The 121,896-nt window shown below is 41.1% G+C and overlaps 2 protein-coding genes across 4 annotated transcripts; both read right to left on the bottom strand.

The window, feature by feature from the left end:
- Window positions 1-1,855: 1,855 nt before the first annotated feature.
- TLR5 (toll like receptor 5) lies at window positions 1,856-18,085 on the bottom strand. 2 transcript variants are annotated; one of them, XM_071805956.1, is made up of 4 exons: window positions 17,865-17,892; window positions 12,264-12,395; window positions 10,109-10,165; window positions 1,856-6,682 (listed from the first exon to the last, which is right to left on the bottom strand). In XM_071805956.1, the coding sequence occupies exon 4, from the start codon at window positions 6,673-6,675 to the stop codon at window positions 4,096-4,098; it is 2,580 nt and encodes an 859-aa protein (XP_071662057.1). In that variant the 5' UTR covers window positions 6,676-6,682; window positions 10,109-10,165; window positions 12,264-12,395; window positions 17,865-17,892; the 3' UTR covers window positions 1,856-4,095. The 2 variants fall into 2 exon arrangements, with proteins under 2 accessions (XP_071662057.1, XP_071662058.1); XM_071805957.1 differs by lacking the exon at window positions 12,264-12,395 and having other exon boundaries at window positions 17,865-18,085.
- Window positions 18,086-33,163: 15,078 nt separating this feature from the next.
- SUSD4 (sushi domain containing 4) lies at window positions 33,164-109,977 on the bottom strand. 2 transcript variants are annotated; one of them, XM_065834690.2, is made up of 9 exons: window positions 109,575-109,977; window positions 109,083-109,238; window positions 64,353-64,565; window positions 56,435-56,614; window positions 52,807-52,995; window positions 37,640-37,831; window positions 37,056-37,200; window positions 35,030-35,412; window positions 33,164-33,343 (listed from the first exon to the last, which is right to left on the bottom strand). In XM_065834690.2, the coding sequence occupies exons 2-9, from the start codon at window positions 109,201-109,203 to the stop codon at window positions 33,315-33,317; spliced, it is 1,452 nt and encodes a 483-aa protein (XP_065690762.1). In that variant the 5' UTR covers window positions 109,204-109,238; window positions 109,575-109,977; the 3' UTR covers window positions 33,164-33,314. The 2 variants fall into 2 exon arrangements, with proteins under 2 accessions (XP_065690762.1, XP_071662056.1); XM_071805955.1 differs by lacking the exon at window positions 109,575-109,977 and adding an exon at window positions 109,418-109,489.
- Between the last annotated feature and the right edge of the window lie 11,919 nt (window positions 109,978-121,896).

The raw sequence follows: 121,896 nt of genomic DNA, 5'->3' as shown, positions 1-121,896 counted from the left end.
TAATCATGTTTTTAGAGTCAGACTCTGAAGATGTATCTTGTTCCTCCTCTGCCTTTGCTTGCTTCAGGTTTCTGCTTCTCATGGAACACAAGTCCGCTTTCAATGGCGAGATGCTTGGCCAGCCATATGTACCCCTCCTAACCTGGCTGATCTCTCAGATATGCATGTTCTGATTCTGCTCCATTTGCAGCATCTTCACCACTCACTCTTGCACTCAGCTGTGCACTGCTCTTCATCTGGAAGTATTTTGCCAGGTATGGGCCTTGCTTGGCGATTTAACTGGGCTGCTGCTATTCACAGTTCCAGCAAGAGCAGAACACATTAAAGCCATTGTAAAATAATCAGCACCACATGAAACTGAGAAGGTGGGATCCAATAATCTGAAATCCAGATGGTCTCTGGCAGCAAGTAGAAGAACTGTCACGCTGAAAAAGACCCAGAAGTCAGCAAATGAGCTGAGTTAATGATGTGACACAAGAAAAGGAAAGGTAGAGTGATTCTGAGCAACATGTGTTGGAGTGTCACACTCAAGAGCTTGAACTCTCTGTATCATATCTGTGCTAGCGTTCTCCACAGAGGCAGGACAGCTATTGGGGTGGGAGCAATGATGGATACTAACTGTACGTTAACAAGGTGATAGACCTACCAGCATGTTGAACAGTCTCTCTGAGGAGAGATTAGCAACTGGGATTAGCAAATATAATTGGATAATACTTTCCTGAGAATGGTATGGATGTCAGATGGGATGAGAAGCCTAATTTCACTGTGTGTGAAATAATAATAATGTAAAATATGCAATAACATGTGGACATATCATTGTTGACTTCTGGTATCCTCCATAGGAATATGTTTCTAGAATCTGGGTTCTGGTCCGGAGTGCCTTGACTTCGAGTAGGAGCCCTTCAATCTCTGGGCTTTGACAGGTTGGTCAGCTCTTGCTGTAGAACACCACTGCCTGCTTGACCAGTTAATGTTTATAACATATGTTGCAATGGTGGGGGTAGGCTTTTACTGTTAAATATCTGAGCTGATACCATGCGGCACTGTCACTGTCCTGTGATTATTCCCTGTGCTGCTACTGCAAATAAATTCACCAGCTTCCGTCTTAATAGCTTGCTTTAGAGCCAGTGTCACATTTCACACCCCATTCTGGACACCTTCCAACAAGATAATGTCTTTCACTGAGGAAGGTGACTAAAACTGATGAGAGTATCCTTAACTAAAGAGCCATAAAATGCTAATAGACCGGTGATGTTCCCAGCAAACCTGAAGGGAATCTGATCAATAGTTATGAGGTTGAGGCTCAATTTATGGCCTTAATTCATCAAGCATAGTCATTCTCCATTTTTGTACAGGATGCTTTTGTGGTTCCTGCTGAGCAGAGGAGCATAAAGTCTGCACAAGCCCTTTCTTGACAATTCCCCAGGCTTTGTCATTTAAGAAGAGGTGACTACAGAGGTGGTGGTCAGGGTCCTGTGATCTATTTGAAGTCAATTTTTCATTGTGTAGGACAGCACACCGGCTGGGAAGACAGAGTCTCAGGCTTAGAGTGCTTTCACAGTGAGTGAAAAATAAAGGTATTTTGGATCTCTTTAAAATTTGACATTGCAGTTATTCATACACCTGCAAACCACTCCACAACCAGGAATGGTTCAGTAGCATGTTCTCCAAAATCCTTTTACTGCCCTTTGTAGACCCCTTGCAGTAGAATTTGTAAGGGACAGATGGGGGCTGGGCTACTTCTATGTTTCTAAGCTGCCCCTGTGGTAGAAAGAAGTTTTCCCAGCTGCTCCCAACACGTTTGATCTCTTTAAGTTTCCAAAATGCTATATAAGCATGGAGGCAGACAATGAAATTTCATCCAAAGGTTTTATTATGACTTTTATGTAAAAAGTCAGACCTTTTCAAAGACTGAAGTAAATGCAAGTTTTATGTAGCCACCTCCCACCACTGGCATAAGCATGAAGTACATAGAAACATTTAAAACAAAATCAAAAAGCCTTGGTTAAAGCCATCTCAGTAATCTCTGTTCTGCTTGTTGTTCCTGCATACATAGGTTACCTGAAGTAAGTTTTAAGTATCTGAAGCGATAGGAGTGACTTGTAAGAATACAATAAGGTCCTAATGGAAGAGGGGTCTCAATTAACACTTGATCAAAAATACTTTGTGACGTTCATTCAAATATAATTCCTTAAGTGTGCTTTTAAAATTCCTATCTCTTACACCATGTACAGATCCATAGACTAACAGCTTAGACCTGCACATGATCTTCATTGTACAGATTCATTCCTGCTTTGGCTACCTGTCAGTGATTTTTAACGTGAAATACTCCCTGGTATAACGTCTGACTTTAAAGGATGCCTATAAATATTTGCACTAGTTGGGGGGGAAAAAAAAAAGTTTGGACACTTTCAGATCAATATAAGAGAGCTGAAATGCAGGTGGTGGCTTTTCTGGCAGCTCATGGGGTATGTGGGAAACCAGGGCTGCTGGTTGTTTTTCAGACCTCCCTCTGCAGCAGCATTTTGTCCCTAACGCCAGCAGCTGCAGCGGACGGATACTGGAGGCGTTTGGGAAGCCTTGGCTGTCACCCGAGCCCACAGCGACACCCAGGGCTTCATCCACATCATTCAGGCCATTTTCTAATCTGCTCCACTGTGCCTCCTGGAAAATTTTCTGTTCTTGAGTCACTACACTGATTGAGAAAGAAGTAATATTTTCCTGTAGTAATTTTATCAATAGAAATCCTGTATACTGCTACACTGACAGTAAATTAGATCAGCCACAGGCACATCTATATTCAAACAGATGCATTCACAGGAAGTGGGTTGTACTTTTCAATCTCCATCAAAATAGTTAAGATGGTAGTATTTGTTTGCAGCTAAGGTCAAGACAAGTTATAAACCTCCCATTCCTGCTTCCTCGCTACAGCAAAAAACTCACTGAGGCCATACTGAAATGATTTGGTAAGTTTTTGTTGAGTAAATGTATAAACTGAGATGAACAGTACACAGGAGTACGTCACCATCGAAATAATAGGTGCAGGTTTTACAACAGTGAACACTGAGTCAGACCTATTTAAAATGATCCTGAACAACGCCCTGAAGACACATACCTGAACAAACAGTGGTAAAGTGATTAGAGAGGTAACAGAGTACCAGGCATTAATGATTCTAGAAAAATACTTCAATAGAAGCAGAAAAACACCCTAGAGTTGATCAGGACCCAGGATGTACAGAGGACAACCCAAATTACACACCAATTGTCTGTACTTTCCACTCCCAGAACGTGAAAGCTGTCTGGCCATCGCTGGGCTATTGGCCATGTCACCAGTGTACAGCCCATGCAGCTGCTGAGGTAGTTTCTTTTTTGCTTTTCAGATCAGAAGGGGATACCTGTTTCTCTGCAAGGCAGGAGGCAGCTCAACTGCAAAAGCACCAGGCTGAAACAGCAGCAACTAAAGTAGACCAATGACCATAGTTTTACCACCAAACAGAGAAGTTGTGGAGGGGAAAGGTTCAAAGTTTGTACATTCCAGTTGAGAAGCTGCAGCTAATTGAGTAGAAAAAAAAAAAAAAATAAATGAAATCTGTGCTACATCAATTTAAAACGTAAAGGTGCAAAGCACTGGTTGTACTTTGAAACAGAGCGTGAGCAGTTACAGAGTTCAGAAAGCACAGGAGTACATAATCCATGAACCAACAGTTCATACAAGAGAACACGGTTGTTCCCGTAGAGTACTGTGGGCTCTTTATAAAAAAAAAAAAAAAAAACACAAAAAACAAATGCATCCTTCTCTAAGCGAAACAGACCTGCAAGTAAGTAGTACTCCAAAAATCAGGACTAAAGTGTCTGAAGCTGAACATCCAAAATATGAAGCATCTGTGATTCATTTAACTCTTCTGAAAATGCGTGTCATAGTCTATAATAACTGCACTTACATACATTTTCTGGTTGCTTTCAAGCTGTTTCCATGTTTAGTAGGATTCATACTGAAATAGTTATCTTTCTACCTGAAAGATTATATAAACTTCTATTTATTCTTGCTGTTCCTGGCACAGCTGGAAATAGAATTTATAGAAAGCCCATACAGTGTCAATGTGAGACTGTTACAGTCTGCAGCTCTATACCATTGGTCGCCTTCTGCACTTTTTTCTCCTTCAGAATTTGACAAGAAAGATTATTTAAAAACCAGTCTACATCTTGATAATCTTCAGGCCATCGCAAATATTGGCTCCTTTGTAAAAAGTTCCGAATTGGTTTGTGTTTCATCAATTGATATTGAGAAAGTGATCCAGCCACTACCATAATGAGGACATCTTTCAGATCAGAAAAGTACCTGCTTTGGGCAAAATTAAAGGCTTCCACACACCACCCATCTTTGAGAAATTGCCTGGTCACAATGCAAATTGTCTTCCTGCTGTTTGAAATGGCATCACGAATATTGTTGATATGTTCTTCCCCAGGCAAGAAATCTCTTTCCTCAAAGCACAAGGTAAATCTGTTTTTATCAAAATATTGTGAATCCAGATGCTTTATCAAGGAATTCTGGACCCATTCAAAGTCATTTTTGCTGTAACACAAATATGCATCATATCTGTATTCACTTTTATCTGCTGCTTGTGGATGCCTGTCTATAATTTTTTCTGTGATAGTTTTATACCAGACAAAACAAATCCCTCGGCAGCGAGTAATAATGACGACTGCTGTCAGAAACATTAGAAGAGTGATGGAGGTGAAGACAAATACTGAGAACCTGAGCATCTGCTGGAGTTCATCTTCATCGCAATCATCATATGTCAGAAAGGACAGTGGTACCCCTGCAAATGCAGGTGGGTATACACAGTACCTGTCAGCTTCTGAGCCAGCCAGGGTTACATTGGTTTCATTTAGCCACACTAGTAGATTCTTTAAAGTACAATCACAGACATACCTATTATGTGTTATATCCAGAATACTCAAAGTCATAAAGACTTCAGGCTCAGGGGATAAAAGCTGATTTCCAGATAAGTTTAGGTTGGTTAGGCTTTGTGGAAAAATCCCAGGAGAAAGATGAGACAATAGGTTGGAAGCTAGATTAAGTCTTTTTAGAGATGTTAGACCTCTAAAAATCTCCTGTGGAAGAGCACTGAGGTAGTTGTTATTCAGATGTAGAACCTGAAGTTTTGACAGTGCACCGAAGACATCCAAACATAAACCTCTCTCCCACACAAGCTGTAACATATTTTCGCCTAGATCCATATAGATTAACTGACTGTTTTCTACAGCATTTTCACTCTTCACACAGTAAGAGAAGCGATTCTGTTTTAAGAAGATATACTGCACATCTGGAACTTGGAAAAGAATATACAGGTCACCCACGTTTGCCAACCAATTTCGTTCTAAGTCAAGGTGTGTTGCTGCTATTGCTGTGCCAGCTACAGACATTAGTTTATTATCACCTAAAAAGACAGAGGTCAAATGTGGAAAGGAAGGGAGATTTTTAATGGCATTGTCTCGGAGATCAATTATTTTCAGGCTTACTAAGTTACTGAATGAATTTTTACCAATCATCCCGATATGATTTTGCTGTAAATCAATATACAGTATACTGCGTAGACCCTGAAAAGTATAATCATACAACTCACCTAAAAGATTACTTGAAAGATTGAGAGCTTTTAGGTTTCCCAAGCCAAAAAATGCTTGCCTTTGGATTTGATTTATCTTGTTTTTGAAAAGGTTCAGAAATTCCAGATTACCAAGGCTTTGAAAGATTAAAGAATTGAGAGAGAAAATGTAACCATTTGAAATATCAAGCAAATGAAGATCACTACTTTCTAGCCCTGCAAACGTATTCTTATCTGGATTTTTTAAGTTATTAAAGCCAAATCCCGAACCCATTGTATGAGGGCCAAATATTAAAGAACCAATTTGAGTACCTTTAATGGCTGCACAGAAATATTGGACTTTCTCTGTGCTCCAGCCATTCCCACTAAGGTCTAGTGAGTCAAATGTAATATTTCTGAAAGGATTTTGGCATTTAGCCCAGACAGTTTCATCCGTCTTGTACAATTGATTAGAACTGAGGCTAAAAAATACGAAGTGTTTTCCTTGGAAGCCGGTAAGATTGCTTTCACACAGGTTGGATATCTCGTTGAATTTCAGGTTCACAGTTTTTAAGACTGTTAGATTATAAAATAAGGGATGAGGATAAAGTTTAGTGATTTGGTTCCCTGAAAGATCCACTTCTTCTAACGAGCTCAAATCTTGAAAGTAGCGGTCCTCCAGGATGGAATCTCCCAGGTTGTTCTGAAACAGACGGAGTACACCCAGATGTTGCAAGCCTACAAAAGCATCAAGATCCAGCTGAAGAATGTTATTGAATCCCAAGTCTAAGACACGAAGGTTTGGCAGGTTCCTGAAAGCTCCTTTTCCTATGGTAACAGGATAGACATACTGCGCTCCGATTTCCAACAACAACAAGTGCTCCAGCAGTGGAAAGGAAGTTGCAGTCACTTGTCTGATATAGTTGAAAGCTAGCAAAAGCTTCACTGTGTCCTTTGGCACAAGTGGAATGTCTGTGAGGTTGCAGAAATGATACAGGGAGACTTGGGCTCCTGAATAACAGCTTCTAGATGCACATATATCACTAGCTAGTGATATTCCAATGACAAGTACTAGCCGTTGATGTAACATCACGAGTCTATGTGAAAAAAGTGAAAATAGTAAGCATTAATTCTGGAGTTGGCAGTAAGTTGTAGAGCATGTTTTTAACAGTTGTACAATAAAAGACTAATGTCACACTAAAACTGACTAGTGATTTGAGATTTATCCTTTCTCTGGAGTACCTTTATGTACCTTCAGGGTGGCACCAAAACCCCACTAGGTAAGCATGAAAATCTTGGCCTAGCTATTTAAATTACTTCACAGGACTGATAATGCTGTTGTATTAGCTTAATTCCTTAATCAGTTATCCAAACAGTTGAAACAGTTTGGATTACCGAAGGTGCAGTCATCCAGTCATTGCAACCACGCAGGCAAATGCTGCTCTTTCTCTGAGCGCTCTCCCGGTAAGGGCAATCTTGCTATTTGGAGTTCAGATTGCTGTCACATAGAAGTACCTAACAGCCATGAATTTTTAAGAGGAGGATCTCTTTTGGGGGTCCTTGAGCCTCAGATTAACCATGTAATGTGAAATTGTTCTTGAAAGGGTTGTAAAATAGTTTTGCAAGTATAGGCAGGAACAAGACTAACAGTGAAGGAAAAGAAAAAAACGCAGCATCCTGAAACTGTGCTCCAAGATTTCATGTTTTGTGAAAAACTGCATTTCCTGAACTGTAAATTCCTCAGAGAAAAAGGTGCATAACATAATGTATGCAGCTCACTGATGAACCCATTCATTAATTTATTCCCACTCTGGATTTTCCTTGCATTATGCCATCTGTCTGCCTGTCTCCATCTGAGACAAAGACCTCTTCAGAGCAAGGAATTTCTTTTTTATTGCGCATGGTAAAAAACAGAGCAAATTATTAGCCCTAAAGTGGTTGTTTATGTACTGTAGTTCAAAAAAAACCCTTCTAACTAAGATTGTAACCATCTGCCTCTCCTTTTAAAAAAACATTTATTGAAATGAAATGACAGCCCAATGGAAGAATTTTTTGTGACCTCCCACTCAATCTGCTTAAAAATCAGAAAGCGTAAATTCTTGCAGAACCAAAGCCCTGATAGCCATCTAATGACTGCAAAGTAAATCTACTTCAGGGAGGAAACAGGTTGGGCTTTGAGCCAGTAATTAAGAAGAGGCAAACCCCACCCCACTAATTACTATTATGATTTGAGCACACTGCTTCTTTAAAGCAGAAGTACAAAATGCTATGCAGAACATTGCACTTGAACTAAAATCATCTTATGCTTGTTGTCATCCTACAAAGTGATTTCTGGGAAACGAAAAAGCATGTCAGTAGAAACCATTATGATATTCCCATTGCAAATGCCAAGAGAAAGAGGTGGCCATTTTTTAGACTATCTGCTAAATAGGAAGAACAAGGATGTTATAGTTCCATCGAATCTCATAACTGACACAATCTCACTGTACTTAACATTTTCAGTGATGTTCTCAAAGTCATCTGATTATACTAAAACTTTAACTTGTAACAACTGTGACTAACATGGGGAGTCTGCAAACACATACAGGGCAACTTAAAATACTACTCCTGTCATTTTTTAAGACAATTTCATGGTTTTGGAACAAGATCTGATTCTTGAAAGTAAAAAATGTTATTAATATAGGATAGGGTGCTAAATTCTGAAGTCCTGGCATTCAAATTTCATTCACATTTTGTCTCATTAAGGAATTTATTATGTGCTGCCAAGAAAAGCAAATTGCAGGTACCGAATATCAAAATTCTGGTAAGAGGTTTTAACTGAATCTATGGGGAATAAATCCTAGGACTAGAAAATCATAGTGTTTTCTACCCTCTTTTTTGACCTAGCATGCACTGTTATAAGGGGACATTATAAACAGTAAACTGTATAATGCTTGTCTTTGTGACCACAAAGTGTTGTAGGTTACTAAAATAAGACAGAACTAAACATAGAGCAGGTCGAGATCTTGTTTACTTTTTACTCTTCTGTCTGCTTGAACCATGGAAAAAAATGACCACATTTCCCTTTTATTATTTGTTAACTATCACTATTACCTGTTGACACCATAATATAAGATGTTTAGCACAAATGGTTTCAAATTACATTTATCTTTCAGACATTTCCATTTCCATTCCTTGTGTTTGCCCAAATGCAATGGCTGGTTTTTCACATATGGGTAAAATGACAGCATCACCAAAAGCAGTGACAAACAGAAACTACTTTGGAAGTCAAAATTTAATAGACATATATCGACTTAACCACAAGAAAAAGCTCAAAATGTTTAGAGTGGAAAAACTGGAAAATGTTGGAGTTTTTTAATTTAAAAAAAAATTATTATTGGAAAATAAGAAAATGGTGAAATATTTCTAGCCATCTTTGCTTTTATACTTATCTGCTTTTCTGCATTCTTGTAAGTTAAAGAAATCTCTAATAAGCTCTTAACAGTTGTTACAGTCTGCCCCCACTCTGGTTTAGTGACATGGAACATTTGTAAACTCTTTGCTCCCTCAGGTTTTTTCTCCATAAGTTACTACATTTTCCCCCAAATCCTGGCCCTCCACGAGCAAGAGGAGGATGCTGACAGTAAGTAATGCCTCTTACTGCTCTCATGAGAACACCAAACATTTTTAATTTAACAGAATCCCCCATGTAGCATTCATATAACGCTTCACCATTGTACATTAACACGTAAAACCTTCTGGGAAGAATATTCTTCCCACAAAATGACCATCACCCCATTAAGTTATATGCCTGGGCATGGAGGTGAAGTGATATGTAAATGCTTCATTTGTTACTGAAAACTGGAGCTACAAAGCTTAGAGAACCAGAGCTCGGCATGTGAGATTTTGTTTCGATTACTGCATTGATGTTGGGCTAAGAGGTAAAGGGAAAACGTAGGTGGGGAGGAAAAATGCAGCAAATACTTTTGGGGTGGAATATCCTAAGCTGCTATGTTTCGAGCAATTAAAATAACTTTTACAATGCAGGGTGGATATCCTACTTGGATGTAAAGGCAGCAGGCGAGTGCATACCGAATGCAAATGGTCTCAGCCTCCTTGGGAAGTGTGCGTCTGGATCAGGGAAGGCCAATGCAGATGCTTTGAGTAATCTGGCACTGCCCTACACTATTGTACTATCATTTTTCTAAAACTCAGTTTTGTTAGCTTGGATTTAAATCACCCAGAGACCTTCACTGCACAGCAAAAAGGGAACTGGTGGTTCCCGAGAGTGGATGCTGTAGTGGTGTCTGTCTCAGCACAGCTGTGCACGCTTTGGGACATCCACAGAGGCTGACAGTGAGCAATGCCTGAAGCATAGCTGAAAAGGAGTACTAAGACTGTCTCCTTTTTGATGTAGAAAAGCCAGAAAAGAAGTTAGAATAACAACTGTCTGATGGAGAGTTAGCAAGCACTTGCCATTCCCCTTTCCACACCCCCAACGAAAACACACTGGAGTCCACATATAAAAAGAATGGGTTACATACCCTATTTTTGTCCTTGCTGGTGGCCAAGATTGTTCACTTGCTTTTTAAGAGAGTGACCTGAAACGAAAATTTTGGTTTCAGAAATGGTTTTGTGTAGCATTCAGCAGCATGTTGACTCTCTTCAGCAGCCTCCCCTGATTCTGTCACATAACCCTGGGTCAAATATGAACCAGCACACCCCAGTGGGAGTGAACAGACCCATCCCGTACATGCTTGTGAAAATGAGCAGCGGACTTAAATTGTTCTCAGTTGTCAGCCAGAGGTTTTGGGGAACCAAGCAGCAAAGGCATTGGCTCTCTGGGTGGACTCCAGAGAAGACCAGTCTGATATAAACATCAACGAGATTTAGAGAGTTTAAAAATGTTTTTAATATCCTATTGCAGTGACCATTCCTTCCTAAGGACAACTTCCCTAGACAACTCAGTCAGCCAGAGGAATTGTGTGCCCACCACAAGCACAGATTGCTGAAAGTAATTCCACAAAGATGAAGTCCTGTGACCAAGAACACCAATCATTCAGGTGTTTGCGATGTGGTCAGTGAATAAAAAGGTAAAGACAGAGGTAAAGCTGGTAAACTTTCCATTATCTGCACCAAAAACCAAAACAAAACCCCAAGATGTAAATATTTTGCTCATGCTAATTTTCACAAAAACAATCCAGGCTTTTTTCTGTAAGTCACTGAATCACAGATGAGTAGGGTGTATATATAATAAAGGCAGCAGTATCTTTTGATGAGTGTGTGAGAATCTCATCTCATTTCATCTCTAATTGCTGCAAGCCTGCTTTAGAAATAAGGATTAAGGGATAAACATTAATCCTACTGCTAAATTGGTAGTTTTTTTCCTCCCTTTAGCTCCATAACTAAGGGCCTTGCTGTTTGGACAGCAAGATGTGAGAGCTCACTTGGAGCCTGCATGAGTGCTGCTGGTGCCCTGATGTCTTTCTGTGAAACACCACTAGTTGTCACCAGTAGCACAAAAGCTCTTCAGAGAAACGGAAGAAAGAAAGAGAATTCAACAAATTCAGGGTGTATTTCTTGCCTGGAAAATCAAAGCATCGTTCTCTTTTCTCCCCTATATATCCAAACCCATTAGGTACTGAAGAGATAAAGACCATCTTAATTGTCCCTTATTATTTTTTTTTTTCTGTAGTGAGATGTTTTTGTGTATATAATTACACTGTTTTAACTTAAAATTTTATATGCACACTGCTTTCATCATCAGTGTACAACTTTTCTCGTGAATGTTTTGAAAATTATTTAAGCCAACTTCTATATGTATATGTCCAGAATCCAGCTAACTGAACAGAGACTGTTTTATATTCACCTAACCTAAACTACACTGAGTTTGCAGCAATGTTTATGAATAAGTTTCTAGATACACTGGTGCCACACTTCTGCTTTCTGGCAAATTCTAAGATTTGAAATAATTCTCTGGTTTCAAATCTAATCACCAATAGGTATTTCTGTGTAGAAAACAATATAATTTCAAATGTTTTGCTTCTGATTGTTAGATACTAATATAAATACATTCTTGCTGACTTCTGTCCCTCTCCTGCCCTCACCAGAGTAGCTCTCCTGCCTGACAAGGATTGATACGTTTACATTTGTGACAGAATGAACTGGGGGTCCTGCCCATATACAGCTTCTGAATTCTGCTTGAAGTACTTATGTTCTTAGTATTAAATTGTTCTGGCATACTGTCCCAGACCAGAAACAACAGTAAGTTTTTCAGTCCTTTGGGACAAGGGATTAGCCAACTCCTAGAAGAGTTAGTTAACCCCAGATCTTTCTGCCAGAACCTGTCAAAGTGCAGCATTCACAAACAGTATTAATAAAGAAATCAGCTGTAGGTACAAAGCAAATGGCCATGAAAGAGCCACTGGGAAAGGGAAACAGCAGGAAAAGTTTGGAACCTTTGGGTGAGGACATTTTTGCTTAGTTTCAGGTTAACTCTCACTCAGTATAGATAATCTCAGCCGGGAGGACTGAGATTTCAAATGGCACTTGATTCAGTCCATGAGTTGTGGTACAAGGTTCCCAACAAAGTCAAATAAACCCTTTCTTCTCTCCCCCTTCCTTTTTCAAACCTAGTTTACTTTTGAGAACAAATGTTAGGAAAATGTTCATGTCCTGATAGTATAAAAGTTTAAATACCTGATCTTTGTACATCTGTAACCAATCTTTGGCCAAGTTGCATGTAAGATGCTTGCAATGGCTCCAGGAAAGGGGTTATGGCAGATACAGCAGTCCACTACCACTCAGCCATGGTGATAGGACAAAGCTGAGCTGTAAGATACAACAAAACACACATAGAGCTTTATGGGAGTTAGGCCTGAAATGGTCTCTCATGGTTTAGCAGCGTGGGACTGCTGAGCCAGCTCATTAGTGCTGGAGGAGACTACGTGAGACTCTGCTTCTGACCTGAGACTTGAAATGTGGAAACACTCAAACAGAAGGAAGACAGCTTGGGAGTAGGGGAGTGAAAGGAAGAAAATAACAAGCACTGCAAACAATGGAAACTTGTCTGTCATTTATATGTCACGGGGCTGAGGCAGTCTCTAAAGTATCTAGAACATTACTGTGGTCACCTATGACTTCGAAGTTGCCTAAAAATGGGTCAAAGCTATTGAGGCTGGAGGCTGTAAATTTGGAAACTGGTACCTCAAAGTAGAAGGTGATGCTAAAAGAAGAACTGAGGAGTTAACTATAGATCCCCAATTCTACATAAACAAGGGGAATACTGACTGGATCCAACATTATGGCAGAAGCGTGTACTAACAAAGGGAAGCAGAGGACAGTTGCTAATTCTGTACTCAAAACTAGGCTCTAAAGATGAAGTCTGGTGATGGATTTTAGCTAAACTAGCATTTTGGATTAAGCAACCACAGTCAAGCAACCAATGTTACACTCCAAAGTAATTCAAGAAGTTTATCTTCCAAACCCTGCTCAGCAAAAAAATCCTCACAACTCTTACATTCTTGTTTGCATAGCCAAGCTTCTGCAGTAGAGATACAACATACTGTTACCTAACATATGTGCTTACAGCCTAGTGATTAAAGCCATTTCCTTGAAGGAGAACCAGACAAGCTTCTCAGACTGAGGAAGCTTGAATACTCAGGTCTTCCACTTCCTTTAATGGTCTAACTGGGTCATAATATCAGAGACCTCTCATTTCCGTGGCTAAAGCCTGCAAGAAAATGTCAGTGGCTGGTATGCCTTGCACTAAACCCAAAGCTGCAGCTTTGCTGGAAGTGTTCCATGCAGGCTCCATGGGGGGCCGTGTTCTTCACATCCATTTCCACAACATCTGCAATCACTGTGCGAGGTTCCTGACCCTGGGGTGCTCCTTTGCAATGGCTTACACATGCTGGGAGCAGCAGCAGAAATGGGGGTCCTGTGTGGGTTTATAACTGAAGGAAGGGCCTGCTCGATCAGCTTCTGGGGACTTGGCTGCCTAAAATCTACTGAAATTCACCTGAACAGACAAATGTGTCTCAATTTCAGTCATCAGTTCTTGGGTCTCTTCCTGCGACCCAAATTAAAGAGCCTCTTTGTTCAGTTTTCCCTATCTATGCACATGTCACGATCCTGTAGGCAACTGAGAGTAATTTCTACCTCTCGGAGAAACTGCAGAACAAGTAAAATACCCTTGTCTATTTCCCTGATATCGTTAGTCTTTTCTTCACTCTCGGCAACAATTATGGCATGTTTCCCAGAGGCTGGTGATACACACTGACCATGAAGTACTATTTGTATTTGGTGCCTGGTAAAATTTATCAGAAAAAAAACCCCCAAAGACCTTCAAAGAGCACATTTTTCTGTTAATCAAACAGTCAGCCTACTGACAGGGAGTTTGTTTGTAATATTTATCTAGGCCATTAAAGAGATCTTAAAAGATATATCACAAACAGTAAGCCTTTGTTCTTAGACTGGGCAGATAAAGGCCAACTGCTATTGTGAAAATTTGTATTGCTGCTGTTATCTGATTAGATCAAATCTACTTACTGAAACAGAAATACAACTCCAAGCTTTTGTCCAGGCTCTAAGCCATCATAATATACGCATTTGTGCTCATAAAAAGCTGTGCAGTGTAAACAAACTTTTCTTCATGGGGCCCGTCTAGCTGATTGCAATCTAAAAAAAAAAATTTCATTCATCAGATGATTAATGAATGTGTCCCTTCCCCCCCTATCAGCCTCTCCCTTAAGTTGCTAGGATGCTTAACTCAAATACAGCATTTTGACTTAAAACTGGGAAGCATGTTATAAGGCAAGTGAGTACTGTGACAGTTCCTAGCACAGATAGGGAAAACCTAACACAATAAGGCATTTCATGACTTGATAGAGCAGAAGGACCATGAAAAACAGCCACTAGTTTGGGTAATCAGAAGCTACCTATGGGATGTAATTATCTAGTTCCTGTTCATTACCTAGATTTATTTGGTTTTATATCCCCTCAGATTATATGACGAGATGCGGACACACACACTTCAAATACAGTGTAATTCCTCTATTCTCATTATAACAGTTCTTGAAAGGCAAGTCTCCAGAAGGATGGGGAAATAAAAGTATAGACTAAAATACACTCTGGGCTATTTCTCTGGGGAACAGGAGTAAACTGGATGGGCACAGGGAAGGTGCTGTAACCCCAGACTCTAGCTCCTGGCCCCACTCAGTTGTTTTTAGCCCCTGGCACTGTTCTGAGTGTCTCCCTCCTGAGCAGAGCCAGCTGGCTCTCTTCCCTGCCTGAGCAGCCAGCTGGGCTGGTTTTTCCAGTGAAGTGCCCCAACAGTGGGCACTGGTCCATCGGCCAGCCCCAGCAGCCAGACTCCTCTGACTGTGTCTCAGAAGGGAGGGTGAGGGCAGAGAGCACCTCAGCTAGGCTTGAGCAGAGGACCAACAAATTGTCTTATGCTCTTCCAGGTCCTATGGAAATGAACTTCTCAAGCCTTCAGTGAAGATTCCTGGGATGTTTTTCAATTACTACAGTTGTTTCCCAGGAGAGACGCTCATTCAAAGTTGCACAAACCACTTGTGGGCAGTCACAGTCACCACTCAGGTACTCTTGCCTCACAGCCTGAATCCATGTTCACTCTTTTTTGGTTTGAAAACTGTCATGGGATAACTGCTTGTTCTAGACTAGACGCCACTCCAGGGAAGTAGTGTTTCCGTCCTGTTAGTTTCCCTTCCCTCTTAGCTATCATTTTGGACTGTGTTTTTCACAAAGTGGATTTAGCCCAGGGACAAAAGGTCCCTTTTTGTGCTCACAAGATAATTAGAAGCAGCCAGGATTAAAACTCTCACCTGGAAAAGATCAAAGTGATAATAGGAAAAGGACTCTCAAGAATGACAGCTGAGTTTTTAACTTATAGGAGGTCAGCTTTCACAGATGTGACAGAAATTCTTGAGGAAGCAGCAGTAAGTGGAGAAGCAGCACTGAGACTGTAACTCCTCAGGTCACAAGCAGAGCTCCATACAGCCTTACCTGCAAAGCTAACCTTTTTATAAAGCTCATCAGCACTATCATACCAGTGAAACAGTGGTCAGGCATAAAACAGTGATGATGGTTCAGTAGCTGAAGTAGGCAAAGATGACTAAATGGCTAGCTGGAAGGGAAATGGCATGGTTGCCACATCTGCACTCCTGAGACCCAACCTGAGCATGTTACTTATTAAGAAATTATTAAAAAAGTGTGGAGACAGGTGCCTAAACATTTAGAGCGAAATGGTAAAATTGACAACAAAGAGATGTTTTTTGCATCATGTTTTAAGAAAAGCAATCAAAAGACAACAAGCTGCAAATGCCCAGTGACAGAATAACCATAAATGTAGTACAAAAGTGAGACAGTCAGTCAATCAGCCCAGCATTTAACTGAAGTTAGACCCTGCTCCACTCTTTCCTGGAATGGAGACATTGAAAGGGTACCTTCCAAATCTCTTTGAAAAAGGCTTTAGATCAGAGTAAGTTTGTTGGTGGATGAGAAAAATTACATTCACAAGTATAGCTGACATAACTGTACTGCAGAACCTGTTGTGCAAAGTAGACCTGACAGGTGAAGAAGGTAGAAAAGCAGCTGGTAGCCCTTCTGAAACAGTTCCTGTGTGAGGCTGTTGGTGAATCAGCTATTTCATTGATGCACAGGATGGTAGGGCAGTCCCTGGGGTCACCTGCATGTCCATCCCACGTTGAGTGCTTATTTACAGATTATCCTTATACCAGATGGTCCCAACCTGACCAAGACACCTAGCTGTCACACAGGCTAACCTGAATGAAAGGCTTTAGAGTGGGAAGCAGGAGACCAAATTACACACTCCATGCAGTGCATGTAAAAAGATACGTGCCTGATTTCTGAATTCATAAAAGACCAGCAGTCTGACACCTAGAGACTGCCACAACAGAAATCCCTGTGCAGGGTATCCTTTAAATTCTGTCCCAGACCAGCTCTTTCTGGAGAGAAAGCTAGCAGTGTCTTCATTTAGCATTTTAATCTATCACATGAAACAGCTACACTCCATTCTATTTTCTGCACAATGCAATACCAAACCCTTTCATCTCACAAATATCCATTAACTGTGGAAGCACTGGTTATTTTGGACTGGAAGGCACTCTCCTCTTCTGCTGTTACAGCTTTTCCAGCTGATGTTCACGATTCACTAAATCAAAGATATGTTTCAGCCTAATGAGAGGCTGGGGGATACTTTGCGTGGAGGCCAAGTGAGGGGAGAGAGGAGGAGATCTGCTCTGAGCAGTTTCCACATTCTGATTGTGCACATGTTCCACCCAGAAACTACCCTTGGAGAACAGCTTCAAGGCCCTTCTTGCCCTCTCCTCTAGTTTCTGCCTCTTACCATCTCGATCAACTTCTGGAAGTTTTTGCACAGTGACGCAGCTTCAAAAGGAAGCTGAAGAATCAGTGCCAAAACGAGTCTGTCGCCAATTGGGAGGAAAGACAGAAAGACGTACGTCTCACTTGCCTTCAGGCAGACAACAGAGTTGAATGAGGTCTCCCATGACCTGGGTGAATGCTTCTATCCATGAAACACTGACTTAAAGGTGTACAGTAACAGTTCACCACTCCTTTATAAAGTAATTTGGTTGCCACTGGTGCATTCTGCACTGGGTCTGAGCTAGAAGCGTCTCTACATCAAAACACCCATGCAATGTAGCCAGATTAGACACTGACTGATCAGCCCTGCCAGACTGAGGCATTGCCAGGTGTCTGCAGAAACAAAACATTTTGTTTCGGAATACCGAAGGGAGGGCTGGGGAACTCCGCTGACACCCACAGGCTGGACTCTTCCAGCATCAGGCGCAGGTGAGGCTGTGCCTAATCCAGTCCTACCTCAGGGCCTTCCGGCCTTTTCGGAACCTTGTACCCTATGTATCTCTTTTTCCCTTAAAATGCGCGTAACAATCCCTGTCTGCCCTGGAAGAAAAAGGAAAGCCAAATAACATACTGCTTTGAAAAATGCGAAGTGCAACCGAGGCGCCAAAATGTTTTCCTAAGGGCGGCTAACATGTCCTATTTCGTAGTGGCTCAAGGAGGAAAGGCCGAGGGTGACAAGGGACGGAGAAGCCTGATGCTTACACAACGGCAGGCTGTGAAGCACCTGCATGAAGCTACCGCACCGTCCCCGCCTGCTGCCCGCTCCCCGCCCGCCGGCACCGGCCGCACCCTGGTGTGCCGCCGGAACACGCCGCCGCGGGACCCGCCGAGCACCGGGGTCCGGCACCACCTCACGCCGCCCGCGCTCACCTCCGCCGGCCCGGCCCGCGCCGCCACTGCACCGGCCCGACGCGCGAGGCTGAGCCCGGCCCGCCCCGGGGCGGAGCGGCCGTTAACGGAAACCCGGCGCGCGGCGGCCCTGCCTCAACGGCCGCGGGGCCGGGACACGCGCGTCCGAGCTGTCGGCTCCGCAGGACCTGGGGAGCGGTCCCCCCGCCCCCTACACGCATCGGCCGTGGGACGTGAAGCTCGGCCAACGCTCGGCCCGTGTGACATGGCGGGGGTGCTGAGCGCTGTCAGGCCCTGGGCATCGCGGCTTTCCCGTTGCAGGAGCCCGCCTCAGAGAGAGCGGCAGAATGAGATGCTGCAGAGAGGGATCTGGGGGTTCTGGTCGACGGCCAGTTGAACATGAGCCAACAGTGTCCCTGGCAGCCAAGACGGCAACCGTGTCCTGGGTGCGCCAAGCACAGCATTACCAGCTGGACAGGGAGGTGATTGTCCCGCTCTGCTCTGCACTGGTGCAGCCTCACCTGGAGCTCTGTGTGCAGTTCTGGGTGCCACAGGATAAAAGAAGATACAAAGCTACTGGAGAGTGTCCAGAAGAGGGCTATGAAGTTGGTTAAGGTTTTAGAGGGGAAGCTGTATGAGGAGTGGCAAAAGTCGCTGGTTCAGCCTGGAGGAGACTGAGGGGAACCCTCCTGGTAGCTAGTTTCCTCACAAGGGGAGGAGCAGGGGCATGTGCTGATCTCTTCTCTCTGGTTCCGATGGAACTTGAGGGAATGGCAGGAAGATGTGCCAGGGGAGGTTCAGGTTGGACATTAGGAAAAGGTTCTTCACCCAGAGGGTGCTGGAGCACTGGAACAGGCTTCCCAGGGAGGTGTCAGGGCCCCAAGCCTGACAGCATTCAAGAAGAGACTGGACAACGCCCTCAGACACATGGTGTAAATTTTGGGATTGTCATGTGCAGGGACAGGAGTTGGACTCGATCCTTGTGGGTCCCTTCCAACTCAGGGCATTCTATGATTCTATGGCTTTCCCTACCACAGAAAAACAGAATTGGGCTTAAGCTACTCACACATGCAATGCCATGGTACAGAAAGGGCAGCACAGCACAGGTGGGGTGCTGCAGGGGTAAATAATAGTGGGAAATGGTGATGATGTGGATATGGAATGGGAAAAAAAAATCTAAAAGAAGAAAGGTAGAGATGTAAAGTCATTAGTGAAGAAACACTGGCAGGTAAATTCCCCTGGAAATCCTCCCTGGCTTTCTAACCACAGCCACTGGCTGCCAAGAGGGGGTCAGGCAAGGGGAAAGAAACCAGGCTGAGAGGTGCAGCCAGGGCACACAAGCCAGCTTTTATGGCCTTTGCTCAATGTAAGCATTGTAATGATGATCACTTAGACTCAGTCTAAGCAATGTAAGAAATTGTGTTTGCTACTTGGTGCTTGAGCTGTTTCTTTCTGATCTTTTCCAGGTAGAAAGAGCCAGCTCATCTCTGTCTCTTACCTGCAGTCTGGCTGACCCTCTGATGTGCACTTAATTTGACCCACAGTAACTGCAAACAGCTGATTATCTATTCTCATTCTTATCTTATTTCTGATGGTCATTATATCCCATTTTCTACATTATCTTATATTAAGTAGAATACTTAGGCTTACTAAAGAAGTTAAGATTGAATGATAGATCTGTAGCTGAAGTAATTTATTTGCCTGTTACTGTAATTCTTAAAGAGGATTCCAGGAATGAAAAAACAGGGTAAAAGAGAGAAATTTTTATTTTAAAATATTATAGTCATTTACATTGTAATTTTGCATTTAAATAAAATTTCTGGAAATGGATGCTGTTTGAGGAAGTGGCCACTTCTAAGCTAACTCTGGAGCACACTGCTGCTTGGCCGTATCCACAGCAGTGAGCTGGGGATTTAGTAAAATTGCATGGGAAACACAGGTGACTAAAACATTGGATCTACAATATACATCATATTAACCAAAGCATGACCTAATCTGGACAGTTGGAAATGCAGGACTTGATGGTTATGTCTCTTTTACTTATAATTTAATAGATGGAACTGGATACCTGAAGTTCTGGATATTTTCAGGATAACTCTCAGCTGTAATTAATAGGAAATGCAGTAAGTCTGTACTAAGTCTCGTTTCTACTGAGCCTGCCACTGCAGCACCTCTTTCCAGGTGGTGACGGTAAGAACCAGCATCAGGATTTAGATGTGTTTGCTCCCCAGTTTACACGTCTTGAAGTGGGTCTAATGTGGATGCTTCATGTATAATTCTGTTGTAGCTCGTTGAGGCAGGTGGGGAACACCCAGGTTTTTGTGGAGCCTCTCAACTTAGGCCTGTTTATTCACATACATAAAAGGCTGATATATTTTATATTGATGTTACTGAAACAAGGCCTAGAACCCAGTGACAGGTTAAGTGCCAGCTGGGCTGGTCTCAGATTGTGAATAAAAACTTTAGAAGTGGCTGAAGTAGCAGGTAAGCAGGACTGCTATCCCTTCACAGCTATGGTCTTTGAACATCTTTTTGTTTAATATATAATGTACCTTTCAGCATGGAAACAAAGCATTCCCTGCTGCTTGTTGTACAACTGCTGCTAACAGGTGGCCACAAATTTACAGAAGTGTTTTTTGCAAAAGCTCTTGCCAAGTTATGGTTGAAAATCCAACCTTATTTTTTTTTTTTTTTAGTTTGGTGCATTGACTTTGATTTATCACTGAACAATGCTCACACATTATTACTACAATTGCAGACTTACTTCTGGATTACATCTTTTTGATTCAAATTATTAAAAACCTCCAAGTTTAACATGTGTAAATCACAGGACTCTATAAAAGATGCCAATATATTCAGGTAGTTGTGTAACTCAGAAAAGAAACAGCTAAGTTGTCTGTTAATGCAGCAGTGTTTTCTGTAGCACTGTGCTGACATCTTTAAATGCCTTCTTGCACAGAGGAAGTAATGTAATTCCAAATGATCTAGATGAGCATGTTATATTTTGAAGATAAAAGGCACACCTACGCAACCGTCTCATGTTGTTCTGTCACTTGTAAGAAATGATGGAAACTAAACCAAAAGCTGCCTTTCTGCCAAGCTGTCAGTGTTAAGCAGAGACTTGTTCCTTGTTCCTCCATTGTTTTATGAAAGTCACATACATGTAGCAAGCTAGACACCAAGCAGGCACTATAAGGGATAAGGAAAGAGGAAAAAGAAATATGAAAACACCAAAAATTAGGAACAGTTACTTATAGAACTTGACTCTGTCCTAGATTTATGCAGTTTTTTCAAATTAAGCACTGAGATACCTAATTTTAAGCATGTTACTAATTTCAAGAAAATACCATATATGACAGTTCATTTATAAAAGGTCAATAAATGCTTTAACATATTTTATAACACAGTCATTTGTCTCATGTTTTGATAAAGACTGCAACAGATTAATGGGCTGTTTATTGCCATGGTTTATTACCAGCTATGATGTCTTCTACTGATGTGCTTGTAATATTTCCAGTGTAGCCGACTCTGTTTTAAACATGCTAATAAAATACATTAATAATGTGCAATCTTTATAAGCCCCCTTAAAATGCAACTAGGATATAATCTTTATTGAAATAAGACCCAAACAGGTGCTCTCTCTTGTGTTTAATGGAGTGGATTTAATATGGAAAAAATGTGCTTCCAGCCAAAGAACAGGCCTTTGTGTGTGCCGATTCTGCAAATGACATTTGCCAGTTGTAATGAACTCAGACTATGAAATTCTAATAGCCACTGAAGGTTATCTATGGCGAATGACTAATACCTTCTAAATTAAGGTCTATAATTACACTCTAGTGATCATTGCATTAAATTACTGATTTCTTACATGTAAGACACTTACCAAACGTGTATCTTATTGTACCTCTGGGCTCACCTGTGATGTACAATAGGAAGGTGAAATACATGATCAGTTCCCACAGGCTGCTTCTAAAGCAGCCTTCCACCCACACAAGATCAACGCTGTAACGCATTATTTCTAGAGACTTACATTTTCATATCTTGTATAGGTAATGACATTAGGGTCCTTTACCTTATAAGTCTCAGTTAGAATTATAATATTAAATACCAAGAATTATTTTATTTTTTCCCACATGTATTTCACAATGAACACAGGAAAATCTGTGATCTTCTTAATAAAGCTCCAACTTAAAAAAAAAAAAAAAAAGCATGTGTGGGTTTTGTTGTGTGTTTGGGGAATTATTAAAGTGTTTTAAAAAGCTTTTATCAAAGCAGTGAACTCAACAGTTTGTCCACAGAATGGATAGAATAAGATAAATTTCAACATGTACAAAGATAATTATTCTCCCTTTATGCATATAGAAGGATAAAAAATGAGCCTCTACAGTTACATTTTTTCCTGGTTAAGTTAGCATCAATTTTGGTCTGAATGTGCTTCTGTGAGCTTCATTCTTAGTGAGACTGAACACTTCAGAGAGGCAGGTTTTGTGTGCCTTTATAGCCTTGGATACTACTGAGTTCAATTACAAATATGACTGTTAATTTGCACAAAGAAGAGAAGAGCAAGATCAGTGAAGTCTGAGCAAAGTTTGATCAATTGATGAAAGTGCTTTGTCAGTCTTGACATAAGAATAATTTAACATATTACATTTTAGCTTGAAAATTATGATATTTTCATTTTAATATTAAGGTCTGAGTAGGTTGGAGGAGAAAAATATACTCCCACACTTAAAACTAGCCTATAAAATACAGCCCCAGATTGTCTGACATCCACAGCTGTACAGGGCAAGTCCCAATTTTGGGCTGTGTTGTCAGGCCAGCCAGATGCAGCAGCAACTTCTCCCTGTGGCTGCTCAGGCTAGAAAGAAACCTTTGTTCAGGCAGCACCCACTGGCCAGACAGCTGTTCCCCGTATTCTGCAAAGAAAAGCTGCCCGGAGCTGAAACCTGGTTTTATATTAACCTAAATACTTTTCAATATTTGAGACTGTAGTAAATTGGTCTGTGACAGCTTTTATGTTGTTGAATTGCCCAGCATTTGTATGTGAGTGTGCCTGTGCACACACTTGTGCAAGCTCAGGTCTCTGCCTGCCAAAACCCACCCAGGAATCACACAGTGCAGTATCAGGTAAGAGAGGACAAAGACCCCCAAGAAATAATTCTTGCAGTGTTAACAGAAAGCAAAGAGGAATGTAAAACAAAATCCACTGGTAACAACAAAAGAAATGTCCTGTGAAATTGAAAATTGTACATGCTGACAACATGCCAAGTTTCTGCGTGCAATTGGGATTTGAAAGTCAGCACCTCCATGACAGCCTTGTGACTCCTGTTGCACTTGAGACATCTGTCAGTTAACAAGAGCGTATTCAGCTGGGATGGCTGGATTGCTCCATTCTGACCACTTCTCCACTGCGAAAATGACAGATGAATTGCAAGATGTCATGTTGTGCCACTAAAAAAAAAAGGCTGAGCAGAGCGTAAAAGCAGCAGATCACTTCTAGCACTGCCAGGAACATCTTTTTAAGGATGTCTGAAGTGGGTTATTAGCAAAGCACGTAATATCCTAGAGAAAAAGTCCTTCATGGATAGATGCCTACAACAATAATAATCTGGTCTCGATACTAGATCACATTTGTAGCAAGTATCAGGTGGAAGAAATCAACCCAGATTCCAGAGGAAGGACCGCTGGGCAGCTGTGTGAGTTCCCAGGCTGACTGGCAGCCCCTCTGCTGTTGCTGCTGCCTCTGGCACCTACACCCAGCTGTGCAGGAAGGGGGACCTGTCCACCATGGAGCTGTGCCAGAGCCCCTGCTTCCCAGGAGCACCCTGCCACCACAGCCTCTCCGGAGAGGTGACCTGCCACACAGCCTCCTGCCCCACAGCAGCTAATCGCATCGAGTGGGGTCTCACCTGCCAGGACAGAAAAACAGAGCAGTTGTGCCGCACCTCACTCAGTGCCTGGTTTAGCCAAGCTTCAACCAGTGCTGCTTGCACTCCTGCTTTTACACTGATAGCAGGCTGCCAGCCAGAAGTAACTGGAGAAAGTGCTTGGAGCGGGATGTGACATTGCTTCTGGCTTCATCCACACCTAAGAGTCCCACCTTTCTGACATTTAATGTTTTTCACTGTTGTATGGTCTCTTCCTGTATTTTTCGTACCTGGTTTGACTTGACAGCAGCTTCACTCATTTTGTGCTATCAGCACAAGCCCTAAGACACTGCTTTTATCTACCCCTGTTCCTGCCGCAGAAAGTGCTGCCTACGGAAAAAAGAGAGGTGCTGCAGAGGCTAAGTTTCTGTGACTCACTGCCTGTGAAGCAACCATCACCTCACAAATCATGTTTGCCTGAAAACAGCATGCTTGCCATTTTCAGTAACCTTACAGATTGCCGATATTTTTCATTTACTTTGTACATTTGAGAGAAGTTTGTGTCTAGTCGCCTTTGCTACCGGTTTTCCCAGCTGATGCGCCAGTATTTGCATTGACAGAGCTGTGTGGGTCAAGACCCAGTGCAGATAGGCTACAACAGCATAAACCCACGTCTTTTTTGCACTTGTGTATATGGTGCAAATAAACAGCCTTCAGCCACGAGCACCTGGTGTTTTTAAGAGAGCAGAATCAATGCCAAGTAGTAAAACAGTTGCTCAAGTAGAACATTTCCCAGTTGTGACAAATTTGTGCTTTGGAATTTTTTTTTTGCATTTCCTACCTTTTTAGAATTATATAGAAACAGTTGTGTTTGGCATCTGCACATGTGAGTCCATCTACATTTGGAATTTAAAATCTATTGCAATCTGCTTGGCATGAGTTTCCCTGTAAGATTTCAGCATATACTTACTGCTCTCCACAGTCGTTCTTAATTTCTTTCTCTGTGGCCACACTAATTAAAGCCTTAGCTCATCTTCCTTTTAAGGTCCAAACTCTTTTCACTCTGTAAAAGAGGAAAATATTAATCAAATGTCAAAGGTCTTCAAGCTGTTGTATTTGTATTGCAGCCTGCAATTATTATGCCAGACTCTCTCTGACCAGCAGCCTGGGGTGGATGCCTTTCTCACTCGGTAAACAAATCTTTTCCACAGAGCTTAAATATGTAATTGCATGGCAGAGGCTGTTTCTTTCTGCAAAAGCACTTATGAACACATCTTGCATTAAGCTTTGCGATTTCAATGCAATCATGGGCTGATATTTTTCTGGTTTACACACTGCTTTTTCCTTCCAGGGTTCTAATTGTGAAGATGAGATTTGGCTGTGCTGTTGTGAACTTCCAATTCTTCAAGTGCATGAATGATCTGAACAGTAAAATGAATGCACAGGGACAACACGACAATGAGGCTACTCATCAGCTTTATTTTTTTTGTTTAAGGTTTTTTAGTTTAATTTTCAGTGGCCCTCACTTTGGAGTCAGTGTGAGTTGAAAATAACTGATTACATGATTATTTGGGAAAAAAGTCCCCTTTCTACTTAACTGTGTTTGGTTTTGGACCAGGGAAGTGAGGTGCATGGGGTTCAGTGTTCTTTTGGGCTAATTAAATTATCATTTAATTTCTTGAGAAAGGATGCCCACTGCCTTTCCTTCTGAAGAAACCCAAAATCTAAATTTATCTTGGATTTTTTATTTATAGTTTTAAAATTATGTAGCTTAAAAAAAAAGGCATTTAGAAAATGAGACAGAGCGGCAGGTTGTTCTTGCCAACATTATAAACAAACTGAGGCAATGCCCCTTGTGCTGGAAACCGACAGGCAGACCTGCAAGGATGAAATCATATTTTAACACTGAATTTGGAAAGCAGCAAATCCTCTCAAGAAAATCCGTCTGCGTTAACAGATGGAAGTAATTTTCTCTCTTGTTAGATATGCTAGAGCAGGCAGATACTTGATTTACATCTGCCATCTCCTAGTGACATAAAATATATGGTTTGGTGACACAGTCTCAATGAAGAAACTGAAGTTCAGGGAACAATTAATCACTTTCTTGCTCATAATTTAATACAAAGATATTTAGAGTACTTAGGCATCCAAAGGTGAAGACAGCACCATGCTTGATTTAAAAAGGGTCTAAGAGGGGAACTTTGTTCTCACATGCTTGTCAGTGCCGAGAGCAGCCAGAGGCTATCGACAACCTGTTGCACAGCCCTGTGTTGTGAAGGCGTAAATGAACAGAGTACCACAATGTACCCGCTCAGCCTCAATTCACCACAAATAGTGGAATGCGAGTAAAATCAGAGAGCTGGGTGGAGTTCTAGGGTCCAGTTTTCCTCTAAAGGAGTGTAATGCTAAAACCTGCCTTGGAGAGAGCATATGGCCTTTCTTCTGCTTCTGGTAATTAGGAGAGGAGGGATCCCGACTGCACGGTCAGAAAGAGCTCGTTGCTGAAAGGGGCTCAGTGGTCCCAGTTCCCATCCATTTCACTGGAAGCTGTGCATATATCCATATGTAACAGCTGTAACAGCTCCGAGATGCAAGATTTAAGGGAACAGGCGACCACCAGACCAGAGAAAACTGACTGGACCTTTAGGATGCTTCACCTTGGCAATTCTTTGCCCACTTTTTCCGTAAAACAGAGAGAACATTATAATCTAAGTCTTGTCGTAGCTATGTCTATCTCTAGTAAGATGTATTTCTGACAGATTGGCCCAGCACCATAAGCGTAATTAAAATGCTGGACTCTTTACAGCTGCCATGATGTCCTTTTTAATGCCAGGCTTCAGCAGTTCTGCAGCTGTATCCAAGCTGAACACTGTTGCCATGTGAATGGATACAGAAGTGAACCTCGTAAGTCACTGTGGCAGTTCTCCTCCCACGTGATTGCCCAAAATCCAACGGAAAACCAAGCATTTGGTGTATAAGCAGCCAGCTGACTTTGCCAGTTGGACTAACCCTCAGTTTTGCTGCAGCACTTCAATAAAAGCCAATTATACCAAACTCCATTGACGTCTATATCAGTGATAGCCTACAGACATTTATAGTCCATCAATGAATAGGCTAAGCTAAGCTAAATTGTTCTGCTAAACTTTTTAGTATATAATTAACCCTGAATTATCAACAACAGGCAGCTATGGTAATGGTTATGAAAGAAACAACAACCGGTTGCACAGTTATTAACACGAGAGCACTGAACAAGGCAGACAAACAGCATGTGCCATGGAATTAATAGAAGGGGCAACGATGGCAAGTGCAACCTCCCACAGGGTGGTACAGTTCCAGGGGCTGAGATCGCTGCTGAAAGACACTTGCTTTGGCAAGAGCAGCAGGAACTCAGCAGTATGTGGATGGAAGTCAAAAGCGGATGGTAATAAGGAGTGTTAAAAATAAATCTAGCCCAATTAGGTTAAAAAAAAAAAAAAAAAGAAGAAAGAAGATGTGAACCTGACAGCTCAGCAACTGGCAAGTGTTTAGTTCAAGCAGTTGTCCTGGGGACAAGAAATTATACCGGAGCACTGGGAAGCAGACAGATGAAGTCACCTGCTGTGCACCCTGTGCTCCCTCACTGGACCATATCAGTGCCCATTTTCTGGAGCTGTGAACTCACCAGTTTTAGAAGGGAGGGTCTCTTTAAAAAGTCTTCCCTTGAAACACCCTAAAATATTAGCTAATTCTTAAAAATCTTAGTTACTGTGTTTGTATAGGAACGTTCACGTACATGTGTGAATTCCGGGCCAATTAAAAGATTGTGAGCTGACAGGCTTGGGACCAAGGCAGGCAGATACACCATGCATGGAGCAGTGTGGGCTCCCCTTGGTGTCCCTGTCTCACCATTTCCACAGACGATTTGTCAGCAGTGAGGAGCTCCACGTCCCTCCTTGTCCTCTCTGCTGAGAATGTAAATGAGGAAGGCAAATAAGAGCAACCTCTTACGAGGGAAGAGACATGTCCTGCTGTGTACTGCACAGCAATTAAGCAACTTGTTTCACTTCCCAGCATGACTGAGATGACAGGATGAAACAACAACAGTATTAGTTACATTAAGAAAAAAAAAAGCAAAGGAGAAACATGAAGCAAAAACCAGGGTAAAACGAAGAAGTGGATCCAAACCAAAACTAAGGCCCTTACTGCAAGCAGAACCAGTCTGACCACTGAAATACAGAGGCGACAGAAAAGAGCCACTGGAACCCCAAATCAGGAAACTTGTCTTCCCTCCCTGCTTCTTGACTTTGTTTTGAACCAGTTGTATTAAGAAAACAGCTTCCTCTGTTCTTACTGGAGAACATGGGGCACTTACCCATGTACTCCCTGGACTTTATTAAAATCTACGTGTCTTTTCTTCCTTCTCCAAGTTTCTGTTTAATATATTTTATCAGGTGAGTGCAGTTTTCCTGAGTGACAAAATGTTCCTATATAGCAGCTCCCCTGCCCTGCAGGACAGTCCCTTTGCCTTGCTGAGGAAAGCTGCCTCAAGAATCCTAGCCAGCCTTAGCTGTTCAGTTTCTGTCTGTGTTCTATGCGAATTATTAAAAAGTCTGCTCTGACAACTGGACAGCAAATAATTTAATCTCAAGCTAGTGCCCTTTCTGTTATTGTTACATACCATATCTTAATGTCCTAGAAAAATGGGCTGGAAGGATGGGCTGTATGCTACTATATAATGATAGTGACAAGAGACATCTATCATAGAATCATAGAATAATTTCAGTTGGAAGAGGCCATCAGGATCATCGCGTCCAACCATAACCTAACTTAACTCTAGCACTAAGCCATGTCCCTAAGAACCTCATCTAAACGCCTTTTGAACACCTCCAGGGATGGCAACTCCACCACTTCCCTGGGCAGCCTGTTCCAATGATGCATGAAAGAAATTATATACATTATTCTGGGGGTGGAGGATTTGTCTGTCTGTTCTGGGTGCACACCCTGGCCTGGGGGAGTGATAGGCAAAGCAGGGCCTGTCTCCCCTCTGCTGTAGTGCAATTCTTTTGGGAACTGTGTTGAAGGAACTGGACATCCTCTTAACAACAGAAGATGCTTCTGGATTTTGGGCAGATGTTTACTTGCTTTCTAGTTCTTCCTGCCGCCAAGTCCTCCCTGAGAAGCCATGGGAGCCCAAGAGCAGGAGCTTGAGATGCGCTTCTTTCATCTGTGCTCCTCCTTCTCTGACAGCGGATGCAGTGAGCTATGCTACTGTCTGCAGCACAGCGCAGAGAGAACAAACAGCTTTTGGGGCATGGGAAGCTAGTTTTGCATAAACATGACGATGGGCTCTGTGCTCCAGTGCCTGAGCTGCTGTTTTTCCTTGAATTTAATAGATGTCTTCAGATAACTGGCAAGAGAAGATTTACTTCACCTAATGTGCAGTGGAGTATTAGAAAGGCTGCATTCATTTAACTGCTTAATATAGACGTGAAGACCAGAAAATCCCAAATTTGGATTTGTCACAGAAGAAAATTCTGAAATCAATGTCACTTTAATGCAACAGGCTTTAATTCACAGGATTTTACTGGAATCCAGCCCAAGCTACAGGAAAGCTTCTGTTGGTGGAACACAGAATATTTCTGGTTGTGGTTTTGACCACTGCTGACCAGTTTGCCCAGTACCATCAGTTTGGAATTAGCCTATATGGGGAAAACCATGCATCAGCCAGGTTTAGTTCTCATAAGCGGGGAATCACACACAGAACAAAAAGGGGCCCCAAGAATTATCATAGTGCATCTTGCCCCAATGTTTTCTTGGTCCCTATTTATTTTAAATAGTCTTAAAAAATCTCCAATAACACAGTTTTTTGATAGCTTTCTTGGGTCATCTCTCCCTGCTTGTAACCATCTCTATGACTAGAAGGTATTTCCTAATAATCTAACCTAACTGTCTCATGCTGCAATTAAGCCTATTATTTTTGCCCAAGTCATATAGATAATTCTCTTCTTCTTTGCAAAATATGCTTCTTACAAAAAACCCAATTTCTGTGGCCCCTCTGGTCTTCTGTTGTTCACACTGAACATTCCTTGATCTCTAACATGACCTGTGAGGACAGGCTCTTCCAAACTTCTAATCATTCTTGATTCTCTCTGCTTGGTTTCCCTCCAGCTACTTCACATTTCCCTTGCAGAGTCAAAAATGTGCTCAACACTGGACACACTGCTCTAGCTGAGGCCTTACCTAGTGCTGAATGGAGCTGAAGGATTGCTTCACGCATTTTAGAAGTTATAGTTCTGTGTAAACATCCCCATATTGACATTTAACATTTTCACAACAGCCAGGTCCTGTTGACTCATGTTCAAGTTGTGATTCACTCCCTGCAGAGCTGCTGCGAGACCTTGGATCCCACTCTTCCCCCAGCAATCTGCAGGTCAAGCCCTTGTTCATAAGTCAGTGTTGAAGGCTGACACATTGCTCATTTCTCCTCCTCCCTTTTCGTTTTTAGAAATATTGGCAGACTGAAGCCAGTTCTTGTTTTTCTTGCCTGGAGTTCTCAGTACGTACCCTTTCCTTCCTCTGCCGAAGGCACACACATTGTCTGTCTTCACTAACAAGCTGCTTCTCCCCTCCACAGCAAGGGTTTTCCTGGGTTTGTTTTTATTCACATCCAGTTAGCTCAAGCGAAAACAACTTATCTGCATAAGATGTGCTCATTCTCCCATCTGGTTTCATTTGCACAGCAAACACACTGTCACAATCTTCCCAGCACTCCAGTCTCTCGGAACCCTGAGAACATCCACCCTGCCAAAGGTTTGGCTGCTGGGGCTCAGGGTTTGAGGTGACCTGAGGTCTCAGGCCAGGGTGCTGTGGGGGTCTCCAGGCTGGTGGAGCAGCTGGGCGGTACCTCGGGGTAGCCCTCAGCCCAGGGCATTGCCTGTGGGTCAGGGCACAGGTGCAGATCCGGGGGAAGGCAGAGCTCTCATGAGAACTCAAGCCCCATGTGGAAAAAACAAGCAGCAGGAAGTCCTCTCCCCTCAAATATTAAAGCATGCCAAAACCCCAAATGCAATCACATAAATAATCCCCTCAAAACACCCTTTCAGGAAGTCTTATACACAGTAAGCAAAAAATGGTATAAACCTCTCTTTTACCTTTGCAAGTTAAATTCAGTACAGTGCTATCAAAGGACTGTCAAGCAATATTAAAACATCAATGTTTTCTAGTGTATTTGCAGTTCTGCACTTTTTATAATAAAATGGTCTAATAAGCTATACATTTACATTTCTTAAGTTACCCTGTCTGGCTCCCTTAACAAAATGACTGCAATACAATACCTATAGCCGTGTAAATCTGTAAAATTGTAGAGCTACAAATATTAATCAAAAGCTTTCATAACAGAAATTAATAAATGGAAGTCCAGAAATTTAATAAGGAATGAAGTTTCACAAGCTGTTAAAAGACCAGCAAAAACAGTTTTAATAATATTTTATAGGGCGTCTAAAGTAAGTTCAATACTTTCAATGACATTGCGAAACAAAAATCACTTAACTGACTGTAGGGTTGAGCCATGCTTCAGTTCAAGGTCAGTATTACAGTACTCTTGTCTTGTTTGCTGAGGTGACAATCTTGAACCTCAGCTGGTAGTGCAAACACCTCTGGAAAGCACAGGACCTAAAAAGAAAGGGGTAGCAAAGGAAGTACTAACACCCAATGGAGATGACTCTGGGAAAAACCTGAAGATACGATCACAACTGAGACAATTTCAGAGGAAAAAATTGCCAAGGCTATATAAGCAAGCATGGAGAATAATGTGGAATATGTCTTTCAATACTCATCACTATGTTCTCATCAATGATACTGTGGAATAACTGAGATCATTGTAATAATTGCCTCTCCATTATACAGATTTTCTCTCCATTTGCTTCTTGCTGTCATATACAGTTGCTGACAGGGTGCTGATAAACACTTTCTTGAATGGTTGCAGCATTTCTACCCTTTGACTAGCCTGACTCATGAGTGGGACCACTAAGATGCTACCATGATACAAATAAGTAATTAAAAAACAATGAAACAATAACAGCAACTTGTAGCGATCCTTTCCTTAGTGCAATAGAGATATTATTGGTTTACTTTGTACACAAAATCAGAACTCAGTTGCATTCTTCTTTTGGTTTGGATTAGCTCACATGATGGTAATCTCTGTCATTAACATACGGTAAATTCTTCCTTCAAACACTGACAGTTTAACATATGTTTCGTTTGTGCAATACGTTTAGCTTTCTTCAAGGATATGAAACAGCCAAAAGCTTTCCTGACAAATAACAAATAGCCTGTAACACCACAGAGGTGAACCTTTCATAGAGACTTCACCACAATGGTCCGGCATAGAGGAGAGAAAACCCAACGGCAGGATCCGTAGAAGCTGTGCCACTGCTGCACCCATTTCCCATGCTGTGCTTCACCAAAACTGTCCCTTGAGAGCTGGATAATGACTGCTGAAAATGCTAGAGATCAGGTGTCCTGCTGCCATCTCAGCCTTCAGGCAGGAGCAGTTGAAACAAGTGAGAAAGGGAAAAAAAGGCCAACTACACACAGTTGGATAAATCAAAGGAACTGAAACTGAACTTTATTATCTTTTTAAAAAGTGTTCTACAATAATGGCTCAGAATACTACCACAACATACAGGGACAAGGCAGTGCTCTGGGCTATGACTGTAGATTACTCTAGTATATATATTTGTAAGAGCTTAAGAAAGGTTGAAGCTTGGCAGTTCAACATTTCTTAAGCACATATTTAATAATTTTAACATTTTCTAGATCTCTCATATTATAGCAGGATTTATCAAATGCAATGTAGTCACAGAAGTCTTGCATAAATACAAATATCAATACTTGAATATTGTATATGCTATAAATTCTTCTTGACCTTTAAAAAAATCTCCAGATCATTATGTGACCTGAGAGTCTTTCATTTTCTTTCTCTTTAAGAGTTTTTAAATATATATATTTATATATATTTGCTATCATACATCAAAGTATATACGAATCCCATCATTTCTGTTATATTTTCTGCAGACATGGTCTGAAACAAAATCACCAACAACTAAATCAAAAGCTTCCTGGTTAACATAGGAAAGCCGAAGAGGATCTTTCCTCTTTTCTTTTTTTTTTTTTTCTGTTTCAGTAGCAGTATTTTTTTTAAACTTGTAAGGATTCTTCATTAACTAGAGGTCCATAGATCATTTAAAGCAGTCTTTATAAGCAAATATACACACTTTGACATGCTTTTGTGAGGCAGTATCAAAATCCAATAGTATTTCTTACAGAACCACATGACATTCTGCGATGCAGATATACATTTCTAAAAAGCCACAGTTCTTTTTCTACATCTGCTCTCATCAAATCCCCAGGATTCATTCATAAAACTGCTGCTGTTCCAAATGCTGAGGCTATTATCCTCGCTGTGGATTAAGATGTACACCCAATCTGGTGACATCAGCGTGTGAAAGATTGATAAGTAGGAAAATACCCTCCCCAAATCCACAGATAGTCTTTTCTATCTCTAAATCCGCATGTTTCATGTCACTCAACAGTGCAATGCAACGAAGATATGTCTCTGTGCAGGCTAAGGGTCTTCTTCCATCAAAGGAATCTCTAGGGAAAAAAAAGAAACAGCACTGATTGCTGATTGTAACTTCCCTTTACACTTTTGCAGAGCATATTAGCAATTCTGCAAAACCAGAAATTGATGGTGCAGAAATCTGAACAAGACATATGGTGTCTCCAATTCTAGACTCACGCTGTAACACCAATATGAAAACGAACCTATTAATATCAAAACCACGCAGATCTTCTAAAACAAGTTAGGCCCACAAAAACCTGAATGTAAACATCCTTTCTACTACATTAATCCCTGGAGCAGCACTCACAGTAGGCAGAGACTTTTAGTGGCATTATTGTAATTTCTCCCTCCTCCTTCTAGCTGTCCTCATCCCCTTGTGAGGCCATTACGAGTGAGCCCCAACTCTCTGGAGCAAGAAGGCTTCCTCCACCCAGAGTTTCAGCCACACTGAGTTGAAGACACTGAGCTTCAGCTCTGCCACCGATAAATGCCATGGAGATTGCTTTGCCTAGCGACTCCCAGTGCCTGTGGAGAGCAGGATCTGAGCCACTCCTTTTCAGTGTCTCCAAGGAACGCTATCAAGGTTCCTTAATGCGCTGAGCAGCACACTGTACAGCTCCACTAGAACTCAGTGAAATTGTATCAATGCATACTCGTGTTTGATGTAAATGCAGACAACAATATATTGAGTGAGAGTTTGGGAGATCTTTTCCAGTCTGCACATGAAAAAAATACACTCCTTCCATCACTGGCATTCAAGTGCTTAGAAGGGCTGTTAGGACTTGTCTTCTAGAAGTGTTGGATTACTTCTGGTGCTTAAAAGGGGCCTATAAGAAGGATGGGGACAGACTTTTTAGCAGGGCCTATTGCAATAGGACAAGGAGTGATGGTTTTAAACTAAAGGAGGCGAGATTCAGACTAGACATGAGGAAGAGATTTTTTACATTGAGGGTGGTGAAACACTGGCCCAGGTTGCCCAGAGAGGTGGTAGATGCCTCATCCCTGGAGACATCCCAGGCCAGGCTGAATGGGGCTCTGAGCAACCTGATCTGGTTGAAGATGTCCTTGCTCACTGCAGGAGACTGGACTAGATGAGCTTTGAAGGTGCCTTCCAACTCAAACTATTAATGACTGATTCTATGGCACTCTCCCTTCTCATACGTGGTCTGGTGGGTCCGTTCCCCTTACTCTGTGACTCCCAGGTCCATGGCTTAATGCGTACATGCCTTGGACCAAACAGTTTGCTGTATGCACAGACACTATGAGTTTGTTAATGAAGGCTGCTAATTTTGGCTAAGTATGAAAACATAATTTGCTTTCCATTTTAAGGAGAAAGTCCTGTTCTTTGCTGTGAGCACCATGGTATGTGAGGGAGTCGTGAGAGTTGGAGCTGAGGAACAGATGAACAAACCAACACAGGCAAGCTTTGCTACTGACATCCCTGTTGACGACACTGCTGTTATGGGGTCTGGAGAGAAACCTGGCCTGTGCCACCCTCTAGCAGTCAAATCCCTTGTACCACAGCTAGCAACGATGTGTCTCAGACATGAAGCTCTATGACCATGGAGTAGTATGCTTTAAAAAATGTCCAAATTAAGATGTGGACAAAAACTGGAGAAAGCAGGAGCAGGTCAGCTGGGTTTACTGCTGCTCTGACAGTGCAAACAAATGATGGTTCCTGTTTACAGACTCATCTATTGTACCTATGCAAGACTCACCATCTGCAATATCGATCCGCGGACTTGTGGATGCAGGCTCCCCGGCAGCACTACGGGATACATCAGTTCGATCTGGACCAGGAAGCATTGCTGCTTGGCACGCTGGGGAGGGGTGCAAACTTTGGAGCAGTTCAGAGGAGCCTGACCTATTGTCACAGGTCTCACATTCGCTAGGCATCGTGTCTGTGATCTGGGGACCAGGGTAAGCAGGAGGATTCTGATCTTCTGTTGGCAAAATATGCCCCTGGTCTGTGGTAGCAGAGTATCCAGGTGCCAGAGCATTCAAGCCGCTGCTTACAGCTTCATCGTAGGAAGGCAGCATGACAGGAACGCCATCCACCACCACAAAGTCGGGGTCACCCATGGAGCCCTCCTGGTTGCCTCTACGTCAAACATAGACAAGTTATCACAGAGAGCAGGAGCATGTCAGAAGCACCTCAGAGCCACCACTGAACTTAAGTAAATACAGCACTTTCCTAATCATCCAAAATAAAGCTACAGGTTCATTAGCATTCACAGAAATGTTTGCTTCATGGGTTTGAAAAAGTCTGTTCAGGTTGACAGGTGGAATCTGTTAAAATTGGAAAAATGAAACCAGTGACATGAAGAATGGTTTTGGGAGGGGAAGGAAAGCAGGTGCTTGGAAGAGATTAGGAGCACTGTTTGCTGTGCTGTGCACAGCGGGTATCATGGATATAAAATCACAGATGTAGTTCACCAGGCAAAAGTGTCTGCACGCCTGGAAAGATGTGTGCTAGAGAAAAAAAAGTGTCTACAGCCCACATAAACAGGCACTGAGATGACTACTACTGGATGACAGGGCTTTGGTGACCTCCTTCAGGTCTTACTTTCAAAAGATGAGGGCTTCCTTAACCAGTACTAAGCCAGTTTCTTTTAAAACAAATCTTTTCTACTATATTGGAAAGGTCTGTTAAACCCTAAAGTATCTGTTTAGTACCCAGTTAAATCACAGTAGAGTCCTAGCAGGAAGGAATTGGTCCCAGGTACCTGTAGGACATGAAAACCTCTGAAAAGGAGAGGACAGAATGCCATTTCAATAAGACAAGTACGAGCTATAAAGCTATCCGCAGTGCAACATGTTACACTTAAGATCTTCCTAGTTATATACGTATATGTATACTACTCCGCCGTTACTGTATATGTGCATATAAATTCACACATTACTTACATAATCTGTATACTTCTATGTACACATTTCTTTAACATTAAAATGACCAAGTCCTTTTTGCTGCATGTATTTAGTTACATACAGCTTTTTCACCTCTGTTTTCTGCACATGGTAGAATAGACACAAGAAAAAGCAAGTGCAGCAGAGGAGTCACACAGTAAAGGTCCATAGCAAACTGAGCAGATTGAAAACCAGAAACAAGTCTAAACTCAGATATAATAGTAGCTTTGCCTAAAACTCTGCATGCCTGCCTTTGTTTTTCCAGTTGTAAGATAATAATAATACCCACCTAACTGTCTCATGAGGAGTGCTGTGAGAATCAATGACAAATGCTCATAGCTGCACCATATTTTATGGAAATAAAGGAAGATGTAGGAGATATTTATGAATTGTGATGAAAATAATACTCATGAAGGGAAAGCAAACTTTTAATATAAATTTGTCCGTAGAGAAAAAGAAACTCACTCTTAAAACTTACATTACTAAGTCTACAGTAGTTAAAAAATTAATTCCCCCAGCACCTGAAAATGAGTATTTAAAAATATTGTCAGCTATTTTTACATGCAGAAGCAGCAACTTTCAGTAGTAGAGCTGTAATTATTCCCAAAGTGAACCTGGCAAACTTTGCCTTTTATCTTAGTTGCAGAATGGACTACTACGGGTTTTTGGGGGTGCCCTTCCACACTGGGGTTCAGAGACTTCTGCTCAGTGCAGAAGAAGGTATCTGCAAGGCTCATGAGCTGCTGTCTCCTCATTAAGGAATTTTGAGTGTAAAGACTGAGTCAAGGCCCTCAATCTTTCTTAGAAAAAATAAATTAAAAAAAAAAGAGTACAAACCTTGGAAGGAAATGTGTCTTAAATTTGGTCTGGAACATCCTGGCTAAAATAACCAGTAGCAATACTAATAAAACGCTGGTAGCAGTAAATGCCACTATTTTCCATGTAGTCAGGAGAGTCTCCTGTGTATTTGGCCAGGTTTGTTCTGTAACAAAAAGGCAATACAACAGTTGTGCTTGATTATTACTGCTACTATTTTGTATTAATACTTCACAGTACTCAGAAGGAGATCTTTTATATGTGTGTTTTATAAATACACATGAACCCAATCCCAGATACGAAAAGCAACCTTAGCATTAAGCTTGCTTTTTCTCCTTGACTTTTTTTATACAAGCAGTCATGAATTTAGCTTTTATACACATAAAAATATCCAAAAGATGTTAAAAAATACATTTGAAGAGCTTACAATTGAAATGGTTTAGGATCATTCAGAGTCTTGGAAATAAAAATATACCGTATTTAATAGCATCTTAAAATCAATGTTCATCACTTAACCCTGGAACAGATGAAGTTCACCACGCATTACAGATCAACAAATTTGGTCCAAAAAAAGGGTGGAAATAATGCCATTGCTGTTCCCTTACCTGTTTTGACACAGTATACTTGGTAGGAGGGGAACCACTCTCCATACTGGCAGGTGATGTACTTGTAGTCGTTGGTGAGGGTGTAACCAGGATCACAGTAGAACTCCACCACCGTCCCGTGGTTGTAGCGCTCGCAAGGCCGCGGGTGGCAGATGTAGTCTCCGTGACTCACCATTGGAGGTAGTGGACAAACTTGGGCAAGGAAACAAAGAGAAAAGGAGAAAGACATTAACGCCAGCACCTCACTGCCCGGTAGCTTCAGTGTGTCAAAATACACAGGGCATGCTTGAGGCTTCCTTTTGGGGTCATGGCAGTTTTGGGGTTCATCTCAGCGGTACCAGACCGCTGCTGGGGGATCACCCGCGGATGGATGTACACACCTCCTGGGGGGCAATGTGTGTTGGGCTGGGTGATTTTCAGCTCTCACCGACACCAGCGAGCTCTGCTGTCACCTGCATATTTAAAGGCCTGAGAGATGGGATCTGGGAAGATTCCCAACTTCTGGGGCAAGGCGAGAGGAAAATAAAATAGGAAACATATGCCTATATGGGGATGGAGAGGGACAGTCAAAATAAGGACAATCCCTCTCCTTATGAAGCATCTCAAATTCACCTGTAACGTCCCATTTTTTGTTTCAGTAACATAATTGTTATATGCACTAATTAAATATCTAAATATTCACTCTTAAAAATTAGCTTGTCATCAACACAATGCACAATGTCGATTAAGCGCTTACAGTCTGTACCACTGTAGAATTTTTAAGCTGGGCTCAGACTCTACCAGCACTATTTGTGTTTTGTTATCTCTGAGCAGCCCTACAGACCTCGGTGGGATCACTGGTGGAGTGAGGTCTTAAACTGAACCGAGGCTGAGCCTGTGTTAATTAAGTACAGTGGTTTACATAAGGTTATGTAAATAAGACAGAATTGCAATATAAACATATGGAACTTTAATTGTAGGCCCTGAAACGATAAGAAACATCTGAGTAGACGAACTCAATGGAGAGCTGAGGGAGTACTCTCTAGGAAATAGCAGCGGGAAAGCAGCTCACAAGCAGTATTTTTATAAGAAAGGGAACTTTTCCACTAAGTGTTAGTTGTTAGTTGATAAATATTTTCTTAAGTGCTCCTAACACAGAGGAAAAAAAGCCCTACAAAGTGTAATGATGTCTCAAATGGCTACATACTGACCCAAAAAGGGCTTAAATTACTGGATGACTTGTTTTATTTCCCTTCAGAGGCAGAACTAACTGGCTCAGTGCCCCATCTACAGGCTGTTCCCTTTGCCTCCTGCCTGCCTCATGCAGGCAAGACCTACTGCATTGATTTAAATAATGAAAATGCCATCTCTCGGAAGAAGAATCTTCCCAGAAATTACAATTCAGTTGCTTCTCTCTGTGAATCTTGTTACATGAATAATGCATTTTATAAAAAAAAAATACACAAGATATTAAATGAATCTTCAAGAGAGGCTGATTACAATGTGTACCAATGTCTATTCCCCCTCCCCTGGAGACATGGCTTTGTTTGCATTTTCACTGGCAGGGCTTAATAATAACTTGAAATCAGAGCAAGTAATTCACATAAAAATTCACATCCTCAATACTCTGCATACTTTCCAAAGTCTCTGGGGCCACAAGAAAAACGAATGCTTTACTGGTTAGTCAACTCAAGATCGAAAACAGTTTTCTTAAGACTAGGGCAAGGGTGTTAGACTGAAATAGTAGAAAATAACCTGTTGTCCATATCAGGGATTAGTCTTATATTAAAAGAAAATGATCAGTGAAAGCAATGATTCTGGCCTGCCATAAGGAAACCTGGTATGTTTTTATTCTATGCACTTAGAGCATGAGAACAAAGTTTGAGCTTCTTTGCAACTGAGTTTTGCCAAGCTACGGCAGGCTGCAAGAGATGTGTGGATGCCCAGGACCTTTCTAGCAATGAACAAGTAGAGCACACCTCATCACAAAGAGCAACACTCAGAGAAACAGATTTTCCTCTCTAGCAATGTACGTGATGCCTCGTCCCTCACCTCTTAATGTCATTAAGAACCAAAGCAGACTGCTGAATAAAAAAAGCCTCAAAGCTGGTGTCCCAGCAATGTGGGTCAGATCAGGAATGACACATTTCCAGGCAGATTGAAAACTACACTCTGTGGACAACCCAGGTACGAACCGTCGGTCTGTTTACAAATAGAGAGCTATTTTATAAAACTTGACAAAAAGAGCATCACTCTTTGTGTAGAATATGCCTCCAGTGCTAAAAAAGAGTGCCACCCCTTCTACTGACACCCGCCATATTTCAAGGGAAATGCTCATGTGATTGGTGCTGCCTGGAAACTTCTGCAAACATTTATTTAATGGACTGCCAAGCAGTCATCATGAACTGCAGTCGAGTTTTAAGCGGTCGGACGTGCCAACAGCTCCTGAATTCAAGACACTTAAAACTAGCAGATGCAATGGAGCAGGTCTGAAAACTTTATGTTCATCCAGCTTCAGGATTTCCCAACATTATCGTGGGCAAACTGGCCCCCATGTACAATCAATAATGCTCGGGTTCAGAGCCTCTTTTTCCAAATCAAGTCAAATGAGATACATCACAAACAACCAAAAATGAATTTGCTTTGAGCTTTGGACAGTTAGTTGTAGCCCCCCCATCCCTTTCTCAACTCACTCCATTCCCATGGTCACCCTGCCCAAGATCCTTTAAAATCAGTGGACAGACAGTCATAAAATAGCCTTAGTTTTGATCATAGAAAAGCAAGATTATTAAAGCCTGGAGGGCCACTGAACACTCTTGGCTTCCAAAGACGGAAGATTTTTTAGTGCAGAACTAGTAATTTTACAGGGTCAGATCTCTTATTTATGCTGAATACCACTGTATGGTACTGGTCCCACAGGTTAAAGGAATGTGCCAGATCAAACGAGGAAAACCTAAGCCCACTGAAATTTTCTAGGAAAGTTACAATTCCAGCATTCCCAGTGATCAACCCTAATTGTATTTGGAAATTACGGGCTATGGCCTTCAGGCAAATGCATCAAACTCAGAGAACGAAAATAGCCACAAGCAGATTAAAATAAAAGTGTGTCTGACAAGTGCATTTTAACTGTCAAAGCTCACAGCAGTATGAATGGTAAATAACCATAGAAACAAGTGAATTCTACTTCAGGAAGTTCTTACAACCTAAAAATGCCCTAGGTGCTGTTCTTAAATATGACACCAAATCTTTACTACCAACAGCTTTTAGCATCTTAAGGCTTCTGAGACTTTAATGCACTAATTACAACACCCAGAATGGATAATTTAGTATTATCTTCTGACAACCAACATTAAAAGGCCACATGTGTGTGTCCTTAGCTTTGGAGCTTGTCAGAGGGATGGACATAATTCAGGCAGTGTCTACCGATGGTTCTGCAGTACATGATCCTGGGTGTCCGAATCTGTCTTTGTAGAGTGATTGGCCCCAGACTATAAGGGGACTTACAGGAACTTTACAGGGCAGAATTCTCATCTGAAAAGCTGAATCATTGATTGAAAAGAAAGAACAAGTGTGTTTATACGGCAAACAGATCCCTTCTGGGATGATCAAGATGCCTGTTACTCCAGGAAGTTGGAGGGATTCCTGATGGATTTGATGGACCTCCCTGCCTGCTCTTAGGAGCTGCTGGAGCTGCTGGCTCTCCTCTGAGAGGAGCTATGGGCTTCCTGCTCTGATTTTAATGCAGACTTAGTTTTCTTAGGAAGAGCTTAAAACCTGGAGAGTTGAGTCTTGTGTTACAAACACTGTCCCATACTGGCTTGGAACAGCGGCAAAGGCAGGTCTGCCCCACCATGTGCTCCCTTCATCGCAACCTCCGCAGTGCAACAGCTGCATCCCTTGGACCAGGGTCACAGAGAGGGTGACATCGGCCATGGGCACCTCATGCCCAGACACTGGAGGAATAAATGGGGTTCACTCAGTAATTTTTCCTACCCATTATGGTCAAGAAGCTTTTTAAATGCTGCCCAGAGGAGGTCACAGTAATTCTGCACTGTTGACACTGGAACTGTAGGAGGGAGGGAAGCTTTTTTTGGCATTAGGACATTCTCAGTTAACATTGATGGCACAGAATAAAGATGTCACATCACTTTTTAAAAGTGACTGGTAGAGAGATAACAGTGGAGTTACAGATATTTACAGTGCTTAAAACCTTCTTTTTAGCTAGTCAGTTCAATTACTAGTTGGTTTAGTCTTTTGTCAAAGTAGGCAGGAGGTAAATTATTCAGGTTTTGCCCAGCTTTTACACATGAGCCAAAAAATAAAAGCAAAAATGTCTTGAAATATGTTCTATTATAAAAAGGGGGTAGGAATAAGCAGGAAGCTTATTTTCTACTTTCGATTTTTTGAATAGTAGGTTTTTCTCTCTAGCTACTAATCTGCCTTTCATGCAGGACATTAGTTGTTCATCTGGCTAGGTTAGTAGATAAAGCCAGAGCTAAACCAGCCATTTTCTGCTTGACACAGGGATGGACAGAGTTAGCGACATTTACACCTAATAAAAAATAATGCTTCACATCCAAAAACACTGTGAATGCCTGCTTATTATGCAAAGAGTGAGAAGAGATTAAGATGAAACTTTTTGATGAGAAAGGCACAGATAAAAACCTGCCAGTTCCAATGTGCAGGGAAAATGCTTGTATATCTATCTTGCTAGACAGCAATGAGAGAGGTGGGCCCACTGCTTCCTGCACAAGCTGGAAGAGAACAAGAGCTTCTCCTGACCCTCACTTGTTCTTGTACATACCAATGAACAGCAGAAGACTGGACACCTGTCACCTGACTACTGCCACTGATTCTCCATGGGAACGCAGCAGTATGTGTCCCAGCAAGTCTGACTCTTCCCATCCAGGGTGGCTTGGTCCCCACCTGAGACTTTACCAGCTGGAGCCTGACGCCTCAGTATGGATCCTTTTCCAGATACTGCCTTCAAACAAACTTATGCTTGGGTACATAGGATCTAAAAATTCTTTTTTTTTTTTTTACAGGAACACAGAAGATGAAGATTATTTTTGTTCCTTTTCCTGCTTCTTTCGTGCTAAGACGACTTGGTTCCTTGGTTACTTGAGTGTCATCACCCTTCAGACCTTCAGAATAACATAAATACTCAACCAAGAAGCCTTTCTCTCATATACCTCAACAATTTCTGTCCGTTTCACCTGTCAGACCTGGCCATTTCCACAGCTGCTACCAACACATGAATCACACTTGCACACACAGTAGATTTCAACATCCCTGTCCTCTCACATATACATAACAACACATTATAAGATAGTCAGTATGGAGGGGAACATAATGCCTGTATCCTATATTCAGTTGATGGAACACTGGTATCAGCACCTTTCACAAAGGAAAATGTTTCTTAATAGTTATGAGTTTGTGAAAAGCAACAAACAAAAAGAAAATAAATTAGTGGTATTCAAAAAAAGTAGCTGTTAGTTGTGGATTTTTAAACTCTATATACTGTTTAGAGAATTTACAAATTTATTTATTAATCAAAATATCTCAAGACAAAAACTCATAGACAAAAATGGTATTTCTAGTGCAATATCAAATAGGAAAATTCATGGGGGAAAGAGGAGTGGATGGTCAACAGGAAGAAGAGGAGGCAAAGGAAATTACTTCTGCATTTTAAATATTAATTAAAATTAATTTTTTATTATTAGATTTCAATTTATAGTAATATTTTTAAAGTATTTTAATTCTAAAATTGCAAAACAAAAATTCCCATTAAATTCTCCAATACTGTAACTAGGACTGACGAAAAACTGTTGGACTCAACCATTCGTATCTAGTTGAGAGCTTGAAGAAGAAATTAAGAGGTTTTTTAAAGGAAGGAAGTAGCAAACCTACTTGTTTTAAAATAAGCCCTGTCAAAACATCTCTGTCTAGAACAGCTGCTTAACAAGACTTTATTTTTAATGACACTCTTCAGAAATGTAAGCAGAGCAGGAAGCATTACTAAAGTAACTTTTCATTTACTGTGAACATCAGCTTAACAATATCCTAATCATACATTCCTATAACAAATGGTGCTGGCATTGTGAAGAGAGACATAGTGCTTATTATAGCTGTACTGGAACAACTGAGAAAAACGTTGAGGTCATTGGATGTGTGTTTTGAAAGTGAAGACAGGCTTTGAGGATCTTTTCTAATTACTTATTCCCACAGCAAAACAACAGCACCCATAGTAATACCAGACTAGAAAGATTAACGGAAACAACTAAGCGAGCACTAATATATAGAGCAACTCCTATTAAGCCTGATGGTAAACATAACTTAAAGTAACAAAGATACAAGATGCTTATTTTGAGCTCTGAAGTTGCCAGCAAATTTATTTCTTGAAAACCTACAGCAAGAATTATTTAAAATACTGTATTCTTAGCCAATAATTTCAAAATTCTTTCCAATCTTAACCTTTCTCAATTACTTAAACCTTCACAAGGCCACTTATGTGTTTTGTTCTGAAAAGACACCTAACACTTAAGCAAATTCTTCTCGACCATTCAGCAAGTCAATGTTCAAGCAGCAGGAATATACCCTGAAGCTGCTTGGTCAATCCATAGATGACCACCCCTGGGTAGTTCTGTAGTAGCTACAATAGCGAGCTGGGCCTTTCAATGTGTGCACAATGAGAAGCACTTTTCACCTTCTACGAAGTGTGAAATGAACGGAACAATTATGTTTTTAATGAAGAACTGCTTCTCTGGTCTAGCTTTGACAAACACCATCTTGCTGTGAATTGCTATCACTGACACCAGCTGTATGAGCCTAAATGAAACATTATAAAACGAGTTTCAAGCTTATTTTAATAATAGTTTAACATTAGCTGATTCCTAAATGGAAACAGAAGGTGATTTACAATTACTTATTGTACACAGAGCTTCGTTGTTACTGGGGTTACAAATTACAGAGCCTGTTTTGCAGTTCCATTCAGCTGAGCTCCTGGAGGAGCATCACACCAAATTCACACTCATCCTCAACAATCCTGGTGTTCCCAGCACAGCAACCTGTGAAGCATTGATCTTAATGCCAGAGTCTTCCATTTCAAATGCATTTCACAACAGACATAGGATGAAACAAACCCCAAGTGATCTTTCTTCTATAACTTCTAAGTTAAAAAGTGCAATTTTCATTTAAACTACAAAAAATGACAAGCTTGCAGCAATAGAGAGTGAGGAGTTCTTTTATCAAGAGGCCCATAATTATCTTTAAGGAAATATTTACACTCCTTATTCACATGGGAGTCCTTGGAGCACTGTGGTCTCATTTACAGCAGACCATTTAAGCTTTCTTCATCACTTGCTCTTAGGTTTTTTTTCTTCCTTTTTCTCACAAGTGGTTGACTTTATGATCAATAATGGTCTTTTTAGGACTCTGAGAAGCAGACAATGGGGACTGCAGAGACACCTAACAGGAAAGAATCAGAGAGCTTCAAAATCCTTCAAGGCTTGGGTATTTGACAAGCAACACATGATAACCCCCGACCTGGAAAAGGTTGAAGTGCTTAGAAGATGAAGGGAAGTGGAGGAGGGAGAGAGAAAGCTGCTGGGAAGGTGGCTTAGAAAACCAGGCAGATAAAAGCACCTGACAGAGATGTCTGAAGAAGCCAGTGCTCACTGTGAGCTGGACAGATCAGTGTTTTTATGTTATTTTAATCCCTCTTTCTTTAATAGCCTCTTCGTCTTTGCTTATGAACAAGAATCCCTTGAGCCTGTGTGATGTCACCTTTACCAGTCATCAGGGACCGACAGAGAGAAGGAATGCCAAATCCAGCTGGACCTGCTGGCATAGACAAACTCTATTCTAGGGCTTAGCTGAAGGCTGAGGAAATCAAACTATACCACTTGGGAGAAGGAAGAGCATGAGACCACATTCTCAAAGGAGTACTCCTAAGAAAAAAAACAACGGGGAGGAAAACCAACAAGTTATGTGAGTGCTGTAATACCACAAGCCAGCTCTCAAGACTCAGGGGGTGTCGAAGAGTATCAATTTCTGTTATTTATGTTTAGTTATCAAGTGCCTGCCTACACTAATTGGTAAAAATGTCACCCTTTAAATATCGTTTTTTATCTCTGGAAGTGAACAAACCTACACAGCAAGTAGGCTTCCTAATGCATAGAGACTGTAGCTACATTTCCCTCCATTTCTGGAAGATGTTCCATGATTGTACTGTGCTGCCACTTCTAATGAATGTGTCCATAAAGCACAAAGGTACTTAATTTCAAGGTACACAATGCAGTGTGCCTTTCCTTCCCAAGAAGCCCTGCCACATACAGTTAAAGATTAATATTATAAAACAGCCTTCAGGGAGAAATTTTTGTCTGCTTTCTCCCACCTAATCATTAGCATATTTAAAGCGCCGTGAATAAAATACCACATGCATCTGGCAGCTAGTGTGGAACTTCAGGGCAGAAATTATGGCTCCATAAAAAAGTTGGGATGTCTGGCTGATTCTGGAAATGCTAAGGAGTTTCTGAAAGGTGCACAGGTGATAGAGCAGGTGTAAAACAGTGATTTACTGCCAACAGTTCTGTGCATCAAGCAGAAACAGAAGACATAAAAGAAACAGATTACAAGTTGTTGTTCTGTTGCTTTCTTGAAAAACTAGGAACAGTGGAGATGGCATCTATTTCAATCACAGCCAAGATCAAAGAAGATTTCTGCAATGCAGAAGAGGAGCAGTTACTTAGAAATACAATAGTATTTATCTTCTTCAAACTATGTCTTCAACTTGGAGACTGTTCTCTAAACCTCCATAAAAAGAGCTGTAAAATGTCCACGGCTGTGTATCATTCTGTCTTGAAATGCGGTCTGGTTTTCTTTCCGTTCCACTTTGCAACACACTTGCTGGAGCTAAGAGATTGTATTAAGCAGAAGAATATGACTTATCTGCCTAGTATTTCATGTCACTGCGCTCTTTCTGAATTCAGTTATTTTCCATGCCTGTGGGCAAAGGTGTACAGATGAATTTCAGCACAAAACCCCCAAAATTCCAAGTCACTTATGAGCAGCTCCTTAAAGTGTTCAACTTCCACACTCACAGAGAGTGGCCTGACATGTATCATTTCTGCAGTCTCAGGTGATGAATTAATGAATTGTCTACAGTGCAGAAACACATAGAGTTATTGACTTTTTTTAAAGAAAACTAACCTTTAAACCTTCTTCATCACACTTATTTTCTGTGACTCAGTCACCCCCGGGGATGAAAGACTTTCAGCCAATTTCATCCTTTGGCCATCAGCTTAAAGGTGTCACCACTGTTGAGGTGTTGCCTAAGTAAAGGTGCTTAAAAATATTGCTGGCTGCTGCTGTTTGAGCGTTTATTGCCTGTTGTCATTCCTGAGTTGCAAGAAGTATTGCTGTAGGCAGTGAATATATTCTGAAACGCCACTCTAGTCACAGCTGTTCAAACCAAGGCCATCAATGTGTCTTATGTTAACATTAACTCAGTTAACTTGGATGACCTCTTTGGCAGTTGAGCAATATTTATTCTCCCTGCTGCCTGCAAGCTGAGTAGGTGTAAACATAGAACAGAATCCTGGTATCTACCTGTCTTAATTTCTTAATACTACAATGTTTCACAAGTGGCTTGTATTGCTGCCCTCTGCTCTTTACAGGATTTTCATCTGTTGGAGATCTGCTGCATCAACATTATCTTCCCTGAGGATACGCATCAGTCTGTCATGTTGGAATTTATCTAAAGCCTTCTCAATGTCACAAAGAAACACAGAGAGAAATCCATTCATACCAACGTACAATATCTCAAGCTTAGGATTGCTTACTTTATTCTGAGGCCTGAACATAAACTGATGACAGGCTGACTTGTATCTTTTTTCTCAGTGTATTGGTGTATGTTCCATCAAGAATATAAAATATTTTAAGGGCACAGCTTATCAAATGTATAGCTTGGTGTCAATCACTGTTTATGGCATTAGCAATTGTTATATAAAATCAAGATTTTTGAAGCTTTTCTTCAAAGTATCCTGCATGTAGTTGGTTAAAAAGTTTAAGCTAATTTGTTTTAAAATATTAAGTGGGTATGGCATTTCATGTGTAATATCACCCTCCTGCAGTGCTCTTTCACACTCTTTACAAGGTCTATGTCAGAAATATCAGAACCTCCTTTTAAGTGTCTATCCTCAGGTTTCTGAACAGAATAATTTTAAAGCAGTCCTGTATTGTTGCCTGTCTTTCCAGAATAGTTTTTTATTTTTAGCATACTTTGCTGGTTTTAATTCTCATATGACTAACCCTCTCTCATTCTTCAGAAATTTCCTGGTGCTTTAGGTGGGATTTGCCTTGCACTTCTTCTGGTTTGTTGTGCAATTTTCTTAAACCCTTCCTTCTCCTATATTTCTTTCATAGTTTCTATAACTTTCAGGATCCCTTCTGTAATCAGCTTAGTGTTACATCTTTTCCTGTCCCCCCACAATGAGTTTTATATACCATAGTTCTGAAATGCCTTCAATTTTCCTCTATGTTTTTCTTCTCTTCTACTCACCAAATCTCCCCTTTGACTTCTAGTCCTCATGTTTGTTTCATTTTTATTTTGTATCTACCCACAAAAATTTGAAGTATTTTCTATTTAACATTCTTTCAAGCCTAACCTCAACTAGAGAGTCTGTTGATTCTAGCATGTAGAATGAAGTTTTGATATTGTAATGTATCTGATTTCCTGCAGGACTGGCTTTTGTGTTCAGCTGGGATGATGCTGAAACCAGACATTCCAGATAACAGGATCATGTCTGTTGCTTGCAAATTCCATCAACCTGTTTTCCCTTTTACTCTTACATACAAAGCCAGGAATTCCCAATTACATTATCCACGAAACTGCTTGATCTTCTAGCATTAGCACAATGATCAAATTCTCCCAGTTTTTCCTCTCTCTGTCTGCTTTCCCCCCACAGTTCTTTATAAGAACTGTTCATTAACATCTTCTTGGAAATGTTCTGAAGGGCATGAAATATTAAAGTGCAGAGCCCAGATGGCAAGGTGTGTAATCATATGCAGATCACATTCCCAAAGACTTTTTTTTTTCTCCAAATCCTGTTGTTTTTATTCACCTTAAAGTATCATATCATAAATAATCTGTAGTTTTTATGTTTCATTCCACAGAGTTCCATACCAGCATGTTTTCTAGTGTTTGCTCTCCTCCAATGTTTCTGGAAGCCATCTGATTTTCCAACTAATGTTTATACCCCATGTAGTAATCTTCAATTTAACTTCTGTCCCCCCTATCTTTCGCATATCTGATTTTACAGAAGGTGATCACTACCTCACATTAATTTCTAGAGACGAATGATTAACCCCAAATTAGTAAGTTAAAAATCATGTAAATAAGTAAATTAACATTTTCCTTAGATCCACGAAGCGTCTAACAAGTTTCAGTAGAAATTTTTAAAAAAGTTTGCAGAATTATGGAATTCCGCTAGAAAAAAGGGATATTAAAAAACTTCAAGATATTAACCAAGGAATTAAAGGAGAAGAAAATTTAGTATTAAAATGCATTATCCTCTGAATGATTGTAAAATTTTCTAATGCTGGTAAAACAACACAGTTTCTCCTACCTTCGTTCTTAGATGCAGCTGAACAATTTCAACTGAAGCTTCCCAAATTATTCAGCTTGAGACAGACGCTCAAAAATTAATCTGAATGTTTTAAATTTGGCAAATGTACAAGTATTTAAGAAGAAGATTTCATACCAGTAAATACTTGGCAGTCTGAGCTAGAGGCATCCTTATTTGCCTGAGCTACAACTTCCCTGAGCAGATGCAAACAGCTGTTTCTGAGAAGCCGCTGCAAAGCGCTGCAGTGTTGGCTGCACTTCAGGACCAGGTAACACAATTTTTGGGCACTGCTCTGAATAAAGCAACAGTTGCTTTATTATCAGAAAAATCTTTTTCCCTATCAGCAAAAATTAGTGTCTCACAAGGGCTGGTGGAAGCTCTGGGCTTGGCAATACTGAGAGTAAGGCTGGCCTGAGCATTACAAATCATTCTGTAGGATGGGGGCTGTGTGGTCTCTAAAGTAACTGTTTATTTACATGGAGCTACAAACCCTTCATTCAGAATTTATTTGGCCTAACAAAGAGGGAAAAATTCACGTGATTGACATATAGTATTTATGTGATTACACACACATTTAAGGAACTCTTGCTGTGAAGGCTTCAAGAAGAACATATTTCAAAACAAGAAAGCTGTGAGCAGCTTACGGCAGAGTAAAAGCTCTAAAATGATTTGTGATGGCTTCAAAACAACCACTTGCTTTTAATCATTACTGTACTAAAATACTGAGCAGGAAATGTCATTAGAATAAATTTTGAATTGATCATGGAAATAAATAAATTGAATTAATTTGTTATTTGCAGATTTCCTCTGCGAAGAATACTGCTTGGTGACCTTATACCTCACACGTGAAAGGAATGCTGAAAAATGAGCTTGACATCGGCATGCAAGGTGCAGAATAAAAAATATGCAGGGAGGGAGTTTAGTTCACTAATTGAGAGTAGTGGATTGCAACAGGATTCCTGGAGTCTGGCACTCCTTGCATAAATCACTTGAACAAATGCTTTGAAATGAGGGCATCCCAAGTTGATTTACCCTATCTGGATTTCATTTTGAAGTTCTCTGCATGCCAGCTGAAGCATCCCTACAAAAGAGTTCACAAGGGGGGTTGCCAGGGGTGACCTTTTAGTGATGCTGCTGCCTCTTCTGCTGCAACAGAAGCAGGTAGAGCTCCAAAGTGGAAGAGAACCTGCTCTTGCAAGTGTTATCCTTGTGCTGGTTTGTCTGAAAATGGGTTAATTTTCTTCATGCAGTTAGAAACCTTTCTTTTTCATAACTAGCATGCTCATTATTTGGACTTAGTTTGAGAACAAGCAGATAACACCCCAGCGCAGAGTTAATGGTTTTAAGGACATTCTGAGCTCTGCCCACAGGTGTGAGACAGTGAGGAAGGGGGGCATGGATGGGGCAGAGCTTGACTGACATCCAGACTGATCAATAAGAGTATCCCATTAGCATAATGCTAATTATTTAAGGAGAGTTTGGAGCTGGGATCTTGTGGTTTTGCTCTTCTGCTTTCTTGCTCTTTTTTTTTGTCAAAGTTGGGGGAGTTTTTGGTGCGGGACGTTTAGTTTGGCTTTTGCCATTTTGCAGAGGCCTCTGAGCCTTTCTGGCTTTTTCCTCTTCTCTCTCTGGGATCGGCTGTTTGGACGAGGTGTGGCTTGCTGGGACTGGCTGCTCACTTGTGGACAGAGTTCATGAGGAATTGCCTTGAGTATCTTTTATTTCTATTTTATATATACATATATATATATATGTATATATACATTTTTACTAGCAGTGTATTAGTATTTTGTTATTTTATTAAACTGTGTTTATCTGAATGCAAGTTTCTCCCTTCCCTTTCGGTTCTCTCCCCTACTAGAGGGAGAGGGAGTGGTGGAGGAGAGAGTGAACGAGCAGCTATTATGGTTATATTGCTAGCTTGGGTTAAATCACGACATCCTCTAGACTTTGGTCTTCTGTGGTTCACTCAACACATGAACAGATGGGATGCCAACATGAAATCACCACAGAAAGTTTTAACATTTAAAGAGAGCAAGTGATTAAGAAAGTGATTAAAAGGGAGGATGGATCTAAACCTAGACCCAGGAGGCCTCCCAGATGGCCTTGACCCAGCAGCTGGCACACACTGACCCCCGCCCCCCATCACAGATCATTGTTGTTCACTGGGGATGATAACTTCTGACATGTTATTTAAAATGTAGAACTGTCAGGGCAGCGGTTCTGATCTCATGCTTTAAATTATCAAGAAAAAAGAGCCTCTCCATGACTTTATAATACAAGCAATAAACAATGAGCACATGAATTTTCTTGGGAATGTGATAGGAGCTGGAATGCTAGCTTTTGTTAAGAGAGAGTAAGACAACTTTTTCTGCTTCATACACTTGAGCTTCTGTATTTTAATGCTCTTATCTTCCTAACAGGCGAATTGTCAATTTTATAAAAACAGTTACATTGTTTGGACTAAGTCTAACAGGGCCCTTCTGATTTTTTTAATGTATTTTTCCATGCTATGAACAACAACAAACCGACCTTCTGAAAGTGTCATGCACAGAGCTCATTTGGGATTAATCTGTTATGGTGTGCCAAATATTTTTTTAAAATCCTCTTGTTATGTCATTCCAAAATTGCAAAGGCTTTTTTAAATTTTGGAACTTGAATTGTCAGTTAAAAGTAAGGATCATTTTATTACTTTATATCACGTTGTTGATGCTGTTGGCAAATTTCTGCACTTCCCGACTGCTTAGCATTTAGATCAGTGACATAAGCATCACATATGAATTCCTATAATTGCTTTTAGCTAAATTCTACATACAGATAGCTTCCTTACAGGCTTGAAATAGAGCAAAAATGTAGTCCTTTTAGGGGAATGAAATGCAGAGGATTCTGATGCCTTCCTAGGGTGTTTCATTCAGGATGCAGTATGAAGATGGAGGAAAGCAGTTAACTAGGTTTTGACAGTATATGGAGCAATCCATTTGGTATCTTTGTTTTAAATGTATGGGATGCAAATACAAATGCACTACAGTATCCTCCATTCCAGCACTGCAGACAGAGTCACAAATTATTCCTTTGGCTTAGTACGATTTACCTCTGTTTCACACTGAATGCTTTTTATGTTGTTAATCAATAAACTAGCTCAGTCATTTTAGTTGCAAATCCTTCCTTAAGGTTAACTACTATAAGAGATAACAAATATTCAAACGTGCAGCATCGTGTAGCACTCTGACCATCTGCACACAAATGTGAATGCCATAACTTCCTCAGTATTTCAATTAGAAAAGCTGCAAATAATTTACATTTTAAGGGCAAAGCAATCAATGTTAAGAGCTTCCCCTCTTGCACGTCGGACACCGAGAGAGCAAACATGAGTTAGAGAACACCAGGAGCTAACGGTGCAGTGAGCCACACGAGGCTGCACGCAACAAAACCCAGATACACTCTGCATGGCCTGCAGAAACATTGTATATAGCATAACTGTATTTATAGCCCTGAGTTAAAATCATACAGAGCATGCTGATTTTTGAAAATTGAAAGAAAAACAAACAATAAGACATTTACCTTCCACATCAAGGCACCTAGGTGGGCTATCTGACCAGATAAGGTTATACATGCACTCAAGGAACTCTGCCCCTTCTAGTTTATATCCAGGAAAGCACTGATAATACACCACTGTTCCTACGGGGAAGGAGGACTCGAACTCAGATATGTTAATGTAACTATGAGGAAGAACCAATGGCCTCAGGCAACCTGCAAATTAAGAAAAGGGAGGTATCTTTTATTATAAGGTGCTTGTCTCAGACATCTTAACACATCTTTGTTATAATTCCTAAATTGAGGAGTGCAATACTTTTCATCTTTTCTACAATGAATGGTATGCCCGCATGAGCTCCCTCAGATACATGTCTCATTATCCTGCTTCAAACACTTTTGTTGTTTAGCCAACACACTTTGCTAGCGTGGAATTCACTCTCAGCATTTTGTTTCACAAACAGTCACTGCTTTAGCAGATGGCAATTTCTTTTTGAGGTAGAATCTTTAATAAGTAAAGACTGTCATTTATATAAACCATGAGTTATATTCCTCCTCTTAAAATTGACAGGCATGCAAAACAACTTTAATCTTAAAACTGCTCCTGTGACAACTGTAAAAGATTTGAAGACAGAATTAATGATTTTGAAATTCCAGTTCAAGAAAGTCAAAAGGGACATGACTTCCTATGAGCAGTCCCAGGATAAACACTGAACGAGGTCCCAGATTAGGTTATGAAAAAGTTAAGGTACCTGTTATCACCAGAAACTGTAAATGTAGTCAGAGACTACATTCTACGTCTGGAATTACTTCTGAGGGATTTGTACTATGGATGGCACTGAGCAGTGACAGTTAAATGGTCACCACCCCTATGTGGTGCAAGAAAGAGCAGTGAATTAAATAGATGACATGATTTCATAACATGTCATTCACATATATTCCAAGTCTGTTTTGAGCTGGTATTTAGATAAGAGGTTGTACTAGAGAAAAGAAAAATCCTCATGGTCTTAGAAATGACCCTCTGGGTAATACTTAGTACTGTTGATTTTTTAATTTGCAGCAGTGTGGAGGAAAGATGATTAGTAATCAGGGAATGAAAAACAATATTATAAAGCTATGAGACTAATAGGATCGTGTTATGGCAATCCATAAATAGGTCTCTTGTTATTAGTAGGAATTTGTGAAGGATGTTCACAGGACTCTCCTAATTTTAAGCCTGAGGGGGAAACTAAAATCAGTCTGAGAACTTATTTTAAGATCCCAGCATCTAAAAGAAACAGTCTTGGCAGCACTTCAACTGGTTATTTCCTTGCAATGGTCTTTTGAGGGAGAGGGACGAAAGCAAAGAAAACAACAGAAAAAGCTTGAAAGGTTTTTATAGCACACGGTGCCACCAGCGCAATGGTTTTGATAGCTGTTGTACTAGCTGCTCAAATAAAGCTTCAAGCATCCTATCTACAGGCTAGTGCTGGTAGCCCTGATCAAGTATGCCCCACACATAACACACCAGCTCCTGCAAACAGAGCAGCTCACTGAGCGGGACGATATAAACAGCTTCCAGTAGGACAGAAAGAGAGAGCGCAGGCTGCCCAAGCAAGGCTGAGCTTACTCTCCTCTGAACTGTATCAGGGAAAATTTCATCCTGCTGGCTCAGAATTTTAATGCTCATGGAGAGCAGGACAGAGATGTAGTTGAATTTGCATGAGAGCCAAGTGTTTGTGAAAATCCCCAAACACCTCAAGCTCCTTGAAAACTTCATTTTGACAGTTTTTGGTCAAGTGATAAATATTATTTCAGATCAGTAATTATCATTATTATCTCGTGGCAAAAATAGTTTGAGGTTGGATTCTTATACACTGAACAACCCTTTCCTACTGCTCTGGCAGAAAAAAAGACATCTTAGTGTCATGAGACTCCCCTGCCTGTTGTAATCAAAGGGCCACAGAAATGTAATTGACAGCCTGCCCAGTGCAAGTAGACAAGTGCCTTTGATATTATTAATGCTTGACATAGCAACAAGAAAAATCTGGACTCCATTTTGGAACAGGTTTACAGAATTTGGCAAAATATGGCAGATACTTGAATCTGAATTGCCTGTTCTCTACCTGTTTGGTAGTTACAGCACTTTGCTCTTGTGCAATTGATTTAACAACTTTTATTAGTACTGCTTTTATTTTTAAAAGCAGTTAATGTTGAATATTGAGTAGCAAATTCACTGTGTTTCATAGTATAAATACAGCAACAGAAGAAAGCAACAAGCCAAGGGGCACTTGGGGTACTTTTGCTTACATAGTTAATACTCACTTCCACAAAATTTCCACCTGGATTTGTGGCAATACAGTACCTACAAATTAATCTTATGAGCATTCATCTCACCTAACTGCAAGAATCTTAACATACCTTAATGAGATGTGAGGTGCACTCACTCCCAAAAATGGGCTGTGTGCTTCATATTGCCACACCCTATGGCATTGCTGATCAGATACCCTGAAACTAGTGCCCACTATTTAATGCGTTTGTGAATCCTGTAATATGCCTAAATTTCTACATGCCTGTACCACCGGCTATGACAAGACCTTGAGACACATTTTGATGTGCCCCAAACTGAGCACGGAGATCCATACAAATGAAGCTCCTGTAACTTCGGACTCTGGTGCCCATCAGTCTCATTGCTTCATAGCAGAAACACCAGTCCATGACTTTTGTGTCTCGCCCTGCCACTGTCACTCGTGAGGTGTCCCAGCTCCCCTGCCTGCTCCGGCTCTGCAAATTGGTGTGATGGTGTAGGTGCCTACGGAGAACTGTCAGCTTTAGGAGGCAGCAGATGGGTTTGAGGAAATTTAATCATAACCCAGTCCTCTCCTTACCACAGATAGTTAAAATCTCTCAGTGCTGTCCAGCTGGTCAGGCTTGTTACCAAAAGATCAACTGATTAAAACCATGTCAACGGTACTAACCCATGAGTGTTAGAAACATAAAGGTAACAGCAGTGCAGGGTTACTGAATTTCCATTCATTAAGGTTGGCTTACCCCCAGTCACCGCAGCCTAAGCGAAGCTGGGATCTCATGCTATGAATACTACTAGTTCTATGGCTAATGCATTTTCTGGCCAAAAATCATTCCTGTGCACACTCTGAATTTTCGGTCAACATCTATGGGTTTAATAGACTGTGAACCTGACTGACAACTCTGCTGAAAACTCCAGTAGAAGAACAGGTTCCACCTTCTCTCCTCTACCCCTGCCCACTGCACAAGGCAAAAAAAGGCAAAATTGCAGATCAGAAGCTCAAATTTTTCCAGAAATTAATTGGTGCAAAAATGTCAGTTGCCCATCAGATCTTTTGCAGAACTTTTGGCCAATTTAACCCTGATTTCTTTAAAAATGCACTGTATCTGTGTCAGATTTTAGACTAGCAAACAAAAAGCAATATTTAAAGTAGCATTTTAAGTATTGATATGTTCAGAAAGTGGCATCTTCTTTCCTTCAGTGAGCAACGGGGAAGAGAAATAAAAATCTTAGCAGCAGCAGCAGCACTATTCAAATACAGTACAGTGAAGCTTATCAAATCAGTGACATCCTTACATCTGTAGAGAAAAATATTGGCAAACTATCACAAGGTTCACGAGCTATAAAACAGGATGTGCTGGTGTACTAAACCTTGACAAATGGGCAGATTATCCCATGTTCCATCGTCTTGACATATTGAAACCATGTTGTCTAAGTCAGGGTAACGGATCTGGAATCCTTCATGACAGCTGATTATTAACTTATCGCCAGTCCTGTATGTCTTGTTATGAATCTCTGCATCTTCAACATGTGGAACAAGGCAATCTGTGACTTCATGAAAAAAAAAATAGGAACTTCATTAAAAAATCATGACTAGCTACTCAATAATCAAGCTCTTAAGCAAAAGTTATCAGTTAAAGTAAGTGGTCTGCCCTAACTGCTTGGAAAATACATGCATTTCAGTAAACATGTCCTTTCCCTAGTTACAAGGTCTATAGCACCGTAGTAGAAGCTCACATGCTGCAATAATGGATAATTCCCCCAGACTTTTTAAACAAACAAAATTAAGAGCATTTAGGAAGACTTTTACATTTTGCCCTTCCATTCAGCATGTGTGCAAATTACACCGCAATGTCTGACTATCCTGAAGTCCCAAGCGAAGGCAGATCCTTTGACAGCACTGAGGACAGGACAAAAGAAAAGATAAAATACAGACATGGCATGAGGAACACAGATAAACTGCTGTTTTGGCAGAGAGACAGATGAAAACCTGGTACATTTATAAGGGTTTATCCAGCTCCATTCCACAGAGTTCATTATGAGAATGTCTTCACTTTAATCTCATTGATTCTGTTTTAAAATCAGATAACTTTGTGTGCCTGAATTCATATGCCTTCAGAAGCCATGATTTTTAAGGCTCTGAGCAGCATCTCAAGTGCTTATAGAAGACTCTCTGCAAGGGAAATGAGTGCAAACCTCTAGTGATGTACAGGAAGATACCTGCCTGCGATACGTGTATTGGACAGTCTTATATTTCACTATATATACCAGTGCCAAAGACAACAAAGTATAAAATAAAACCCAGAAGACTAAAAAAAAACGAAAGATCTTGTGCGAAGTAGAAGGAAAGGGTGAGGCAGGGTAAAAATCCCTCTGCTAATGCTGAATAATGAAGAGACAAGCCAAGAGGATATAAAGGGATAGTCCAGGTGACTCAGAGTTCGTTGTCCTCATACATGCAAAGTGAGAATAAACAGAGAAAAAGACTAAATATAAGGAAAATATAATCAAAATTATATGTGTGTCTGCCAGCAAGCAATCCATGACAGAGATAGTGATAGAAATTTCCAGGCATCGAAACCCACAAAGTGTTTCAAACAAAAGCAAGACAGTAAAAATATTAGCCTGTTTTATGCTGGCTTTTTTTTTTTTTTCCCAAGACTTGTGGTAAAAAGACACAATTATCTTCATTTAGGAATGAAATATTTATTAAAAAAAAGCTTCAGAAGTCCTTTGAGACTTTCATGAAAGAGAAAGATTCTGCCATTTTCATCGGTAATTCTCACTAAAGATGAAGAGGTAACTCTAAATTTGTATTTAGCAATTAGTTGTGAGCATCCACAAAGCAAAGCGACAACAGCTTGCTTGTTTGTTTCAAAGCGCAAATAGAAGCAAGATAAACTGTCATTTAGCACAGCACACGCAAACTGCTAAGAGAAAATATATTTCATAATGTATTTATTTATTTAGGCAAACTAGGGGAGCAATTATTCTGAGAGTCCATCACTACATTTCACTAATATGAAGTGGAACAGTGTGCTTCCCCAGCTAAAACAAATTTTACTTTGTACCTTCCTGTTACAGGGATGTTTTCTAAAGTCCATGGTACTTAGACAACTTTCTTATGGGGCCTGGACATATTATTAGCCAAAAAATCCACAGTTTCACTTGTTACTGTGAGCTCCTTGGCTGCTGCTGTGGGTACCTCCTGCTGTCTGTACCAGGAAGGGCTGGCAGTCTGCCAGGCCATTTGAGAACCTCCACCAAGAACTTTTATTAGAATTTATTAATTTATAAATGCCCAAGTCTGGGAGGATGCATACCGTAACAGAAGGATATAAAATGCACTGTGATGAGGTTGCAGCCATCACCTTTGAAGACTGGACAATTTTCTCTCTCTGGCAAGTTAATAACAGAATCATGGAATCAAGGAACAGTTTGGGTTGGAAGGGATCTTCAAAGCTCATCCAGTCCAACCCCCTGCAATGAGCAGGGACATCTTCAACCGGATCAGGTTGCTCAGAGCCCCGTCCAGCCTGGCCTTGAATGTCCCCAGGGATGGGGCATCTACCACCTCTCTGGCCAACCTGGGCCAGTGTTTCACCACCCTCAGTGTAAAAAATCTCTTCCTCATGTCTAGCCTGAATCTCCCCTCCTTTAGTTTAAAACCATCACCCTCTTGTCCTGTCATAACAGGCCCTGCTAAAAAGTCTGTCCCCATCTTTCTTATAGGTCTCTTTTAAGCACTGGAAGTAATGAATCCAACACTTCTAGAAGACAAGTCCTAACAGCCCTTCTAAGCACTTGAATGCCAGGGATGGAAGGAGTGTATTTTTTTCATGTGCAGCCTGGAAAAGATCACCCAAACTCTCACCAAATATATTCTTGTCTGCAGGCCCCTTTTCAGTATCAGCAGAGAGTGCTGACACTAAGCCCTCAATGCTGTCATGAAGAGGCTCTCCTGGGCTCCCCCAGGGATGGGCTGAGATAGGTGGGGGACCCTCTGTTGCCACGCAGGAGGAGGTCAGAGACAGATGTCAGAAGATACCAATGAACAGCTCACTCTCTTGGCATAACAGCTTTCTGTTGCTATACATACAAAAGAGGTGTGTATACACAGACTACAGTAAAATATGAGATTTCACTTTCAAAGTGGCGGACATTGATTCTGTAACAATGCTCTATTACAGCGACTTCATCCCCATTATTCCAAGTAACAGCCGTAGATCGAATCACTTTAATCGGCTACATGTTGGCAGGGAACAGCGATAAGTTGCTGACTGTACCATCCTTCGCCCGCAATATGCTGGCTGAGGTTGATAACAGGTCTGTCACAAGCCCTGGCTAAATGTGGGACCAGCGGGCCACGGTATTACAGCTATTTTTCCTCATGCCTTGTAAGCAAATGCATTCCTGCTGTCTGAATTTGTATTGTGTAGGAATTAGCCAGGCATAAATTGAAGTAGCCACCTGTCCTTTAATAACTGGATTAGGTGACACGAATTCTGCTTGGAAAAGCTGAGAATAAGTGACTGAATTTTAAAATATTCTGTCCTAGAAAATAAACTGCTTTATTCTAAGGACTTTTCAGCAAATCCATGGAAGCTGCTAAACCATTCAAGGGAATACATGGTCTTTAACCAGCATCGAACAGCAATGGCTATGACTTATGCTTCTCTCTGGCAGTTTTACACAAGCTCCTTATACCTACTGTGTGAATATTAAAGTGGGTCAGCCAAAAGAATGCCCAAGTTAGGAACACATATCTTATCTTGCAGGGGCACAAAGAGGTGGGGTGCAGCCAGGTACAAAGGCTCATCTTCACCTAACAGAATCACAGAGTCACAGAATGGTAGGGATTGGAAGGGACCTCAAAAGATTGTCTAGTCCAATCCCCCAATCTACTTTCAAGTAGATGCAGCTTTGTACATTATGAGCTCATTGCTTTAGCAAAGCATGTCCCCCTCCATCACAGGAGGATATTTTTTTTGGTCTGAAGAGTAAAATTTGTTAAATACTATAGTCATAGTGCTTTAGTTTATGCATATGTAAACCATGCATCATCTCTTAGAACTGTTTTTTCCAGCCCATGGGGAAGGAGGACCATCCTCCCTCCTCAGAAGAGCAGCTGCATCATAAAGGTAATTCAGAAGAAAGGCATGACCTGGACATTACAGAGATAGCCACAGCATCCATGGGTACCAGCTGGCTTGGCATGCCTTCTGTCTATGCAGGTGAACTCTTACCCTCCAAAAATTGTCCCTGGTCCATGCTAATCCATATGGTGCTTGCAGGAATTGCTTGGGAAGCACTGCTTGACCTTGGTCAATACCATGTCAGGGACCTTTCTAACACTGCAACAGTATGTGCAGTTGCACAGCCATGCCCTGGCCCATGCTCTGGCACTGTTTTGTTGACTAATCTACATGTAAACTCAAATGCAGAAGTCCAGTGCTCCTATGTATCTCACTGTGGAGCAGTCTCTGAATTAGCCTTGACCACATCTAGCCACAACACTGACAGGCTGGAATGGAGAGGAACAGGGAGGAAGGATGAGAGATCATAAAGAATGGGTTGGATGCTGAGACAACTCATCTGCACTCTGTCCTTTTAAAAGCAAACATTTAAGATCAATACTGTCTGTTTTGGTTTAGTTTGGTTTTGTTTTGTGTTTTAGTAGTGTTAAATCCATAGCACTGTGTTAGTACAGTAGTTCCGTGGATGGCAAACACAGTATTTCAGTGTGTACTAAATAACACCTTCCCTTTATTGTCTTTGCTTGTATTACAAGAGTGCTCAGAGGCTTTGCCTGAGATTTGTGGCTGTTGTGCTAAGCACAGGTTACAACCATTGTATAGTGCTTGCAACCAGGCTTAAGAATCAGCAAACACCGGGCAAGACAGACAAGAGATGGAGAAAAAATATTTCAGTTGTCTCACAGATCCAGGGACAAAAAGAGAAATGAGAGCTAAATATCATACAGGAAAACTCTGGCCAAAAAATGCTCTAGTCCACTACTTTTACAGCAGGTTTATCATCCCTGTCAGTGGGAGGATGAGGCACTGAGGACATCTCACAGGCATCTGCTTGCAGAAGCACTGGGAGAGAAGGGAACAGCTCTTTGCTTGGTTGCCAGCCTCACGTAGACTGTAAATTTAGATTAAACCTCAGAGGGAAGAGGTCACATTTGTTCCAAGTAGGGCAACAGTCTCAGCAGCCACATTATCACAGTGGGAGAAGATTAAAGTTTGAACAACATGACATATTGTTCTTAAACACAAAATACAAAAATTCCTACCTTAGAGCTTTGGTAATTATGTGCACAACCTTATTAGAATTGATGGAAGTGACAGTCACAACATGCAGTAGATCAACAGGAGAACATAACTCTAAGCACACAGATTTTTGACAGGGCATTTATTGGGCACCCACTCATGCAACTTCATTCTCATACTGACACATAACATCTCGCGGCTCTTAATGAGAAATGACAGACCTATAAAATCAAATAGATTGGATGAAGAGCTCCAGGCAAATGTATTAGTTTTAAAATCAATTACATTCTGAAACAGGTCGCTTTGCTTCCTTTAGTTAATAGCATTTGTTTGTGATTACAGATTGTTCTAGTAAACACATAACTACAACTAAATATGCATAAGATATAGACATAAAATTATATGTAACCACCCTTAGTTGAATCCAAACTTCTGAGATTAACTTAAAATGAACTACAGTATCAGCTGGCAATATCCGACATCTGCATATACTGTGATGAGAGGTATGTATAGCACACCACAGCACACATGGCAATCAGGCCCTGCTTTAAATGAGTAACTGCAATATAAAGTTTATTTCGCCTTCTGATAGCTAATCATGAATGTCAAAACATTAACTTCTTACTTCTCCAGTAGTTGCTAAAAATTTCAGATTTCTTTTTATACATCATTACAGAATTTCTGCAATGAAGACTTCTATGTATGTTATTAGTCAGCGGAGAATTACAAACTCTGTTATAATTCCTCTTTAACTGCTCTCCAGATGTGCCACCTCCCTGCTGTGCCCATCTCTCATCATTCTTCTCCCAGTACACAAAATGATCACTCTAAAAAGCACTTAAACAAATGCTTAGGTCTCATGGATTGTCACTGAACCGTTGCTTAGTATTTGTTCTGAATCAATGCTTATATTGTGCTTTGGAAAGAAGAATTAATTCCATCTTCTATTGTTTTTTTTTCCCATTGCTAAACCCTAGGATTGTTTTAATAATACCTGAGGTATTATTCTACTGTTAATCAGGAAAGTAATTAAGCACTTGCTTCACTAAATCCTAAATCAGGTTTCTGCTCTTCAGTCCAAATAATTTTGAGCACAGAACTTTAACAAGACTAATCACATAATTACAGTTATGCTCAAGCTTAAGTGCTTTGCTTGATCAGAGCATTAGCTTGCAATCTTTTTTAAGTGTTCTGTGCTGTAAAGTAATGATTATCTCTTAAGCAACTGTTGTCACATCATCCATCACATCCTCATCTTCCAATTTCTTCCTTTTTTGAAAACACCTGGCTTGAGTGTTGATCACACTGACATCAGTGGCAGTTCTGCTGTTGATGGCACTGTGATCAGAAACTTCCTCCATAGATGTCCACTGGACTGGGTGGTCTGGGAAGAGGTTTGAATATTGAATAAAACATGCTAATGCTTAATGTAACAACTGCAGTGGATGACAGAGATACTATTTCAAAGATGTGCATCAACATCCTGGAAGCTACCTGTAATGGTAGATTTTCCAAGCATTACAGCTTTTTCTAGTAGTCTGAATACCCAGTTTAGACATATTCTGCTGTCACTCTACATGTATTTTTTCTTAAATTGCCATGAGGTGAGAGACAAGGGCATTTATGAAAGGTGGCTGTAATGGGAATGGGCATGAATTTCATACATCCATTATTTTCAAAGGCACCAGGTTGTTTCTTTGACATTGCCCCATGCCACCATTATGACCAGATGCTATTGGCCTCAATTGCCTTTACATTCTGCACATCAGGTGTCATCTCAGTGCATACCCTGAGACAGCTCCAATCTCTCATGCACCACTTTCACACAGACCATTGTTTAGGGTTGTGTCCTTCACATGTATCTCCTAAGCATGGTCCTCCCAGGCCCTGCTTGCTCCTGTTGTGGCACATCCCTTCGTGCAGCCCTGTCCTGGCACAGGAATCTCATACCCACCCACCCATCAGCATGAACAAGTACTTGCAGCTTTTATACACGCTGAGTGATGCATGATCCTATGGAGGAAATGTGTTTATCAGCCACATAAGTCTTAATTTACTTTTGAATGAAGTCCATATATTTATCTGACTTTAAATGACAGAAGGCATCCTGAAACAGATTTTATCTTACTCCACCTTGAAGACAATGAGGCCATGGCTAACGACTTCAGTAGAGAAACCACAACACTAAAATGTATGCAGTTGATTTAACTAGCACTTTTCATGTCTGTTGATTTTAATAGCTCTGTTGACAAAAAATAAATCAACAAAAATAACAAGCTATATCTATAATATACTTAGTGAAATAAATTGTTCGTGCTGCTATGTGTTCTCCTGGCCAAAATTTACACTTATGACATCCAAATTAATCCTGCCTCTGTCGAACTCCTAGAAGAAGAAAGTAATTTAACGTCCCAATTATTTAAAACCAAATATAAGTTCAAAAATGCAATATGATAAAAATAAATTGGTTTATGCTATAATAGTTGAATTATCTCAAAGTAAACTTCTACTGTGACCTTAAACTTCTGCAGTCCATGTGTATTTGATTTTACTACTTGAATCATGCACACATCATAAAACGTAATTGTTTAAAACTCCCGATTAGCAGGAACAGTAACACTGGAAATTAATTATATTTTCCTAGTAAAATATTGCATAAAGGATTATTAAGTGGGTAGCTTTAACAAATAGTTACAAACAGTTTACTTATACTGGAGGATGTTTTCTCTCTCTGCACCTATTTGTAACTAGCTAAAAGGAAAAATGTATTATTTTTTCTTCAGATTTATATCCCTTTCAACACATGCATGCACTCACACAACCTCTCACGGTATAAATTTAACTGACAAATGGGGATCATGGATGGGATGGATGGGAAACTAAATTATGTATCAGATAAGATACAGCAAAACGGACTCCAGCCTTCTGTGTTTTGTCCTGAGACACACGGACATGGTACATGGACAAGTGAGAAGAACTGACATTGGTGAAATGCTTTAAGAAAACTGACTTACCTTCTTGTAGGCACACAGGTTTATCACTGGGTTTCCAGCTCAGGGAGCCATTAAAGTGTCTCACACAAAGTTTTTTTGAAGTACCATTAAGCCTGTATCCTTCTTGGCAATGGAACCGGACTACCACGCTTTCAAAGAAAACACCTGCGCTGGGTGTCTTGTATCCATGTTCAGGAGCTCCAGGATCAGCACAAGTATGTAGGTCATCAAACCCTGTGTCAGGCAAAGAAACAAACTGTGTTCACTTACTCCGCATGCAGCTGTAGTTGCGCTTTTTCTACGTTTTTCCATTTGATGTTTACTCTGGATGGGGGGGCTCATATCTGCCATTAATGACCGCTAGCAAGCCAGGGGAGGTTTAGGTTGGACATTAGGAAAAGGTTCTTCACCCAGAGGGTGCTGGAGCACTGGAACAGGCTCCCCAGGGAGGTGTCACGGCCCTAAGCCTGACAGTGTTCAAGAAGAGTCTGGACAACACCCTCAGACACATGGTGTGAACTGTGGGGTTGTCCTGTGCAGGGACAGGAGTTGGACTCAATGATCCTTGTGGGACCCTTCCAACTCAGGACATTCTATTATTCTATGATACTTGGTAACGGGTACTCCCGACTCAGGAGAGGAGCAACCTCCAGCTACAGCAGAAATACTCAGGTGACAGAAACATTCCTGTTGTGTTATGCAGCTACTGAGGAAGCAAAATCAACCACACTACTCAGCAGCTGACCTGGAAAAAAAATAAAGCACTTGACCCAGCCTACCAGTGGGGATTCACAGTAATGTGTCTGTAATTACTCTTGGGGACTATGGGATTTTGGAGGTCTAGTACAGTCACTGGAAAGAATAATAGTGTGTCAGAAGCAGAGAGGAAGAAGAAATAAAGAAAAGGGTATGGAAACTAACTGCTATCCAAAGGCATAGTAACTAAAACAGAAGATGAGTTACAGGGAGATTTTGAGCTGGGAGGGAGCTCTACCACAGGGAAAAAGGACACTGCAATGTTGGATGCAAGTGATCCCCTTATCACCTTGGCTTGGTGGTGCTACCACATTCTTAAAACACTATGATGGGAGCACTGTATTACTGCACTGATGCCAGAAGGGAGTTTGTAAAGCCCTTTACTTCCACGAAATTAACTGTAAAATAACAAACAAAAACCCAACAGTTGCAATCGTAAAGTGTGACTGTGTATCACTTTATCAAACTCATTTCAATGTCATTTGCATAAACTGAAACTTTTTTTACTGCAAAGCAACAAAGGTTTAGAGCAGCACTGAACAAGTACTGCACACTGAAAGAGGAAATAACTTTGCAACAGGAGCAGCGGGGGGGCAATTAATGCCAGTGGGAGGGATGCTTGGAAATTTGAAAATCATTGCACTGTAGCTTTAATGTTTTGGTTTAAAAGAATAGTATCAGAGAGCTACTTCCTGCATGATAAGGATGAAGTGCCTCCATGGTACAGTCAGAGAGAAGGATGATATTACAGTAAAAGACTTTTAAAAATAAATCCCTGTTTCCCGAGGCGAAATCATTCCCTCCACCAAAGGGCCCGGTGTGACGCTGTGGCAGCCAAATGGAGAGCACTGAAGGTGATAAAGGGCTCTAGCACTCGAACACTTAATTTCTCCCTTCAGCCCCCTGGCTGAAGGCTGTTAGTGCAGAACACAAGAAGCACATGCTGAGCCACTGTGTTGTACATCTCACTAGCTGCTCCTGCCTGCAGAGGCAGGGCACAGCGCTGGGTCACCAGAGAGGTTTGCATCTTCCCAGTTCTATCCATGGCTGATTTTATGTGAGTCTCGATCACTGCGCTGATCTCCCCAATCAGGCTACAATTTCCAGAAGGTGACCTAATGGCCAGAACCCAGCCCAAATACCTGTGTGCCATGCCATGGTGAGACCCCACCTGGAGTCCTGTGTCCAGCTCTGGAGCCCTCAGCACAGGAAAGACATGGACCTATTGGAGAGGGGCCAGAGGAGCCACAGAAATGATCAGAGGGCTGGAACAGCTCTGCTGTGAGGACAGGCTGAGAGAGTTGGGGCTGTTCAGAGAAGAGAAGGCTCTGGATAGAAATTATTACAGCCTTTCAGTACTTAAAAGGGGCCTATAAGAAAGATGGGGACAGACTTCTTAGCAGAGCCTGTTGTGTTAAGACAAGGAGTAATGGTTTTAGACTAAAAGAGGGGAGATTCAGGCTAGACATGAGGAAAAAATGTTCTACAATGAGGGTGGTGAAACACTGGCCCAGGTTGCTCAGAGAGGTGGCAGATGCCCCATCCCTGGAGACATTCAAGGCCAGGCTGGATGGGGCTCTGAGCAACCCGATTTAGTTCAAAATGTTCCTGCTCGTTGCAGGGGGTGGGATTGGATTAGCTTTGAAGGTCCCTTCAACCCAAACTATTCTGTGAGTCTACGCGTGCTGGAAAGAGCCAGCACCTACAGCCACCCTCTGCCCCTCTGCAGTGCTCCGATACCCAGAGCTCTTCACCTAAAGAGATTTCACTTTTAATAGTTTCTGCTTTCTTTGCTGAAGCAGCACAAGTGCAGCAGAGCATCTGCTCTTAGGTGGCTTTACTCCCCCAGCCAGTGAAATTTATCACGAGAAGTGAAGGGTCAGTGCAGTAGCCAAGTCAAACGAATCTCTGAACTTCACACCCCTCATCTGCCGCATGGCTGAAGATCTCCAGTGCAAATTGCCCAAGACCCTCTGTTATTTTTTAATATGACAAACAAAGAGAAACACAGGCATTATGTTCATGGGAATACATACTGTAGGCAATACTTAATAATAGATTAGGGCTGTCCATTTTTACTGGAGATTAAAAAGAAGCTTCTTACGCTTCAGGCATCAAACTCACATCCTTCAATGAAGTCAGTGATGATCCTAATTATTTTCCACTAAACCAAGAGATAACATGACATTTAGCTCAATTTTATTACTTGGGTAATCTCAGAGTTTGCAGTCAGGCAAGGAATATCATAACCCACCTTGAAATATGTGTCCTTTCTTATTAACCGCATCAGGGAAATGTACACAACTGCCTAATACTGTGCCTCTGCAATAACAAAAAAAAAAACAAAAACAAAACAAAAAAAGGTGCGGAGGTCACATACAATTTGCCAGGTAAAAAAATCAGCCAAGCTCGTTTCTTAGCTTTCATTAAGTCAAATATGCAAAGTTAGAGATTTGGGGACCATTAGCACAAAACCCAACATAGAAGGCAAGAATGTTTTTTTCCCTGGCGCAGCCTTATTCAGTGACCATGCTGCCACTTTTCTGGTGACCTTTGACAAGCAAAGATTTTCATTCCTCCCAGGGATCATTTTGCAGTAGATTGATCTCTTAGGTTATTTTCTCGAGAACAGTTTGTGAGCAGACAAATCTATCCCCAAGAGGAATTCCCAAGAAGGAACTGGAACATGAATAGAAAAATTGAATTATGTACTCCCTAGTTTCTACAAAGCCAGCAGCCAGCTGTTATTCAGCTACTGAATAAGAGATGACACACAGAATCAGCACAGGATCGCTGCTTCCATGCAGCATTTCCACTGCTCATTCCTGAAGCAAGGAAGAAGGAAAAAGCCTCAGAGAATAGCCAGTTAGGCGGATTACACAAAATATGGTAAGTTCTTATGCTAAGACCATAAAGGCAAAGCAAACAAAATCCCAGCCCCATCTTTTCTCCACCAATATCAACAGTAGGCTTGGCCCAAATCTTGGCCATGCTACAACCAGTGGAAGTTACTTGCACAGCAAACTTCTTTGTGAAGATGTGCATGATCCAGGTGCCAAACAGTGAAGACGGTGCTGTCCATCTTTTCCTGCACTTCTCCTGAGGAGGAGGTGAGGACCTGAGGGAGGAACAGCGATGCTGGCATCTTTTGGTACTCTGAGGGTACCACAGGTGGTTTGGAAGGGGCCACTACAACCTAGAGAAGCCAAGAAGTGCCCTAATTTTCACCAAGGTTGTTCCCCTCTTGCACGAGAGGTGTGCTGAGTATTTGACAGCTGAGTCAGCTGAGAGCTAAGTCCATCAGTCTTCTCCAATTTAAGTATGAAACTTCTGGTACAATATTCAAGAACAACAATGCTGAAACAACCCTGAGAACTGCTATCTTCCAGTTGTCCTTAATGAGATAAGACTTGGACCCTTTACATAATAATCCTTTTCATATCATCTCACCTAGTTAAGCTCCATCCTATCAAAAATGAGTAAACGCATGTCTCCAGTGAAATACTGCTTGGCATATTAAGCCTTTTATTCCCATGATCTTTAGTTTCTTTCCTTTTTCAAAGCTATGCTTTTAAGAGTAGCTACTCAAAGTTACGATATAGTATTTTTATAATGGTAGGAGTAATCCCATGTTATAGACCGGACATCTTTTGCTTTTGTCCCTTTGGAACCTGATTAAACCAGCCAAAACAGTTTTCAGCCTGAGTCATAAGTCTTTGGAAAGAACGATAAAAGTTACATAAATGGGAAAGCTAATCACTTGATTATGACAGAAAGGTGTTATCCTGCAGGAAAGAGTATATCAAATAAGATTTTAAATTACTTAGAACTACAATGGATTCTGTTTCTTTATACATCCTTCCATGATTCTTTGGGGAGGAAACGAATGAAATTTTACTTTGACTTCTGCACTTTTTCTCATGGTTACAAAGAGGGAAGAGGCACGTACTAGTAAAAATTATACAACACACTTGTCATATAAAGCAGTAAATTTTCGTGTTACCTATAACATCAAAAATTTAGTAAGGTCAGCAGCCATCATCATAACACTGCATCACTAGAACAACTTTATGGGATGCTACTGTAGGGCTTTAAATCCCCAAAGTAAAAACTGCAAAATTAGTGCTGAAATGGAGTATTTCAGTAATGAGAATAACTTACATTCAATCTGCCTTGAAGTTTCCTGGTACCTTTAAGGGATGTTGTATAAATGAGCAATAATACCTTCTGGCAAGGGTCTGGTCATCTTTACCAGTAACACATGCAGTTGATACAGAACATAATTCCAGTGCTGGACCAAAAGGAGGTCATCAGAAAATAATAGTGCTCTTAACCTGGATAAAACACAAGCATTTTATGTGGGTTCCTATTTTACTTAAACTACTTGTTATTGTCAGTCAGATAAAAATTATGTCAAATTAATCAGAAGACTGAAAGATAAGTAATGCCCTCCTTGAGGTGTAAAATGAACCATTATAATGCATCTGACTGAACTGTATTTCTAGAATTCTGCATTTTATGTTCTCAAACATATAATGATTAATCTTGTCCCTGATTAAAAGCTTGAAATTTCAGAGCCAGGGCAAAATTACATATTTGTGATCATAAGAAATGATGATAGCCACAGCTGAATTTCAGACACTCCTGAAAAAAGGCAGGAGGAGGAATCCCTCAGCTCTTTGCATCATTCTCCATTTCTCTGCACTTTTTTCTCACTTTCCTCTTTTGTTTTTCTTGTTCCCCTTCTTTCCTCACCTCTATATCTTACAGCTCTCTGTAAATTCATGGTGCTGGCAAGGTGATTTGATGGACTTATTTGCGTCTAAAACTGCTATATAGCATTTCACTGACAAACTGCTGATGCATGTTAGCTCAGAAATGGCTGCACTCATTCCTGAACAGAGACATCACTCTCTTTCCAGTTTGTTACATACACACAGTGAAGGAAAAGTGACATATAATGTGTAATAATATTAAAGATGTAGAGAATTTTCAGCATTTGTCTTCAGAACGCTGCAGAATGGGCTTCTTGTACGGCAACACCTGTATTTGGGTTCACTAAGTCAGCAAGTCTTTTCTCTCTCAGGCAGTGGGAGGCAGAGGCTTTGCAGCTTGTGGCAGGACCAGGCTGCCTGCACGCACATTTGACAAGGAGTCTGTAAACACTGCAGGAGCAGGTTATCTTAGGCCAGCTCTCAGTTAAAAGCCATACTAGGACTAAAGCAGAAGGGCCAGAAGCACAAACATGCTGAGGGCTTGCTTGTCTCTTACAAAGGAAAAGTCATTTTGATCCCTTTAAGAGTTTCTGCCCTGTTTTTGCTGAAGCCACACATGCACAGCATTTTGTGCCTTCGGCTGTTTACGCTTCCTCACTGTTGATGATGTTAATTGAACTATCCACATACCCCATAACAAGAAAAGGAAGGATGTGGTTCAGTTAGCGTCTAGCCTTGGAAGTGAAATGAAATTATAAACCTGTGATTTCATTAGTGAAATGCCTGCTAAAATCTAAACTCTCGTCAATCCCTTAAGGGTCACTAATGCTTAAGCTTCCCTGAGACTTTGGCAGCTTTGTAAAACCCTGCCCTGTTTAAGATGTGAATCACAACCTCTTTTGCTATCCTTGCAGAACATACTCCCAACTCCCAGTGCTGTTGGACATCGCTCCTCACTCCAGGGCAGCCTAACAAGCCACTGGAAGAACAAGAGAAGTTCAAATTACTTTGTAGGAGAAACAGAAGAACAAGTAAGACCTCCAGGGGGTGAGTACTTTGCTTAAGCCACAAGCAGATCTATAAAATGAAGAACACCACTAAGCTTAATTCTTCATACAACCCAAGAGTGTCATTGCAGAAAAAAATAAAATCAGTGTGTAATGCAGTTCATGATGACCAAACCCACCCATATGCAATAAAAAATGAACATGCAAGCCCTGCATGATGGGCAACAGGCTCCAGGAGAGGCAACCGATCATTCAAAGGGCTGAAAGTTTGCCTCATTTGCAAGTCCCCATTTATCTTATTTTTCCATTTCACACCCTCCCACCTGTGCTCTCCACCCTCCTTCATATCAATCCACCCAAGCCGACCCAGCACCTGCCCTTGCACCCTCCTCCTCAGACCTCCAGGCTTCTAAATCTTGCCAACCACCATGCTCACCACGTCTCTTTCTCCTCTTCCCAGCGTGTGCTTGGAAAGGAGCTGTCACTCACAGAGGCTCCTGAGAGCGATGGGTCAGCTCAACCTTGAAATCCCTACTCAGGCATGACAAGTCCCTGGGCATTTTTGTGCTAAATCAAACTGACATCTCCCTGGAAAGCTCAAGGATCGCTGCTGCTCCTTCCAGAGAGGGCACAGGGGAGGGAATACAAGGAGCTGTAAGCAGGACAAAGCACACATGGCGGGCAAAAAGAGTTTTCCAGGAGCCAGGCTGGAGCTACTTCTGCCTGGGAACCTCACCAGGAGAAAGAGGTCAAAGCCAAAGCATCAACAGGGCAGGTCCAAGGGCACTGCACAGATGATTGCGGATGTAAAAACGGCATCTTTATTTCAGGTGTCATGCCTCCAATTAGTTATTCCAATTACTGTTCAACACTCAGGGATGATAGCATACCCCAGCTGGTGCTTGACCTGAATTTTCTACCCATGGAGGTGATCACCATTTTTAATTTTGAATGTGAACCTTGATACAGGATTCATTTATTGCCTTGACATTAGGCTAACGCAGGAGGAAAAACTGCTTAAGACTGCTGGGAAAGGAAGATGGTTTAGAATACAGTTAGCAGAGCACTTCAGTAAACCCACAGCAAACTAAAAAAAAGATGCATTTGTTTCTTCTGGAAAATGAGTTTCTTCTAATTAACATCTTAAACAGCACAGGCCTGCCCCCTTAATCATAACTTCGTGCAATTAATATAGCTATGTCATCTTTGTAAACAAGCCATTTCATTTATAATGCAAGAAGTACTTGTTGCTTCCAGCCTTTTGTAATCCAACAAGTCTGACTGCATAATTTATGAACCCTTATGAAATGTCATGTGCTACTGCGTGATCCTCTGAACCTCCCGTCACTTAAATGAAAAACAAAAGGCAGAAAAGTACATCTGCTGGTGGTTCTGCTGGCAGAGCTCAGTTCTTCTGTGTTTTTACTACAGAAAGTTACTGTGGCTATCCTGGGGTATGATTCAGGGTGAATAAAAGTCAATTTATCACACCAGAAATCCCACAACCTCCTCCCAGTTCCTAAATATTTGAACTGGAAATACAGTTTTTGAAGGAAGCCACTGAAAATTATAACACTTCCACGCTGAGGCCTAAACTGAGGCCAGTTCCAATCAAGCATTAGGCAGAAAAAAACCTAAAAACCTGAAGCCAGAGTTTGTTTTGCCTTCTGCAAATATAAGGTGAATATTTTCTTCATTTCTGTTTATTCCGCTAGTTTGGCTTAATGACTAGTCCTATTCAAGCTGCAAACTCTACCAGGAGTTCAAAACGTATGAAATGATGTTTTTCTTTTCAATTCTGTGAAAAAGAACCAGGTGAGAAGGAATGACTTCTTCCATTTTCTTGTTACAGACAATATTTCACAATTCTAAGTCAATTTTTAATACTAAGTATGCTTAGATAAACTTATTTTTATGCATATTTACCAAACTTAAGATAACTTCAACTACTTTTAAATAGTTATTCTTTAGAATGGTAGTTCCATGCTTATTTTCTGAACCCTGAATATCTATGAATTCCAACTGCACAATACACGGTTTGAAATAGATGATGAGCTTTTGAAACAATCAAATAAAAAAAAATCAAAATACATATTTTACCTTAATAGAAACAAGGATGCAGTAAATGCACACTAAGCTCTATATACTTCAATAAATGAGCACATACCTAACATGTCCTCCTATTCATTATGCTGATTGAGCATTGTAAAAGATATTTGCCAACATATGCTTGTTGACTGGTGACCCATAAGAAATATCATAAGGAATACGTACAGATCCAAAATATATTACTGTATCACTTATGCCAAGATTTCTTTTTTAATGATTTAAATTGATATGTGAGCTCATTTAAATCAACCAACCCCACTTATATTTTCATCCTCATATGTAACATTTCATATATTATATGTCTAAGGATTTCATTAGGGTTGCAATATCGTCGATGTGGGAATCCAGCCTTAGATCACTAAACAGGATTAATAACAACATAGAAAGCTACTAATAAAAAAAGTGCCTAGTAAAATAAAACTATGCTTCCATAATTTCAAGAATGTTATGGGCCTGCTGTGTTTAAAAAAGCAGTATCTAAGTATTGTTGTTTATCAGTCCCATATTTTTAGCACTCTGGAAAAATTAATTACTGTTACTAAGAGTTAGCTTAAACATTTTTAGTCTAGACATGCATCCCTTAGGAAATATAGCAAAAAACATAAAAAATGAATAATGAGCTAGTTACTATAGTAATATTTCTTCTAGGCCAATAGCATATAATATTATTCATCATAGCAAATCCAAAGTAATGAAATGTCACACTGTTCAGCAGAGGTCCTTGTTTCTATAAGATGCAGGAATCAAAGACTCAAAGGTATAAGTTGGGGGTTTGATATTTATGCTCTAATCGACTACAGACTTCCCTAGATAATGCTATATTTTTATTGTACACAACAGTATGATAATCCAACAATTTTTGCTTTTCAGCTGCACTACAGAAATTGATTTTATGCTTTCCAAATAACAGGCAGAATTTGGTATAGGGACGATCAGGATTAATGTGTGAGCATTATAATATTAGACTTCTAAATAATGTGCTCTCTAGAGAAGACTGAGAGACAAGGGATTTTAAAAGCTGGTACATACTTAAAGCAGGGGAGCAGAGAGACATATTTTCCAGCTTTTGTGCTTGATTCCTTATCACAAATCCTCTGATGCTTCTGGATACTCTGACAGCTCATGCCCTACAGTGATTTTACTCTATATGCACCTACCCATGAAACCGTGCCCTTTCCTCTTAGATGAGGGACCTCATTGCAGCCATGAATTTTCACCTTTTTTTCGCCTTTTCCTCTCTGGATGTTTTCCTTGCTGATACTTATTTGGCTAGCCTTGCAAAGCTGGGGCATTATTTTGCTGGTTCACCAGGTATTTTTCCACATGACAACTGCAACTGCGCCTTTTACATTTGATTCGGATCACACCACGAAACACTTCTATGCAGGTAAAGCTCTTAGAAAGCAAGCAGATAATATCGACTGGAAAAAAATACCCTGACTGATTTCAGTCCTAATCAGGGCACAAGGAGAACTTTTGATTTTCTTCTATATTGAAAAGTGGCTTTCCGTTCCTATATTTTGCTGGTACTGTTAGCATTAAGCACAGGTTTCAGTCTGTTTTTTCCCTTCATGAGAATGCATTCACTGACGAAAAACAGAACAATGTTGGCTTGTTATTTTCCAGGAATGAGACAAACCCACAAAATTGTATAGAAAGGAAGCAGGAATCCAATTGGGCACTGACAATGAACCACTGTCATCATACTGAAATGCTTTCTACTTATATTACTCATTTAAAATGCTCTGTCCTGTGAGTGCTGTGAATGCTCTTTCCATACTGAAAAGACAGGAAAAATCAGTAGTAGATTAAGATGATACAGAAGCATATTTTTTTCCTTTTGTTTTGATTCATTATTGTGCTCAATTGAATATCTCAATACGGGGTAAAACCCCTAAAGTTTGTTCTCTTTGAACAGCTGGTCAGGAGTGGGACTGTAAGAGCAGAGAATCCAATTGCGGGGCTGTCTCCACGAAAACTCCTGTGCCCATTTCACAGGTGCAGTCCTACCCAAGGACCGCCCAACGGCTGGAACGCGATGGCAGCCTGTTTGCAGCATCAGAGCGAGCAACTTAAAGAACAAAGTCACAGAAGACCTAGCGAGAAAGATGGAAGCATTTATAATTAAAGCATTGTGCCACTACAGAGCCATCATATTTAACGCCCTAAAAAAGAAAAATCAAGCAAAATCTCTATGACAAATTTCACCGGTGTGCTCTTAGTTCTTGAAGCATCATCAAAAACTCATCAGCCTGTCAAGTTCCCTCTGGCCCAATATTTCAGCTTTCAACACAATCTGTTTCCTCTCCAGCCAGTTTCTGCAATTCTTCTATTAATCCAAATCTTCACCTATATTTTCCCTGGTGGCACTTTACGAAAGTCAAGATAGACAATATCTTCGGCATTACCCTTCCATGGGAAGCCAGCTGCCATCTCAGGAGATTCACAGATTAATCTGACACAATCTTTCTTTAATACATCTATGCTTTATTTTATATCATACCTCCAAGACCTTTAATCTCTCTACCTTAAAAAACATCTAAAACCTAGAGAATTATTGGAGTGAGCGAGAACCAAGTCCCTGATTGCCTAGATCATGGGGTTTTCTTTCTTTTTTTTTTTTTTTAATTTTTTTTTTTTTATTTCTTTAATCTGCGTATTAGATGTAGTGTCTTAGGACACTACTGAAGTCACTCCCTTTCAGTTACGGATTGGCAGTGAAGGACGAGGAAAGTGGAGGAAGCTGAAGACAGAAGAGAAACTGAAGAAACTGGAGCAGGAACAGCAGGAGCAACTTGGCAAAGGTACAGAGATGGGATGTAGTGACATAAAACCATGTTAGCCTAGAAGCTGACTGACAGCTATCTGGATGGTGATACCACTAGAAGATAAGAGAGGAGGAGATGGGAAGACAAGCAGCAACCCAACAGGGTTCCCAGTAGGCTAAAATGGGGAGCTAGAGTGGGACAAGAGGGAAGAGATGGGGAAACCCCGAGTCACAGGCAGCAGGAATGAGAGGATGGGCAGTGCCGGGAACAAGAACAGGGCATCAATGCCAGGAAGATGCCTGGCAGAACAGTTTTGGAGGCTGGAAACACCCTGTGAGAGCCTTCCCGAGGGTTAATGGCCTGTTCTTTCGGACCAGATTTTTTCTTTTTTTATTCTGCTGACACCTCTGAAAACAACAGACTCTATAATGTACTCTGCATTGATGACACTGAAGTTGAGACTGCCAGATGAAATCTAATACACTTTATATAATGTATACACACCGCTACTAGTCAGTTGAAAGATTAGGAGTTATGGCATTGATGTGCACAGATAATAGGTAATGCTGAGCTACCTGATGCTCAAAATATTTTCATAAAAGCCAATCTGAAAATCGCATATACTGGTTAAATTTAAAGACTATGGGCTTCTGTTCTTCGGAAAGTATTCACATCCCTTTCTGTCATGAAAATAGATTCTCATCATTTTTAAGGACTAGAGGAAGAATGAGCTGTTATTAAATTTTTCATGGTACTGTACATTGATTAGCTGGGAGCTAGGAAAGGTTTAGAACTAGCAGAGAGATGGTTCTTTGTTCTTTTCAAGGGGTAAGAGTTTTAACCACATAAACAAGCAATTTATTTTAAACTTATTTATGTTAACAGATATTAATTTGAGGATTTCTGAAGCTTCTCTTTCCCCAGAGTGTGGAATTGTTCTATTCAGAGCAACAGCTGCAGCAAACCTAGCTAAAATAAAAAGCAGGCGGTACACAGATCCATACATATACTTTGCAAGAAACAGGCAGCATATGCAGATTTATATGTGTGCCTGTCCCCTAGGATGTCATAATTGTGTTTGTTCTTTTAATAACTTTAGGCTCCAGTGATCAGAATAAAAATTCTATGCTGAAGCTAATGCTTCATCTTTAGTTCACCTCACTACCCTGAATTGTATGGTAAGCAGACTTAAATAAATGCCGGAGTCTGGCTCTCTCCTTACACCGTAGACTCCAGCCACGCACATAATGAGTTGCCTGATTTAATTCAGGGTCTCTCTTTTCAAATCTTACTTTGTTTCTACAAAATATTTGGCTCAGCCATTTGTTTTTATAACTGCACAGATTTTCGAGCCTGCCTTCCAGTGTTAAGTGATTTGCAGTCTCTACTAATACAAGCAACACATCAAGCTTCCTGACTTGCAAGAACAGGTGGGATATTTAGACAATTATGTTATTCCTCATTATTATATCTACACTTACCATCTACCTCCTCTTTCCATAAATGTAGCCCAAAATAGTAAGTTAGTTAAGTAGCTTATTAAGTAGGTATAGCCTTTCAATAGCTATAGTGATTACAGCATGCCAGTACTAATCTTATGATAATAAATGATTTTTTACTCCTATAACCAGACTCCAGATCACCCTATAACGAAGACAGGCGGACATATTACCAGTTGACATGAGGGGCACTGAGACAATTAGAAGTAGGTCATAAACAACACAGGCTAATGGCACAGCGGTCAGTAGAAAGCCAAACTCCAGTCTGCCAGTAGCTTGTCCAATATGCCTTACTACATTAAGGTTAAATGTGAGCTGAACATGCCTAAATATAATGCCACTTTCAGTTTCTGACCATGTTAGAAATATTTTTTTCGTAATCTGACACCATCTTGAGCCTCATTTGAGATCAGAGATGAACTGCTTTAGGAAGATCAGATGATCCTTGCAGGCCTTGCTGGATTAGGCAAGACCAATAGCCTTGTTTCGTTATGCACAAAATTCACGGGTATTTTTTGCCTCCAACAACTCAAAACCAGTTTCACAATAAAACTCTGAAATTGGCTGTTGATAATGCTGGTGTAAGAAGAACACTGATGTCATCCCTGCTCCAGTTTGCTGACCATTACACTATCTTTCCCCTTTGTTCTTCAGCATTACTGGTTTAACTGTCCTCTCAAGAACAGTAACAACCCTTTCTTTCCATATCTCCTTTATCTTCACCCAGCTTTCTTCGGTGACTTTCTTGGGTGCCACTTTCCAAAAATCTCTCTTAAAATCTTTTCCTTTCTTTCTTCCCATTATAACTGGCAGGAGTCATCCACCATGACTTGGCATATAGCATTTGGTGCCAGAAAGGCGTTCCTAAAGCTGTCTCAAAGCCCACGTCTCCTCACTATTCCCACTAACATCTCTGCTCTTGTGTCAAACTCTGCCAGGACACTGAGGGTATTGATAGGCTTTAATGGCAATGACTGGCCTCACCTGGGACCCCCATTGACACCCTCTGCCCATGGCCCAGGAGCTCCAGGTTGCCCAGGCCTGGGCACTCAGACCTTGCCTGGGTTACGCTGCAGTCATGCCTGTCTCCAGCCCTGTCTCTGGCCCCATCTTCTGGGTGGACCTTGGATCCATGTTGTAGATCCATCTCCTGCTTCTCTGACTGGGTGGCCCTGGACCTCGTTCATCCCCTGGCTGTGTCTGGAGCTGTTGATGGACCCCAGTACCAGCACCGAACTCTGCTGAGATCCTGTGGAACTGCACCCTGACCAGTGAAGGCACAGCCATGCTGGGGTCACCCTTGGCTCTTGGGCTGTCCTCCTCTGTGGAGCAGCCCCACTCCCACTGCTCCCTGACATTCCAGCCAGGACACACATACACACAGCTCCCTCCACTTCTTTCCTTTCCTTTCTTTGTGAAGTTCAAGCCCCTCATCCTGTTCTTCCTCACCATATGCCTCTGTTCTCTATTCTTTCTGTACCCTACATTTCTTCTACATTCTCCCTGGGATATACATTTTTAGCTGCTTTGTTTTTCTCTCGGGCTTGAATTTATCTTTTTATGTCACCTCCCTATCCCCTCAATTCTCTCCATTCATGTCCTGTTGTCTTTTAAACTTCTTCTCAAAACCCCACTTATTGCATTTATCCTTCACCAGGCCCAGCTGCTTTCCACTTTGAGGGTTGTTCTCCATGAGGCCTTTGAGTTTAGGCTATAAAATCCAAAGACAAGAAAGCATCTTTCCACACTTGGTGGTCTCTTACATAGTCTGCCCTAACTGTGGCCTGAAAATGTTCATCTTTTAATTATTTTGTGTTCCTGAAAAAAAAGCCACAGGCACCTTCTGAAATTTCTTCATCTGCCATTAATTTTCTATGAATACGTTGCAATACCTAAAAACCAGAGAGATGGCCATTGATCTGATCTGCCTTATTATTAAGAAATACTTGTTCCCAATATGAAAATAAGTATCTCTGCTCCCGATTTCTGACTCAAGCCATTTCACAGCCTACATGCTGCTCAGCAAAGATGCATCAGTCATCACACATCAGGCAGGAGTGACCTCCATAGGTAGTTACGAGTTCCCATGCTGAGATGTTATGTGGTGTGAAGCGTATGGCTTGACTTAAAGATCTTTCCCACTGACAAAACATGCCTTTTGACCATGCGTTTAGACCTACTGCTCTCCTAAAATGCAGTGTCTTGTGCCCTATCAGTGTCATGTTGAAACTAGGCATGGTTATAGGAAGGAGATTGTTTTGATAAAGTTAAGATTAAATGAAAGACTAAAGGACATATACACAATACTGTAAAGGAATAAATGCCAACTTTGTGTTTAGTAGCTGCCTTAATATGGGAGAGGCAACTTATCCCTTAGTCCAGATACTACTCAGCCATTAAGAATAGGGCCAATGTCATTTATTATCCCTTGTCAAAGAGATCTCTTGGAAGAGCAACCTGAATGTTTTGCTGTGCTAGGATTAGGCCTGACTCTCGAAGCACAGCTCTGCATTGTCTCATAGAGGGCCTGTGATGAAGATCAGAGCATACACACCACATGCACACATACACATGCACATACATAAACATACCCTGGGCTTTAGCTTCAACAGAAACAGAGGATTGAAGGATTCTCTCAGGGACCTCACCCTTCTTCCTGCCTAGCTAATTCATTTATATTGCAAGTTTGTACTTAAACTTAGTTGAAAAGGAACTTCCTCAGAAAAAAAGCCACCTAGGCAATGTTATCAATTGCACTTGATTCTCTGAGGGAAATACAAAAGCTAAGTTCCCCTTGCACATCCAGCACTTCATAAACCAATCCACCCTATAGCTTACTTGATGCCTTACTAGACATAATGCCTTATAACTCTGCTATCTTAATGAAAATAATTATGTACACATATGTCCTTGTACGTCTTAAAACTCAATGTGCTTCCTTTGTCATACATACAATTATGCATACAGTACAGCACTTACATAAGCCTAACTGGAAATGCAGTGAAGATTGAGGTAAACTGACGGTACCCCATGGAAAAATCGAGGAGACTGCTACTCCTCAAAGCTTCTGTATGCATTTCTGGCTTGAAAGACCTCAACTTTCTCTTAGGTGGCAAGAGATACTGTTTCAACTTTATCAGCTGTTCTACATGGTATAAGAACAAATAAGCCAAACTGGGATGAATTCAGGAATTTTTAAAAAAATTCATTTAATCAGTAATTGGGTAAACTTAATCTGACACAAACCCCCCCACATCTTGTTCACTTACTTTTGAAATACAGCATACCCAAACTGGGAGGCAATTGTTTTAGTGTGATTTATAACAGTCATGAAGAGTTACATTATTTTCGGTAATGACATTGTAAGATACATTTTCTCTTTTGGGAGTAAGCTTCTGAAGTATTTTAACCTGTCTCATCTACCGTTACAGACTTCAGCAAAACTATGAAATCCTCATGAGAATCAGGCCTCTATATAAATCTGGTAATAACCCATGATCATCTCTCCATTTTGGTTTTATTTATGTTGTAGATACTAGGCTTCTTCAAACTTCCACCAACCAGTGGAAATTAGCCAAATATATAACCCAGTGGGCCATTTAAAGGGATTTTGCTGCAAGTTATGACTGCTGCATTTGTGGGCAGCTTTCAGTACCAGAGAGTGTAAGGTGAGAGGCAGAATCTGAAGAACAGGGAGTGCAGTTTCCAACCTGAAACCTTCCAAGTAGTAGTTCATGACCTACAGAAAGTGTATGAACTGGACAGCCTGAGCTCTCTGTGTACAAGTGGGAAGGGTGCTACTTAAAACCAGTCCTTGCTTTAGCAGCTGGAGGAGATGTTAATACTGTCTCTTAGGCTGGCAGAGGCTGCCTAGAGCCTAGTTTAAGCTGGTGTCTGTACAATCAAGCTATCGGGGCTTAACTAGGTAGCGTGTGGCAGCTGAGCGGCAGTGACAGGCTGTGCATGCTCTTTGCACATGAGATGAAATGCATTAGCTTTAACTTCTTGCATCCAGACTATTTGCCAGATGGATTCCTAACAAACAACAGAACGAACGAAACTGCTGAATTATTTTACATATGCTAGGAAAGCTTGGGAAAAAATAAACACACAAAAGAAGTAACTAATGGGAACTGAGTGATGAGTTTTTGAGCACAATGGACTCCATCATTATTAAAAAAACATCTGTACATTACAATTCTATTAAAAAAAAGTCAAAAGTCAAAGTAGTTTCCCATTTCCAAGTGAGAAAACAGGTCCGATTTTTTTAGATAATCAAAAAGAGAGGCTTTATTTTGACTGAGTAGATCTCACGTGTTTTTCCTATCTAAGCATATTGCTCAATAGCAATGGTGTACAAATGTGTTAAATTAAAGCTGATACTGTGCTGCAAATCCTTTAGCTATACCTGCAAGAAATCACGTTTTCCCTCTTCAGTATGAATCTACATTGCTGCTCCTGTACAGCAGATGTGTTATTATTATTATTGTTGTTTCTTTTGGATTGGGCTTCCAGTCCTACAGGGTACTCTGCCCTTTCCATCTTTCTCTTTTTTTTTTTAAAAAAAAAGGCAAAAAACCCCCCAAACCAAATTAAGATAACGCAGCCACCAGAGGGAGCCTCAGATATCTTTCTAGAGAAGAAAAAAAATTATTGAAAGCGACAAAGAAATTAATGAAAATAATTATAGTTGAGAAATTGGGTTCCAAGAAGCAGCAGGTTTGCCTTAGGACCAAAACCTGTATCAGTGTAAGGTTTTGTAAAAAGATGTAATTTACAGCATAACTGGCTCCTTTCAATTTAGAAAGCATGCTGAGGAAGGACAAGAATCAGACTGGGATAAGAATGATCTCGATTAACAGTTGCTTCACCTAAAAATACAGCAACTCTTCATTCTCAATGAGTAGCTGGAAGCAATTCAGATTACTCAAGAGAGCTAGCCTTTTGCAACCAAATGTTAATATATAAATACACTGATGTAGTAGAATAGTATCAAATTTTCACTACCCATACATAAACTTTTAAACGGATTTGCAAAAGAAAACATACAACATGTGTCCTCTGTATGGAACCTGTGTGTACACAGGTTTTATATGCATCACAGCTGCCTTGCCAACCAGATGGATGAAAGTAGAGCTCTTCAGAAAAGGCAGCAGAGCTTTTTCAGACCTCTCATCATCTTGCACAATGCCCCTCATGTTCCCTAGGCAGCTGACCTTCAAAATGTCATTAAAAACATGAAATATTAAAAATACACTACTACAGAGTAGCATCTGTGTTTTATATCCCATTCCTTCCATCGCTCTTCAGAAGAAATCTGCCTTAAAGCATATATTGCTTAGAGGATGAAAAAGGATACAGTATGTTTGTATCCGGTATCTCCAAAAGTACATTTATTGAAATATTCATCACTTGTTCTAGTCCCTGAACTACTTCTGAATTGCTTATGCTGTCTTTGAAACGATGCTTGCTATATAAAGACTTTATGTGTTGTTATTCTTAACTATCACCCTTCTAACCAAGAAAACTTGCCAGAGGGGCTTTACCTCACAATGGCAAGAATTTATGCTTTAGTTTACTTCGTTTGCAGCTGGGATGTTTCCCTTTCTCTTCCTACTAATGGAAGAAAATGTTTCCAGGCAGGCCGACTGCTAGATAATGCATGGTACTTGGTCTCTCAAGATGTTTCTCTTGTATGCTAGGGGACTTCAGTTCTGGATTTTTCTTTTCCATAACTGAAGAAAAAATCCTACAGGAATCAACACTGGTAACACTGATCATTTGAAGCTTTCTTTCACACATCTGAAATAACTCTACATAGGCAACCTGGGTTAAAATAAATGATAGTCTTGAGAAAGATCACACATGTCTGTAACAGGCTCAGATATAAGAGGAGAGGAAGAATGGCCTTATGAGCAAGCCTAACTTCAGCATTTTGTAACCTGAGGATTTTGCAGTCCAATGTCCTTTCAACCTCTTCAAGTATGTCTTTAACTGAGTATGACTTTAAGAAGGCAAACTGATGCTTTCCTTCACATGGCTCCGTTCTGACCAACACTCTTCTGGGTACAAGGGTAGCTCCTGCCTCAGACTCAAGCCCAGTTACTCCTTCCCTCAAGATACAAAGGGGAGACTGCACCTCCACCCTGCAACCTGAAGCTCCAGGTGCATGGGGCAGGACAACATGCAGCATAGGAATACTGACATACTTTTGCAAGCACCTAAATGCCTTTTGAGCATTTGCAGCCTCTGATGACTAATTATCGCAAAAAAAGTAACAAACTGGGCACACTTAGGTATTATTAAAATCTTGTTCTAACATTTCCTGAAATCCAAAATTATGAAGCCAGAGCTAAAACAAGCATTGAAAATTCCAGCTAAATGGTTATGAAGTTATAGGGCTTATAATCCTTCTAAGGATTCATGCTGAAGCCGCTCTAGCTACAGGCATCACCACCAACTCTACCTTTCCAACACAGCACAGCACAGCCTGTCTTGACAACACAGCAGCTCATCACACCTAATATGATCATGGTTATATAACCAACCCCCAGCACAAGGCACTTGCTATAAATGTTGACGTCACAGTGATTTTGAAAAACAACTTTTCTATTAACATTCTGTCTCCAGCTTTCCCAGCTGGCTGACTGCAGACCATTTCCCAGGATGTTCCAGTTCCTCCCTGCAGAGCTCTCTCATGTATTTTAATAATAATTCATAACATTTCTATTGCACCTTTCACTTTGACTCCCACTGACATATTCAGCTGTGACTTTCAGAGCAGCAGTAATACTGTTGTAGCTGTGATTGCCTTCATGACACTCCACAGCAACATTTGTAGGGAAAAGAGATATACTTTGCTAGACCAATTAAGTTAATTGGGGGATTGGACTAGATGATCTTTTGAGGTCCCTTCCAATCCCAAACATACTGTGATACTGTGAATTATAAAAAAATGGACCATCTCAGAGTCATACAAGGCCTTCCTCACAAAATCTGCTGTGTTTTCTCTACTACAATTATAAACTAGAAAATACCCATTTAATGCCATGCTGGCCAAAAGATTTAATTGATTGGCAATATAACCTAACAAGGCTGCAGGAGTTGAAAGTTTGCAAAGATTTTATATTTAGAACCAAGAGCAAAATCTAATCAAACTAGAATAATATTTTCAAATGCACCTTTCCTCTCCCTCTAATTCTTTGTCTCTTCAGGGACCTTTTCCCTCTTTTGATATATATATGGATCAGCAAGGAACTACTTAAGTTTTGTGCATAAAATTAAGAGACCAAGAAATACATGTCAGAACAAAGACAGATCAATCTAATGCAACAGCAATAAAAGCGAAAATGAGAAAAAGTCAGATCTGTTCCTAGCATTTTTTCCCCTGAGTTTCAGGAACAAGTACAGTAAGCAATCACATGCTGACATAAATTAGTCTACATCTAGTAGCATACACACAAGGCCAAAATAAAGTAAGCAAACATCAGTGAATACAGTCCAAAAAGCATAAAAAGGATGCAAAGTGCTAGAAAGTAAAAAACTAACACACTTAGTGGATGGGGATTGCATATTTCTTCCACAGCCCCAGCAGCAGCTCTCCAGTCCCAAACAGTAAACTTCTACAAGCAGGCACTTTTTGAGTTCCAAGATCTCATCTGAAACTGGCATCTCTGCTGAGATTGTGAAAGGTCATGAGGAGAGCAAGTGTGACGCAAACACTTGAGCAACCATAAAATCCATTTTACATATGTGAGGTCATTTAATACCTATTTAGATGGTAGCAATATTCCGTCACTATTGAACAAAAGTCATTGAATCAGGAGCTTAGTACATAATTGTTTCTTTAACACTCTGGCCAGATTCAAGGTTTCAAGGCCATTGTGGATTTTATGTAAGCAAGGATGAGATGCTGCCAACAGAGCATTTTATTGCTATACTATGAAAATATTGGCTCTACACGTTCAGACTGAGACATGGGAAGAAATGTCTCAAGATTTATGTCTCTGGAATCAGATATTTTGTATCTTACTTTTAAAAACCATTCAATTAATTTTTGTGTCATATATGCTTCCCATACTTGAGAGACCTTTGACCCTCTATGGGCAAAACAGGAGAAGTACATCTAGGATTGATTGTTAAACAACAACTAACTGTAATAGCCAGCATATTCCAATAAAAGCCAGTTCATATGACCCTCTGCATCTTTGCTTTAACCAAGCCAAGAACACTCCTGCTAAGCCATCTGTTCCTATAATGAAAGCAGCAACACAAGGACATTGAAGAATGTGAGCTGTGCCTTAGCAGTTTGGTCCTACTTGCGCCAAGGCAGCATACGGTCACGTTGTGTGTTCATACAGACACCAATGCAACAAACTGTTCCCCTAATTTCAGCTGAGGATAGTAGCCAGACTATGTTAAAACCAACTATGTCAGTCATAATAGTAATAACAGGCCACAATAGCACTGCCACACATAATGTCTCTATAGTTTCTTAATTTTCTAATGGTCACTGCCTTCACTTACATTGCACTATAGACATGTAACTCTGTATTGAAAGGGTTGTTACATTATTTCACCTTGATCAAGTACTACATTCCTTCTAGACTAAACTTACAAGAGTTATGAAAGAAAGGGGAAGAAACGTAGATTATATGCTGCCAGAATAAAGTATTTCTTAGGCCATATTTTCAGTTTGGAATCATTCAGGCTCTTGAACATGAGCAAAAATATCCACATGTGTACTATACTTGTTGGGTAAACTTCAAAAATTCAAACAGCAGGTCTCAGATTTTCAGCTGCTTCTTTGTGTTAGGAACACACCTCAGCCTTGCACCCAACTTGCTCCAAGTCCATGAGCTTTGGACATGACCTGTGCATCATATTCAGTTATTCCACAACTGTATAATGTCTGTATAACAGAGTGTGACCCACACACTTCCCATGTCCTTGACAGGATTGATAGACAAGTCTGATAGGGAGGCTTCCTCTGATGTGAGTTGATACGTGGTTTATCACAGAATAACATGCTGACTAATAGGATTTGTAAGCATCTGAAAACTAACTCCCCTTTAAAATGTGTGCCTGCATAACACCAGACTTGGATGTAGATGCACAAATAACAAAAAAAAGGTACTGTACGCTAGGCTGGGCAGTGGAATTTGTTACAGCTGACTATGAACTGTGGATGAGTCAAACATGAGCCAAAGTGGAGAGCTCAGCTTGCACTACCCTGACTTACAACATTCCTCTCAGACATTCACCTAGGATCAGAACAGACAGCTAGTCTTCTGCTTTGAAAACATCTCCCTGGTGTAGTTTTGTAAGATTCAGTTCTCTCCTGTATAACAAAAGGAGATAAATTTCCAGTGAAGGCTGTGAGGTTTTATGTCTCCTGTGACACACTGCTGATACTCTACTTTGTATATCCATCATTTCAAACACACAGATGAAACTTTCACTGAACTATCTTGATTCCCAGGTCTGGCCAAGGAAGAATTGAATCCTTGAAAAGGAAAATACTTTAAAGTATTTGCTATATTGTGAAGGTTGCTTTCGATCAAAGGCAGGTGGTAGGTAGTCTGTTACAGTCTTGAGTGTCTTCTGGATTCTTTACTTGGTATGCACATGGTTTCTGTAATTATAAATACTTCTTCCACTGTTGAGTCACTTATTACTTGAAGTCCCTGCCAAACCATCTTTCTCATCTTCTGGTTTAACTACCATATCACACTATACATGGAGACAGATGAGAAAGCTACAGAGTTTATAACTAAGGGGAAAGAAGAACATATCGCCTATGACCCAGCATGCCATATTTGTTTCAGGACCCCAAATCAAACTAATCTTTCAAAGTTCGGAGTGAGAAGGTTCCACCCTCTCCTGCAACTGCCTCTATATGGCTACAGCAGCTGCAATCTCTCAGTGTCCCTAAGACCGAGATGCCAAAGACAAACCTGAGACTACAAGAGATGAGGGTTACAAAGGCTGTCAGAATTTCACCTCTTCTGTGGAGCTCTCACGTATGGAGTATGATCGTGATCTCAAAACTTACTATTACCAGAATGAAACAAAAGAGTCATGTCACAATATAGGTTTTTTTTCTATAGGAATTTTCTCAATGAGAACAAGTGGAAAAAGCATCAGGAAAAACTACAGCCCTGTTGCACTCTTGCTTCACACACTGCAGAAGAAAGGGGAATATATATGGTCAGTGATTGCTTTTTTGACTTTTTTCTGCACAGAAAACTTCAGTATTCTGTGTTTAGTATTCTATAGTTTACAGATTAGACAGATGCACAGGGGCAAATTGAGCTTAAAAATGTGAAAGCCAAAGTGCACGATTCACATTACTTCTGCAGTTCTCTCTCAATGCAAAATTCTACTGCAAACCAGTCAGATTAAATCTTTTGTTGGAAAATGCATGCAGGATTGATTATGAATGACCTCAACGCATCTCAAACGACTCAACCAAGTACAAGGACAGATGGGAAGCTACAAGTGATCAGATCCTCCTTCCAGGAGATTTAGAAGACTGTGATACAGAGAGGGTTAGTTTTAAAGAAGCACTCAAAACAATGAATAGCTTGAATCTTAAGTTTTGAGGATGTTCCTAAGGAAAAATGTACTTTATTTCAGCTATTTCACAATTTAAATCTTAAAATTCCATCAACTCCTGACCCATTATACAAGGCAGAACTTTCCAGAGTCAGAAATAGAACAGAAAGAAACCAGATGTGTGAATGATTGTTTAGAAAATCAAAATGTTGTATAAAACACATGCAAGGCATTAAGGAAACTGAGGCAGGAGACCAGCTCCACTAATTTCTTCAGCCCACACAGACACATGCCCAAAGGATGAAACAATCATCTTCTACATGTTATATCTATTCTGTACCATTATAATTCAGAAACAGTCAGATATTTTGCCTACAGAGTCTTCCCAGCTGGCAATGCTAACACATCATTGAAAAATCATATATCCGTTTCAAAACTAAAGAGAAATACAATTTGGTAACAATTACTTCAGCTATTTATTCCTCCAGATTTCACATATGAAGACACAGCTTTCCATCCCTGAAATAAACTCACCCTGCAGGCGGGGATATGGGTGAGGGGTTCTCACCACTGTGTCCCAGTGAATGGAGATGCACAGAAACATCTCAGCTGCTTCTGTATGACAAATCCAACATGCAGTGGAATCATAGTGGCTCAGCTCATTTGAGGTAGACTATGGGCAGGCACTGCCTTTATTTCACACAGCAGCTTTTAGATATGGTCACACAAGCTGTAGAAGAAGACAAAGACAACACTATGCCTACTGATTCCAAGGGTACCTGTAGCACAAGCAGTGCTTGAAGAAGCCATGTGGTGAGGCCATAGCAGGGACAGTATCTGTGAGCAAGAGTGGCGACCACTTCAGAATGACAGGAATGCTCTCCTGCACGTACAGAAGACACACTCACGTAGGCTTTGAACAAGGGAGAGATGTTCATCCTGAATAATCAGTCTTAGGAACTGTCACCTGTGCTGGCAGAATGGACAGAAGATCCATGCTTAAATAAATATAACTTGTTTGATTACACTGCCTCCAGCAAATGCTTCAGTATATATTTACATGAAGAACTGAGGAATGAGTAGGTAGAATACAATACTCCACTCCATTCCAGAAGTACATTGCATGAAAACTCCACAAACCCAAGCGTGGAGCAATGTTACGATTATTTTTCTGCCTACTAAAAATGTGTAACTTTGCTGTTCAACTTGACATTTGGAGAAGATTCATTAATGGTCTAACAGGAGGTGAATCCACTCATATGGCACATTTATTTTCAGTAGCAAGGGATACATGACCTCACCCAGAGGCTGTGGGAGAGGTTTTCAGTTCAGAGCACCCAGGGGACAAACCCAAGCATCAGGAGCTGGACTCCAAAGCAAGAAGACAACAGTAAGAGCAACTACAGTTAAAAGAGCACGATGATACAGGCACTGCCCTCATTTAGCAGGCACCCAAGTCTCTGAGCAGTTTTGCAGCCAGAATAACCAAGGGATCAGGCTGCAGCTCTCATGTGTAGCTCCAGTTCTCAAAATTTACCCATTTAGGAACCTTTTTGTCTTAGTTCATTCAACTCGTAGCATATACAGCACTATCTATTGACAAATAACCTTTACAACATATAGGCATAGGAGAACATGTACTAACAAATTGTCAGATTCAATATTTGCTTGGTTGTAGCTGACTCATTATGCAACTTGAACTTTTTATTTAAATACAGTGTGCGCGCACAGTATGTCTCTTGGTATTTGCTTTGTTTTTTGAAATATGCTGTTAAGTGAAAAATGTTCTGCTGTACAAACCAAAGATGTTGAACACAGTAAGCTACTGTCAGTCTTAAAAGACATACTAATTTTTCTAACAGCTACATTGCATAAATAGATATTTAGAGTCTGTTTAAAAACAGATTATTTATATAACAGTTCATAAGAAACCCTGTAGCAACAGCACCATTTTCATGCAAATTTGTACTCCTTTTGTCTAATATTCTTGTTCAAAGGTAAAACAGTTCTGAAGACAAAGCACTATTTAGTGATGTAGTTTTTCATCTACATAAAATCTGATCAATATCAATTTTATAAATATAATTGGCAAAATTCAGCTGTATTATAAATCCACAGCTTTCAGAATATTCTATAATTAATATTTCTTGCCTTTGCAGAACGCTGGGCAGATGGTCACATTTTATAGAGATTTCAGTACAGGGGCGAGAAGTCATTCCCCACTAATGGTGCCATATGATTAAGGTGTCTTAGGTCAGGGTCCCATTTTGAAAGATGGTACAAAATCACAACTTTCAAGGACTTTTACTAGAAACTTGGGGTAAACCAGTTCTGAAAATGAAGTACTTTGATTAAACTGGTGGTCTTCAGTGCTTCTTTTTATGTTGATAACATTTGATCATGGGATGCTGCCTCATGTGTCAGGGCTCAGCCGCAGGCAAAGATTTTACATTAAATGGTAAAATAAATGCATAGAGGACAAACTCCAGAACCTAAAAGAAACACAAGCCATCAGTTGTTCAAATAAACTGCAGGCACAATGCAACCTTGAGAAGGCCAGTGGGTCTCCCCTACTCAGTTTTATAAGTTACACGATCAGGTAGGGCAGAAAAATTTTGCTGTGTAGGTGTTAGCCTAACACAGCTGAAGTCTATTGAGTAGAAATATAAATTTCTAAATTGGTATTAAGATTAAAAAAACTGAAGTGAGCTAAAAGTTATATTTTAAAATGTCTTCGATGTTTATATAGTTTCTCTAGAAGTATGATCCTGCAAGGAAAATTTGACCATTGACTTCCTCTGCTTAATTGTGACATTTTATTTCCGATGCAATCCAAAGAATAACTCCTCTGGTCTTCACTGAACCAGGTAACATTCAGAAAATACATAGGAGAGGCCACAGCACCAGCCTTATGTGACAGCTGGCCGCTAAATATAAAACTTTCAGGCACAGACGAATATTTCACTCTTTGCCTGTTCAGTACTGGCTTTCCCTTCAAAAGTGACAGCAATTATCAGGAATTAGTGCCAAGCGACCCGGGGCTATGAGACAGGTAGGTATCCCACAAGAGTACAGTAAGAGAAGGCCCTCAGGTGAAAGCAACTTCAGCTTTTGAGCTAACAAGCGATAACCTATTGAAAGAAGGATTGATGACCAAGTACAAATCCCTGTTGTACTCAGCCCTCTTGAACATACCCCATTCAATATTCATTTTTTATTTTTTTTACAAGTCAAAAAGTCCTATTTCTGGCTGCTTAACCTTGCATTCTGTATTACACATGTATCAAGAACAGGATTATTGTGTACAAGAATATTTTTTTCTCAAGCAATGTATAAAGGAGGTGGTGTTCACATATGTGTAAGACAAATGTGTGAGCATTCATCCATATTAACATTTTTTGGTTTGTCAGTGGCTAGGTCTGTGTGCAAGTAATCAAAAGACAGGTTGAGACACAACAAGGAAATCTGTCCCTTCTGCAAAATTGAATCAATCATGTGCTGTCAACAGAGATTTAGCTCACAAAGAGCTTGAGTCTTACAACATGTTATTGCCTTAAAGGCCATGCAGTTAAAGGAAATTATATAGATGAAGTCATTTCTCACCACAGTATTACATCCTTTATTTAAATGTCTAACAAAGGAACAAACAAACAAAAACCATAGCTGTCAAAAAATTTTACCATCTAGGTCTGTAACTCAATGACCACTGCTAAAACCAAGGTGGCTGGGCGCCTTTCTGCAACCTGCCATATACATGTCAGGGATATTATATATTTTTTTTTTCCTGACAGCTCTTTTTTTTTTCTCTTTTTTCTTTGCACCCAAGCAGTGTATTGCAGTTGACACAATTTCTTTTCTCTGAAGAGCAGAGAGAACAGAAGTCATCTGAGTTTCATTTCTCTGCCTGCTCAGGGAATCTGAGGAAACAGGGAGAACAGATGGGCGAAGTAGCATGTGTAGAAGTATCTCTGAACCCAGCAACTCACTCGTCAGAAGACCTAAAAGGTACACTTTAGCTCTCACATTCCCTAAGGTATCAGGTAACATTTTTGGTGTTGTTCTTTGTTGTTGTTGTTGCTGAGGATTTGTTGTTGTATGGTTGGTTTTGTTTGTTTTGGGGGTTTCTTTGTGGGTTTTTTGTGTGTTTGTTTTTGTTTGTGGGCATTTATCTGTGTGATTATTTTCTGTTTTGGTTTTTTGGGGTTTTTTTTGTTTGTTGTTTTTTGTGTGTGTGTGTGTGGTTTTGGTTTGGTTTGGTTGTTTCTTGTTTTTTGTTTTTTTTTTTTTTTTTTTTTTTTATCACAGGCATTTTTATATATTAAGCCTGAAAGGAGAACATCTATGGGACTTTTGGTACTGACAGCATTCTGTTAGTCCAAGAAACCAAAAGGCTCTGTCCACTGGGCCAAATTTATGACCTTCCAGAAAAGGGCTTGGATTATGATGTGACTGAAGAGCTGCCCAATTCCACTAATAGAAACCACTACAATTAGCACGGGGAAGGTACAACTGAGCTCTGTTCCCACCGCGGAACTTTATTTCCTGAGCCTGGGTAGCTCCTCATAAGAAAAAGGATTTATACCCTAGCAGCATATAACACCCACAGACCCTGACAGATTTAGTAAGAGGTACAGTGATTCAGTACAGAGAGGAGGGATTAAAAATAGTGACGTTGTGGCTAAATTGCCTCCACTGTGTCTCTAAACACTGACAACCTCAAAGCAGCCACTTACCACACTTAAAAACCACCTGTGCAATTGCAATTGTGTGTCCACAAGCAAAGGTCACGAAGCATTACCTGGACGTGAAAGCAACAAGGCCAAGAAAAAGACGACTCAGAAAAAAAGCCCAATTGTGCAGGTAATCAGTGAATTAAACCAATATTTCGTATTCCAAGCATTATGGCTTTAAAAAGGAATGAGTCAAAAAAGCAAGAAGAGAGAGGCATAGCATAAGCTCAGTGCATCACTGTGCCCCAGAATATAATTTAATGGATACAGAAGAGCTCAAATAGACTGATTCTACTTCCACTATCTGCAATCAGTATGTTTGTTCTGGGATAAAACAAACATCCATAATCAATACTGAAGGAATACTTGAGCAACTGATCAAGGAATAATTCATCCCTGTGCAAAGCTTACCCTTGTAAGTCTGCCAAGGTCAGTGTCACTTCAGGTTATCAGCTGCTAGAAGTGCTGGCTAAGTTAAAACTGCCTAGAGCAAGCTTTGAACTTACATACCCGACTTCTTTGACAAAATGTATGTGTCTTACGTTATCTGAGTTTGCAATCCCCTGATAACGCAAGGCACATTCTTCCCCCATATTCCTTATTTTCTGCCCTTACTTCCCTTTTCAGCTCAGATAAATCTTCTATATGTAGCAGAACAAAGCTTGATTACAGAGAACGTACTAGTATCACTCATTTGACATTCACCATCATATATCCTTCTTAAGAAATAGTTCAAATTAGATTTAAATACTACTAAGTTTTTGGTGGGTTTTGTTTTCATTTTGGTTTGTTTGTTCGTTTTCCAGGAAAAGTTTTTTGTATGTGCAGTTTCCCACTGTGATTTAAAAAAGAAAAAATCTTTTCTTCAACTTAACATTCAAGCCGTAATCTCCTTATCAAATATGCTGCATCACCATTATGAACTACAGTCTGAAGAAGACCGAAACCTCATGTAATCTGAACACAGGTTTTTGCCTTGGTCATACTCTTTGCAAGTACCCCCAAAACAGCATCACCTCTCTGATCTGTCCCCTACCTTTGCAGCAGCTCAGGGCCTTTTTTCCACTAAAAGTTTATGGACTTAAGTTTACTTCAGTGCTTAAGCCAATTCTAATGCAGTTCTCAAACTCCAAAGTCATTTAAGTGCTTTTTTTTTTTAAGATGCAAGCAGTTTTTTTCTTCCAAATCTCGACAGTACCACCACTCACCTTTACTTAGAAATTCAGTGTTAGAAGCTGGAACTTCTTGGATGCCACATGAGGTTTTAATGCCAGTTAATTTCCCAGGTAACCCGGGCACGGACACAGAGGCCATGCAACCTGCTGGGCTTTGCAGCACTTTACAAGACTAGAAGCAAAAGCTTTCAGAAATCAGTGTAATTTTCCAAACTGAATCTGGATCATTTATCCCACAGGAAAATGTGATTCTTCTGTTATTATATCAGTACTACTAAACATTCCACATCTGAAAATTACTCTTCAAACATAAAACAATTAGCATTCTGAAGGGAAATTGAGAAAATATTTATGCTTTGACTAGCACAAACCAAATCTAAAGACTTCTGGTTGCTGTTTCAGTTAAATCAGGCACCTTTTCTACTTCAGCTATTTCTAGCAACAGTTCAAGTTGCAAAGTCTCTCTCCTTAGAAATACTAAGCAAGGACCCATACTGCACAAGAAGAGCAGAGAGCCATTCTCTCAAGGAGTGAGCCCATTGTGAAAAGAAACCGAACAGATACATAACATCTTGCAGAAATCAGATTAAAACAGAAACATGAAGGTTAAGCCTCTCAGCAATATCAGATTGTTTAACAAAAGACGCAGCTGGTATGGAAAGATGAACCTTTGCTCTACTGTCTCCCCTTCAGAGCTAAAAATAATAGTGAGTCATGCCAGTAGCTGTGTTGCTATTTAGCTTTACAAATTTGGGTCATGAGGCTTATATGTACAAAATAATTCCTTTCCTATCATGAATCATGAAATGATAGTAAGGACATAAGCACTAAGAAACTGGGCACCAACCAGCCCTTGGTTTCAAACCTCAGTAGGATAGTGCAGGAATAAACAAAATTAATACAGTCAAGTTCAATAAGAGAGTCGAGACTGAAATTACCATTACAAGCAGGAAGAAAAGGGAAGCCATACATAAACCTCTGAATAGTACATCACTCAATCCCTTTTTTCCCCATCTAGCACACCCCTGTCTTTCCTTTTCTGGCATTTTTTTGGTATTTCAGATCAAGGCAAAAGGTTACAAAGTGTTTGTGAATAATTTTTTTAAAGCTAGCTGATCTAAACAGATACACCAGATATTCTGTAAAAGGCTGCACAGGAGCCAAATTACAAAAGAAACATATTAAACACTTTTTAAGTGCCTTGTAGTTTCACAGAGAATCTCCCAGAAAAGGCACTACCAGTCCACCTGTTCATTTTATTTTCAGGTAAGTACTTCTGAAAATACGTCAGAGGAGGAGATAAGCATGGACTAAGGCTGTAAGGGAGCAAGAACGAGTGGTCTTCAGCTGCTGAGAGACTGTATATCCAACCAGAACGACCAGCATCATCTTGTGTTCTAGAAATATGAGGTTTTCTTCATCCCTGCGTGTAAACTGAGGTATGGCATTGTTTTAGAACTGTTTCATAAGGCCAAATACCTTCATCTCATACAACCTGTGCTCACTCCTACCTCCTTCATTCCCAAGGTCATGTGTAGGAGATAAAACAGAGGATCCAGATTTGCTCTTGTAGGAAATTTGGCAGCATCACTGGCAATCAGAGCGCCCACGGCCTGAACGACTGCCTCAGGGTGAGAAAGGAAATTCACTAGAGAAATGGAAAGCTGATGAATACGAAAATCCCTACATCAACTGATTTCCAAAGATGTTCAGATTAGGGAAAAAACAGCAAATGGTATTTCCAAGTAACAAATAGCAGCATTGTGTTAGTATTCGCAGTAAGCTGCCAGCCTCATTGGCTCCTGAATCTCTGCTGCAGCTCCCCGGACTGCTTTGGTTTTGTACTTCAGAGAAGATATTATTGTAACAGAATCACTTGACTGTAAAGACAGAAAAAATCAGCATATGGAAAATGTTTTTTTTTCTAACAATATACATATAGATAGACTATCGAAGGACTTCCTCCTCTCCATCAAAACAACTGAAGAATTAAATTGAGATTAAGTATGCCAAAAAGCGATCATAAACAACAATTGCTAAGATGACTATACAGTTGCAACTGGGAACTGTTACATTGTTTCACTGGAAAAAAATATTACCAGACTTCCAATCAGATTTATAACTATTTCATCTGAAAGTCTGCATTTGTAAATCAGAGCTTTAAACAGGCCAGAATGGCAACTGTAATGAATCATTTACCTATGATACTAATGCACTGGGGCGAAGTCTCTTCAGCTGACATAATCTTGAGCTACTTTAAATCAGTGGCCCCTTTTATTTTTTTATATTCTAATAATGATAGGATTCTGAAAAAAAAAAAAAAATGCTTTCAGAACAATTTCTGTCAGTCTGCTTTATCAAGCTAGATCCCTGTAAACTTGGCCTGGCCAACAAACTAACTTTCTGAGCTGCATAGATCTATCTACTTGCTCTGAGCACGAGGTTTCTCAGACAGCCTGTGGAAATAATCAAGACAACGCTATCACATGCAGAACCCAGAGTTAAACATGTACCCATTAGCATCCAGGAAACACACCTCTCATCACATCAACGCTACTGCAAAAAGGCATCTTTCATCCTGGTTTTGACAAAATCCATCTCCCCACAGTGAATGCAATTTATCTGATGGATTTCTCTTTGAAATGAGGAATGAAGTCCTTCTCTGTAATGTTGCTGTATATGACATAAAAATGAAATAGAATCTAAATATACACAACACTACTGTGCTCTCCATCCCTCACATTAATCCAATATCATTCTTGCACCTAAACAGAAGCATTAGAAGCAACACTCATGCATTTTGCAGGGTAAAAAGCAACCTTGTAAATGTTAAGAACAAGCATAAGAACCTTGAAAATGACTGTCAGTGAGAGACTTTACAATGTCATTGCTGGTTTGTTTGTTTGTTTGTTTTAATTTCTTACTCATGTCCAGCATATATGCAAATATTTATCTATCTGTCTCCATGTGTGACAACCTTGAAGCGCTCCCCCACTTAGCAGAACAAAGGACCATGTTATACTTTAAACATCTAGGTTCTGTTACTTTGGGAGGATAAGATAGATGGCTGTGGAGGCAGACATCTTGTCTTATCTTTCCCAAGGTTTTGTGTTTGGTGGAAGAGACAGATGGCTGTGGTGATAAGAGACCTTGTGAGATTAAGGCAATCAGCAGTGTTGCTGTGAAGGCCTCATGGCCTAACTGGAATGATAGAGGTGAACCATTTGTCAGACAACCAATTATCAGAAGAAACCACGAACCAACAGCTACTCCTGCCAGGCAAAACAACTCACTTCTGGTCAGTACCATGAACTTTCCCCTAGTTTGAAGACCCCAGACCCATTTCCAGAAGAGTCTTCCTAATTAGGGTAATGAGCAAGCAGAGGGAGGAGATGAACCACCCACATGTAAATGAACTGGGTTATAAAATGACCCTGTGTGTGGCATCAGTTGTGGCGTGTATATGCTGTGCAGTGTGATCGAAGTCTTCAACATGATCACCCTCCCTCCATAGGACATCATCACTGGACCGATAACCTGTGGAGTGGTGATATCTTACTCTCTCTCTGATATCTTAGTCTCCCTTCTCTCTCTCTTTTTTTTTTTTTTTTTAATCTCTTCCTTTTCTAGAACATATAAAAGTAATATCATTTTAAGTTCTGCTACTAAAGTCTTGTTAAGTTTTGCATTATAGTTACTAATTGTTCCCAATCCACCGTTTTTAAAAGGACGTTTGCTGTCAATGTATTGATAAGTCTAGTGACATTATCACATACTTTTGCCAAGTCACTAATCACTGTAATTTGTATTCCACCATGTGCTTTTAGTAAATTCATAATTGAATTGGACCCCTGGAGTGACTGTTACTCACTTTGCATTACCATGCAGAAATACCCAGAGTTAACTTGCACCTGATCTCAGCTGTTGGGTCAGGGTGTATGTCACGTTCAGAGTTAACTCATCCCTCATCCCATCTGTTAGGACAAGACACCATGTAAGATTAATACAGGCACACTTAAGTATATCAGAGTATGGGTGCCTTCATCCCTCCTTGATAACCAGATGTCCCTGCTAGTCCATGTGCCCTTTCCTGCAATTTCTTCCACTGCACCTCTTACAGCAGGTGTGCAGTGGTGTGTCTCATCATGACTCAGTTTCTATAATGGAGTTTGATTTCATCTATACACATTTTACAATAATTTGCAAATTTTGTTTGGTGAATATTTTCACTGGGGTATTCCCTTTGGAATAAAATATCCTAGCCTCTGCAAGCCAGCCTAGTCTTGGTAAAATCAGTGCCAGACTGTACCTTCCTCATGCTGGGTTCCAAGACAGACACACTGGATAAGGGCAACAGTGACAGATGACACATAGGCTATCAGCAGTGAATGGCTCTGCTAGATTTGAAAGACTAATTCTTCCATCTGCACAACCATTTCTGATCGTCATTCTTCAAAAAGAGAAGGGGCTAACGCCTGAAACAACAACCCTGCTCTCTGGGATGTGAATCATATAGGGAGAGAGAGGGGGAGAGTTTTAAAATGTGGGTAGTACACTGGGAGAGGTATCTGAATGCTGTCAAAAGACCAGACTACAGCAAACTAACAAACTAAATTGCACAGCGGCACACAAGATACAAAAGTTTCATAAACTAAGGATTTTTTGCTTCTGATAAATCTACACCATTAATGCTTCCAGACAGAAGAAGGGCTTATTTGCTCTGTTTCTTGCGTGCTGCTGTGACTGAAGGGCTTGCTGAGGAGTTCAAAGGCAGGTGGGACAGCAGACAATTGCACCCCTAAGCTGGCTACAGTCAGGTGGGGTGGGAGGCTGTGCTGCCACAACCATGTCATACCCTTCAGCCCACCCCTGTAAGTCCAGGTGATATTAACTTGGAGTTATATTTAATTAAAAGAGAGGTTGCATGCTCCATATGTCACAGAATCACAGAACGGTTGGGGTTGTAAAGGACCTCTGGAGATCATCCAGTCCAACCCACCTGCTAAAGCAGGTTCACGCAGAGCAGATCGCACAGGAATGTCTCCAGGCTGGTTTGAATGTCTCCAGAGAAGGAGACTCCACAGCCTCTCTGGGCAGCCTGTCCCAGTGCTCTGGCACCCTCAGAGTAACGAAGTTTCTCCTCATGTTTAGATGGAACCTCCTGTACTTCAATCTATGCCTGTTGCCTCTCATCCTATCATTGGGCATCGCCGAAAAGAGTCTAGTTCCAACTTCATGACACCCACCCTTGAGATATTTTTAAGCATAAAAAGATACTTCTTCCCTGGCCTCATAGAAGAACCTCAGGTCTCAGAGAAGAGAGCAAACAAGGAACACAAAAATGGAAGCATGTGCTTGTTTGAGTCAGCAGTGGGAAGAACTGCCCAGGATGGTGTCTCTGAAGCTAAGGAGGGATACGGCAGGAGTTAGTGTTGCAATCAAGCAGTGTGGTGCTCCCCCAGAAAGGCTGTGACTGTACTTTTGAGGGGTTGTGGTCCCCCTTCAGAAGAGAGATAGATGTTCTGCATTTTACAAAACCAAGACAAATGCCTGTATATTCTCATTTTTGCTATTGCTCATGATAATGCCATTTAATCTTCTTTCCTGCAAGATTACTGCAAATCTGGTAATTGCAATCAAGCTATTTTATAAGTCAAATTTACAGGACATCAAATTATTTTTTATTTATTTTCAGTTCTAAGTGGATCATTTGTGTTTTCGCTGAGTAATATGATGTGTACAAAATATCCCTAAAAATGTCAGCTGAGTGGAGAGATACAGAAAAATGACTGTCTGTCTCATAAGTACCCATGGCTTTCAGAATACGAATCATTACTACACAAACACAGGAATAGCATAGTAGGCTTACATAGAGTATTAGAAATAGATAAAAGACATACTCTATGCCATGAAGTTCTTACAGCTAAAAGATTTACTCAAGCAAGTAGCCCTGTTGACTTAAATTCCACATCACCACAGTCCTCCTCCTGCTAATTCAGCTTTTAGCGTACCTCTAAATCTCTCAAACTTCCATTTGAGTCAAAAAAAGACACTCCTCCCCACACATCCCCTGTGCCACTCCAGATTACAGAACAACACAATCTTTCTGGATACCCTCCACGAGCAGCCGTTTTACTGGGAATGGGAACACAGGCACTGGAGGTGACAGCTCTAAGTAGCTGCTTGTCAAATTTCCTGTTAAAATTGTTTATTTGCAAACACACATGAAAGTCTTAAGCTACTGACTGGCTTTTGTGTGAATCTAATCTATTACCATGGGGCTAGTCAGTATACACAACTCCACTCAGTCTACAGAAGTAAAATATGAATTCACTTGGGTGCAATTTAGTGTGGCAATAACCATCCTGTTTACATCACGATCAAGTACAAAGAGTAGGTCTAATATCCCCAAGGAGAACAGACTGTGTAAATAAGCATCTTTTACAGGAGGGCTCTGAGATTTATTCCCGATTCTTTCCAATAGTGACTTTGGAAAATCCTTGCAAGCCTTTCCAAACTAGCAAGACAAAGCTGACCTTTCTGATAGCTGCTGGTAAGATACCTGATCTCGTGTTAAATATGAACTTAGCTGTGACTTTCAGTAAACTAGCAAATCATAAGTTCCACCCCAAAGAATCACAACGGTACCAGTGTATGAACAGAGGGCAGTTACAGCTAAACCTCAGCTCCCAGGCTGTTAACTAATATCTAATTTTTCAGAGACAATTCGCTGGGCTGGAGCAGCCAGGATTCTTCCTACCCTGCCCCGGGGCAGGAGTAGTTGGAGTCAGGATGGCCAAACACGGAGCGCCAGTGGGTTTGCACTGACAGGCAGCACAGTGGAGGAAGTAAAAATTGAGAATCTTACACCAGAGACATAAATCCTCAGAGAGTCCTATGTTACAGCAAAGCAGATTCAAATTAGACTTCAGAAAAACCTTTTTGATGGCTAAGAGAGTGAAGCACTGGGATAGATACTTGTAGAGTTTCCAACACAAAGTCTTGAATGATAACTGCCCTGAAGTGTGTATGTGGGTCCTGTTCTGGGCAGGAGGATGAACCACAGGTGCTTCTGAGGTCTTTTCCAGCAATATTTCTGTGATGCTGCTCTCAAGTCCATTGTCCCACCTCCAGAAAAATGGTAGTGAGTTTTTTCTTCCATAGCTTTTTTTTAGTCTACGCATTCACTGGTGCTAATGCCCTAAGTGAGAACAGGACGACACGTTTACAGCCTTCCACTTCTGAGCATCTTTTCCTTCCCCCAGCACGTATGGGAGCTTTTCTTGAATCTGTATGGTGCTCTCCAGTCTCCTGACAGACCAACAACCATGCATGCTGCTGCCTTTCTGCACTGCCAAAAAAAGAAGATCTGAAGGCTTTGCATGTTCAAAGACAATCTCTTCTTTTTAGTGTATTCTCTAGGTCTCCGGAATGGGAGTCCAGTGATATAACAATTCCCCTGTTTCATGTGCATGCTGTATTCCGCTTTTTCTTTAGCAGTGTACAAGAGAGTTTATTTTTAGGCCGCTATCCCACGATACCCTTAATAACACAACTTCTACATAATCTAACCCTCAGTAACTTATTTTCTTCTTCAATCTATTGTAAGCCCTGTCTCCTCTTTTCAGCTTCCAAGCAAACTTTTTTTCTTCCAGATTTAGTAAATTTTTATGAAGTGCAGAATTTGGCTTTACACAGAAACTCTGCTGCACCCTTAGCCCTGGTATGCTTCCCAGCTCTGCATTTTGCACAGCTTCACCACCAGCAAATGAATCAGCGAAAAACCAGGCAGTATACCTATTTCATCCTTCTATGTCCTTTACATTACAGCTTATGTTTTCATGAGCAAATGGTTGCAAGCTGAACTCATTTTTTACATTTTTAAATTATATATTCACTGATTTCTAAACCGCAATGGGCAGTATAAGGCAATGGCACTCATGACACAGTCTTCACAGAGCTATCTCGTCATGCAATGCTCTCTTCCTCTCTAACCACTTAAGTATGTTAGAATTATTTTAAAATGATATGTAACACTTTTCTAATGTTGTTCTTTCATGTAAACTATGGTCACAAACCACATGATGGAATAAAGCAGAAATATTCCTGCCAATACGTGCTTTTCACTATGAGAAACTGCATGAGACCATTTTTCAGTGCTCAGCCTTAACTTATAACATTTTATTTTCTTTTTTATTATTCAGAAGAAGATGTTTTCAGTGTCTGGAAAAATACCATGTGCTACCTCAGACATACAGGAGTAAGGAAAAAAAAAACCACACCACACTGGAAAAACTCCCTCTGTGATTTGCTTAAGTGGCAATTTATGTGGATAGGAAATATGCTGCCCATTTCAATTAGAAGAGAGTCACAGCCAAAAAAAATCCTATTATAAACTATACACAAATGTGGATTAGGAATTTCCCTAAATTCTATTTACAGAAGAAGCGCTGGATGAAGATCCAGAGGATCTCTTCCCAGTCTATGGTGAGATCTGTTTCTTACGTGAAAAGTGGTTTTAAGTATATTAAGTATTTTATCTTTCTGTAGTTATTTTCCCATCTACAAAGGGACATAAAACTTATTTCTTCTTTATAAAGTGCTGTGAACTCTATGGATGAGAAGGACTATACTAAAAACAAGTCACATTTGTACCATTATTGTTACTATTAACCTAATACAAGCAAGAATATCTGTCAACTTCTAGGTTTAATGGGATATGCTTATCAAAAGTAAGTAGTGACACTGGCAGAAAAGACCCATATGCTACTTTCTAAAGTTGGTCATACTGACAAAAAACAAGGTTTGTTTAATAGAAAAATGTTCCTGATAAATTCTGGAGCTTCCCTACAGAGTAAAAACTTAGTATAACCCTTAATAATGAGCAGAAGAGCAAAACAGGTTTGCCACTATCCAGTTTAAAAGCTGGTATGATTCAGGGCTCATCCATCACATTGCTTTCAGTATGTGGAGAAAGAAACACCCCGATTCAGATAAATCCCATCAGCAGCCCAGCTGTTCAGGAAAAGCCATCAGGAGCCCCCTCTGAAAAACAGGTGGCCAAAGTGGGTGTGCTCAGAAGGTGTGGACTTCAAAAGCTGCTGCTATAAACTGCTCCACTGTGAAATCTAGTCAATGCACAGCCTGTAATTGGTTTCAGAATGCTATGCTTGTGCCACTCTAAAGAAAGTAGCTGAGAAGATGTAAAACCAAGTGAGGAGATGTTGGTTTCACAGTTAAATGGCTGAATTCGATAAGACGCATGTACCTTCAGCCCACTTAATATGTTAGTAAAGCAAATTTCTACACTTACAGAATCAAATCATACACACTACACCACTTCATCCCTTGAGCTCGTTTTCTGACTAAGTTACATTCACCACTAAGTGCAGCCCAGGTTTTCATTCACATTTGCACTAGCATATGGCAAATATGAATTCAGGCCACACTTTGTTGTCTTTCTCACACCTAAAACCTCACTGAAATGCACAGCATGAGTGCAAGGTTTTCTGCTTTTAATAGTGTGTTGTAAAAATATGAATTGCAATCCAAGGTAGGCAATATTCAGAAAAAGCTGAAGTACACAATCAACACTATAGAAAAAATCCAGAAGCTGTAAAAGTCAAAAAGGATAACATCTTAATTCTGGTAAGTATATTTGATTATTAATTCACAAAACAAAACAAACAAACAAAAAAGAATGTTAAAGAACCTGCTACTTTGGTAAAATTTAGTTTATACTTTGTTAAAATCCCTATTTCTCACTCTGTAACATTTTCTTTAGGAGGTTCTCAAACTACCTCATAACATGCCCATGAAATACATCGCTTATCTACTTTACAAATGAGAAAATCAAGCAAAGCATAATTAATTAATTCTTCTAAAGTTGTAATCATCCCTAATACAGAGATCAAAGATACTCTACCGTAATTCTGGGAATAAGGGAGCAAAGTAGAGAAGTTCACCCCAGTCTCTGAATTCCATGGTAAACCAGAGATAAACCTCCTGCTTACATGGTGCTAAGCAACCGATTTAAGATTAATTTATCAAATATGCCCACCTCTCACAAGGTTGTAGGCAGAAGGATGTGCCACTGAGACAGACAATGAGCTGCCATCCTACAACATCACTGGTTTTGCCACTTGCAATCAGAATAGCTACAAAATGGTACTTAACTACTAACTCAAGTCTGCAGAGAGGGCGACAAAAGTTGTATGACAGAGATCTGGGACTGAGGATAAGATTGTGTGATGGTGTGAAAAACCTGTTCCTTCCAAAATCCTCAACACCTCCAATAAGCTGGAGGTTAAAAACAATCCTGCAAAATAACCGATGATTTCATCAAATATACAGAGACCTCTAGGCTCAACTGCCTATGTGGCTTGGTAAGTGAAGCAGACACACTCCGAGCGAGGGAGCAAAAAATATACTAGCTACAGAGTTACCAAGAGGGTATCGAAAAACATTCCGATTTTTTGGAAAATGTTATTTATAATGTCAAGTGTATGCAGGGCAGTTAGAGGGAACCTTTGGTTGAGTTGTCTTGCAAAGAACAACTGCAGGTAGACAAAAAGTAAGCCCTATGGTGGGCCCATCATCAGCACAAAACAAAAACCTGTGTGACTGCAGGGAAACAAGTCCACTATCCTTAGCAACTTGAGTGACCACTTGGTAACCACTACATCCAAAGGCTGTGGTTAGATACTACAACCAAGGCGTAACCAAGACTTCAATTAAAAGCAAGAAAACCATGGAGCAGTAAAAATACAGCTTTGGTCTAGAAAAAACAAAAACAAAAAACCAAAGTCAAACACAAACAAACAAAACAAACCCTACCCCTCACTATTTTGCATGGTATCGCATTCAATATCAAAATCACATTCAATGCCTGGTAACATCCAACATTGAAGGACTCACAACATGCCAGATTCCTTTACCACCATCCATGACAGTACTTCCCATCTTTAAAGCACTCACTGATGTTAAGGGATGCTACCTGCAGGACATGAGACCAGGTTTACCAGGCAAATTGATTGCAACACCAAAAAAAAGCAGTAACATGGCATGGAGACAACTGGCCAGGTAGCAGCCCTGCAGGAACAAGCCTGGGAGCTACAAGGAATCATGAATATAAACCAGCAGCAACATATAAAGACAGCAAAGGTAACTGGGATGCCTGGACAGAAGCAGAGCCTCTAAGGCACGGGCAGCTATGCCTCAGCTCTGTTCAGTGCCGGTGAGGCTGTTGGGCGGCATATTCCACAGGGACATGGCTGCACAGGAGCAAGTTCATGGTCTGAATGATCAGCAATCCAGGAAGTATGATGTAGACCTAGGAAAAGCTTGGAGAAACTGGAACCATCCAGTCTTTGGAGGAAGTGGAGTCTGTCTTTCTGCGGCAGAAGACTAAAGAGATGGAACAGAACATGAAACACACAAAACTGAGGAGCAGTAGATCTGCTGAACATCTGCTATGAACAGGATGGGAAATAGCAGGCTTAGACAGCAGCAAGGATGCTCCAGGTTAGACCTTAGGAAAAACTTTCTAGTGTAAAGGATGATAAAGCAGTGGCAGAGGGTGCTTAAAGGAGAGGTGGAGACTTTTAAAGAGGATTAAACAAGCATCTTGCAAGAAGAATACGAGTACTCCTGACCCTGCTTGAGGCCAGCAGGCAAGACAAGGTGACACCACACAGCCCCACCCAAGAGGGTGTTGCAGGCCTGAGCCTCTCCAAGGCGCCACGTAGAAGACACTGCAGAGGTCACCCAACTGACATAGGACAACAAAGCAGTCATGTGCCCAGGAGACATCTGAGAACAATGACAAAATCCTAAGGCCACACAACCTCAAAAACAGAAGCTTACTGAAGTTCTTCCTCTCCTTTCTCATTTCACTCCCCTCCCTTGCAATTTTAACATAATTCCAGGAATTTCAAATATATGTAAAAGCATATATCATTCCCCTGTACTTGGCACTGGTGAGGCCCCACCTTGAATCCTGTGTTCAGTTTTGAGCCCCTCACTACAGGAAAGACATTGAGGTGCTGGAGAGAGTTCAGAGAAGGGCAACGAAGCTGGTGAGGGGTCTGGAGCACAAGTCTGATGAGGAGCGGCTGAGGGAACTGGGGCTGTTCAGCCTGGAGAAAAGGAGGCTGAGGGGAGACCTGATCGCTGTCTGCAACTGCCTGAAAGGAGGTTGTAGCATGGAGGGGGTTGGGCTCTTCTCCCAGGTAACAAGTGATAGGACAAGAGGAAATGGCCTCAAGTTGCTCCAGGGGAGGTTTAGATTGGATATTAGGAAAAATTTATTCACAGAAAGGCTTGTGAAGCACTGGAACAGGCTGCCCAGGGAAGTGGTGGAGTCACCATCCTTGAAGGTGTTTAAAAGATGTGTAGATGAGGTTCTTAGGGACATGGTTTAGTGTCAGAGTTAGGTTATGGTTGGATTTGATGATCCTGAGGATCTCTTCCAACCAAAATGATTCTATATTCTTACAGCTACAACGTTTGGACTCAATGATCTTAAAGGTCTTTTCCAACCAAAATGATTCTATGATTTTATGATCTCCATACTATAGGTTTAACAACTTAGAACTCTGAAATAACTTATCATCAGCTTCATCCACTTGTGCATTTCATTTTCCTTCTTACTAGCCTTCCCACTCTGCTCCTACTTTCTTACCTTTTTTTTTTTACCTTTACATCATGGAATTGTAGCAAAAAGCAAGATAAACAATAATGATTAGATGAAAGCCACAAGCTGAAGTATGGGAGATTTACTTTATCCTTGGTATCAGCAGAGTTAAATACATCAGGGAGGAATGAGGTATATCGATAGCTGAAAGGTTTTTTCATTTGAGTTCACTTCTACAGCAAATTTTCTGCTAGATCCACTTTTGAGAAAGAATGTAATAAACAGAGTTATTCTCTGTAGGGTTATTGACAAGAAAAAAAAGAGTTATAAGTAGTATTGATTTAGGGTGGAATGGTAGAACGTGACAATCAATAGAGCTTAGTCAGATATAAAATAGAAGGAGTGACACAAGTCATGACAGGATTATTACAAGAGCCAAATCCTGATACCAGCTAAGAAAGAGAGGAAGCTCTAAATGGGATCCAAAATGTAAGCCATGGATTGCTTTATAGAAAAAAAAATAACCCTAAACTATTCATTTTCATTTTGTAATATGTGAGATAGTTTTTATTTCAGCATATTGTCACTGCTGTTTTTCTAAAGCTTTTGAAATAAATTATTTCCACCTCCATAGTATTTTCATTAAATGTCATCAAAGCTCTTTTCAAATCTCTGAGAGAAGTATGATTATCCTTATTTAACAGATAATGAGAAGATAGAAAGAGATTTGGACTACATTTTCCGAAGCAGTTAGTAATGTCTCTGCCTTCTGTCTGGATACGCAAATCCATAAACCAAGAGTCCTACAGACACGAAATTTTCAAAAGTGCCAGGAAACCACAAATTTGGTTGATGCCAATGGTTCTCAAACTCGGGGTCACAGGCTGGGGAGCCAAAAGCTGAGCCTTCAGGGCAAGCTGTGTGAGCACAACAAGCTCACTCACAGATACAACAGAGCCTAAAATAGGAGGGATTCTAATTTACAGTCCTCTATTCTAATTACAAAGGTCATTATTTTTACCACTCAAATGACTCCGGGTGAAAAAATCCCAACAACCGTATATTCTACCACATGAAAGAGCTACACATTTACCAGTATTTATATAGTACTTAACTTCCGAGCACAATCACACTGAGAAATAATAGCAATAATAACTTAAGAACAGCAATGAATATTTTTCACTGGCTATTTTAACCACGCGCAATCGCTCAGTGCATTGTCATTTCCTAGACTCTGGACCAAAAAACGCTGAACCTCTTGAAAGATCCTGAAATGCCTTACAAATGGAATTTGATATAAATTAGTTACACTACCAAGGTGAAAGGCAGTAGTGTTAATAACAATCAACATCACACATTAATTTATTGCAGGCATTGAAGAAAACATTCAAGGGGGACATGAGCCATATTTTGAAGAACCTCTGGCACAAATCAGCTACATAAATGCCAACAATCAAACTGCAGGATATACACAGCCTCAGGGAGAAGGGGGCCTTGGATCGGTCTCATTTTTATGAATGGAGCTGTTAGAAGGGGGCTAAAGAACAACAGGAGCTCACGCAACTCCAGTTGCGAGGAACGCACAAGACAGGCAGCATGGCATCACCACACTGAAACGCGAGCTGGCCAGGAAACCAAGGGTAACGCAGTTGCAGGGAAAAACAACAACAACAAAAAAAAAGCTATTGATTTCTAAAGAGGGATTCTTGGAGACTGCAACAGTTTAAAAGCTTGTTTAGCTGGAATCACATTTGCAGTCATGGGATTTCTATTGGAAAATGGCATTATAGCCTCAAGATAGAAAATTAGGACTGAATCACATCAGGAGGAAGATGGACAAGACGACCTCTCGAGGTCCTCTTCAGCTGTATTTCTCTAAGTCTATGTTCAGTGACTGAAAACACATCTGGATCAGAGCTGCTTGGGCTCAGGCATTCAAGTTAGAAAATTTTGGCATAAGTCTCTGGCATGAGAAGAAGTGCTTGCAATTTTTATATTGGTCTCTGTCTGCCATTAGTAATGCAATTCAATCATAAAATGGCTTATTCCCCCAACACAAATATATAATATCACAGCAGAAATGTGAAGCTTCTTTCATTATCACAGCTAAGTTCATTTTACAGCAAAGCAGTTTACTTTAAGACTTTTCCAGCAATCCAACTCTAATTATGGAATGAATTTAAAGCAATTTTGTAATTAAATGTACCTGCTGAAAATATCTCACAGGCTCAATAATTTAAAATGATAGTGTAAAAATGTAATTAAAATGAAAAAGGCCAAATAACACTGGGTCGCTCCTCCACACGGAAAGCGCTGAAGGACATTCCAATCGTTCCGTTTTCCGACCCAAATTGCCTGTTTCCTCCCCAAATTTCTGTTTTCCCCAGTTGCGGGGAGGTTTAGCACCAAGAGTCATCTGAGAGATCTCCGAGTGAACCGCGGGGGAGGGGAGGCTTTTTTTTTTTTTTTTTTAATAATAAATCAACACGGTGTTTCAAAATCCTGCTGTACTTCCACGGAGCTACTGCTCCCTGGCAGGGGCCGGGCTGAGGCTCCCTCTTCCCAGGGGTCCCCACGCGGGGAGCCGGAGGCTGAGCACCCCCGCGGCGGGCAGGGGGACCTGGGATGGGGTGGGGGGGCACCGGACGGAGCGGCACTCCACTCTGCTCCCCTCGGAGGGGGCGCCGGGCGAGGAAGTTTCCCCGCTCCCCCCTCCCTGGGGCTGCGGGGGTGGGGATGGCTCGGCCCGGATACCGGGTACCGGGCGGAGGAAGGGGCTGGGGCCGGGGTCGCTCACTCACCGCCCGCCGCCGGCCCCTGGCCGAGGCTCAGCGCCAGCTGCAGCCAGAGCGCCGCGGCCAGCGCCCGCCGCCGCGCCGCCGGGAGGGCACCGCCGCCGCTCGCCTGCTTCCCATGACACATCTTCTGCCCGCCAAAGGCATCCGGTTCGCCGCCGCCTGCAACGAGAGAGCCGCTCCGCCTCGCCGGTTGCCCGGGGCTCAGCGCCGGTTTCGCGGGTCGCCCCCGCCGCCCCCTCCCCGCCCGCCCCGGGGCACGCACCTGCCCGGCCCCGCAGCTCCGCCGGCCGTGCGCCCCCGCACTCCCCCGCCGCACTGCCCGCCCCCGCCGCCGCTACCTGCGGGGGCCCCGCCGCCAGCGCCGGCGGGCACCTCCGCGGCTGCTGCCTCCGCCGCTGCGGCTCGGCAGCCTGCCGGGGCCGGGCGGGCGCGCAGAGACACGCACACACACACAGACACGCAGAGACACGCACACGCAGGCACGGCTGCCCCTACCTGGGAGGGGGGCAGCGGGGAGCCGCAGCGCGCACCTGCCCGGCCCGCCCGTCCGCGGCCGCGGAGCGGAGCGCCGCCGCGGGGAGCCCTGCGCTGCGGGACCGCCGGCGCCCAGCGGCAGCGCGGGCAGCCCCGCCGCGGCGCACACGCATGGCAGCCGCGGGCACGGCTGCGGCGGCTCTCCGTGGCGCGGCACGGCGTGGGTGTCCCGCCGGGTGGCAGCCGGAGAGGGGGGCTGGCTGCGGGGAGGCCGGGCGGGCGCGCGGGGGGGACTGCCACTGCACTGCTCCGGGGGCGCCGAGACACTTCCAAGGGCAGAAAAACGCGAAGTTAAGGCTTGTGGTCCTCGTAGTTTCTGGTCGTTTTCTAGAGGGGGTTCATGGTGGACAGCTCTGAGGGAACATCCTTAAGATGTCTTGTGCTTCATGGGATAGGCATAATGTTAGATATGAGGTACAGTTTATCAACGCCGAAGCCAGTGCCGCATCATTCACAGTTCGTGGGAGGGCGAAGGTGTATAACAGTGCTCTCGACCATCAGCTGCTGTTGAGGAAAGGCAGTATGCCCAGGCCTGCCGGCTGAAGCAATTTCCCTGTTGGGAAGCAGCACCCAGCTGGATTTACTCAATCTGTGAAATTCACTGCCACAAATCACTGAATGAGACACTGTCTCGTGGCTTAAACAGCTGTGGTATAGCTCTGTGCTTCCTGGTACCATCTACAGTGACAGAGTTAGGGGTATTGCCCCTTCACCCTCAGCTGGGCACTCCAAGCCTTCTCTTGCTCAGAGGCAGTTGAAGGTCTCTAACTGAGGAGGTTGCAGAGATGGTATTTTTGAAATGGATTAAGGTGTGCAGCACGTTCCGGGGACACAGAGAGGGAAGAAAACCAGTGACAAGAGAAGGCACATTTGTGACATAACATACCTGGGTTCAATGCAAAACCATACCCAAAGGTACTCGGGCTCCTACTTACAGCATGTGGAAATAGCACATCCCAATGCTTCAAAGCTGATAGTCAATATTGGTAAATGAATATGTACAGCTGGAGTTGCTTTCAAGTATCTCAGCTACCTGCTGCTGTCTCCTCCAAGTTAAAACTTAAGGCTTTTCAAGAGAGATTTTAGCTCAACTCAGCGCATCACGTGTCAGTTCAAAGAGCAGTGTAAGCAGCCTAGTTCTTTATCTTTCCACTCTCCCCTGGAGAAAATGGGAATCTTGTAGTGAAATACAGGTCTTCCATTTAGAAAGGAAAGAAGTACGTGGCTGATTTTCAGCTAAGAGTGTTTTGTCTCTGAGATACCCTTGCTACTCCTTTTAAACAGGAAAATTTGGGAACTACAGAGCCTTTGCACCCAAGCATCATTACCTGACCAGGTGAGTTTTCGTCTCCCCAGTCCAGCCCGAAGATAGGTTCAGGTTAGTAATAGCACTTTTAAGTCAAGCAAATACAACGTAGAGACAATTACATGATAGAAATGGTTCTTATAAGGCTATAAGCTGCTGGCTGCTACAAGTGACAGGACAGAGCAATAATGCAGCAATTCCTATTATCTGTAATAGGAGTATATTTATTTTTATGTCACTGGTTTGATAACTTTAATTTTTGAAATCAAAATAGCAAAAGATACTGTACCTAGTGAGCTAGCACTATTCCTGTTTTGCACCTATTAAAATGCAAAGTGCTGGCTGTTAAATCTATGTTCAGTGTGGAGGGGAGCATTACACCCTGATACATACTGGCCTTCTGAGGAGGAAAAGACTAATGAAATAATGCCTATCGGTGTTGATGGGTACTACTTAACCCTCGTTACTGCAGTTTGCTCCTTTCCTCACATGTGTGCGGCTGTGGTCCTGATGCTGTTCAGACTGAGGAAGGACAACCAAGCACTCTGGGCATCCATCAGCCACCTCAGGTGAGTAGGAGTACATTCAACCTTTTGCTTGTGGAGCAGCTCTTCCTCAAAATCTTAATGAGTTGTAAAAATTTACCTCTTGCTGAGTAACATGTAGATGCAGGATGTAAGATGGAGACGGCGGTTGAAGAGCTGGAGGGGCTGGCCCTCAGGGCATGAATTAGTTTGCTGTCAGCCAAGAGCGGGAAAGGACTCCTGCAGGACAGGAAAACCCAAACTGAGGCAGGAGCAGCAAGAGGTGGAGAAGGATGGAGCCTGAGGCAAGCATGACCACAGAGAGGCAGAGGGAACGAGCTGCTCCTCATCAGCTTGGACTTTGTTTCTGGAAAGTTTAGATTGCCTGAAGGGCTACAACAGCTCAGTGACCAGAACTGATGTCTGTAATCAATTTTAGTGCATCCCCCTGAGCTGAAGCGGGGCCAGAACAGTGATGAACAGGCCAGATCTAGAGCTCTGAGCTGCTGTTACACAGCACAGATTGTAAAATACAGGAAGATTTCTCCCCTGACAATCCCTCCCAGTGTTTCACAGCCACAGATTTTGTAATTTTGTGCCTTCACACACTTGGTTGCCCCTCTGCTATTTACTTTAAGCAAGTTTGTAAAGTGTGCCTCAAACATGTAGGGTCTAACCCTGAATTGCCCCCTCATCAGCGCTGGCACAGACAGACTGGAAGTAGGTCAGAAACGTTACATGAGGTTGGTTTTGGTTTGTTTTTTCCTGTACATCCTCAGAGCTGCCTCCATCTCCCCACACCAAAGTTGTGGCTAAAATCACCTCTCATTAGCGACCATTCCCCAGAATGAAGAACAAAGCGCCAGCACCTATCTGTGTCCACCAAAAGCAGATACCTGCTATTTGGATCTATAAACATCAAGGTGGTGGCGATGGCAGGGGGAGATCTCTGCTTCCTCTCAGCAGGTCGTAGGTACTGCCATGTGATGCGAGGTGTTTCTAGCTGGCTTTGCCTTCTTCAGGGGGAAAGGGCTTCAGCTCCCCTCCAGCTACTGCACACAGCAGGCTCCTGGCGGCTTCTATTGTAGCAAGTATAGGGTGGGCATTCCAGCTAGATTCTGGCTGTTCATGGACTTACAGCTTATCTTCTCCCAGAGCTTCGTAATCTTCTTCATGAGTAAAAAATCATGCACATATTTCAAGTCACAGGATTTTATTTTTATCTTGCCATGCACACTCATTTATTTAATTTGCTTGTTTTTATCTTCCCATGCACACTCAGTTATTTGATTATCTTATTCTGAGATCCATGCTGAACAAAAGGCTAGATTAAAAAGTGCAGCCGAGTGCATCCAGCCCAAAAAGCGGCCCCTCACTCTAGGCCAAGTGACAAGAGCAGTCACATTGACTCTTTTCAGGAGTAGAGAATGTGAAGACCATGCCCACCCTACACAGCACTGGGCCCTGAGTCTTTAATACAATGTAATCTTTCTGTGTGTGTGTGAAGGTGGAGGAAGTTCTGTTCAAAGCATCCAAGACAACACGAGAGTCTGTGCCATCACCGGTCGGAGTGGTGCTCTTGCAGTGTGAACCTGATGGTTGGTGTTGCACAGCTGGTGCTGCAGCATAGGAAAGTGCTCAAGGATGCTCGAAGATGCAAAGCCAGGACGAAAGGAGGCCAGGGGAAGCCAAATCTGGTGTAGTTACATTCACAGTGCTTATTGGGAATGTCTGTGGAGTAAATTATTTCCAGAACTGCAGACAGGTATTGTTTCAAAAGGAGCAAATTCATTCACTCCAAAAATATTGCTAGGGAATGAGTGAACATGTGTGCAGTATAGACAATCTGGGACCAAGAGCTGTGAGTGAAAATAGAGCAGACACATCCAAAGAGGTCTTTAGTACCTAAGGTAGGAGTCAGATGGAAGGGAGGCTTTTAGGTCCAAATTCACAATACAGCTTTCCTCCCATAACCAAAACAGCTATTTCTTAGCCTGGGATATGCCAAAATTCATGTGGTTCTTCCTTTTTTTTTACCTGAAGCTTTGGACACTCACTATTGCAGTTATTCAAGCATTGTCCCATGCTCAGCAGCTCAAGAGCCTGAACCTGTTCAGGACCAGGAGACACAGGTGGGGTCACATGTGACCTGCACCATCAGCGCACTCCTTGGTGCCAGGAAGTTCACGCTTTCCACAGAGCAAACTGTGTGCAAACTAGGTGAGAATAATGTGGTTCTGTCCATCTTTGCTGGACAATATAACAGTTAGAGCTCTTATCCAGGAATTGGGAAACCAAATTCCTTGGTCTGATAGAGCTCAAATCTCTATCTCTTTGCTTTTCTCAGTGTACAGATGCTATAGACACTGGAGCTATATCTACATAAGTAAACAGTTCTAGGACACCCCATCCCTGGGAACATTCAAGGCCAGCCTGGACAGGGCTCTGAGCAGCCTGATCTGGTTGAAGATGTCCCTGCTCATTGCAGGGGGGTCGGACTAGATGAGCTTTGAAGGTCCTTCCAACCCAAACTGTTCTATGATTCTGTGACACCAAATGTCATTTCTCTGTATTGTTAATTTATCACAGCATTAGCTTGGCCTACCTAATACTCTTCCAAGTCTGGTTCAGGAGATGCTGTGGGCCAGAGACTGTTCCCCATAGGTGGTTTGTGTACAGTTTCTCAGTTCTGGAAAGCAAAGAGTTTTAATGATATGGACATCAACCATGCTGATTGGCCTCACTGCATGAGAGTGGTCATGAACACCTTTAATTTGCTTCCAAAAATGTAACCCAAAATGTTGGGTACCGTGTCTTTGTGTGATTAATTATTTTTTGTTGTTGTTGGTTTCTGATTGTTTGTTTTTCATTTATATATATATATATATATTCCATTAAGATATTCCTTCTCTGTATCTTAGCTTCTCAAAAACATAGTCAGAAGGAATTGTCCTAGTGATGTGGCTGTTGGCTTGGTAAGTTTAGTCCTTTAGTTAGATTCCAGCTGGGGTGAAAAGGATGTATTGGTGATTGTAGCTGAGGGTAATGAGGGAATTTATTTGTGACAGTGTGAGACAATAAAAAAGACACCAGGGCAAGTTAGTTGCAGTTGAATGAGTGTAGGGGTGGTCCGTCCATGGGGAAAAGAACAGCTTAGCACACAAGTCTGCAATTAATTATTTCAAAATATAAAATGGCAATGACTAGCATTGAGATTTGGCTGGCAGAACATCATTCCAGGCTCAAACTATGAATTGTTGCAATACATCCTCCAGGCCTCCTGGCCACAGCCCAGCTTCCTTTTCATCAATGACGAGGAAGAACTATTGGTTCCCAGGCCCTCAACCCACAGGTATCATGTTGTCAAACACAATTCTGCATGTAAAAGAAGAAAAAAATTCAGGCATTATCAAATGAAATGCAGGAGTGTGTTAAGTGAAGTTCTGCATGACGTGTAAGGCACAAAACTATTAAGGGCTAAGATTTAATAATGACCTAGTAATGTCCTTATGGCAGATAATAGCCTAAGATATGTGGCATTTATTTTATTTCTAACAGGCTCAAGTTTTCAAGCATTTTCAAATAAACATGTGACTGCTGATGTTACTCATTTGTTAAACACCCCTATAGATCAGATAAAACGTTCAGACAATTTCTTCATACCTAGAGTATGCTAGATTTCTGTTTTAACTTAAAAATATTAATAAGCCAAGATGTCACAAAAAGAAGATGTGCCTGGGTGACCCGGAGAGGCATACATTATTAAACACAAATGCTTTGAAATAAAGGTTTTATCTTCTTAGATGTTAATGTTGATGTCTTACTGTTAATATTAATGAATGCACGAGTTCCTTAGTATTTTCCAATCTATTTCCAAGTGTACTTTTGTCACTACCAGAGCATGCCTGGAGACCCTCCTCTTCACTGTGGGATTGCCTTTGCTTGACTTTGCAAGAGGATACCCCCCAACACCTCTCTGGGTATATTTGTATCGGAAATCTTGATTTCATCACTCCATTTCATCCCTGTCTAAAAAGGCCAGCGTTCTCACCTACATCTGCCTGAAGAACGTGATTGCCGTCCATTCAGTAATTGCAGGAAGGCAATTATTCTAACCAGAATACTTTAAGGTGATTGCTTAGAGAGAGGCTTGCCTCATAAGTGTGCTTTCAAGAACAGGTATGCAATTAAGAGGATAATTATTTTGATAAATTCTGAACCACTAACAATTATGATGGCTCAAGAAAAGCAGCCCTAAAATAGTTGACTCCTGGTTCTGCATATACTAAGTGCTGGCTGCCTTCAACTCCTACCAAATTCAGATGAGAGTTGAAGGCATTTAGTTTCTCACAAAGTCAGGATTCAAGAAGAGGCTTTCCCTTCCCTGAACATAATCACTCTTTTTTGAAGGTGGGAAGATGCCCTGAAGAAAATGACAGGAATATGAAAGGAGAATTATTTTTCCTTCACTGAGCCATTACCACTGACAGGCATAAAACCACATCTGGGACCAATACACAAACATTAATAACCAGCCATCAGTGTAGTTTTACCAATTAGTGCTAATTACATTTCATTAGAAAAACTGGCAGCATAGGGAGGGTGGAGTTTGAACTACTTTTTTTGTTTTGTACTGACCTATATAACTAATGAAAAGTTTTAATTAACAGAAACATATACTTTATTTTTATTACCGTCAACACAGTTTAGAGGAGATTACAGGAAAAAAATGATACCTGGCTAATTGGAGAACTGGACTACATAAGACTTAGTGGAACATCTGTTCTTCAGCTGAACACATAGAGATTTTTGTACTTTTCTGATTATAGCTAAATTGTACTTGCCAGTAGTCCTGTGACTACATTTGGCCCTTGATTTTCATTAGACAGTAATTTACAGCCAAAGAATGTGAAGTGAAACAATTCCAGGACCTGAAACAATTTAAATTGTTTATGAGTGCTTTTCTTTTCATCCCCTGGACAAGAAGAGGCTAGCAAATACGAAGTGCAATATGCAGTGTTTGATTTGCAACACCATTCTGAGCATGAATGGTATTCATCACCCTTAAGTATAAACTCATGATTAATTTTTCTGTGCCCACAGCTCACTTGACACAGTTAATTTTCTTCGTATTATGATACCTCAGATTCTGCATAAGAGGGCCCAGCATCTTTCACCTCCAGCTCACAAATTCATTACTCACTGAAGGCTGGTCTGTGTAAATTGAGGTGCCCAGCCCCATTCATTTTCCCGCTGGAAAAGTTCCAAAAATCTCACTTTCTGTCCCTTTTTGCCAGTTTGGCAGAGGCAGCCAAGAGCAGAAGGAGGAAGCACACATTCGACTTCCATCATGGGGTGGGCAGCACAGCCCAGTACATAGGGACCTGTACAGGGACAGCAGGACACAAATCCCTTCCTACCACTGAACTTACAGCTATTATACAAGCAAGTCTCTTGGATTCCGCTTCCCCAAAGGACACTTAAATTCAAAATTGCAATCTCCAGACTGCTGCTCAGCTGCAATTTAACTCAAAGGAACTTCACTGTTTCTTAGAAAAACTTCCCAGGGGTTTGGGGAGTGTGCTCCTGGATGTGGGCTCAGCCTCAGCAGCACGAATCTTGTGCTTGCCTAGGAAGTGCTGTACCTCCCTGTGGTGGATTGACAGGAGCATGTAGCAAGATGCAGTCCCTTTCAAACCAGAAAGGATGTGCCTTCCCTTATCCAAACTGAGCAGCTGAGCTTTCCACCCAGATGCAGAAGAAATCTGCTTCCATGGCCCAGGGGGATCCAGGCCCTTGTGTCTCACATCTCTGCAGGGTTGGTGTAGACACAGCGTGTTTGCCTAGAAGCATTTAATTAACCACGTAAAAAGCGAAAAAATGGCGCTACCTTTTTCCTTGCAGAAAGAGCAGCTTTATATGTTCCTTCAGGACACAAGGAAAGAAGGAGGAATCAGAATGGAGTTCCCATGAGAGAGGAGAATGAAAGAGCTGAAGTAGGTGCATTCACAAATATTCTTGGAAAGGCTACGGCATGAATAGAGCTGATGTTTGAGAATGCTTCCAGTGCAAATACCTCTACCTTTACAATCCTGAAAGCAGAATAACAGAAAAAGGTAATGGTACGATTTTATAGCACTATGTAATAGCTTTCTAAGTTGTTTAGATTTTTTATATTGGTTCCTAACCAAATGCCATGCAAATCCTTAACTTAATAACATGTGGTCAAATATGAATTTGGAAAGAACTGATTCACCTCTTATATATTTCATATATATGTGTTTTTTATGTTTCTTGATAGAGATAACAGCGGTTTGTGTTAACTTCATTTGGTAACAAAGTCATGCAAAAGCTACAGAAGGATAATTGTGTCATTGTTACACTAGCATTTTTGTAAATTTATTTGGGATCTGTTTTGATGCACAGCTTAAAACCACAGTATCAAGTTGCAAAACTTTTATAATAATGTCCAATGTAAAGCACCGGCCATACAGTTTGAATTAGTGCAGCCAGAAGAAAAACCTACTAAACAGCATTCAGCATTGGGAGGCTTTGAAGAAGCAGAGATTTGGATCTGAGCTGTTCTCCTCTCTTATTTCCATGTTTATTTTCTACCTTTTTCATGTAGTCACAAAAATAACTCAATTCACCTATAGCCACGTTACCACTGAGTTGTGCCAATTATATCAGCTGCTCATTTGGCTCTCAGTGCAGGCAACAGTTCAGGTTTGTTCGGGTTTCTCCCTGCATGTGATCCTTTTTTCCTTTTTGGTGCTACATTTTTGTAGTTTATTACCTCTCAGCTCTTACCAGGTGAGACGATAACAAATCTAAAGCTGTCTAGAAAAAGCATGATCACCATTACTGCATACTGTTGCCACCCTGGAATTCCGAGCAAAAACAGGATTAGTTTGAACTGAAGACTAAACTAGATTAGGCTGGATTAGCTGTTCTCCCTTAGCTTAAAAAACAAACAAACAAACAAACAAACAAACAAACAAGCACCAAAACAGAACAAACTAACAACAAAAAACCCAAACAAACACACCCCCCCCAAAAAAAAAAAAAAAAAAAAGCAAAAGACAAATAAGAAGAAAATCAGCAGTTCTTAAAAGCAGGAGGATGAAATAAAATCAGGATAAGTCCATGCTGGTACATGCCAGGGTGCGTGACTTTGATGGCAGGCCTTTCCTTCTGTAGTCCATGGAGGGGAAGCTGTGGGTCAAGAGCCACTGGGCAGGTAAAGGCAGGAGAAGAAGGGTGATATGAAAAAAGCTTGTTTGGAATTGGGCTGAGTTACCCTATGACAATCTGTTTGGGGACAGAAGAGATGAGAGAGGGAGAAAGCCTCCTGTAGCCTGGAGGAGAGGGCAGCAGTCTGCCAATGACACTTTGCATGTAGCAACAGTGGATTGGAAAAGCCTTTGAAACGATACTGCCTTCCTCTTTTCTTCATGTTCCTGCCTTCTCCACGCAAGGTCTCCAGACAGAAGCTCCCCAGGGCAATGGCTGAAACTCTACTTAGATACACAGGAGAAGTAGTTCTGTCTTTTTTTCCTGAGTAAGATGACTTTCAGGTATTTGGATCCCCATGGGAATCATTTAATTCTCCATGCTTGCTCATGAAAAGCAAATCCATCCAGGTCTATTCTTCATTAACAGAGTAGTTGCCATAATATTAATTATTCCTTTTTATGAAGTTTAGTGCCATTTAAAAGCTTTGCCCTTCTTTGTAATTAGGTGTTAAAGTTATACTATTTATATGAGGTGATTGCTTTCTTTGAAGTGTAGAACACAAACTGAAACATAAACTAATTTCTCTAGTATAGCAATATCAACACATTTTTGGTGCATAAAGCATCAGGTGTTATATAGATGGATGGGACCATGTATGGTGGTAAAGATGGCAGGAGCTTCAGATGACAGGGTTTCAAAATCTAATGCCATGGTAGATGTACTGCACTTTCCTTCAAGCTGTGAAAACAATTCTAGGCTGATGGACCACTATGGTCATGCACATGCCCCTTGGCTGACAGAAAGGGTCTTTGACCAATGAAACACCTTGGTTGAGACAAGTTTCTGGATCACAACCATAAATAACCACAGCTCAGATTCAGCTAGGGTATAAATGGAGCCTGCTAGAGAACCCTTTCGGTATGGTCTTCCTTTGAGCAGCAGGCACATAGTGGAAGGCTCCCCTCCTTAGACTGGCTATCTAAGGGATGTTCCTCGAGGACTGAGGCACCTTGCTGAACTGGTAAGTGATCTTCGGGGTACCCTTGAGAGTCCGTCCTTTGTAAGAGTGGGAAGGATGCACATTTTAATTCAACACTCTAGAATCTGGGATGTAATCCCTTGAGTTTGAATTGACTGTGTAGTAATTGAACTCCTAATCAGTATCCAAACCTGTGTTTTACAATGTTGTCAGAGTTTTGAATAATTTTGGATAAATCCTGTTTCTGGTTGGTTTTGTGCTAAACAGTTCTGTTAGAATAAAGTCTGTTTGGAGCTCATTGCCTATCTAAATTGATTTTTGGGGCACCTCTGTGACAAGTGCTAATTGGATCTTCAGCTGATCAGACCTTCCATATCTTGCTGACCATTACATTTCTTTCAGTTGCCCCAGTACATAGTGTATGCTGAAGCATTAGTGTTTGACTAAATCTAAGTTTTCAGAAGGGAAGTTGTCCAGTTGTCTTGTGGCAGTTTGTTCAGACAGTTTGTTACTTGCCATGTGAAAATAAAATCTCCAACTATCCAACCTGATTTTGTCAACTTCTGCTCCCAAACAATGATTTCTCAGAGCCTTTTTCATCTGAAGTTTGGAGTCCCTTCATAACTATCCTTTTTTTCCCATGAATATACTTCAATACCACATTTGAACCACTTCATGAGATTCTTTAAGGTAAGCTCAGCAGACTGAGCCCTTTTACGTTTCTCATTCCAAGGGTGTTAAAGGGAACTTGTTGGAGCAGCCCCAGGGCCACCTGGCACATGGGGAGGCTGAGCAGGGACAGGGCCCCTAGGTGACAGGGACACACCAGGCTGTCTGGTCCCAGCTGCCTGAGGTGGTGGTCCATGTGAGGGAGGGAGAAGCCTGTGCTGGGGTGGAAAAGGCTGGGAGAAAGGGCAGGGAGAAATGGACAGTTCGGTCTTGGAAGGTGGGTCCTTCTTTTCTTTGGAGCAACAAGCTTCAGGCTTGCTTTCCCTGTTCAGAAGCTCCTAGTAGCCCATGACCCTTGTCAAAGGGATTATTCCATGCTGGGTGATGACAGTCACCAACCCCAAAGCTGGCTTTGTACAAAGCTCTTAATGAAAAGCCCAAACTGCCTTGTGCTCAGCCAGAAAGGAACTGAAAGAATCCACTGTCATGTCTTTTTGTCCCCTCTCCCTGCCCCACATTTCAGAAATTCTCATCTATATTTGATTGTTATACGTTACCCTTTTTGATTGATTGTACATCACCGCTTATTCCTAATTGCTACTGCCATTTTTTTCACAGAGTCTGGATGGCCTTTCAGGCAATGCTGTCATCTTTCTTGGCACTGGAATCAGAGGATTTTTGGCTATTTAATGAGGTCTTCTTGAAAGAGCTCACAGTTCTCTATCACATTTGTTCCTTCTGATTTTTTTTTTTCTTATAATCAGTCTCACCATTTTTTCTTCATTTTTGGGAAACTAGTCCTTCTGAAACACTAAAAATCTGTGAAAGTCTGTTCTCTTTTTGCCCATTTTGAATATTTGTAAGCAGTGAATACTGTTTAATGATTGACAACTTAGCTTTACCTATCACAGAAGGGTCCAGAATAGGTTTGGTGTAGCATGGGTGTTCTAGATTAGGAAGTACCCTTGCACCTTTTAGAAAAAATGCCCTCCAAATAGTCTCAGAGAATATTGTAGTGCTTTCCGTACACAAAACTTGTGAAGAAAAGAGGAATCGTATACATGAAATTTTGTTGCAACTGATTGGAATCCAGGAGTTCTTGTTCAGTCCATCATAGTCAAGCCAGAAATTATTTTTCTAACATTTGAGAGTGTTTGGGTAGCAGGTTGTATTTCAGTTGATGATTTATTTATGAATCTGAGAAAAAAATACTATTTATGACTGCAAATGTGGGATAAATTGTAAAATTATACCTGTATCCAAAATTGAATCACAAAACTTCAACCTATATTTTATTCACAAGCTTCCTTCCTAATATGTTATTTAGCAAACATAACATTATCTCATTATATGTGGTCTTTGCCCCAAAGAGTTCACAATGTCATTCAGGCACCAAAGATTTTTTAGCAGATGAAAGCATAATGAAGTAATTACTTTTGAAATAAACAGACATCATTTCAGATTAGAGAGGATGCACTTTAATTAAGGCATCATCCAGAAAACTTCATCTGTGAGGCACACATTCTGCAGTGGTGATGGCAAATGATATTATGCAAAGGACTTCACCAA

The sequence above is a fragment of the Patagioenas fasciata genome, chromosome 3 (genome assembly GCF_037038585.1).
Source record: "Patagioenas fasciata isolate bPatFas1 chromosome 3, bPatFas1.hap1, whole genome shotgun sequence".
Classification (NCBI taxonomy): Eukaryota; Metazoa; Chordata; class Aves; order Columbiformes; family Columbidae; genus Patagioenas; species Patagioenas fasciata.
The sequence above is the reverse complement of the archived record's forward strand: the minus strand, read 5'-3'. Positions and strand labels throughout refer to the sequence as shown.

Bases quoted from the DNA above. Each gene is read 5' to 3' on its own strand.
- TLR5 (XM_071805957.1), bottom strand. From the start codon at position 6,675: ATGTTACATCAACGGCTAGTACTTGTCATTGGAATATCACTAGCTAGT.
- SUSD4 (XM_065834690.2), bottom strand. From the start codon at position 109,203: ATGTGTCATGGGAAGCAGGCGAGCGGCGGCGGTGCCCTCCCGGCGGCG. The intron at 56,615-64,352 runs GTAAGTCAGTTT...TTTTTCATGAAG, and splicing joins ACCTGTGTGCCTACAAGAAG to TCACAGATTGCCTTGTTCCA. The intron at 35,413-37,055 runs GTTTGTACTCTT...TGTTTGACGTAG, and splicing joins AAGACACATTTCCTTCCAAG to AGGCAACCAGGAGGGCTCCA.